This window comes from Mytilus californianus, unplaced genomic scaffold (genome assembly GCF_021869535.1).
Source record: "Mytilus californianus isolate M0D057914Y unplaced genomic scaffold, xbMytCali1.0.p SCAF_8, whole genome shotgun sequence".
NCBI lineage: Eukaryota > Metazoa > Mollusca > Bivalvia > Mytilida > Mytilidae > Mytilus > Mytilus californianus.
This window is the reverse complement of record NW_026262734.1, coordinates 94,673,421-94,795,316: the sequence shown is the minus strand read 5'-3', so window position 1 is coordinate 94,795,316 and position 121,896 is coordinate 94,673,421. Positions and strand designations below refer to the sequence as shown.

Genomic DNA, 121,896 nt, shown 5'->3' with positions numbered 1-121,896 from the left:
GAGAGTCCCAAATGTCTTGTAGACGGCCACGTACGAAGATTATTGCTATTGTCATTGGTATAATGATATTCCGGATTGATCATTCAATATTATCTGTTGCTATGCATGCTTATTAGTTAAATGTTTCACCACATTTTATTCACAGAGTATTTAAAGGGATACAAGTGCCTACCTTAAAGTCTCTATTTGCAGATCTTGTTCTTGTAGAATTTTGATTTTCAAATGAACCAAAAGCTAAGTAAACTTTGATGTTGAGGAAACACTATACTGTCAATTGATGGCAGTATGTGATGAGTTTTATTTGCCAAGTTATTCTATAATTGGTTGATATTACCCACCAGCTGTGTTTTTCAAAACACATTTGTAGGGTGATCAGCTGCTAGCAAAGTAGTTTGCTCATCTGGTGCTAGGAGACAAAATGAACTTGCTTTGAAGGTTTTTGCTAGTGTTGAAGGCCTCACTTTGACTTTGAGACAAATAATTAAAAAAAAATCACTGTTCCTTTGCTTCTCATGTGTATGTAGTGATTTGTATCGTGAAAAGATAAACTAGATCCTGTTTTACCCCTAAAAATATGTCCCCTGGACCAGATCTTAAAATTTGTTTTATTGAAAGGTACAGGTTCACTCTCACATCTAGAAATTGACAATTAGGGTCGGTTGAAAACAAAACTTAAAACAACAAAAGAGATGATTTCAGCTTTCCAATTGTGAACTTTCCATTTCTATGTAGCAACATTTCAGTAGCGCCTGCATACAGAATATATTTCTCCAAACTGATACGATATTCCAGGGCTTGTATTTCCTATCATGATTTCCTTGATAGAGGGTTGCTGTTGAAGTTGAATTCATCCCTTCGTAAATTTTATGGATGCCATCACGAGTTGGTTGAAGGTTAAGGAATATCTCTTTCACAGATGACAACGGATATGTTCCAATTGTCGTAACTACAATCCTGTCCCCTTTTCCCCGAAAGTAACTTACAGAATGACTAACATGAGCAACACGACAGGTACCACATGTGGAGCAGGATTGCCCTCCCCTTCCAGAGCACCTGAGTTCACCCTAATTTCTGGTGGGGTTAGTGTTGCTCAGTCTTTAGTTTTCTATGTTTTGTCTTATGTACAGCTGTTGTTTGTCTGTTTGTCTTTTTCTTTTTTTAGCCATGGCGTTGTCAGTTTATTTTCGACTTATGAGTTTGAATGTCCTTTGGTATCTTTTGCCCCTCTTTTCTCAGGAGACTGATGTCAGTCACATTCCATAATAAAATTTTAAATGTGTTTTTAATATTGCACAGATCACTGATTTTATATACATCTTAATGATATGTATTAAAGCTTTCAATGGTCTGAGACAGTGAATTAATTCATCAGAAACTTCATCATCACAATCTTTTTTGTAGTTCAACACTATTTCACTGCATAATCATTATCCCTGTAAAAACGTTTAAATTGATATTTGGAATTCATTTCTATAAACTTGAAACCAATTATCCTTGTTGGACCGATTCTAATGATTGTATAGTGTATATAAATCAAGAATAGATCACGTTTACTTTCGATATTTAAACGAAATGAAAACAGGAAGTGACAAGAGGATAATAAATTCAGAATGAATCCAGATTCATCTTCGGATTGGTTCGTGTTTAACAAAATGCAGGATATTATCATTTTTTAAATTAAGTTGCTTAGTAAGAAATATATTTGTCTCTCTCGTTCAATTTGGTACTAAATGATTTAGTAATTCACGTTTTAGTGTCTAATTTATAAGAATACTTTCACGCATGCACAGTACTTAGTCATGATAGTAAAGAAAGAACCTGTTTGACTCCTGAAAATATTTGTGAATATTTTGAATAAAGTTTTATCTCTTTAATCGAAATTGTCAAAGTTTTTGATGAAAAGTGATATAAAATATGACGAAAATACTTTTATATGACAAAACTATGATGAAACTACGACAAATGAACTGCAAATTGTGATCGTTTGTGAAATATTGAAATTAAAATGCGAACTGTGCTGGGAAAAACAATTTTGTTTATATGACGAAACTATGATAAATGAACTGCAAATTGTGGTTGTTTGAGAAATATTCAAATGCCGAATGACTGATTTTACTGGGGAAAATAGTTATGACTGTCAATCATGAGGTTTATTAATTAACGGATTAGTGACCCATCCAATGGCGATAACTGGACTAGCTGTATTACCTTTTGAAATTGTGAAATTGAATTACAGTGCATATCTATCCTTAATAATAGCATATATAATATGAATGTTAAAAAACAGTTATATATGCTTTTTAAATATTGATGAAATACAGTCAAAATTTATGATTTGTCCAAATTGAGCTTATAAGTCAGGATTGGGGTTTTGGAAGGGGCACTTGTGTCCTTCCAATAAATCTAGTTCTAGACAGCCCATAGCCAATAACAACCAACATACTTTCAAGTAGAAACTTTTAATTTGTTTTTAAAGTATTGCAGTACTTGGTTCATGGATTCCCGACAAGTTCCATCTATCCATGACATTTCAATAGAAATCATTTCATCTTCAATTTGTTTGACATACAGATTGCACTTCAAAAGTGTAGAATTTTCACTTTGATTGTTTGAGACAGATGAAGTTGGTAATAAATTCTCTGCAGTAGTTTCACACCTCTTAATATTTACACCAGATGAACTACTGGCTTCTAGATCAATAGATTCAGATTTTACTTTGTTTCCATTCATACTGGTATCAATGTTATCCATACTTCCATCAGCGTTTTGTATCATTTCCCTAATTTCAGAAATCTGTGAATTACCTTCAGTTTTTTGTATCTTTGCTTCCAAACTATCTGAACTACCTGAACCTTTCCGTTTTCTCTTTACTGGTGTATTGCCAGCAACACTTATGTCAAATTTTTGAGCTATTTCTGTTAGATTTGCTTGATTTTTCTCTACAGGAGATGTTTCTCCAGCAACACTTATGACACCTTTATGAGCAATTTCTGTTAAATTTGCTTGATTTTTCTCAACAGGAAATGTTTCTCCAGCAATCAGAGAAGCAGCATATTGTGTAGTATCGTTAGAATTGTTTGTGTTCATATATTTGGTGTCTGATGAATGTTCTTGCAATTGTTTATCCTTAGGATGCCTGCGCTTTTTTCTTTGATTTGACCATGTGTTTTGGTATGCAGTTAAAACCATGGATATCTTTGCTTCATTGGATTTCTTATCTTCACATTTAATCTGAAATTTATAATAAAATAGTAAAGAAACATAATATATATTCAAAGAAAATTTCTTTCCTTATTATCAAATATCTGTTGTCAATATAAAAATTTCTTAGACATTTTTTCTTGATGACACTTTAATAGGGTAGTACAATAAAAATTAAGGAATAACAGTACTGTAGTTTAAGAATTGCCACCGCCAATTGGCGATTTGATGGTCACAAATGCAGTTTTACTGGCGACACGTAGCGGAGACAGTAAAATGGAAATTTGCGACCGTCAAATCAAACTGTCATTACAATTCTAATGCATTACAAAAAGAAATAATATATTAGAGCTTGAAAAAATGTAAAAAATTTGAAATAAAATAAAATCCCACGAACTTCATGAGTGATTTTGGCGCAAAGACGTCATGGCTAAACGTGACGTAATACAAATGAAATCTTACAAACTGAAGGTTGTTAAGTTACTTCTACAATTCAAATTTGGATAAAATCACATCAAAACGGCAATTTTGAGGTAGGTGTTGTTTTATTTTTGATAATATTGTAGTAATCTAACATTTGTTGATCAAGGCAATTCAAAATGGCGGGTCCCTCCTTAGTTACGACATGTCAACTGTGGATTTGATGGTAAATTTTAGCCAATGAAAAACATTATTACATAAAAATTTCATTAGAATCATTTATTGGCAGAAAAGGGAGGTTAGGAAGCATATATATAAAAGAAATAATTTGTAGAACATTCCTGGCAATTTACTACTAAGTGGATTAAAAATGCACATGAGGTGAACAGTCTGCATGATATTTTTCTCTGTCAAATTTAAAAATTCTGGTTTAGAAAGATACTTTCAAAGGATTAACCAATTCTTAATATATTATATAGAGTTTTATAAAAAAAAACTTTTGTCCTTTTCAAGGTTTCATCATCTCATAATAGAGTTTTAGAGTATTCACTGATATCAAATTTGGTTGATTGGCTTCAAATTGTCGCATTAGTAGGGACTTGGGGAAAGGATACCAGTAATGAAAATGTGACAAGTTAACAGTAAGACCAGGAACACAAAGTAATGGCTTAGTTCGACTATCACTTTTGACCAGGTGAGCAAAATACTGTTTACCTGTATGATACTCACTAATCTGGTTTACCAATCCTACTTGTTGTATAAAAGGCACTCACCTGTAACTGTTTAAGATACTCTTTGATCTGGTATGCCACACCCTCTGTTGTATACATGATGCCAGGTGTATCCTCTGGAACAACATAAGATAATGGTGGTCGCCTTTCTTTTCTTTTTTCTTTAAATTCAGATTTCTGTAAAACAACCCTTAAAGTGATACAAGATGCCAAAACAAAACATTTTTAAGATAATAAGACCTTTGATTTATATAAACTCTCAGTTACAATCGGATATTCCATGCAGCTTTTACATAATTACATAATTTGATCGTAAGAGACTTACTAGAAGCTTGTAGTATATTTAATAGCTTGCTGTTATTAGGCCAAGAACAATAATACTTTGGTAAAAATTGTGTTCGTACAGATCTATAAGCTGGACAAACAAGAACAAAATGGTATTCATCTTCAATAACACACATTTTACAACATTTCACATAAACGATTTTCTCTAGGAATATTATTATAACGACCAACTTCAATATTGAACTTTAATGTTCCACTACGTAACTTTGTTAGCAGACTAACATCTTTGCTATAAGAAAGATATTTTTCAATATAAAAAGTTAATTTAAATCTACAATATAAAGACAGTTTACTACATTCCTGAATAGTTGTTGACCAATTCTGCAAGTATTGATCTTTAATACAATTATAATATTATTTATACATATTGTGCTAGCATCTTGATTTAGCCATACATAATTTAACCCAAGATCATATAATATATCCCGTATATTTGAGGCCCAGTTTACATAACCATTGATAGCATCGTCATACAAGAGTTATACACATCGTATACAACTTTTGGTTTATTTGTAATAATATGTAACCAATATTTCAATATTTTTTGTTTTCTAACAATAAAAAGAGGTAAATGGCCAAGTTCGCCATATAAAAAACATGTTGGTACATTTCGACCCAATTTTAACACAAATCTACAATAAAATGCTTCGCTGGGGCGCAGCTTGATACGACCGCAGAGGTCGAACCCTGAACAGTTGGGGCAAGTATGGACACAACATTCAAGCTTGATACAGCTCTGAATTTGGATTGTTATTAAATATTTGACACAGCATAGGTTTCTGACACAGAAAGAATGTGGTCTAAGAACTTGAATTTTTTTAATTTACCTATTATGGTCCAATGTCCAAAATCAAAATACATGGTTAGATTCAGCATATCAAAGAACCCCATATATTCAATTTTTGTTGAAATCAAACAAAGTTTAATTTTGGACCCCAACTTGGACAAACTTGAAAACTGGGCCCATAATCAAAAATCTAAACACATGTTTAGATTCAGCATATCAAAGAACCCCAAGAATTCAATTTTTGCAAAAATCAAACTAAGTTTAATTTTGGACCCTTTGGACCTTAATGTAGACCAATTTAAAAAACGGGACTTAAAATTAAAAATCTAAATACACGGTTAGATTTGGAATATCAAAGAACCCCAATAATTCAATTTTTGATGAAATCAAACAAAGTTTAATTTTGGACCCTTTTGACCTCAATATGAACCAATTTGATAGCGGGGCCTACAAATAAAAAATCTAAATACATGGTTAGATTCAGCATATCAAAGAACCTCATATATTCAATTTTTGTTGAAATCAAACAAAGTTTAATTTTGGACCCCAATTTGGACCAACTTGAAAACTGGGCCCATAATCAATAAAATGCTTCGCTGGGCGCAGCTTGATACGACCGCAGAGGTCGAACCCTGAACAGTTGGGGCAAGTATGGACACAACATTCAAGCTTGATACAGCTTTGGATTTGGATTGTGATTAAATATTTGACACAGCATAGGTTTCTAACACAGATTGAATGTGGTCTAAGAACTTAAAAATTTTAAATTGGACATTCACCTATTATGGTCCAATATCCAAAATCTAAATACATGGTTAGATTCAGCATATCAAAGAACCCCAAGAATTCAATTTTTGATGAAATCAAACAAAGTTTAATTTTGGACCCTTTTGACCTCAATGTGGACAAAGTTGATAACGGGGCCCAAAAATCAAAAATCTAAATACATGGTTAGATTCAGCATATCAAAGAACCCCATATATTCAATTTTTGTTGAAATCAAACAAAGTTTAATTTTGGACCCCGATTTGGACCAACTTGAAAACTGGGCCCATAATCAAAAATCTAAATACATGTTTAGATTCAGCATATCAAAGAACCCTAAGAATTCAATTTTTGTTAAAATCAAACTAAGTTTAATTTTGGACCCTTTGGACCTTAATGTAGACCAATTTGAAAACGGAACCAAAAATTAAGAATCTAAATACACGGTTAGATTCGGCATATCAAAGAACCCCAATAATTCAATTTTTGATGAAATCAAACAAAGTTTAATTTTGGACCCTTTTGACCTCAATGTGGACAAAGTTGATAACGGGGCACAAAAATCAAAAATCTAAATACATGGTTAGATTCAGCATATCAAAGAACCCCATATATTCAATTTTTGTTGAAATCAAACAAAGTTTAATTTTGGACCCCGATTTGGACCAACTTGAAAACTGGGCCCATAATCAAAAATCTAAATACATGTTTAGATTCAGCATATCAAAGAACCCTAAGAATTCAATTTTTGTTAAAATCAAACTAAGTTTAATTTTGGACCCTTTGGACCTTAATGTAGACCAATTTGAAAACGGAACCAAAAATTAAGAATCTAAATAAACGGTTAGATTCGGCATATCAAAGAACCCCAATAATTCAATTTTTGATGAAATCAAACAAAGTTTAATTTTGGACCCTTTTGACCTCAATGTGGACAAAGTTGATAACAGGGCACAAAAATCAAAAATCTAAATACATGGTTAGATTCAGCATATCAAAGAACCCCATATATTCAATTTTTGTTGAAATCAAACAAAGTTTAATTTTGGACCCTGATTTGGACCAACTTGAAAACTGGGCCCATAATCAAAAATCTAAATACATGTTTAGATTCAGCATATCAAAGAACCCTAAGAATTCAATTTTTGTTAAAATCAAACTAAGTTTAATTTTGGACCCTTTGGACCTTAATGTAGACCAATTTGAAAACGGAACCAAAATTTAAGAATCTAAATACACAGTTAGATTCGGCATATCAAAGAACCCCAATAATTCAATTTTTGATGAAATCAAACAAAGTTTAATTTTGGACCCTTTGGACCTCAATGTGGACCAATTTAAAAACGGGGCCCAAAATCCAAAAACTAAATACACGGTTAGATTCAGCATATTAAAGAACCCCATGAAATCAAGAATAAAACCCCATTGAAATTGGTCAAGAAATAAGCAATTTATAGGAAGTATCTTCTTTTGCACAATCCTGTGCTATTAAATATTTCTTGCTATTGCGCAATACTGTACAATTGACAATTTCTTGCTATTGTGCAATATTGTGCTATTGGATATTTCTTGCTATTGCGCAATACTGTGCAATTGAAGATTTCTTGCTATTGCGCAATACTGTGCAATTGAAGATTTCTTGCTATTGTGCAATACTGTGCAATTGAAAATTTCTTGCTATTGCACAATACTTATTATATAATAATTTACACATCCTGTTTGGTGTGTATCTCCTACCATATCATTATTATTTGATTTTAAATATAAATCAGAAATAACCAACTTAAAATGGAAAATTTTAAAAGAAACAAAAAAGGAAAAAAAGAAAAAAAAGGAAAAAAAATAAATCCCCCCCCAAAATTTTTTGAACCCCCATTATGATTCATCACCCCCAAACTCAATCCCAGCCTTCCCTTTGTGGTATGGTACCTTGCAGTACAATTTCAGAGAGATCCGTACACTTGAACACAAGTTATTGTCTGGAAACTAGAAAAAAATGTGTTTTTTGGCCCCTTTTTGGCCCCAAATTCCTAAACGTAAAACTAAATACACGGTTAGATTCAGCATATTAAAGAACCCCATGAAATCAAGAATAAAACCCCATTGAAATTGGTCAAGAAATAAGCAATTTATAGGAAGTATCTTCTTTTGCACAATCCTGTGCTATTAAATATTTCTTGCTATTGCGCAATACTGTACAATTGACAATTTCTTGCTATTGCGCAATATTGTGCTATTGGATATTTCTTGCTTTTGCGCAATACTGTGCAATTGAAGATTTCTTGCTATTGCGCAATACTGTGCAATTGAAGATTTCTTGCTATTGTGCAATACTGTGCAATTGAAAATTTCTTGCTATTGCACAATACTTATTATATAATAATTTACACATCCTGTTTGGTGTGTATCTCCTACCATATCATTATTATTTGATTTTAAATATAAATCAGAAATAACCAACTTAAAATGGAAAATTTTAAAAGAAACAAAAAAGGAAAAAAAGAAAAAAAAGGAAAAAAAAATAAATCCCCCCCCAAAATTTTTTGAACCCCCATTATGATTCATCACCCCCAAACTCAATCCCAGCCTTCCCTTTGTGGTATGGTACCTTGCAGTACAATTTCAGAGAGATCCATACACTTGAACACAAGTTATTGTCTGGAAACTAGAAAAAAATGTGTTTTTTGGCCCCTTTTTGGCCCCAAATTCCTAAACGTTTAGGGCAATTACCCCCAAACTCAAACCCAGCTTTCCCTTTGTGATATGGAACCTTGTAGTACAATTTCAGAAAGATCCATACACTTACACACAAGTTATTGTCATGAAACTAGAAAAATGCTTGTTTTTTGCCCCTTTTTTGGCCCCTAATTCCTAAAATTTGGAGGCAATTACCCCCAAAATCAATCCCAGCATTCCTTTAGTGATATGGAACCTTGTGGTACAATGTCAAAGAGATCCATACACTAACACACAAGTTATGTCTGGAAGTTACAAAAATGCTTATTTTTGGCCCTTTTTTGGCCCCTAATTCCTTTACTGTTATTACCATAACCCCCAAAATCAATCCCAACCTTCCTTTTGTGGTATTGAACCTTGTGGTAAAATTTCATAAAGATCCATTCACTTAAACTAAAGTTAGAGTGCGAAAACCAATGTGTCTTCGGACGACGCCAGACGACGACGACGACGACGACGACGCCAACGTCATACCAATATACGACCACAAAAAATTTTTTGCGGTCGTATAAAAATCTAAATACATGTTTAGATTCAGTATATCAAAGAACCCCATATATTCAATTTTTGTTGAAATCAAACAAAGTTTAAATACTGGACCCTATCTTGGACCAACTTGAAAACTGGGCCCATAATCAAAAATCTAAATACATGTTTAGATTCAGCATATCAAAGAACCCCAAGAATTCAATTTTTGTTAAAATCAAACTAAGTTTAATTTTGGACCCTTTGGACCTTAATGTAGACCAATTTAAAAAACGGGACCCAAAATTAAAAATCTAAATACACGGTTAGATTTGGAATATCAAAGAACCCCAATAATTCAATTTTAGATGAAATCAAACAAAGTTTAATTTTGGACCCTTTTGACCTCAATATGAACCAATTTGATAACGGGGTCCACAAATAAAAAATCTAAATACATGGTTAGATTCAGCATATCAAAGAACCCCATATATTCAATTTTTGTTGAAATCAAACAAAGTTTAATTTTGGACCCAAATTTGGACCAACTTGAAAACTGGGCCAAAAATCAAAAATCTAAATACATGTTTAGATTCAGCATATCAAAGAACCTCATATATTCAATTTTTGCTAAAATCAAACAAAGTTTAATTTTGGACCCTTTGGACCTTAATGTAGACCAATTTGAAAACTGGACAAAAAATTAAAAATCTAAATACACTGTTAGATTCGGCATAACAAATAAATAAATGTGATCAAAGATTTTACAAATCTAATGCGCCATACTGTGCAATTCAAGATTACTTCTTGAAATTTTTCAATATTTGACTTACACTGTTTTAGATTATCTTTATTGTTCATTAACCATTACTTTATACATAATTTAAAAGCAGTGTAAGGGAGATAATTTCAATGATGTATTTGATTTATCTCCCTTACACTGCTTTAAATTATGTTTTGTACTAAAGTATTTGTCCATTAACCAGGACAACCTTGTTTTTCCCCCTTTTTTGCCCCTAATTCCTAAACGGTTTGAGCCATAACCCCCCAAAGCAAATCCTAACCATCTCTTTGTGGTATGGAAACTTGTAGTATAATTTCAGAGAGATCCATACACCGTTCCACAGTTATTGTCTGGAAACTAGAAAATGCTCATTTTTGGCCCCTTTTTGGCCCCTAATTCCTTAACTGTTGGTACCATAACCCCCAAAATCAATCCCAACCTTCCTTTTGTGGTATTTAACCTTATGGTCAAATTTCAAAAAGATCCATTCACTTAAACTAAAGTTAGAGTGCGAAAACCAATGTGTATTCGGACGACGACGCCGGACGACGACGACGACGCCAACGTCATACCAATATACGACCACAAAATTTTTTTGCGGTCGTATAAAAACGGTTATGGATAAGTTCGATATCTTTAGCACGATGGAAACCCCATATTTCTGATGCATAGCCTAAGACGGATCCGACCATACTGTCGAAAAGAAACATCTGTTCTTCTGGAGTGATAAAGAATTGTTTGAGAGAATTCATTAGAGATGACATGGCTCTAGATCCTTGTTGTGCTAAACGTTTTTGAGTATGTAAAAACTTTCCGTTGTAATGTAATAATATACCAAGGTACACATATGAATTAACAACTTGCAGTTCCTTGTTATTGATAATGTCATTGATGCCTTATTAAATCTCATCAACATGGCTGTAGATTGGAGAGCAATGATAACAACTGAAGATTGACCCAGTGATCAGACATTGAAGAAAAAAGGGAAATAATGGTTTTACAAACTTGATGCAGACTGTACTGTTAAAATTGTTGGAAAGGGAAGAATTTAAAATACTTAACAATGAAATAAATTGAAAATTTAAAATACCATAAAAAAAAATTAAAAAAGGTGTCTGTGGGACACACATGCTCCCACTTGTAAATATGCATGAGTCAATGTAATAATTCAAACCTTATCTATAACTTTTTGTTTTCTTTGAAACTTAATGACATTCCTTTCTGTATGTTGTCCTTAGTGATTGATCGGAGTTTGTATTATCTCATTTTTCCATTTATAAAGGGACATAACTTGAGAATGATAAAGGTGACTCTACCATATTCAACCTTTATTTGTGTTTGGTGGTAATAAGCATTGTGTATAATTTTCAGAATATTTGGTTGTGGCAAAATAAAGTTAGAGTGCTGAAACTGCAAGTTTACCATTTTTTTCCATTTATAAAGGGACATAATTTGAGAACAGCAAAAGTGACACCACCCATATTTAAACTTGATCTGTGTTTGGTGGTAATAAGCATTGTGTATATGTTTCATAACATTTGGTTGTGGCAAGGTACAGTTAGAGAACGGAAAATAATTTTGTGACATACAGACATAATACTAAAGGACATACACATAGGGGTAACACCTAATGCTCACTCAACTGCAGTGGTATATATATATGCATTAGTCACTATTTTTTATTACTTAAACTCTGTATTTCAGGTCAATCATTTTGTTTCAACACTTCTATATATTAATTATTCAATAATTTCAAATAAAAGAAATTACAAAATGGTTTGTTATTCTATCAGAAGAGTTTCCCTTGATTTTCAAAATCATACCCATCTCTTTTTCACCTTTTTATAGAAATATGTGACTGGTCACTGTGGTAAATGTAAATGACTTGATAGTGGACAATGGGAGATAACTCAACTAAATTTGTCAACAGGACCACAATTAAGTTCTTTCCAAACAGAGACAAACATGCGCGAGACAAGTAGATCCATTACAGTATTATTCTTTTTAATTTGCTTGATCAAAACAAAGTTAAATTGGAATCAGAATGTCAATGCTAAAAGAAATTAGTTCAAATAAGTTTCTAATCATAAAAGGGCTTAATGGTAAAATTGAAGTCTATGATAATGATTTGGTTTACAGATTTGGTTTACAGCCATTGAATATCTGTGTTACAGATGACAAGTTGTTTGTTCAATTTGTCCAAAAACTGTTCTCTTACCACATTTATGACTTATCACAAGATTTTTTTACTTAATGAAACTGAAAACACATTCCAGGTTTAACAATAATACAATACTTACAGGAAATTTAATAGTTTCATCAAATGACCAGCCGAGTCCCCATCTCATTGTCTTTCCCTGACAAAATTCTGTTGTAGAGAAATTTAAAATCTACAAAGACAGAAAAAAAGAACAATTTTTTCAATAAAATATAAATTGGTATAGGATTTGCAATTCAATCCTGTATCTTGACATACAGGTATACTTGTAGAAGATTTGGTAATTCTTTCATTTCCTTTTATAATGCAGTCAAACATGATACAAAGGTCTACCAGTGGCGGATTCAGAAATTTTCATAAGTAAGGGGGGGGGGGGGGGGGGAGGTCATTGACTGCCCAAGAGAGGGCCCACTCTAGTCATGCTTCAGTGATTCCCTAAATAATCAACCAAATTTTTCACACAAAAGGCTGCTTAGATTTGGTTTGGAAGCTTTATACAGTTAAAAGTATAATTGTAAAACTTTGTAGATTTCTGTCCAATTTGCAGCTATGTTAAGGACTGGTATCAGTTTTGTAAACTTGGCAGTAACCTTGTTATCTTGTGGCTTAATAAAAAGCACTAGATTATTTTTGACAAAAAATGTTGATTTCTCTTTTAATGCATAACCTTAGTCATATGAAACTTCAAATTAAAAAAAAAAAATTGAATACGATTATATATCTTTAAATGAAGTTTTACTATAAAACAAGTGTAGGTAAAATTTCTTGTGAAAGAAAATCCTTTATAGTATCAAAAGCTTCATAAATGTATACTGCTATTGAATTATTATCTTCCCCATACATTAATTTTCCGATATGTATGAAACCTCTTGTTAGAACTTTGGTCACTTCACAGGGCAAGAGAGAGGGGAAAATCGTGATGAAAGAATGTAAACAAACATGCACGAGAAGGTATATAGTAATAACTGATTCGTAAAGATCAAATTAAATACTACAAATCATTAAACAACTGTTAAAGAAAAGTTTAATTACTAAATGGGAATGAATGGGAAATACAAAAAATAAATGGAGAATGTGTCTATGGGCAACAGATGCCCACTGCTTGTAAATATGCATGAGTCAATGTACCAATTATTGACATTTTCTTTTCTTTCAAAGTTAATGACATATATTTCTACATGTCTATAAAGGGACATAACTCATAAACGGTAAAAGTGACGCCACCAAATTCGAACTTGTTCTGTGTTTTGTGGTAATAAGCATTGTGTATAAGTTTTATAACATTTTGTTGAGGCAAACTGTTTGTTGCATGGTGCCCAGGCCCCCCTTTTTGTGGGAAAAATTTGGTGGATTATATAGTGAATCACTGAAGCATGACTGGAGCGGGCCCCCTCTTAGGCAGTCAGTGGGCCCCTCTTATGAAAATTTCTAGACCTGCCACTGTATACATTCGTAATAAATATAAAGGATTCTCTTCTCCTCTCTACCATACCATACATATTTACTTACCTTTAACTTTCTGAGTTCTTCTTTCAGGGGAGACAAACTTGTTTTCTTACCAACCATACTGGTATATACTCTATAAACGAAAAGTAACAAAAAACAAATTATATAAAAAAGTTTAATACATGTACATAATTGCTTTCCTCGCTCCCTTAATTTTATGAGATTATTCATAAAAACAGATGGTTCTAATTTTAAAACAAATCAAATAAATTATGCTCCCACCCAATCAATAAATAAAAGACAGAGGAGAATCTGTGAACTCACATTTTGGTTTTCAGATAACTTCTTGCTAAAAGAGGTCAATGACTCTTTTCACAAAAAATAAAAGGATTGAAATTGATCGTAAATTATACTGAACTGTTTATCACTTACAAATATTTTAACTAGTTGGAGTTTGTTTATTTAAAATAGATGCTAGATTGTAACAATATATTACCTGACTTTTGTTTTAAGCTCCAAGGATTCATGAATCATCTTCTTAACGAACTCCACTTCTCCTCCAAATGCCACACTTTCTGTTGGGCTTGCTGTACACACAGAATGGGGTTCTGGTCGGTCATCTGATCGGGTATTTGTGATACCCTGTGCCTCCAGATTGTCCATAAAGAATGGTGGGTTACACATGCAGAAGGTATAGGTGGCAGCACTGACCTTTAAAACATCTAGAAGGACAGCACTTTTTTCAACCTTTTGAACTACAAAAAAAAAAATGTTTTGTATTAAATGATTAGTACTCATTAATTCAATATAGCAATAATAATATAAACAGTACCAATTTAACTGCACCAGATGCACATTTCGACAATTTTAAAATGTCTCTTCAGAGATGCTCGAGGCCAAAATATTTGACACCTAAAATCTAATCTGCTAATACAAATGTTGAAGAGCAGATCAAACTAAAAAGGACCTAAAATATAGCCAAATTTGGCCAAGGAATCAGAGCTTTTGCATGAGGGAGATATATTCTTCAATTTAAAATAATTTCAAAAATTTTCTAACAACAAAATTTAATCAAACAATATATCATATTTTCATGTCAGTACCGAAATACTGCCTACTGGGCTGGTGATAACCATGTAAGTACCAGTAGCAACTTTAATTCCTTTTAGATCAACTAGTAAAAGTGGTGGTTATATATATTACACTGGAAAAAATAATATAAATTGAAAAGATAGGCCTTTAATTTTTTTTTCAGTTGGTAAAACTATGCAACACTCTGGCTTTTAAATGGTTTTATTGACTCATGGCAATAACTCCTATAAGGCATGTAAGAGGTCGACTGACAATTTCTGCCATATTTTACTTTTATTTTTAGTTCTTATCTTGCTGATTGTTTTTGCTGTTTACAGTTTCTCTCTGTCTAGACTATTATACTTTCAAGTTTATAGCTAAATATCAAAATATTTATAAAGAACTTCATTTAAGTTCAATAACTCCTGGTCGTTTTATAGTTTTTGTCAAAATAGACATTAAGTCAGTGGTTGTTGTTGGTTTATGTCTGTCATATTTGTTTTTAGTAAAATACCAATAAGGCTGTTAGTTTTCTTGTTTGGATTGTGTCACATTTTTCATGTTGGGGTCTTTTTATAGCTGACTGTATGGGTTCTCCTCATTGATAAAGGCCTTATGGTGACCTATAATTGCATATATCTTCATCATTTGAACTCTGGTGGATAGTTGTTTCATTTATTGTAGCAATCATACCACATCTCCTTGTTTTTATATTAGTGTTATCAAAATTCTGAACATGAGAGACTAGTCAGATTTTCTCTATCTATAATGATGATCCAGATACAATGTATAAGAAAATACTTGCTTTTAAACCCCTACATGGCGATGCATGTTCTTTTTTAACCATAGCAACCATGTAGGTCTGTATCGGGATCATCAGATCAATTTGTGAATTTAGATAGTTTAAGATAGTATTAGAGGATATTTAGGTAAAATTTAACAGACAAAGGACCCAAAGCGATGGTAATAGCTCACACATGCCCCATGGTGGGTAAACAATGAATCCACAATAATATTAAAACTATTTTTACCTTGTATTAAATTAGTCATCTGGTTTCTTTCCACATTTTTCACAGCACATGTGAAATTAGTATCATCAAGTTCAGTAGCAAGAAATCTCCATTTATTCATCCTAGCAGAGAGAAGGGGATATACACAACTTCCTCCTGTTCCTGTTAAAAAAAAAATCAGAATATAACCTTTTCTTGCTACTAGAGCTATTTTCCTAATGCTTGTAGTTTAAAGGTTTGGTTACATTTTAGCTTGCTTGTTTTGTTTGTATAAATGTTTGCTCAAGCATTGTAATTAATATTGACATCTGCAATCAATAGATAGGTCGGGTTTCATCTTGTATACATTATACTTAAATTCCTTCCAAAAAATATGTAAAGCTAAATTTTCATTTAATGTCTAGAGCTCTATCATACTATAATATTCATATCCTGAATTGAGCAATCCATGAACAATAACTACAGAAGCAGCTAACATAGTATACAGAAAGATGTTGACTAGCTTCTTAGATGCAAATATTTAATGGACCAATGTATCAACTATTAAAATCCTGTTAATAATTTACTAAACTATGTTCAAGTGTAGGACAGCATGCTTTCTTATCAGCAGGATAAGAACTTTGAGAATTTTTTATAAAGATATGATTTATTTATTATTTCATTTGTTATCCATAACACTGTTATTTTAGTGTTGGACGATTTTCCTTGACTGATTTTCATTGTATGTTCTTTAACATTTGTTTAATGTATGTTTTGTTAATCCATAGATCGAGATTTGAAATGGAGAGTGTTGACCTCTCATAAAATTATTTTAAGTTAATCCAGCCACATAATCATACAGAAGTGCCTGTCCCTAGTCAGGAACATTGACAGTTGTTATCTTAAATCAGTCATATCTTCTTTCTTATTTAGAGAATTTGTTAATGAAGGCAGATCTTGAATTTTTTTCTCTTTAATATATTCACTACTTTTTTTGTTTTTGAATTCAAACATTTTAAAGCTTGTCAAGTTATCATGGTTAGAGTGTAGACATCTGCAGTTTTGAAAAACTTTTGTTTATTGTTGAAGACTATTAATTTGCCCTCTGGATGTCTTTTCATTATTTTTATTATCATTTTGGACAAACCAATTCTGGCATTTAAAAGAAAATGAACCCAAAGAGAATCTTTTTTTCAGATTCTTACCAACAATTTGATTCTTATGATTCTAGTAAATTATAATATGCTTAATATTACCAACATCTATTCCTGAAATGTCTCCCTCCACACTGGAATCTTTCAAAATATCTTCTATCCATAAGATATAATTAAGCCTCAAAGGAATGGTGGGTACCAGTCTATCAGGAGGCAACACAACATCCAATCCAAAGTCTTCTTTCATTAGTGTGGTGGAAAGCTGCCTTAAAGAATCAGGATTTCTGAAGTCAAGAAAAAGCTTCCCACTTACATCTGGATAAACATGTTTCCTAAATTCGGGATATTTGATGGCAAGGTACTGGAAATTTGCCTTCTTGTTTTTGTACTTGTTCCTTGGATGCATGAACTTGTTCAATGCCATGGTTAATTCTGTAAAATGAGGGAACACTGTAATGTAACTTATAATCAAAGTGCTTGAAAGCACACAAAGAAAAGGTCCTTTTCCAGAAATTTACTTCATGACTTTCATTTTGTTTTTGTTAGTGTTTATTATCTCATTTTTACTTGTCATGCTTATTGTAAATATACTTCGATCTGCTGATTTCAAGCATAGTATAGGAATTACCTTTCTTTGTCAAAAAAAAAAAAAAAATCAAGAGTTCCAGAGCTTATTTAAAGTTTTTGAAGACAAATTGTGACACAGGAGGGAAAGTTGATTTTTGTATTACATTTGAAGGAAACAACAAACTCATAAGTATACTTAAATGCAAAGAAAAATCTCATTTTAAACAAGAACATTTTCTGTTATCGACTTTCAATTACATATAGAGAAGAATATAGGCAACAGTAGTTTACCGAAGTTCAAATCTCATAAATTGATTAAAAAGACATATCAAGGTAATAAACAAAACTGAGGGAATGACATTAACTTTAAAAGGAGTGACACGAAGTGCGTCAACAGGGTAAGGCCCTTTATAAGAAGAGTCAGATTTGCACTTTCCCATGACCAAATTAACTTTCTGAGGATTGCAGGAAATAAATTTTTAAAGCACTGAGCTTCAGAAACCAAAGATTTTTTTTTTAAAAAGATCCATGTTTTGTTCTGTTAATGGTGACAGGTTTTAATAATTATTTCATGCAATGTATCTGCCCACTTTGAGACCCCTTATAAGGGAATGAATGTCTTTTCTTGGTAGGACTAAAATCATCTTAAACAGTTTTACTGAAATCATTATCATGATTTTGACTTGGTAGTGTATCACTGATTAACACTGAATATTTTACATGTGTAGGTGTAATACCACCATTGATTTCCCCCTATTAGTCTTTGTTAAATTTGCACTTTTCAAAAAATTGTGCAGAATTTATCTTTGTTTCAAATAAAGAAATACTTGGCATGAGTAAAGTTTTATCCTGTCCAGTAGTATGGAAAAAATTTCACATAACATTTCATTGCATATAAGAAAATAACCATCACTGGAAGTTAACCAATCAAATTTTCCCCCTTTTTTAACCTGTGTACAAGCTTTAGTAACCATGTAACCTCAAGTTTCCAAAATATTCTATAGAAACCCCAAATAAAGAAATAATGGTGCTTTGAAATACCCAAGATATATGTTTATGACTCAGAAATGTTTTACTTCAATGAAATGTAGGATCAATTACCTACAACTGTCAAATTCAAGGGAATATTTTTTTTCGACCTATTTTCTTATGCAACCGGATGTGACGTACTATGATTTGGTGGTATTACACCTGTAGTAATTTTATTGGCTGATATAAAATTTATCAGAACAGAAAGTAGGAAGGAGTGTTGTCAGATCCTGAATATAAGCGATGGGTGGAGACAGGATCTTTATTTCAATCAGATTAGGCTATTTCTTTGCCATAACTGTCAAGCTAGTCAAATAGTGATTCAAAATCTAAAATATAATTGAGGACCCTGTCTTTGAAACAGTAGAAAATCAATATACAAGGAATCCAAAATCTTTCAATTTTCAGTTTTCTTACATGAGCCTGTGCGCAGAAATCTATTCCGTTTTTCACTGTATTTATTGTTTAACATAGGAATACAATTTCCCACATTTTTTTTATCTGATAACACCATGAAGAAACATAAACATCCCACAGTTTTGTATATCTGATTGCTGAAAAGTATGATGACGACATGCATTAAAGGGACACTAGCTGTCAAATTCATGTTCACCGATTTGACTCAAATTCTCATATTTGATTTATAACAATGCAAAACATTTGTCCAAACTATTAAAAGTCTAAAATAAACAGTTAACAGGACAGTTAACAGGACATGGGCATGATAACACGTAGCTTCGTTTCGTGTGTATTTTAGTCTAGACGCCATCTAATTAACTATCGAGTTGATCTCCAAAGTCATCCGATGACCATAAAATTAAGCGATGTAAACATAAATAAAGATATAAATAGATTAAGCGAATTCATGCTATTGGATTTTTCTAGGTCTATTTAATTTCATATTATAGATTAAAAATATATGTTTATCATCATTTTTACCTGTATAAGAATGATTTTTAGTGGATCGGATCAGTCAATCAAATGATTTACCATTGTTTCACTTTCAAAGTTGACATTCTTTTCATTTAAATAACTTTACACATACAATTGAAGTTCACATGAATACGGATTCAATGAGGTCGAATTATTCACTTGCAAGTGAATAATTCATCATCAATGTTTCTTAGCTTATTTTGACAAAATTGAACCATACTGGCAGCAAAAGCGAATACTGTGGATTCATTTTTATTCGTGGTATACCAATTTTCGTGGGTTTCGTGGGTCACAGCAAACTGCATAACATAACCGGAAATAAACGTCCAACTCCATACACATTTCTCGGGATTATTCTTCGTTGAATTCTTAAATTCGTGGGTCACAGCGAACCACGAATTTAAGAATTCAACGAAGAATAATCCCGAGAAATGTGTATGGAGTTGGACGTTTATTTCCGGTTATGTTATGCAGTTCTAGTATAGTGTTGACTAGCGATAAACATTGTAACATAACATGTGTTTTTAATGAAAGAAGATACAAGTATTTTGATTAAATCAATAATAAATATATCGAATATCACTGATAATTTACTTTTTAAAATTGATTAAAACTGTTCATGGAAAATAACTGCAAGTTGTTAATTACCGTGTCATAGTTTGGTTTACTGGTGATTAAAACTCAATAGGATTAAGTACGAGGATATTGCCCGTAGGTAATATTGTTTATGACAGGAACATTTATTTTCACACCTTTTACTAATTATATGACTGTTTATTATATCGTGATTAGGGAAATGAGCTTCCAATCATAGAGTTTATGAATGCCTTATAAAATTCCGACAACAATTTATAAATTGTAAAACAAACAAATAATTAGTTGTCTCCGTCCATTATTGTAATAGAAGTTTTCAATGAACACTTTAACCTAGAATGACCAAGCGAGGATTTTGACAATTCAAAACTTTTTCAATGAATTCCTTCTTTTTTGTTTGTTTTATTATTGATCAAACCAAGGAGGTTATATGATCTCCTAAATCAAAAAGAAATCAACGAATTACGTATCTGATTTTTTTTTTTTTTTTGTAATCAGCGATCCACGAATTTACGTATACCACGAAATGTCTTTTTTTCTCTATCCACGAAAATTGATACCCACGAAAATAAATGAATCCACAGTAATTATTTCACTATTTCACTTTCATTAATGATTGAACAAAAAAAATCATATATTAGATTTTTTATATATCTCGTAGCTAGTTCCCCTTTAAGACATAAAAATAAAATGTATACTACTTTCCCCTCAACTTTTTCGATCCTCTACAGAATCACAGATATATGTATGTATTTGATTTTAGAAAGGGAGATTCATTTATACTTATTGATCTATTTCTGTCAGTTCTTTTAAGATGTATGCATTTCACATCTCTGGTCAGTGCAACTTTTTTTCAGGACTGTGTGAGACTGAGTTTGGAGCTTTAAATCCTATGAATGTTAAAAATATTTTCAGTTTCATGTAGTTCACACAAAAAAATGTTCTACATAACAAGTCTTTAATGTTTAATCTACATAGATGGGAATCAAATTGCAGTTGTGGGATAGTATAACAACATACCACTATAGATATATTAATTAGAGTCTATGTGACTGAAAAAGGGCTGTGGCTCTGTGATAATTATATAAAAGTTTAACCAATCAAAATGTAATTTAATTTAATAATTTGCAAACTAGACTGTCCTTTAAATTTTTGTTTCTTCCCTATTGGTACTTTGTTAAGCATTGCGATGAAATAAAATCCAACTGTACTATCATTAAGTGTAATAGCTGGACCATAAAAGTTTAAGAAATGACATTTTTCTTATTTTCTTTATTAAGAGTTAAGGTGAAATCAGAGACACATAATAATCAAAGCACTGTAAGCGCTGTAGGCAGTTAACCAAAAACAAAGGCAAACGTAATTATGAAAACTGTGGCAGTGTTGCTTCAATTTTTTTTTAAAGATTTGAAAGAACAAACATTAAAAATTCGTATATTGTACATTTATGTTCATTAAATGAATTGATTATTAAGGCAAATCAATTAATATTTCATCAAGGTTTTCAAAAGCAACTCATATATCAATGTAAATGACCCCCATCTTCACCCCCATATGCATGATGTTACTCCATACCAAGTTTGGAATAAAATGACAGGTGATTTTAAAACAGTTGGTCAAACATTCTCGGGCTTTACACTGCTTGAAAAATTTATATGTTTTCTTTAAAATGAGCCATAAATGAAAATTATTATAGGCCCAGAAATAATTTTATAAATAATTAAAGAAATTCAATTAACCTAGACTCATTTTTTGCATCAATAAAATTTTATAATAAACAAGAAATGATTGTAACAGGATGCCGTTACGAAGTCTCCCAAAAAAAGCCCCCATAATTCGTCATTCCCATGGTCTCCTGACCGTTGGCAAAGTCCAGTTCATATTGGTTTGGTCTAGTAAAGTGATATGCATATGTGACACCTAGGAGATTGACCCTGTATGTCATTCAAATCTTTTTGAAATGATGAACAGGAATAAATATGGTTTAGGTGTGGGTATCTCGACCGCTTACAAGTTATCAAACAGGAGGGGTGGGGTGACCCCAGGGACTCCCCCTATATTTCATTTGATTTGTTATATTGTCCCATACATGAATATATATGGTTTAGGGGTGGGGATCTTGACTGTTTACAAGTTCTCAAACAAGAGGGGGTGGGGTGTCCCCATGGACTCCCCCATTATTTTATTTGATTTGTTTTATTGTCCCATACATGACAAGAAATAATTCTAACAGGATGCTGTTACGAAGTCTCCCAAACAAAGCTCCAATAATTCGTCATTCCCATGGTCGCCTGACATTGGGCAAAGTCCAGTACAAATTGGTTTGTGATATGCATAAGTGACGCCTATGGATTAACCCTGTATGTCATTCAAATCTTCTTGAAATGACGAACAGGAATATATATGGTTAAGGGGTGGTGATCTCGACTGTTTACCAGATAAAACCACATTCTCAAATTGAAAGGGGTGGGGTAAGAATATAAGGTAGGAGGGTGATCCCCAGGGGACTCGCCCTTTATTTCATATGATTTGTTTTTTTGTCCCATACAAGAATATATATGGTTTAGGGGTGGGGATCTCGACCGTTTACAAGTTTTTAAACAGGAGGGGGGTAGGGGTGACCCAAGGGGACTCGCCTTTTATTTCATTTGATTTGTTTTATTGTCCATGCAAGAATATATATGGTTTAGGGGTGGGGATCTTGACCGTTTACAAGTTTTCAAAAAGAAGGGGGGTGGGGGTTACCCCAGGGGATTTCCCCTTAATTTCATTTGATTTTTTTATTGTCCCATACAAGAATATATATGGTTTCCCCCCGTGGACTTCCCCTATATTTCATTTGATTTGTTTTATTGTCCCATACAAGAATATATATGGTTTAGGGGTGGGGATCTCAACCGTTTACAAGTTCTCAAACAGGAGGGGATGGGGTGACCCCAGGGGCTCGTCTTTTATTTCATTTGATTTGTTTTATTGTCCCATACAAGAATATATATGGTTTCGGGATGGGGATCTTGACCGTTTACAAGTTCTAAAAAAGAAGGGGGGGTGGAGCTGACCCTCTGGACTTCCCCTATATTTCATTTGATTTGTTTTATTGTCCCATACAAGAATATATATGGTTTAGGGGTGGGGATCTCGACCGTTTACAAGTTTTCAAAAAGAAGGGGGTGGGGTTACCCCCATGGACTTCCCCTATATTTCATTTGATTTGTAGTATTGTCCCATACAAGAATATGTATGGTTTAGGGGTGGGGATCTCGACCGTTTACAAGATAATAGCACATTCTCAAATTGAAGGGGGTGGGGTGACCCCAGGCACTCACCCTATATTTCATCTGATTTGTTTTATTGTTCTGTGATCAATTCTGAAGACTGTGTGTGTCTATCACTTACAATTTTCAAGTTAAAGTCATTTGAAAATTTAAAAAAATAAAATCTCATAGGTTTCTATAGTAAACCCCTCTCTTCTGTATGCCCCTTAAAATACCCCTTAATAGACCCCAATGCACAAATGATTGGTTGATGGCTCCCCTATACATGTTAATCTAACATTTTATGAAACCCTAAGTAAATCTGACAAGGGGTTTTGGAGAACCGCTGCGGACAAGTTCATCTTTAAAGTGGCGGAAGAAGAAAAAGAAAAAGAAAAAGAAAAAGAAGAAGAAGAATAATAAAAATCAGAAGAACTGAGCAAAAACATTAAGTTTCCAAACTTTGTTTGGGAGACTTAAATTTATATGGTTTAGGGGTGGGGATCTCGACAATTTCCAAGTTCTCAAACAGGAGGGGGTGGGGTGACCCGAGGAACTCCCAATATATTTCATTTGATTTGTAATATTGTCCCATACATGAATATATATAGTTTAGGGATGGGGATCTTGACTGTTTACAAGTTCTCAAACAGGAGGGGGTGAGTGTCCCCAGGGACTCCCCCTATATTTTATTTGATTTGTTTTATTGTCCCATACATGAATGTATATGGTTTAGGGGTGGGGATCTCAACCATTTCCAAGTTTTCAAACAGGAGGGGTTGGGGTGACCCCAGGGACTCCCCATATATTTCATTTGATTTGTTATATTGTCCCATGCATGAATATATATGCTTTGGGTTGGGGATCTCGACCGTTTACAAGTTCTCAAACAAGAGGGGGTGGGGTGACCCCAGGGACTCCCCTATATTTCATTTGATTTGTTTTGTTGTCCCATACATGGATATATATGGTTTAGGGGTGGGGATCTCGACCATTTCCAAGTTCTCAAACAGGAGGGGTTGGGACGACAATCGGGACTCCCTCAAATTATTTTCATTTAATTTCTTTTATTGTCCCTTACAAGTATATATATTGTTTAGGGTATGGGGATCGCGACGGTTTACAAGATAAAAGTACATTTTCAAATTGAAGGGGGTTGGGATGACCCACAGGGACTCACCCTATATTCTGGTTGATTTTTTTATTATCCTGTTCTCATTACTGAAGACTGCATGTGTCTTTCACTTACTGTTTTCGAGAAATAGTCATTTGAAAATTTAAAATTTAAAAAAATAAAATCCCATAGGGTTCTAAAGTAAACCCATCCCTTCTTCAGGCCCCTCCAAATACCCCTAAATAGACCCCAATGCACAAGCAAAAGATTAATGGCTCCGCTAGACATGTTAGTCTAATATTTTATGAAACCCTAAGTAAATCTGACAAACGGTCAAAGTTGTCTTCTTAGACGGATTGAGTGGATTCGGTCCGACTTGTCTCGGGGACGAGTTGTCCACATTACTTAAAACATCCCATCAACGTCGATTTCCGCATCTGTTTCATGGCCTCGTTTCATTCATAAAATAACAACAACCATATTTGGCACGATAAGTTAAAAATTACCGCCCACTTATATAACTTTATTTCCTCCATCATAGAGATTTGTTGTACATGAACAATATTCCTGCGCATTTTACCATTTGGGAAATATAAACGACTTGTAATTACCGATTTTCGGCGATGAAATATTTCATACAATTGTTCTTTGACATCGTAGCCAAAAGCACAGGGGATAATAAACTACGTACCGATTTCTATTGAGCACTACTTCCTATGTGCAACTTCAAAAGTTTTGGGTAGTTCGACGATCATTTAAGGTTTTTCTGGTCATAATGTTTGTATTCCAGAAATAAAAGTATTAAAAAAATGTCCAATTAGTTATAAATAACATAATAGCCAGCTAGATAATAACAATGGCACGTATTTCAGCATTTATTGGGTAGAACACAAATCTAGGGTGCTCGCATAAGGCAGCTTAACTGCCTAACAATGTTATTATATATTATACGTCTCTGGTGACAAACATTTGCTGTAAGTGAGGCTGGAACTTGCAGATTATTTACTTCACTAGGATCCTTAGATATTAAATTAAAACACTCATACGACTGTGTAGTTAATTTTCAAAGTTAAAAATCTAAATCCTAGGAAAACATTGGAGAATAAATAACAAAATCTATTGTACTTTTAATATGAAATAAAAGTATGGTCAAAACAACTTTTATAACATGGCCAAAGTGCTACATAGTTTGACTGAAATGTTTCCATGACAGGACAGGGGCGATTACTATAAAAGTAATTTATAACATTACAATTATACCTAAATTCAAATTTAATCAATTACAAAAGATTACTTTTCTTAAAAGCAGTCATTATTACAATTGATTGCATTGTATTATGTGATATAAAAGAATTTTTTTTAAAAGAACACATCCTCGCATAAAAATTACTAATTTGAGTGAAAAGTTGTGTTTTTAATAGATATCTTTAACATAATATACATGTTATTAAGAACAAACAGCAGGAGCAGTTGAACATGTGTCTTGTTTGTAAGCAAAGACAAGTGTACTTTCTCTGTAACAAAAAGTGACATTGTTTTGATAAATATTTTTAGATCCCAGTGCAAATTTTCAGACAAAAAAAACCCAATAAAATGCTTTGCAGAGCGCAGCTTCATATGACCGCTGACGTAAAACCCAAAACAGTTGGGGCAAGTATGGACACAACATTCAAGCTTGATACAGCTCTGTATTTGAATTGTGATTAAATATTTGACACAGCATAGGTTTCTGACACAGAATGTATGTGGTCTAAGAACTTAAAAAAATTGAAATTGGACATTTACCTATTATGGTCCAATATCCAAGATCTTTATACATAGTTATTTTCAGCATATCAAAGAACCCCAATAATTCAATTTTTTAATGAAATCAAACAAATTTAATTTTGGACCCTTTGGACCTTAATGTCGACCAATTTCATAATGGGGCCCAAAATCCAAATACATGTTAGACCCAAGAATTCAATTTTTAATAAAATCAAACTAATTTTAATTTTGGACCCTTTGGGCCTTAATGTGGACAAAATCAAAAACGGGGCCCAAAATCCAGAAATCTAAATACATGGTTAGATTCAGCATATTAAAGAATCTCAAGAATTTAAGACTTTGAATTAAACCCCATTGAAATTGGTCAAGAAATACTAGTAAGCAATGTTTACAAAGTATTAGAAAAGTTTTTGTTTTTGGCCTGTTTTTCCAAAATGGTTAAGGCGATAACCCCCCAAATTTATCTCAACCTTCTTTTTTTGGTATGGAACCTTGTGTTACATTTTCATAAAGATCCATAGACATATACTCAAGTTATTGTCCGGAAACAAGAAAATCCTTGGTTTTTTTAGCCCCTAATTCCGAAATGGTTTGGGACATTACCCTCAAAATCAATCCAACCCTCTTTTTGAAGTATGGAACCTCTTGGTACAATTTTATAGGGATCCATACACTTTCACACAAGCTATTGTTTTGAAACAAAAAAAAACTTGTTTTTGGCTCTAATTACTAAACAGTTAGGACAATGGTATTGTGTTTATAATAATAATTATTAAAGTATTAAGAACTTACAATTTGTTTCAATTTTGTTCTTAATATAGACATGATATTGTTAAACATCTAACCCCCTTGTTTTATTAATTTTGTATTTACATTGTGTCATAGATCAAATTTATTCGTTCAATGTATGTTCACTTGTTTTTGTTAATATGTCTTTTGATTGGGTTAAGCCATTTCAATTGATATTTGATAGTGTGTCTTTCCATGTTGTGATGTTACACTATTGTTTCAGGTAGGGTGAAGGTTGGAGCTATTTAAACGTTGAACCCCGCCACATTCTATATGTGCCTGTCCCAAGTCAGGAGCCTGTAATTGAGTGATTGTTGTTTGTTGCTGTTGATCATATGCATTGTTTGTTTATTGTTTTATACAGTTATTGTGTTGCTCTGTTGCACCACTGTCCCAGGATTAGGGGGATGGTTGGGCGCCCACTATCATGTTTAAACCTGCTGCATTTGTTTGCACCTGTCCTAAGTCAGGAACCTGATGTTCAGTGGTTGTCGTTTGTTGATGTGGTTCATAAGTGTTTCTTGTTTCTCGTTTTTTATATAGAATAGACCGTTGGTTTTCCCGTTTGAATGGTTTCATGCTAGTTATTTTTGGGGCCCTTTATAGCTTGATGTTCGGTGTGAGCCAAGGCTCCGTGTCGAAGGCTGTACTTTGACCTATAATGGTTTACTTTTACAAATTTTACTTGGATGGAGAGTTGTCTCATTGGCACTCATACCACATCTTCTAATATCTATATCATGTATATAGACACATTTGCACACATATAACATATACTAATATTAAAACGTACATTACAAAAAGGAAAGACAGCATCGTTGCGATGCAACAATTGACATTGAAAAAAATACTATTTATTTTTTTTAGGCCAAATCCCAACCTTCCTATTGTGGTATCGAACCTTGTAGTACAATTTCCAAGAGATCCATACACTTATTCTCAAGTTATTGTCTGGAGACCAAATGTCTTTGGACAACGACGACAACATCATACCATTACACGGCCATCAAAATTTTGCGGTCATATAAAAACTAGAGTAACAGATTGCTTTTGATTTTAAACGTCCTCTTTTAATTTTAGTTTTCAATGCCTTTCAGCTTCATTATTTATTTGATTTTGCAACTGTTTTGTTCAAGCCACTGATGTCTCATGTGTGGATGATATATAGACGTGTACTCAATTATAAGCCTTGTATCTTTGTTCCGTTTTATTCCATTGAAGATTTACCAGTAAAAGAAATACTCATTTATATCACATGTCTTCTCTTCTTCTTCTTCTGTAGACGACAACATCATACCATAATTAGGCATCAAGTAGGCCTATTGTAGGTAGGGGCATTATTGATTTTCACATGTTTTTACATGTCTTAATCACTACTTCAAATTTTATGACCAAAAGTAAGTGATCTTGGGTAATAAGATAAAATTGTATTACATTATAATTGCAATAATCAATTAGGTTTTCTTTAATGTAGTTTATTATTTTCATTATGTATATGATTGCATGAAAAATTTATATATTGGATAGTTAGAAAACACATGTTATTGATTATTATTTTTATGGAAAACAAAATTTATACAAATTACTGAAAAAAAGAAAGTGGGTTCATTGATTTTGATCATAAAATTTAACTTCCAGTATGATTCTAAAATTGATATGAAAAGTAATAAAAAGGTATTCATGATTACACTTGACTTTTGCAATGTAATTGATTCAATTATGATTACTTGTAATATAGGGACCCCAATTACAGTTAGTTAGGGGTACTACGTGTACAAGTAATCTTTATTCACTTGGAGTAAAAAAAATATACTTATATAAGTTAATTATAATGTTTGAATAATCTCCCCTTAATTTTCTCAAAAATTCACTTGTATAAGTAAATTTTTTTTACAATCCCACAAAAATTCTCAAGTTTTGAGATGTAAAAACATGCCTTTAATGATTTTTCCCAGGTTAGCTCATAATTTTTTATTAGATTTCAATGTTTCATCTCATTAATTCAACAAAGAAACTGATTGCGCAAAGATCTTAAGTATTTGCGCATAAGGCCTTCAAAAATTGCTCCTTGGGGGCTTGTAAATGAGCAGCGTTCTGAAGATAACAGACAAATTAGATTTTCATTGTCCATGAAATTACACTTAAATGATTAGTTAAGACATGTGCAAAGGACAGACAATTTAAAATTCTATTAGAGCAAAGAAGTCCTAAGAATTCAAGGAAAGAAGATAGGATGACGTTTTCACTTATATAAGTAAAAAAATCTGAATGTCTAAGGGACATAACTAAGCCAATTTTTTTTTATCTATACAAGTAAATAAAATACACTTGAATGTATAAGTATTCTACAAATTTACTTACTTAAGTATTTTAATATTACTTCTTCAAGTAAATAAAAATTCTTTGTACAAGTAGTACCCCTGACTGACAGTAAGAAAATCAATAAAATGAAGAAAAAAAAATTAAATTACTAACATGACTAATGAACTCAAAATCGTTGAGTTTTTTTTTCTAACTTTTTCAGTTTCCTGCATTTGCGCAGAAATCTCTTTCTTTCTTCCGGTCTCATTTTTCACGGGACTTTGAGTAAAATATAGGAAGATGCATCATATTGTTTCCAGCAAATTTGCTGTTTTTGGATACGGAACAAAAATGCCATTTAAACAATTAACATAAATTTCTTACATTTAAAAATGAGTCTGGAGTTTGATCAACATACTATTTTATAGCAAACAAAATGTGCTCACTTGGGAAACTTACCTGATCAATTAACTTCAGATTTCAGTATCTGATAAGAATAACAAGCCGACTTGGTATCTTAATGCTTTGCTTTGTTTACATTGAAAATGACGTCACAACTAAAATCCATAAACAGGACCAACATCAGAAATGTTTCCGTATTTTCATTTATTTTTCAACAGATTCTGTAGCGAAAATATGCTTGAATTCAAAAAATAATTTATACGGACTTTGTCCTCTTTCACAGGTAAAACCTGCCTCGTATTAAAAATTGCATGAGTGTTGATTCCAGCTGATTATGATTACTGTCTGATTACGATTAACCTGTTCCTTGGACACGTCTTGCTCTTAACCCAGACATGCAGGACACATTATTCTGATGCGAGCAACCATTGTTAGCTCTAACTACCCAATGCTTAGAGCATAGTTGACAAGCAGAAAATAACCAGTGCGAAGAAAACCGCGAACAGTTCCTGCACTGTGTATCAATACATATACAGACACACATGGCACAAAATCTCCTGCACTTGAGTTGAGCATGCTACTACAATATGAAAAAGAAGATGTGGTATGATTGGCAATGAGACAACTCTCCACAAGAGACCAAATGACACAGAAATTAACAACTATAGGTCACCGTACGGCTTTCAACAATGAGCAAAGCCCATACCGCACTGTCAGCTATAAAAGGCCCTGAAATGACAATGTAAAACAATTCAAACGAGAAAACTAACGGCCTAATTTATGTACAAAAAATGAACGAATAACAAATATGTAACACATAAACAAACAACAACCACTGAATTACAGGCTCCTGACTTGGGACAGGCACATACATACAGAATGTGGCCACTGAGGCACTCAATTTGTCAACGCACACTTGTTCAGCCTAATTTTTCCTGGTGGAAACAATATTCAAGAATATTTCTTCCATTTGGAAACAATATGATAAACAGAATGACAGATAAAACTTTTATTAAAAAGAACTTCTATAATAATTTCCCTGACACAACTTGACGACAAATAATTAAAATAACTAAACACCATCATGTACTTACCGATGAAAAGATTGAGAAAACTATTATAAACAACTTCCACAATATACTGGGAAATGTTATTTCATATCAGCATGAAAATGTAAGAAAACGTCTAAAAATTAAAAAAAACGTTTCATGGGCGCAGACATATTGGATCCCGAGGAAGTCTCGTACATCGACTTCCGTATGTTTTCCGTATGCGCATGCGTATTCATACAATTTTCGGACGAATTTACGTGTGGAGTCCTGCAAGTGATAATATTTTCGTTGATTTAAGACATATTCAAATGGTTTACAGGTAAAATTGAAGAGAGGAATAATGCATGACCTAGAAATTTTAGATTTAAATTGGAATAATTGCTGTTTTAGTGCGGTATTTTCAAAATGAATTGCAGACAGCTTCATAATGGCGGTCTGTGACATTATAAATCAATGAATGACTTCATGCAAAAATTAACATTTCATTAAATTTCAGACATACTTTCGTATGTCATATAACTTTTTACATGTAAGAGTATAACGTGTGTAAGTGTGAAATGATTTATGTTTTGACCTTTTATGCAAAGTTGGACATAAATTGACCATTATCTTTCTGGTGACAGTTTGACAGTTGTGGAGTGTATTTTTGCAACCCATCCCTCAGGCAGACAGCCAAAGTTATTCAAGATGTAATGCTTAATGAATGTGTCCAATTTTGTTGATGTAATTGAAAATGAGACTCATGCATTTCTGATAATCTCACATGATTATCAGTTGTTTTAGTGTTCATTTGTTTTGATTTTTTATTCTGATTATGATGCCAAAACTTAATTTTCATGTTTGTTCTGCTTGTCAACCACAATGTCAGGTGAATCTTTAGGCTTGCACCTTTCATTTTAATCCAGTTTTTACAGTCGGATATGTATTTTGATATAGCTATATATGATTTAAGAACAGTGAGAATGTTTGAATATCCTGTCCTGATCCTAAGGTTAACTTGACACTACTTGTCTCTTGAATCTTGATACTTCTTGTAATGGCACTATGTTGTTCAAAGCATTATTTCATGTGACGTAAGGTAAACTTGTTTAACATGTTTCGCACATGATCTAGATTTAGGGCTTGCCAGCTCTTGAAATCACCCTGTTCTTACAATATCATATGTTTCACCTACAGTATGAATGATACATGTACAATACTATAGTATATAGATAACATGAATAATATATTGAGATGTCCAATTTATAAAATTAACTTTAGGAGACCATACATGTATATAGAACAAGGACGCAAACAACTACATGTATGTAACTGTACAGCCTCCATAATATGTAACAATGCTGAAAACAGATACATTATATCTGTGGATTAAGGTCATAGCAGCTCCGGTTTTTGGATTTATTGTTTAAGTGTGTGTATGGATTTTGTGTCAAGAGTTTATACATCAAACAGTTTGGTTGGTACTGTTCACCTGAATAGGAGTTTGAATTTACATTGCAAAAAATCTTTTGAATTTCAGCAAATTCCTTTAGGGATTCGAAGATCAGAGGTGTTTTTGTTTTCAGTACAAATCCCTATGCAAAAATCATGACAATGTTGAGCTCTTTTTGGGGAAATATTTTCATGGATTTTTCTAGCATTCCACAGGGTTTGGTATTTGGACCCTTTCCCTATGGCACAACCCTTACATTTTTCCCAATTTCAGAAGGAAAAATTCACAAATGAGATTGTATGGACATCTGCCCGTTGAATGGAAAATTGTTAAATTACCTTTTCACCTATATTATTCATGATAGCGATACTCATTTTGTTCAACCTTTAGCTTTATGCCGAAAATCAATAACAATTAATGTGTGAAACCGAGTAAAATCATATCCGACTGACAAAATACAACTTTGACAAATGGCCGTTATATATAAACCAAAAATGTAGACAAATGCAAAATCGGATCAGATTCTGGAGGCGGATAAAGCTAAATTAATTCTGGGTTTATAATTCTGAAACTCGGAAGTTATTTTTATTCACAAATGTTCATGTCAAAATTCAATAAAATGTGACATTACTTTTTCTTTTTTTTATCTCTAAAACAATTTGATATCGGATGTTTTTATAATGTAAACACATAACTACAGATCTAGGATGTGATTTCTTCTCAATTTTAAAGGGACGGAAAAACCTGGAAGGGCAAAATGCAAGTGAATTTAGAAAAGTGTTAGCCAGCTTTGCCAATTAAGAAAAATCTTTTTTAGGCTATCCCTGATTTTATTATTTTTAACTTGCTGTCTTTGAAGGTGTAAAAAGACGATAAATTCTTATCACAAGTGCGCTTTAGCCCTTTCACCGATAGCCAGCCTGACAGAAGCTTCTCTGAGACGATGGCTTCTCTGGCTATTATGACACAAGTGGGAGATCTTCATATTAAATATCAATTAAAAATTGTCTGTAGTTATTTATGTCTTTATATTATTCACTTACACCATGGACACAGTTTTGTTAATGTTTTGATCATTTTTTCTTCATAAAAAATCAAAATTTGCAAATTTTCGACATTAGAGAGTTGAAATTCGACTTTTTGACCCAAAATCGTAATTTTTTAACCCAAAACAGCAATAGTTTAAAAAACTCAACAAGGTTGTACAAATTCCTTACACTGAACAATGTCCATTCCAAGTGTTTTTGTACATAAAAAGGCATTTTATGTCAAAAAAGTATACTAGTCTGGCTTCAATTCTTCCATATGCATATTCTTTCAAAAAAAATGTTTCCTTATTTCAAATTCTAGTAAAATTCGTAAATTTCATCTGATTTTGACACGGTTTTCAACAAACGGAAGCACCATGTTTACACTTTCATCCGGGTATTCAACAAGAAAGATAACTTGTGTTTCCAATGTTTTTAGCAGGAAATGTAAAAGAGGTATTCGGCTTCCGGTAAACCGGGACTGATCGGCAGCTGTCTGAAGAAAGGGTTAAGAGATACAGTATTTTGCCTCGTCAAGTTTAAAAACAAAAAGGACAGAAAAATAGAATTATAAATTGCAATCATGTAGTTTCTTACTAAAATATTTTCAATAAAAAAGATAATTTCTAATAAACTATACACACTAAAACTCACATGTGGTATATTTGTTGGGTTTTCCCAATTTCATTTAAAATCGTGTGAAAAATTCCCCAAACTGCCCAGGGTCCTTTTCAAAATGCCCAGAAAAAAACCCTGATTTAACAAGTTATCACACCTCAAATGAGTGAAATTTACTACAGCATTGTAAGATACAGGTGAAGCAGATTATCCCATTCAAATTTTGAAATACTTGGCGTTAATTAACAAGTTTAACCATAGTTTGCAGATCTACAAATGTATGTCCAATTTCAAAATAATTCTCAAGACCAGTAATATTCATGATATTGATCTTCCTTGTGTCATGATTTCGATGATTTCAAGAAAAGATTTTAGTCGTCAGTATTTATCATGTTTATGTTGATAACCATGATAACTGAATGTCAGCTTTCAGAATTTGAAACATTTATCCCGTTGAGAGGATAAGCTTAATGAATGACCCATGTGAGGAGCTCAAGGACTCTTAAGTATTTATAGGACTTCATGACAACTTGTCCCGACATGCCCGAGGGGCCAGATAATCTGCCTGCTAAAATTCTGGATCTGTATATGCAGTTGACGAAGGGAGACCGGATATGAAAATTCCACTTAACTATGATCTGATCTGTATAAAAATGATGTTTAAAATTAAATGTATGATGAAAAATTTCTCAGTTAAATCATGTCAATGGGCTATTGCATTTTAAAAAAAGGGAACATGTAGATAGAGTCCACTCCTGTATGAAATAAATCCATTATTCAGGATATTTATTTTCCCTAACCACAATATTCTACAATATACATGGTATCAAGAAGGCAACTTTTCCTTCTATTCCAAATTCTACTCAACTGTATCACTATATCATGTATGCAAGACTCGTAGTCTTATATGATCATTTACCAATTCAATATGTTAATTACTAATGTGTAGCAATATTGCTATACCTTAGTATTGCTGGACTATAGTTAATTTGATGAGATGATTATGTATTAATTCAAAGCTTAATAAAGTTTCAAATATCTCATATGCATGCATTCTTTATTAATAGAATGAGCTCCCAGTGGAAATCTATTCAATGTAGTTACAATGGCCATGGACTGGAATTGCAAATGTATTATTGATCTTGTAATAAATTGAAGTTAACCATGTTAACTGCAATGAACAATGATGAAAATCAATTAATTTGAAAATCAGTTAGGTAACTGAACAAGGAAATGTATCTTAATCCATGGACAAGGACTTTCTACTTAGGTATAAAGTATTTGGCAGTGTTCTCCCCAGGATTTTTGGATAGCACCAGGGTAACGCGTGTCAAAATGATTTGTACAATATGCTGTGTCGCGTTGCATTGCTTTTTTTTTCTTGTTAGTTTTTGTGTCATTACCTTTTTGTCTTTGTTTTGTTTACTGTGTTATGTAGACTTTGGGTCAAAAAATTACTGGTAAAAAAAGAAGTAAATCAATAAACAGTTTGTATACTTTAATTTCTTTTAAGAATAAATAAAAGAAAGCATTATTAGTCTTTAAACTTAAGTCACTTTTTATATTTTGATCAAGCCAATTTGTCCTGATACTTGTAGTTACACTACACTTTCCCCATTTTTGTTAGATTACACCATAACAATTAAATTTAAACAAGATTAAATTTTAATGCAGAACCTCTAGTAAATTAAAAACTATTTTCCATAGCTTTAGACATGATTCTTTTAAACAACAATACAATTATTATTAGAATCATTATTGTGTTACTTGGTAGATAGACATGTAGAGTAAATTTATATCATCTATATGTACACCCACATATCATATCAAGCTGAGTGCCAATCAGTGTTTAAAGACTGGAAAGACATCAGTGACCAATTTGAAAATACTACCTATTTATTATAATATGTCTGTGCATTAATAAAAGTATGATTATCAAAAATAATTTGCAATATATTTTTGTTGGTATGTTCAAAGAAATTTTTTATCCTTAAGGTAACATTCTTATATAATTTTGCATTCAATTTGTACTTTATTTCTATTTTCAATGATAGATGATATTTTAGGAGCAATTATTTGTAATAAGCTAATTCAGGGGAAGTAACTCCAACACGTTTAAAATACGCAAGTTATTTATAACCAAAGGCTGGAGTAATAGAGTTAATTAACAAATTTCTGCTTGTCCTTCACAAGTCTGATCATTAATTATGATCTCTTAATTAATTAAAACACAAAAGAATCATGTACATCGATTAAATCCAATCATCAAGGTTAACCTCAAAAGGTAAATCGATCACGTGGTGTAAACAATCAAGTTGTTCGAACTGGTTTGAACTGGTCAATTTTCATCTGAAATTTTATACCCCACGGAAAAGGTTTAACAAGTCGTTTAAAACTTTACCGATTTACGATTTTTTTACCGAAAATTTTGGCACCACGGAGAAAAATTATACATCGCGGCAAGAACGATACCACCACGGTAGAAAATTATACATCGCGGGCCCGCGGTCCTTTAAGGGCCTGGGGAGAACACTGATTTGGTGTTTACTTTGATACCAGTTATACATGGTATATAGAAAATTAAATATTTATTCGATTATGTATATACATGTAATAGGTAAAGGTAAAGTTTTATAAAAGATCAAACATGCTATAATTTTTTTTAGAATTTTAAAGATCAAATGGACATGATGGAGATTTGCTGACATAACAGATTTGTAGATTGATCAATTTGGCAGGTTGGAGTTATCAGTGTAGGGTGGGCTGGTGGAAATGGAATGATTGATAGAATTTCCCTTAGCTGTAGTTTATGTACAGAAGCATATTTTTCTTATTAATTTTATTAATTATTTTTCCAGATCAAAATAAGATGTTCTGACATTACCGTGACCAAAAGACAGTAGGGGAAAACGTTGAACTATCATTAAGCAACCATGGTTTTATCTCAAAGACAAAGGGAGGAATTGTAAGTAAGGTGTCTGTTATGAGATAATAGACCAATCTCAATTTTTTTATGAATGATTACACTGGTTCAAACATCAGCGACCCCTGTAAATGACGTCATTGAACAATCTGTTCTTACTGTGCAGTAATACATGTAACATAAGCATTGTGACATCGAAAAAGTACAGGAAAATGCACAAATTTGAATGTCATCTATTTGCAAGTAATCATGACATGAAAAAATAACTACACAACTGATCTTAGCTATAAACATGATAAATGCTAGTTTTCAAAGAAGTATTCAAAGTAACCAGCAAACCACGAAAAATTCTCTGTGAAGGTATTGAAAGTGATATTAAAATATTTATAGGAATAATAGACAATAATTCTTATATGATTTGCATATTAGGGAATACGGTGATATGATTGGTCAAGAGGACTTCCGGTAGTTGTTCTTGACGTTGTTTATTTTTCGATAGACGACGTTGACCGAACTTCTTTTTGTAACCAATGTAATCAAGATGGCAGGGATAATAACACAATTCGTCTCGACGTTAAAATTATTTATTTTCACTTCGCATTAATTGTTAAATTAAATAATAAACACAAAACATTCATTTGAATGATAATAAGAGTTTTTGTAGTTTATTTTTTATCAGATAGCAAATTTCAGGGAGTACATATTTTTGCGTTAACCAACAAATATTTTCAAACGGCAGGCCAATTCAATGACACACATATACAATTTACGTGTGATAGAGGTTATGAGTGTGGAAAAATAAATTCCTTATCTCCAGTTTTAAAGAATTATAAGGATTGAACGCCTTAAGGCATTTAATCCTATAATAGTTCAGATAATATAACATTTATTATGTCTGTATGTAAAAATAGCAAATTATGAACTTGTTCTCATATGCATGCTCTTTTCAGGAATCGTGCAATAGCAGATTATTTAGCATCAAATGGATACCTCAGTGCTTTGTCTGAATTTCAAAAGGAAACCAGCATGGTGAGTTGTATTTATGAATTATCATAATTCTGAAAAGGAGAGGGAGTTTCTCAGCTAAATTCTCATCATAGCCCTGAGATGTGATGAAGACAAGAAACTTCCTCCAGTGGGAAAGACCATAAATAATCTATTTATGCATGTTATAGCTACTTTCTTAGGCAATGTCATTTGATTCTCACTCTTCTCTTGTGAGTAAAACTATCTCAGTATAGAAGCTTGAGATGTATTATTACACAGAAAGATCAAAAGAAAACTTCAGCAAAAAGGGACAATACAATGTACATACATGTATGTGCAGTAAAGTTACAGATATGTAGTTTTCTATTTGTCCAATGAAACCTGAAATTGCCTGTAATCAGTTTATTTCTCGTTTCTCAATTTAAGCTTGTAAATAAATTTAGTTTTTTTGATGAATTAAGTGTCTCAACTATAAAAAAGATATTGCAAACATTCTAGTCTTTCATTTTCATGTAATGATAGCTCATGATTAAAATATCTTATTTCATATATGTAAAAACTTGGGTAAAATATTTAAATATTGTTTTATTTGCAGCCTGGTGAAGTGGATAAAAAATATGCAGGATTATTAGAGAAGAAATGGACCTCCGTTATAAGACTTCAAAAGAAAGTAAGAGTGATTTTCGCTCATTTCACAACATAAATAGAAGGAGATAAGGGATACAGATGAATAAAACATCAACCCTACGAAAAAACCCATAAAAATACATTAAGACAACTTGAGGTCAACATAACAATGGACAAAACAAAGTGTCTATACATTACAAACCATATAGTTTTCACAAACATAATTCATATATGTCCACCTTAGATCTTTTCTTCGATGACGTATCAACAAAATTATCAAAGTGCCAAAATATATAACTTGGATATCAGTGAGAAAGAAAATATCTTTGAAGTAAATTGTTTGCAGTAATTTCTTTGATTTCAAACAATAGTTAGCTGTCTTATGAAAACACAGATAGTCCTTTGGAATGAAAATAACACATAATAATATTTTATGTGCACTTTTCTGGATTTACCTTCATCAGGAACACTCAAAATTCCCAAAAATTTAAAGCCAAAGATCTATTAGGCTTCAAACATAGGGAGCAATATGACCAATTCATCTAAGGGCAACTTTGGAAAGGAGTATAACGCTGGATTCCTAGTCTAATGATATTATTTCTTTCATTCATCAGTCAAGGGTGTAACTTGAATAAGTTATTAGAGAAAAATAACATACCTGTGTTATTACGGATACTTTCTCTTAATCTGTAGTTACTAGTAACATATGTTTGTTATCAGTTAAATGTACCATAACATTTTTTATTTTCAGTGGGCACTTGGGAATTCTTGAAACTTGTGCAGTAACTTAATACATAACTTTGAAAACTAATTTTCCAATTCAATTAATACATTTTTGATCAACCATGGTAAATCAATGAGACAAGGCTTTTAAGTGATAACTTAGCTGTAATAACAAGGCTTAGTTATTACAGGCATTTAACTTATTACATGAGACACTTGGGAATGACTAGGAAGCTTGCGCAGAACCTCATTACATGCTCTTATCATTATGTATTACAATAAATTAAAATACATTGTGATATATGTAGGAGAAAAGGCTTTGAAGAGATGTAGAGAAGCTGTAATAACACCCTTTAGTTATTACAGGCATATTTTTTCTGTAATAACATGGGTGTGTTCTGCATGATTGGCAAACTATGGGCTGTTATATCTTTCTAAAGTTTAATATACATAAAGGCTGTTGTCTGCTCTATGGTCGGGTTGTTTTCTCTTTGACACATTCTCAATTTCCATTCTCAATTTTAATTATAATATCAATAGAACCAGTACACAATTTAACAAAATAAAGGATGTATAATGCCCCTTTGAAACATGTAACATACATATGTTATCACAGATTTTGATTTTTTAGCCCTCAATAACAAATGTATGTTATTTTTCTCTAATAACTTATTTAAGTTAGACCCTTGACTGTTCATAGACATTTTCTCTGGTTTGATGCTCAATGAATTTCCTAAAGGATATAAATTACATAGCACCAAATATTTCTGTTTATTCAAAATTATCTAAAGGTTTATTTGAAGCTTGACCTTTAAATAAAATCTGTGCTTATACAAATAGATAAACCATTTGCACTGTTTATGTTTTTTAAGCTGAAAAATAGAGTGCTTATTTTAAACCATTTATTTCTAATCATCAAACAGAAAAACCATGCATATACTGTAAGTTCAGAAATAATTGTGAATATTGCGACAGGATAAGTTATCGCAAAAATAAAAACTTACATTTTTAATTTGATAGCATTATTTGTATACTTCATTTTCCTGAATTCACAATAACTAATCTTGCATTTTTGTCCATTGTTCAACAGTAGTAATAATAAATGCTTGCAATCATTTCTGAATTTACAGTTCTATATTTCATCTATCACTTAGGTTATTGATCTGGAAGGTAAACTTTCCGAAGCCGAGAAAGAATTTAATGCAGGAGGACCCACACGAGACAAAAGGAGCCCAACGGAATGGATCCCTCGCCCACCAGAACGATATTCTCTCAGTGGACACAGAAGTCCTGTAACAAGAGTTATATTTCATCCAACTTTTAGTGTAATGGTGTCCGCTAGTGAGGATGCCACTATTAAGGTAAAGTGGTACTGAAGACAAACTTTTTTGTTGTACATGTAGGAGCTGTGTCCTCCTCAGGGCCTGAGAGCACCATTGTAGCTTTATTTTATTTTATGAATGTGAATTCATTATTATACTTCATGGATAAAGTGGTTTTAAAGTTAACCACAAATTTATGTGGCTGATATTAAAACTTTGGGAAAACCATGAAATCTTGTATCCATGAAAATATCGTTTTGCCTCAATCCAAAGTTTAAAAGTGGAACTATAATTTTAGGGAAATTGTGCTACATGTACTTGAAAGACTTGGGAAGACTACTAACTTGTTCAGATTATATGACTGCAAATATAAGATTAAGCAATTGTTTTCTGTCCATTTCAGGATATTTGAAGGAAATTCATTATGTGATCTATTAAGATTAGAGTGGATAAATTCAAAAGAACATTCTGTTCCAGTATGTTCTTTTTGAAGGGCCCAATTTGGTGGTGTTACATCTTACAAAATCTATCCAAATTATTTTGCAAAGAATTTCGCTCAAACTGGTTCTAGTGGCCGTCTTAAACTTGCAGTGATGTGAGCGTTTTTTTGCACTCTGTTGAAGTCCTCACTGTGACTTAGAGATGAAAAACAGCAATACAAGCATTGTTCCTTTGCTTTTTGTGTGTTTTTTGCTGTGCATGTACTGATTTTGTGTCATGGATGGATACCCCATATCCTTTGTTTTTCTATTCTACCAATCTAAAACGAATTTTGTATTTATAATAATTATAACTGTTTCGCTACAATAAATCACAGAATCATAATTTTGCTTTCCTTATTAACTAGTTGTAAACTAGTCATGTTAAAAATCTTGCTTAGCGAGTCTGTGTAGTTCAAAGCAGGCCTCATGTTTATATCACGTTATAAAAACCTAGATGTGGAATGATTGCAAAGGAGACAACTATCCAACCGACCAAACGATGAAGATTACTTACTTACTTAGGCCCTTGGCTCCTCCGGGGAGCATAGGCCATTGACAAACTCCCTCCATCTAACTCGATTTAGCGCCAGCTTTTCTAAAGTGTTCCAGTTGTATCCTTGCTGCTTTATTTCAATTTCTGTGTCCCTGCGCCAGGTGTTTCTTGGTTGTCCTCTGGTTTTTTTTCCCTGAGGGTTCCACTTAAGTGCCTGCCTTGTAATGCTGTTGTTGGTTTTCATTGATGAAGATGTAGGTCTTTAAAGGTCACAGTACAGCCTTCAACAATGAAAAAAAAACATACTGCATAGCTAGAATTTAAAGTCCCTAACATATAGATAAAATGTAAAACAATTCAAACGAGAAAACCAGTCATTGACTTTGTCTAGGAAAACAGCTATAAACAGATTATCAGTTGCAATGGTCTTTCAACCTCTAGGGTGTTCCCCATTTGAAACACCATCAATAATCTATAATTATCGCCCTGAATATGCGTTTAATTTGGCACTGAACATTAAATAGCCATCCATTATCATCATTCTTTATAAATACAGTGTAAAGGCAGTTGTTTAAAATTTATTAATGCAGTAATGCTACGATATACTTTGGTTTTGCAACTTGTCCGAAATTATTTTGCAAATTACAACTTTAAGTATAGACCTAGTTAGGCATTTACAAGTAGTCTGATTAATGTCCCAACTCCCAATATATATAGATTATTTATTGCCCTAGTATGTGTAAAAATCATTTAAAATTTTGCTTCATTACAGTTATGGGACTATGAGACCGGTGACTATGAGAGAACTTTGAAAGGCCATACAGATTCTGTACAAGACATAGCATTTGATAACACAGGAAAATACTTAGGTTAAAATATATATTTAAAAAATTGTAAAATATTGTTTTATTAACATTTTTTCAGTTAAAGCTGAAAACAATTAATGGCTTCATTTTCACACACTACCTTGTAATTAAAAAACAATCATCTCCTTGTTTTGTACACCTTGCTAATTACTTCAAAATTCTATAAGTTAAAGATAATTCTATCAGATATCAGTATTTGTGTTTTTGATTATATCTTAAGTATTTTCTTTATGACTCAGATTTCTTGCAAATACTCTCAAAAGCACTGCTTCGTTTTGAGATTTGGTGTACATATGTAGTTATGAACCACAACCTTTCCTATAAAAAGATATTTTTCTTCAAATTGTCTTAAAGATTTTAATGTGGATGAAATATCTGAATGGTTAGGGCTGATGCTCATGTCTAATTCCCCCTTTAACTATGTGAAAAATGGACAATTTAGGATTATTTTGGCATTTTTAGAGATATTATTCTTTTATTCTTCTTTCTTTATTATCTGAACAAGGGAGACAACTATTGTTTTTTTTTATTTCAGATACATGCTGCATATTTAAGACATGTTAGATGCAGTACAAGTCTTATTTTCTGATTATTGTATCATCAGCTTATCATATGATACTGTAGTCATCTATAGGATAAAATCTTATCGGATAAAGGGAAAAGTGAAAAATAAACTGTCAAATTGGACTACCAAAGGCTACTAACAATGACTAATGTTATGGATTTAAGAAATGACACTTGAAATGTATATTTTCAATAAATACTTTTTTTAATCCCATAGCATTGTTATTGTTACCTTAATTTGTTGTCACTTGTAAAACATTATGCTAAAATGACACCTAAATTTTTCATTGTTTATTTGTTTCTCTTACAGTATCATGCTCAGCCGACATGAAAATTAAGATATGGGACTTCACAACAGATTACGAATGTGTCAAAACATTATATGGTATGTATTAACAGCTATTGTCTTGCCTGTGCCTGTGACAATATGTGAATTTATATGTTTCATAATGCATTGAAATTTTGTAGTTTCATTTCAGATCATCGATATTTAGTCGTTTCACACTGATGCGGCAATTAAGCAGTTATCAATCAATAATACAATTGTTTCAGACAAGTTTCATTGGTTTGTTGGTCATTCACTATGGTAGAAGTTTTGTAGTATAATTGAAATGAGTTACATGATATTCACTGATGTTCAGTTGATCTTATTATATATTGTAAAATTTCAACATTTAGGCATTGCATTCGTATTTTTCAATTTTAACATTGTTGGAGTGGTACAATACTTATCTGTGACATTCTGGGAATGCGAAATTTCAGACTTTTTGAAAGTTTAAATATGTACATTAGAAAAATCAAAATTTTAAGACCTTATACTATTAATCAATTTAAACATATTTCATTTTAGTGGTCTATGTCTACTTAAAATAACATTTTATTTTTTAGGCCATGACCACAATATTTCCAGTTTAACATTTATGCCCAGTGGAGACTTCATAGTTTCGTGTTCCAGAGACAAAACAATCAAGATGTGGGAGATATCCTCAGGGTATGTTTTCATTTTAAGAAAAATTAGATTTTGTTTTTTGCACATGAAAACAACAATATTGTAAAACATGAAATGCTTTTTTCTTAAAAATTCTGATAGTTTAGCCAGTTTTTTCAAGGTAAAAGACATGCCAGTATAGGTTAGCCTATAAAACCGAACAATAGTGTAATAGCTTGTCATTAACCCACTGTCATGGTTTGCATCAGTATGCAAGACTATCATGACGTAGGATAGCTATAAAACACTATAAGATATACAGATATTTATATCAGGAGATAATGTTTCACTATTAAGATGTGGTGTGATTGCTATTGGGAATATAAGATAAATGCATAGACACCCTCTCTGTTACCACAACAATGAAACATGATTAAAAGTATCAGGAGATATTTGAAGAAGTATTCTGTTTGGTTTCACATGTATTATATATTGTCCCTGTCGTAACGCATTGCATGGGACATGGAAATACAGGGCGTCCGTCAGTCCGGTCTTGTTAGCGCTCTCACGTGTACAATTCTTGCCAGATTTTTATGAAATTTATATTATAGGTTTATATCATCAATGTACTTGAAGAGTTCAAAAATCAGTGCTGATCAATCATTTTTAAAAGAGTGATGCCCATTGAAAGTATTGATTATATGGAAAATTGCAATGTTATTGCTATCATGTGTTCAATTCTTGCCAGAATTTTATGAAACTTATATCATAGGTTTATATCAGCATGCCCCTTGGAAATATGAATTATAATGGAAATAACATTGCATTTGCTCTGAAGCCTTCATTTCTCTTAAGATATTAATAAAAAGTTTTAAAGAACAAAAAAAGTGCTTTTTTTAGTTATTGCCCTTGTACCTTGGATAGATAAAATATGTGCAATGCGGGGGACATTGGAACTCTTTTTCTTTTATATTATCAGGTACTGTGTGAAGACTTTTACTGGGCATAGAGAATGGGTGAGAATGGTACGAGTGTATCATGATGGATCCTTACTGGCTAGTTGTTCTAATGACCAGGTATGAATTTTTTTATGTTTGATATGGCTATATAACATAACCATGTACAGCTGCCATGTCTGCACCATTAGCCACTAGTCCAATGCCCCAGACTAGTAAGTATTTCCCAAACTGTTTAGACATATAAGAAAAGTGTTGGAATATTGGTCCTCAGGCTAGTACCTGGAAAAGATACAATATTTGGTTTTCTGTGTTAGTTTATCTTTGTTTTTTTTTACCATGTCTTTCTTTCGTTGAGTCATGATTTTTTTTTGTTCTTCTCTCCTTTATGTGTTTAGAATAGTAATAGATAATTAATTTAAAATATGTGCCTTGAAGAAGTTTTGATATTATTGCATCATGATACAATAGACATGAACTGAACAAATGCTTCTGAAAATGCAATAATAAAGTTCGATTTAGTTTGTTTTATACTGCAATGATTATTGACAGAATTAACTACTGATGTAGACATCTACATCTCTCTGTATCATATTATTCCTTAGTAAAAGTTTGACTTGTATTTGTGATCTGCATGTCAACCTTGATGCAGCAACCATGCTGAATTCCTGAAATAAAACAAAATGTATTCATTATATAATACAACAGTTAGTAGTTTAGTGAGATGAAAATCAGTATACCATTTAAAAAAGTTTATAAAACATATTTGATATATAAACACATGTTTATTTTGTTACAGACAGTACGTGTCTGGGTGACAGCAACCAAAGAATGTAAAGCCGAGTTACGAGAACATGAACATGTAGTGGAGTGTATAGCCTGGGCTCCTGAAACTGCACATCATGACATCAATGAAGCCGTTAACACAGATGTAAGTTCATCCATTGTATGCCATTAGATTGCCAATGTTTAACTCTATGATAGGATGAAGTCCTGTAATTTGATCATTTTCCACAAGATAAAACTTTTCATTCTGACAGCCATTATGAAAAAGAGTTGAAAACAAATTAGTTTTTTGTTTATTTTTCTTTCTAGATTAAGTCCTGATTATAAACAGTTTTTCTGCATTCAGTTTTGATGGAAAATAAAAATGGTTTTATTGAATATGGTAGATTTTGGTCTTCATATTTGATCTTTTAAGGCATAAAACCAAAATTTTAACTTGAAATTTGTTAAAATTCTAAACACAAAGAATTTATGAAATGGTTATTGGAATAAATGCCAATATTTAGACCCAGAACTTGATTTTTGTCTCGCTTGAAAGCGAGACATAGGGATTGCTTTTCTGGTGATGGCTGGGGTGGTGGCGTTAATAATTGTTAAGTTTTCTGCTGAAGTTAGTTTGATAGGAACTACTTGTGATAGATCTATGATATTTAATGTAAAGTTGCATTACTATCAGTACATCAACAGTTTGACGACTATTTCGAGGCCCTGCCCCCTAGGTCATGGTTGAGCAACTTTCAATTAACTAGCAATTTTCAATGAGACATATCTCTGTGTCAACAGTTTATTTGTAAAAATTCTAAAAATACATTAAGGTAGACCAGGTGTCTTTTCCTGAGCATCCCTTCTGGGCATGTTGCAAAAATACTTATTTGGTTTAAAATAATTTCCAAATATCATTCAGTACACAAAAAACATCTAAATTTAAAGATTAAACTATCAAAAAATTTAGTGTCATTAAGTGTATTTCAAATTTTCAGAAAAAAATACTTTTAAAATCAAGGGGAGGTAAATCTGAACCTGATAGGACAATTTGTGTATTTTGAATTTTTCAAGAAAATAAGGTCTGTGACCCCTTATTTTTTATTTGATATTTTGAAAGTATTAGTGAAAAGCAATTCTCTCATAGAATTTTAACCAATTCTTTCATTTATTGTTTCCTCAATAAAGAAAAAGTTTCCCCTGTATAACCCATATAAAATAACTCTGATTTCGTTAATTTCAATGTATTTTAAAGAAAAAACAAGGGTCATGAGTGACCTCCAGCAATTTAAATAAACAGAGAAAATTAGAAAAAAATAGAAAAATAAAAGACATAATGATAACTTTTATTACATCACAGTGATCTCATCATATTGTTAAAAAACAATGCATAAAACTTAATACTTATTGTTTTTATTTGTATGTCATTGCAAAATCTTCTACACTATGTTTTGATTTGTCTGAAATGGATGAAAACTCCACAGATATCATTCTTTCCATCAGCGATTTTGCTAGCGCTCGTCATTTTCGTCATTTACGAAACGGTTTTCAAAATGACGAAAGTATTTCAAATCAATTTCGTTACTTAAATTTATTTAAATGTTCATTTAGGTATCAATGATCTGTTGCCTTCAATGCAAACTCTGGCAAATCCAACAAATATCCACCAATACACATTTTTTCCTTCTATTCACAAAAATTGGTACAAATGAAATAAATGACTCTGCAGTAATTGTTAGGGCCCCGCCGAATGGCGGACGCCCTATAGTGATCAGTCCGTCCGTCCGTCTGTCAAATTGTGTCCGCTCTATATCTAGAGAACCGTTATGATTTCAAAGTTTATACTTGACATGTATATTAACCAACACCAGAGGGTGTGTCATAATGTATGTACAACTTCCTAGGTCAAAGGTCAAGGTAAAAAACTTTGGTTTTAGTTGACAACCCCATGTCCTATGCTAAAGATCTTGTCCACTCTATATCTTGAGAACCGTTATGATTTCAAAGTTTATACTTGACATGTATATAAACCAACACCAGAGGGTGTGTCATAATGTATGTACAACTTCCTAGGTCAAAGGTCAAGGTCAAAAACTTTGGTTTTAGTTGACAACCCCATGTCCAATGGTAAAGATCGTGTCCACTCTATATCTTTTGAACCGTTATGATTTCAATGTTTATACTTGACATGTATATAAACCAACACCAGAGGGTGTGTCATAATGTATGTACAACTTCCTAGGTCAAAGGTCAAGGTCAAAAACTGGTTTCAGTTGACAATCCCATGTCCTATGGTAAAGATCGTGTCCGCACTGTATCTTGAGAACCGTTATGATTTCAATGTTTATACTTGACATGTATATAAACCAACACCAGAGGGTGTGTCATAATGTATGTACAACTTCCTAGGTCAAAGGTCAAGGTCAAAAACTTTGGTTTTAGTTGACAACCCCATGTCCTATGGTAAAGATCGTGTCCGCTCTATATCTTGAGAACCGTTATGATTTCAATGTTTATACTTGACATGTATATAAACCAACACCAGAGGGTGTGTCTTAATTTATGTACAACTTCCTAGGTCAAAGGTCAAGGTCATAAACTTTGGTTTCAGTTGACAACCCCATTTCAATGATAAAGATACAAATTTTTTACCACACATTATTCACAGCGGGGCCCACAAAGATGGCTCCCATCTCAATGATATCTAGTTATTATTGTTATTGTATACACATCAAGAAATTTCTCATCAGTAATATAATTAAAAATTGATGCTTTTTCAGTCCAAAAAAGGCAAAGGAAATATGAGAAGTGGACCATTCTTGATTTCAGGATCAAGAGATAAGACTATCAAGATGTGGGACATAAGTGTAGGACTATGTCTGTTTACATTGGTAAGTATAGTAAGAATCCCATTTATATTTGTTTGTTTGTTTTGATATGATAAACAACGTTTTCATTATATTCTTAATTTTCACGGAAATCAGTAATAAATATTTTGTCAAGAACTGTCAAAAGCTTTTATGATTCTGTTAAATGAAGTTCACTTTGCTGTTGTTTATTTTTAAATGACCAGAAGAAGCTTGTGCTGTACTAATGATATGAGCTTTATGTTAGAGATGAAGTCAAGTTCTTGGATCACTGTGATAATGAGGCCTTAATTTATTTAGTACTTGTCAAGTGAAATATAGAAAGCCTGGTCAAGTTCATGAACACACTTCACAAAGTTCAACTGGTTCTTATATTGTTGATTTTTCCTGAATCATATATCCATTAAATATTTACGATATAAGGTTCAACTACAGTCAGAAATCTTTATCTCAAATGATGATATGTCGATACTAATGATAACACTTTTTTTTTTAAGAATCGGACCAAAAGAATACAAAAATGACAAATGATAAAAAACCAATTAACATAATTGAGCAGTAAATGATGTATTCTTACATCATGTACATTCATTTCACATTAATCTGACAATTGAAAACACTTCATAGACTGGGACATTTCAGTATAAATTTCCATCAGTTGTAATCTTAACCTGTTTGTAAAATTAGTCCATATTTTTTTCTTCTGTGATTTATGGATATGATTTACTGTTAACTATTTTTTTTGTAAACTGCATCAACTGTTTTTTCTGCTTCTAAAATAGTTATATATGAAAAAATAGCCTGTGTTTAGGAGTGCTGTAAAGTTTTAAATGTTTATTTAAGTACAGTTAATTTTGTTATCCCATACTTCCATACTTTTACTACTTTTACAGATAGGACATGACAATTGGGTAAGAGGACTGATATTCCACCCTGGAGGGAAATATATTCTTAGTGCTTCTGATGACAAGACATTACGCGTGTGGGACATCAAAAACAGAAGGAATCACAAAACACTGGAAGCTCACACACACTTCGTTACATCCATAGGTATGATCATAATGCATTTTTAAGCTAACACACACTTAATTACATTTCCAAATAAGTTCATAAAATACAGGAAGGTGGCACACACTTGATTTAATCTCCAAGTAAGTTCACAAAACACAGGAAGTTCACACACACTTGATTTAATCCCCAAGAAAGTTCACAAAGCACAGGAAGCTTACACCCACTTAGTTTAATCCCCAAGTAAGTTCACAAAACACAGGAAGCTCACACACACTTGATTTAATCCCCAAGTAAGTTCACAAAACAGGTAGCTCACACACACTTGATTTAATCCCCAAGTAAGTTCACAAAACTACAGGAAAGTCACAAACACACTTGATTTAATCCCCAAGTAAGTTCACAAAACACAGGAAAGTCACGAACACTTGATTTAATCCCCAAGTAAGTTCACAAAACACAGGAAAGTCACATACACTTGATTAAATCCCCAAGTAAGTTCACAAAACACACTAAGCTCATTCACACCTCATTATTTCTCAAGATAAGTATTCAATTAAAGGATGTCAAAACAAAGAATACTCTTACACTTTATTATTGTCACAAAACATAAAAAGTATTCACTTCATCAACATCTATAGTGAAGTACACAGCAATCAGTAAAGATTAACAAGACACTTGAAGTGCTCACCTTTTAAATTTCTAGCTAAGAAAAAGGTTTAGAGAGTCCGATTTAGAAAGAAATTGATGCAGACAGATATTAAAGTATGACGTTGCTACCTGGTACCGGAAGTCATTGCCTAATATTTTCGAGTATCAATTCCTGTCCATCATCTAGAAAAATGTTAAGCAGCAAGATCAAAGTTAAAATGAAAAAAATGCTGATAACTTCTTACCATTTGAAATAAAAGGAATTACTCAGTTTATATTTTTATACGCCCGTCAAATTTTTGACAAGACGTATTATGGTATACAAATGTCCGGCGTCCGTCCGTCTGTCTGTCCGTCTGTCTGTCCGGCGTAAACATGTCGCACCGTAACTTGAAAATGACTTATCCAAATTTCATGAAACTAAACATAGTTGTTTCTTATGATGGTCAAACGATCCGTATACTTTTTTGTGAAAATAAGATTAAAACTTTTTGAGTTACGGGACTTAGTAACTAAAACAGGTGTGTTTTTTTTTTCACATGTCGCGCCGTATCTCAAAAACAATTTATGATTATTGCTTAAAACTTTACACACTTCTTAGATATATTAACCTTAAGATCTGTATACTCTTTGGTGATGATTCAAAATTTTATTTTTGAGTTATTGAGTATTTTGTAAAAAAAGGGGGAGGGGTTTTTCACATGTCGCGCCGTATCTCAAAAACGATTTATGATTATTGCTTAAAATTTTACACACTTCTTAGTTATATTAATCTAAAGATCTGAATCCTTTTCAGTTTTGATTAAAAATTTTATTTTTGAGATATTGATATTTTTTTGTTTTTAAAAGGGGGGGGTTTTCACATGTCGCACCGTATCTCAAAAACGATTTATGATTATTGCTTAAAATTTTACAAACTTCTTAGTTATATTAATCTAAAGATCTGTATACTTTTTGGTTTTGATTCAAAATTTTATTTTAGAGATATTGAGTTTTTTGTAAAAAAAAAAAGGGGGTTTTCACATGTCACGCCGTATGTCAGAAACTATTTATGTTTATTGCATAAAAATTCACACACAAGCGACGGGCGTAACATGTGCTCATGGCGCAGCTGTTTATTATTGTATTTTATACAATTTAGATTAAAATGATATAATAATTTTCTATACAATAATCTGTTGTTACAATACACTGTGGATTCATTTATTTTGGTGGGTACCAATCTTCATGGGTTGAGGAAAACTTGCGTTTTCATGGATATTTGATTTCGTTGTTTTGCGAAAGGGTGCATAAAGGCCTATAGAAATTTGAATTTCATTGAACATTTAAACTCATGGTTCACCTTTGCCCAGGAAATTCACAAAAATTGGTATCCAATGTATAATATGAATCCACAGCACGTATGAAAACAAAACAATGCAAATATGTTAGACAAATTAAGTGTGCACACTTTGTAATGATTTATTTTTGTATATATATATGGTTTCAATAGATTTCACAAACATTGGAAGATATAAGAAAAAATATTTCTGAACAATAAAGTCATACCAGAAATAACTGGAAAAAATTAATAATTGGTGGGTTCAATAATTGAAAACTTTATTCTGTCAGTAGTTAGGGTTTAGGCAATGCTTTAAGATCATTAGACAGTAAATTATGATACTTTCTTTATCAATTTATTATGCTTGAAGAATTTTTCATATGATCAGTACACTGAATCAAATATTTTATTTGAAAATTGCAAGTTTTTTTCTTACAGATTATATAATTTTGTTTATATCTTTCCAGACATGCACAAATCATCTCCATATGTGATTACTGGTTCAGTAGACCAAAGTGTCAAAGTATGGGAATGTCGTTAACGTCACCAATATTTAGTCTACAAATTTTAGAGACAACACCAATTAACCAGCTGTTCCACTCGGGCACTAAACGTGCCAATTATTATGTGATGTTTGTGAAGTTACAGCTCTGCGTTGTTTTCATGAAACATTAACCAATTGATGTGTCGTTGCTAACTTATTTCATCTTGACATTGCTGACATGTTTACCAGCTCGTGCAGACATGGTTTTCTGCAGTGCAATCATCCAAATGTATTACTGTTGATCAGAATGCATTCTTCACTTTAAATGCTCGCTTCCAGTGCAAGTGTTGTCTTTTAAAAACTATTGAATTATATGAATGATTACATAAATTCAATTAATGGTTGCTGTGGAGATGTACAAAAATGGCAACTGATGGAATGGACAGAAATTTGCAGTTGCTAAAGGCACATATTCAGACAAGAAATAGTATAAGATGCATATTTATTTAGAATATTTTTTTTAATTAATCAATTTGATTCAATAGAATTTTAATGTATAATTATTATAGATGTTGGTCACAGGTTAAATTATATCTATATTCTTGATCATAGAGCTTGGGTTGGATGGAATGCACATTTGGGAAATATACATTACATACTTTTTAACTATACTTGAATGAACATGGAATTCTCTAATTTCATAGTTCTTATATAATAGAAGCACCAGTGGCAAAGCAGTTTATAGTAACAAAAGAATGATTGAAGTGGTTGACATCATACATGTTCATGATGGCAGATGTCATGAATAGTAAAAGTTAAAATATAAACCGAGTTATTTTTCTCTTTATAAGACAAAAACTAAATAATTCAGATAATGTGATTGATAATGATATCAATTTTGACATCAGTTCAGTTAAAGAAGAAATATCAATGACAGTGATACTTCACATATTTGACTTGATAAGTACAAATTGATCAATTTGTTTTATTCTGTAAAATTATCGAAATTTTAAATCCAAGAATCCACAAGTAGATTTATTTTCGAAACACTGAGGTCTCATGCATAATGCTCCATCTTTCACCTTTTCTTGTACTGTCTTTCTTACTTTTTTTATTTAGTCATAAGCACTGCCTTCTATTATAACATATTCTGTGTTAATACTTTGTAAAAAGACCAGACATTCATTTAAAATTGTTTGTGTTTGTTCACATTAAAATTGAAATTAAAATGGAATCACATTTTGTTGTATTAAACTATAAATCAGATAAAATTGTTTTGAAATATATAAATTAAAAGGTTATTATTGAATTTCAGGTATTGTGAAGTATTACAGATACACTTGTGATATAATACACACAAAATTGCAATCTATTTATAGCTTTTGAAGAGTTTAAAATGTATCAGACTGATGATCCTGTGATGGTTATTTTGTTCAAGGATTGTTCTAAATGTAAAGTCAATTCTGATGTGTTCACTTCTGATGAGAAAACTATTTTTTTTTAATCTTGAAAAATCTACAGTGTATGCAATAATTAACATGCAAATGGAAGTCAACATGGAATGGGATATCATGCTGTTGAATATTTTTGTTAATGCATCCATAGTCAACACAAACTTGCCATTTCACATATTATGTTGTAGTTATTATATCAATATTAATTTATTATTTTGTTTTCACTGTTATTTCAGAGTATTTTCATAACTGAACTCTTGATATTAATATTCGATATTGAACTGTGAACCTAGAAAAAAAAAATTCTTGAATTTTCTTTCTGATCACAGTTCAATAATATTGTGTATCACAATAGCATAATGGAAGACTTTCTGCATACTTTTGCTCACAGTATCACATAAACCTTTAAAATATACTGTGTATACCTGAATGATATTAATAATGATTTTGTTCATTTACATAGCAAAACATTTACTAGTTTACAAAGTTCATAAAGATAAGTATTTGTTTTGCTATGATGTGTTAAAACTTTTTTCCTTATGTTTTAAATAAATTTTATTTTGTTGTTTATAAAATGAAAATCTATGAATTGTTGGTTATAAAAATTAACAAAACAACAAACTTATCAATTCTCAATATTTTTGGCAGGTTGCATTTATGATTGAATCTCAGGTTGAAAAAAAGTTTTCATTTTTGTGCAATTTGGGTTGTTAATTTATGATTTGATTCCCTTAGAATAGTAAAAATGTATAAGACGATTTTTTTTTAAACCACCAGGTTTACACATTTACAAGCTGTTCTGTGATATTACTTTCTAATCTCATCAGATTTGTTGATTTCATTTTTCCCCATTAACAAATTATACACGTAGTGCTATTTGAAGACAAAGGATTTTCTAGTCAAATAGTCCCCCATTACTAATTATGTTTTTTTGCAGCCTAGCTGCTTGTTTTAATTATGCATTGATAAAACCACAATGTGCCAAGAACCATTTTAATGTTGTTCAACCATTTGTTATATAATAAAATGTTTCTATTTGTCAGAAATATTTTCTGCCGATTCTTTTGTGTTGTGACTATTCCTGCATATCTCTATGAAGTCCATGTAGGTCATCTTATTACTCGAAAATCTTGTGCGTAAATTCAACAGGTCATATAACAAGACAGATCCCAAATGGCGCCCATTTTACCATGACAAATGATTACTTATTTCAACTAAAGATTCATCAAATGCTATCTCCAAAATGAAAGAGACAAATAATTTTCATATGATTAATGATAAAATCAAAAATCAATATTTTGTACACTGTTGTATATCATTGTTGGAAGATGAAAGAGTAATTTTGACTGAATGTAGTTCAAATGTATTTGTTTACATTAATTAGTACCAAATAAATTTTTGAAAAAAGAATGTTCTTATATTGTAAAGGCATCATGATGCAAGTTTCGAAAAGGGAGGTTCATGTCTCTCTTTAACATCATTGAACCATGATGCCAGATTCAATATAAGGGCACACAAACTGTTTTGAACAGATCAAGAAAATGGTGTATTCTCAGAACATCTTAATACCATTGTTAAAATTATAACTTCCTGGTTTTATTGTTCATTTTACATGGAAAAAACTTGATGCCAAATTTTCAGTAATTATAAAAGTCTTGTTTTTATTTCGATTCACTTGAGTATGCTGTAAACATTCAAATTACAGAAAACTTCAGTAGATTATTTCTCATTAAATGTGAGAGCACAGAAAGTGGATGTATGAAATTGCTTGAAAATTGGCATGTATATAATTTGCAGAAAAACCCTTCTTTTCACTTTTATCTATCAATTCCATAAGCTATTTTATGGTATATGATAGAACCGAAAACAGGGAGTTTTCTTGCAAGGTGTAAACATTTCTATTCACACTTTATAAAGAATAATAGATGTTTAAAAAAAAAAAACAACATGCATATTGTTCATTATTAGATTTAAAAAAAAGTTGTAAAAAAATATTAAAAAAAATTGTTGAAAAAATACATTGAAAATAAAGTGTGTAAAATTGATTGCTATAAATAGCTAATTTATGCATGTATTTTTGTAAGTGCTATAGTGGGATAAAGGAAGGAGATAAATCATATAGTATTATTAGTCATTGACCAAAGATAAACAAGCTGTATCAGGTCAGGGAAGTTGTTCGATAAATCGGCTTAAATGTCAACTTGAGTAGGTTATCTACCCTTTAAAATTTGCAGGATGATTATTTCCTTTTACCAGGGATAAAAGCATTTAATAAAAGCAAACTATCTTCCAAATGATTAAGCCTGCTATGTTATTAGAATACAAAATCATTCCTTAAATGGCATTGAAGCAGCTTGTCTGTCTTTCATCATCAGAAAGGCTTGTGTATCTTCGTAGCTTTGTTTCAAAGATTTTAAATTTGATCTGATTGTTATGTCTGTCAAATAAATAATATATCCATCAGATTTAGCTGTTGATTGTATTCCTTACCATCTTGCATTTATTGGAAAAGATTCAGTTGTCAATCTTATGCCTTGCAGCTTTTTAATATACTGTGGATTCATTTATCTTTTCTTGTGTACCAATTTTTGTTGAATAAGGAAAAATTGTATTTTAGTTTATCAGATTTCACAGTTTTGATAAGGTTTACATATAGCCTATAGAAAACTTTTATTCGTTGAATGTTTCATGATTCCTAATAACAGAATATCAACAAAAAATGGTATCCCATGAATAATGATAAATCCAAAGTATTGCAAACATAGAATTAGAAAAAAAAATCAATTTTTTATAGCATTATTACAGCTGTTTAGATGATTAAAAAAATGATAACATATAAAAAGAAGCTATGTCAGTTGCCAAGAACTTTATGGGCAACACAAACCAGTATGAACTGATAAAACAACATATTAATGGAAGACAAAACCAATTACATGCATACAGTCCATTTAATGTATCTAAAGTATTTACCTGAAGTAAATTCATGTTTATTATTAATGAACCTAAGAATTATATATTGTAAATTAAAAAATTGCAAGGTTTTTATTACTGTAAATTCAGAAATTATTGCATGCATTTATTGTTGAGATTTTTGAAGAATGGACACAAATGCGAGACTAATTATTGTGATTTCAGGAAAATCTGCATACTGATGTATTTATCAGATATCTGAATGCGAGTTCTAATTAATGCGAAACTCACCTAGTCGCATTATTCGCATTAATAAAAACCTCGCAATAATTTCTGAATTTACAGTAATGTGAATTAGTTGCAACTTGATGAGTATTGCAATAATAAAAGCTTGTATTCTTCATTCATTTCTATATATGTAAGCAAATTTTTTTGAAATCACAATTAATATTGCATTTTCCTCCTATTTTTGGAAAATCACAATAATAAATGCACTCAATAATTTCTGAATTTAAAAAAAAATTAGAGCTTAATTCATAGATCTTGTTTACATTCATAATTTGATGCCCAATGACCAAAGTAATTAGATAAGGTTGCAAAACCTTATCATTCTACTCTACTTAAGTTTGAATTTTAATTTAAATTCTTAAAGATTTATATTTACCTGTTTTAGGAATTTTATATAACTGATTTAAAAAAATGCACAAAACACAATTAATTTCATGCGTCCCATAAGATTTCAAGATTTACCTTAATCAGGAATGCTCAAAGATGAATATTTGAAAGCAAAGGATAAATAAGAGCCGAAACAGTTGGAAGAGCTATATGACCAAAAATGACCTATAACTAATAGCCAAATATATCTAAGGTAAACTTTAATCAGGGAGTTGAAACCATATAAAGGAGATGATATTAAGCTGCATACCACCAAAGGAAAGTATCATGGCCTGAAGTAGCTGCTTCATTGATTTCGGATTTTTTAAAACCAGTAAATCTATAAAAAAAGGTGACCTTTAAAAAGAGAGGCGAAAGATACCAGAGAGACATTCAAACTCATAAATTGTGGATTTGTTTATTTTCATAGATTGAAGTTAACTTGTAATTTGGAGAATATTTGATTTCATAATTTTTCGAAAGTAAGCATACACGGCAATGGAAAATAAGCTATGTTAAAACAATGATGTTAGTGGCAAACCTTTACCAACTCAATCTACCAAAGTTGGATCTCAGCATTAATAATGAATCCACAGTATATAACTAAATGCTGTGATGCATGTTTATAATTGTCATAACTACCTACCATAAAAATAGGTATTTTTTTTAAAAGTATAAAAATATTTACAAAATACTAAACTCAGATGTAAATTAGAATGGGACAGGCCTTAAAACTTGACAAAATCAAATGCAAGACTTTCTCAATGGATCCAATGGAAAACCATGTATTCCTGACAGGCAGTTTCGAAGAAGTGATTGGTGAAACCTGATTTTATGGCTAGCGAAACTTCCCACTTGCATGAGTAGTTTAAAATTGCATGATTTTGGCAAAGACTGGTTATAATACAACACCAACCGACATGATTGATAAATGTGACAATAGTAGGGATCCAAAAACCAAAACTAATAATACATTTTAAACATACAACACAACTGACTAAAGAGTTCAAACAAATATACAAATAAAAAAGGTGATAGCTTTCATGTGGTATATCAGAAATCTGACACAAACATCAACAAAAACAGTTTTAGTAGTTTATAGCAGATACAGTATAACCGATAAATTAAACAAAAATGACAACAAAACAAGTGTTTTAAATTGATAGAACATACACCATAATAAAACATACTGGTCTACATCTTATTAGTTCTCTATCGACGAAGTCTAAGGGGACTTTAGGTTTGCACTCTGTCTGTCCGTCTGTCCACCGTCAGTCCGGCAAATCAGCTTTCCACACTTTTTTTCTTCGTTCTTGAAGATATTGATTTGATATTTGGTATATAGTTTTGCCATGACAAGTTATAGATCAACTTCGAATTTTGTTCCAGTCTGATAATTTAGTCCAGAGTTATGGACCATAAATCTGGACCATATCTAATGTTAGAGTACTATGTTAAACCATATTTCTGTACAAAGGGAGATAACTCATTTTTTAAAAGACATTCTTTGGTACATTATTTGAATAATTTTTTGGCAGGTTTGTTTGTTATTTTGTATAAACTAATTATACCCCCCGCTTTAAAAAAAGGGGGGGGGGGGTATACTATTTTACCTTTGTCTGTCCTTCCGTCAGTCCATCCATCAGTCCGTCAGTCCATCCGTCTGTCCCATGAATATTTTCGTCACATTTTTCTCAGGAACTATTTGACAAGGATTTCTGAAATTTGGTTTCAGGGTTTATATAAGTAAGTAATACTGTGTGATGCGTTATCAGATTCATCACTCAACAACTTCCTGTTTACCGAACACTTGTATTATTTTACACATGATAGCCAAGTTGAAAATTTTCGTCACATTTTTCTCAGGAACTACTTGACAAGGATTTCTGAAATTTGGTTTCAGGGTTTATATAAGTCAGCTATACCGTGTGATGCGTTTTCAGATTCATCACTCAACAACTTCCCGTTTACCGAAATATTTCGGCGGGGGTATCATCAGTGAGCAGATGCTCACAGTTTTACTTGTTTTCTGAATGCTATATATATATAAAAAAAATATGAAGTGAAATCCTTTAATTAGATAATAATCTATTTTTAATAATGTATATATTACATTACATTGTGTAGATAAAAATTGATGACATTTTTTAGATAAGTTTCAAATCTATATTACTTTGTGACAAATAAAAGAAAAAATATTTGGAACTATTAATTATATTTGATTATAATTTGAAAATAGATATACACTGTATTACATCATATCTAATTTTAGAGAACTATTAATCGTATCTAATGTTAAAGTGTTTTCCACACTTTTTTTCATCATGATTGAAGATATTGATTGATAACTGGTATATAGTTTTATCATGACAAGTTATACAGATCAAGTTCGAAATTTTGTTTTGGTCTGATAATTTTGTGCAGAGTTATGGTCCTTGGACTTGAAAAATTCACTCATTTAATCAGTTTTTCACACTGTTTATAGTCATGCTTGAAGATATTGACTTGATATTTTCTTTTTGTTTACACCATGACAAGTTATAGAACAAGTTAGCTTTTTGTTCCTGTATAATGAATTTTTACCCGGTAGGGGACTATGTATTGCCATGCAATACTCTCAGAATGCTTGTTTTTTTTTATAAATATACACTTTCCCAATAAAGTACAAACATAGCAAATTTAATTACAAGGATATGCAAAATGAAAACAACACCATAAAACCCCAAGCTTCCGAATCAACTCTGGGAGTATGTTTTACGCTTGAAAACTTCCATGACTGATTATTAAAATTAAATTTCATTTTTGCAAGTATTGATAAATTACTGTAACTTGTAAAATCACATTTCTTTTTGAAACATTATTCGATCAAAGAAAGAAGGATGTTTGAAGGAGTATGTTCCTTGTTAGATATTAATCTATTTAACCACGTTTCGATCAATTATCTCAATAAAAAAATCTTTTATAAACATCAATTATGCAGAAAGCATGTGGCCATTTAATTGATAAGATTGACCATATTTTGATGGATTTTGATATCTTAATTTTGAGAACTTTTGTTGTTAACATGGAATCACAGTTTAATTGGCTATTTCCTCATCTCTTTTTGTCATTTATTTTAAGGACAGCTGACTGTATTTCAGTTAGATTGATGGACATAAACCATCTTCTTGCTATCAGCCATTTTGGGTCATATTATTGGCTTTTACAGAATGTTTGAAGCCATGTTTCCTCATCTGATACAAGTTCAGGGTGTGCTTTTATTTAATAAAATGTTGGTTTAATAAATTGCTCTAAAAATAGAACATACTGCACATAAAATAGTTGGCAATTATATACATTAATAAGTTGAGCAAAGCTCCAATGACTAAGAAACATCATGCATCTTATATGAGGAAATGGTTTTGGGCATGACTTTTGTCCAGCTGCAACGATTGGTGCAAAATGTAAGACACTTACCCAGGGAGGCGTGACAATAATTGTTTCCTAAAGCTTAAGAAGGAAGACGGTGTCATATGGTATTTTGAACCCCATGGTAAATTGACCCCGGGGTCAAAATACCGCTATGGTAAATTGAACCCCCCATGGTAAATTGAACACCCCCCCCCCCCTGTATGGAAAATTGACCCCCATGGTAAATTGAACCCCCCTGTTTTTTTCATTCTAGATGAACACTATTAGAACATTATACATTATTCTAAAGCTTATCATAGATTAAAAATCATTCATACAATAAGAGGAGGTCAATTTTCCATGATTGGTTAAAAGAAATATCTTAAATTTGCTTGGTATAAGTGCTCTGAAGTTTTTACCAACAAAATTTCATTCAAAATACTTATTTAAGCATTATTACTAGACCATGTAGCTTGAAGGCTTAAATTATTTTAAATTAAAACATATATATATATATATATATATATATATATATACAGGTAGTTTTTATTTTTCATGGTAAAAAAGGGGGAGGGGGTCAAATTACCATGGCTCAGTTAAATTCAAAAAGTAAAACTTTCAAAACATCTTTTCCAGCATGTTAAATACATACAAACTACTTATTGGAGTATTACTACTATATACAAGAGTTAGAATTGCTAGAAATTTAGAAATTAAAGGTCTATGGTAGGGGGTTCCATATACCATGGCAGGGGGGTCAAAATACCATGGCAAAGTAAAATTTTCAAAATATCTTTTCCAGCGAGTTAAATACATACAACTACTTATTGGAGTATTATTACTATGTAACAGAGATAGAATAGCTAGAATTTTTGAAATTAAAGGTCTATAGAAGGGGGTTCAATATACCATGGCAGGGGGGTCAAAATACCATATGGCAAAGTAAAATTTTCAAAATATCTTTTCCAGCAAGTTAAATACATACAAACTACTTATTGAAGTATTATAACTATGTAACAGAAATAGAATAGCTAGAATTTTTGAAATTGGAGGTGTAACAGGGGGGGGGGGGGGGGGTTCAATATACTATGGTGGGGGGGGGGGTCAAAATACCATGGCTAGATAAAATTTTCAAAACATCTTTTCAAGCAAGTAAAATACATACAAACTACTTATTGGCGTATTATAACTATATATAAGAGTTAGAATTGCTAGAATTTTTAAATTAAAGGTCTATAGTAGAGGGTTCAATATACCAAGGCAGGGGAGTCAAAATACCATGGCAAAGTAAAACTTTCAAAATATCTTTTCCAACAAGTTAAATACATACAGACTACATATTGAAGTATCATTACTATATACAAGAGTTAAAATTGCCAGAACTTTTGAAACTAAAGGTCTATAGTAGGGGGTTCAATATACCATGGCAGGGGGGGGGGGGGGGGGTCAAAATACCATGGCAAAGTAAAATTTTCAAAATATCTTTTCCAGCAAGTTAGATACATACAAACTACTAATTGAAGTATTATTACTATGTAACAGAGTTAAAATAGCTAGGATTTTGAAATTAAAGGTGTAAAGGGGGGGGGGGGGGGGGGGGGGAGGGGATTCAATATACCATGGCAAAGTAAAACTTTCAAAATATCTTTTCCAACAAGTTAAATACATACAAACTACATATTGGAGTATCATTACTATATACAAGAGTTAGAATTGCCAGAACCTTTGTAACTAAAGGTCTATAGTAGGGGGTTCAATATACCGTGGCAGGGGGGTCAAAATACCATGGCAAAGTAAAATTTTCAAAATATCTTTTCCAGCAAGTTTAATATATACAAACTACTAATTGAAGTATTATTACTATGTAACAGAGATAGAATAGCTGGAATTTTTGAAATTAAAGGTCTATAGAAGGGGGTTCAATATACCATGGCAGGGGGGTCAAAATACCATATGGCAAAGTAAAATTTTCAAAATATCTTTTCCAGCAAGTTAAATACATACAAACTACTTATTGAAGTATTATTACTATGTAACAGAGATAGAATAGCTAGAATTTTTGAAATTGGAGGTGTCAAAAGGGGGGGGGGGGGTCAATATACCATGGTAGGGGGATCAAAATACCATGGCTAAATAAAATTTTCAAAACATCTTTTCAAGCAAGTAAAATACATACAAACTACTTATTGGCGTATTATAACTATTAACAAGAGTTAGAATAGCTAGAATTTTGAAATTAAAGGTCTAAAAGGGGGGGGGGGTTCAATATACCATGGTAGGGGTGTCAAAATACCATGGCTAGATAAAATTATCAAAACGTCTTTTCAAGCAAGTGAAATACATACAAACTACTTATTGGAGTATTATAACTATATACAAGAATTAGAATTGCTAGAATTTTTGAAATTAAAGGTCTATAGAAGGGGTTCAATATACCATGGCAGGGGGGTCAAAATACAGTACTTGCAACCATAGGCGTTACTATTTTTGCGATCAATCAGCGGTCATCGATCAGTCACCGATCAGTCAAGTTCGCGTCAACCTCACATCACCAATCCGTCAGATTTATAGTAAAAATATTTGACGGATCGGACAGATCGGACGGATAGGACCGGTCGGCCTTTCTGACGGATTGAACTCTACTACGTCACATGATAAACTAATACAAATTACGGAATCTTAGTTTCGTTTCATTTAATTAATGGCGCTATGGAAAATACGAAACGTTCAAGTACAAAAGGTCAACATTTTTTTGTGATTATTCAGCAAAGTTTTAAGAATTAAAGAAAAGAAATATGCAGATAAAACTGATTTTAAATATTATTATAACAGAATGGTGATTTTCTGTTTTATTTAGGTTATATATTTTCATACCCGAACAGTGTTAAAACGATTTTTATCGCGATCGGGTTTTGTTCCCCGAAAATGCTCTGGAAAATGAAAAGACATGATCATTTTTTGCCAATTGCGATGGATTTTTTTTTATATTTTTATAATCTTAAAATTCTTATTAAAAAAAACTTATCTGGAGGCCTTTTAAATAACTAGTTACAAATAACATTGCCGAATTTTTTATAAAAAAATAGAAATATTGGTAATTTGATAGAGTTTAAACAATGTGAATGACCTTTAGTATCTTTCCTCTGATATTCGTTTAATTTTGTGAAATACAACCCATTTTGCATTTGACGTTGCATTATTTCCTATATAAAAGAAGAAACATTTGCATTTTTAAGCTACGTAAACAAAAATTTAGTATCTTTTCCTTGAAATTCAGCATAATTTATGAAAAACAACCAATCCTGATGTACAAAAAGTACTGATATCAAAAAATAAAAAACCATGCAAACAAATTTTAGTATATTTTATTTGATATTCTTTTAATTTTATGAAAATCAACTAATTCTAAACTACAAAAAATACAAAAACCCCATGACAGTCAATAATTTACATTAAATTAAAGAAATGATAGCTTTCTTATTCAACAAAAACAAAAGTTTATGCATATTCATACTTCAATTATTCACATTCAATACAAAATTACTTATCTTAAGGCATTTATAATGATTGATTGCAAGTGACGTTGCAATATTTCTTAAATAAAAGAAGAAATATTTGCATTTTTAAGCAACACGAATAAAAATTTAGTATCTTTTCCTTGAAATTCAGCATAATTTATGAAAAACAACCAATCCTGATGTACAAAAAGTACTGAAATCAAATGGCAGTTCATAATATCTATCAAAATAAAGAAACTATTGTATATGTATTCAACACAAACAAAAGTTTATCAAAAGAAGAAAAATTAGGAATTTTATACATTGCGAACAACATTTTAGTATATTTTCTCTGATATTCTTTTAGTTTAATAAAAAAACAAACAATCCTGAACTACAAAAAGTACAAAAATCCAATGGCGTTCAATAGTTTCCATTAAAATAAAAAAAATTATTGCATTCTTATTAAACAAAAACAAAAGTTTATGCATATATATCCTTAAATTATTCACACCTTATACAAAAGTACTGATCTTAATGCATTTATAATGTCTGATTGCAATTGAAAATGCATTATTTCTGATATAAAAGAAATTTGCAATCTTTGTGACATGACAAACAGGAATATATATGGTTTAGGGGTGGGGATCTCAACCATTTGTAAGATATTAGAACTCTATCAAATGGCAGGGGGTGGGGGTGATCCCTAGGGACTGACCCTATATATCATTCAAATCTTCTTGGCATGACGAATAAGAATATATATGGTTTACGGGTGGGGATCTCGACCATTTACAAGATATTAGATCATTGGGGGGGGGGGACCCCTGGGGACTGACCCTATACATAATTCGAATCTTTGTGACATGACAAACAGGAATATATATGGTTTAGGGGTGGGGATCTCAACCATTTGCAAGATATTAGAACTTTCCTATACATAATTCGAATCTTTGTGACATGACAAACAGGAATATATATGGTTTAGGGGTGGGGATCTCAACCATTTGCAAGATATTAGAACTTTATCAAATGGCAGGGGGTGGGGGTGATCCCTAGGGACTGACCCTATATATCATTCAAATCTTCTTGGCATGACGAATAAGAATATATATGGTTTAGGGATGGGGATCTCTACCATTTACAAGATATTAGGTCATTGGGGGTGGGGGGACCCCTGGGAACTGACCCTATATATCATTCGAATCTTTGTGACATGACGAACAGGTATATATATGGTTTAGGGGAGGGGATCTAAACCATTTACAATATATTAGAACTTTCTCAAATGGCAGGGGGTGGGGGTGACCCCTGGGGACTTACCCTTTATTTCATTTGATGTGCTTTATCATGACGAACAGGAATATATATGGTTAAGCGGAGCGGATCTCAACCATTTACAAGATATTAGAACTTTCTCAAATGACAGGGGGTGGGGATGCCCCCTGGGGACTTTCCCTTTATTTCATTTGAAGTGCTTTATCATGGCAAACCAGAATATATATGGTTTAGGGAAGGGGATCTCAACCATTTACAAGATATTAGCACTTTCTCAAATGGCAGGGGGTGGGGGTGACCCCTGGGGACTAACACTTTATTTCATTTAATGTGCAGTATCATGACTAACCGGAATATATATGGTTTAGGGGTGGGGATCTCGACCATTCAAAAGATATTACAACTTTCTCAAATGGCAGGGGGTTAAGGTGACCCCTTGGGACTAATCCTTTTTTTCATTTGATTGACTGTATCATGACAAACAAGAATATATATGGTTAAGGGGTGGGGATCTCGACAACTTATAAGATATTAGAACTTTCTCAAATGGCAGGGGTTGGGGTGACCCCTGGGGACGAACCCTTTATTTCATTAGATGTGCTTTATCATGTAGAACATTTTCAATTATATAGATTGTGTATATCACTAACGGTTTTCAAGTTATAATCATTTGAAAAAAAAAAAAAATCCCATAGGGTTCTATAGTAAACCTCTCCCTTCTTTTGGCCCCTCAAAGTACCCCTTTTTAGACCCCAATGCATAAACGAAACCCTGATTGCACCACTAGACATGTTAATCTAGCATATTGTGAAACCTTAAGTAAATCTGACAAGCGGTTTTGGAGAAATGGTGCGGGCAAGTTCATTAAAAAAAGTGGCGGAAGAGCAAGAATAATAATAATAATAAGAAATGAGCAAAACCAATAAGTCTTCCCAAACTTCGTTTAGGAGACTTAATAAAAAAATTATTACATTCGTATTCAACAAAAATTAGAGTTTATACATATTTATCCTTAAATTTTTCACATTTTATAAAAAATTACTTATCTAAAGGCATTTATAATGTCTGATTGCAAGTGACGTTTAATTATTCCTCATATAGTAGGAGAAATATATGCATCTTAGGCAACGCTAACAAAAATTTTATAATTTTCCAGGAATTTCAGCATAATTTATGAATAACAACCCATCCAGTGTACAAAAAGTACTGAAATCAAATGGAGGTTTATAACATCTATCAAAATAAAGAAACTATTGTATATGTATTCAAAACAAACAAAAGTTTAAGTATTATTCTCCTTCCATTATTAAATTTCTTATAAAAAACTGATCTCGAGGCCTTTGAAATAACTAGTTGCAAATAACATTCATTATTTTTTATCAAAAAAAGAAAAACCTAAGTAATTTCATACATTGCAAACAACATTTTAGTATATTTTCTCTGATATTCTTATAGTTTAATGAAAAAAAACCAATCCTGAACTACAAAAAGTACAAAAATCTAATGGCGTTCAATAGTTTCCATTAAAATAAAAAAAATATTGCATTCTTATTCAACAAAAAACAAAAGTTTATGCATATATATCCCTAAATTATTCACATCTTATACAAAAGTACTGATCTAAATGCATTTATAATGTCTGATTGCAATTGACAATGCAAGATTTCTGAAATAAAAGAAGAAATATTTGCATTTTTATGCAACACGAATAAAAAATTAATATCTTTTCCCTTAAATTAAGCATATTTTATGAAAAACAATCAATCTTGATGTACAAAAAATACAGAAATCTAATGGCGGTTCATAATTTTTATCAAAATAAAGAAATTATTACATTCATATTCAACAAAAATAAGAGTTAATGCATATTTATCCTTAAATTATTCACATTTTATACAAAATTACTTATCTAAAGGCATTCACAATGTCCGATGCAAGTTGTTGCGTTATTCTTCATATATTAGGAGAAATATATGCATTGTTAAGCAATGCAAACAAAAATTTTATATTTTTTCCCGGAATTTCAGCATAATTTATAAAAACAACAAATCCTGATGTACAAAAAGTACTGAAATCAAATGGCAGTTCATGATATCTATCAAAATAAAGAAACTATTGTTTATGTATTCAACACAAACAAAAGTTTAAGTATTATTCTCCTTCCATTATTAAATTTCTTATAAAAAACTGATCTTGAGGCCTTTGAAATAACTAGTTACAAATAACAATCATTATTTTTTTATCAAAAGAAGAAAAATTAGTAATTTTATACATTGCGAACAACATTTTAGTATATTTTCTTTGATATTCTTTTAGTTTAATGAAAAAAAAACCATCTTGAACTACAAAAAGTACAAGAATCCAATGGCGGTCAATAGTTTCCATTAAGATAAAAAAAATATTGCATTCTTATTCAAGAAAAACAAAAGTTTATGCATATATATCCCTAAATTATTGACATCTTATACAAAAGTACTGATCTAAATGCATTTATAATGTCTGATTGCAATTGACAATGCATTATTTCTGATATAAAAGAAAAAATATTTGCATTTTTATGCAACAGGAATAATATATTAGTATCTTTTCCCTAAAATTAAGCATATTTTATGAAAAACAATCAATCTTGATGTACAAAAAATATAAAAATCTAATGGTGGTTCATAATTTCTATTAAAGTAAAAAAATTATTACATTAATATTCAACAAAAATAAGAGTTTATGCATATTTATTCTTAATTTTTTTTACATTTTATACAAAATTACTTATCTAAAGGCATTTATAATGTCTGATTGCAAGTGACGTTGCATTATTCCTCATATATAAGAAGAAATATATGCATTTTTAAGCAACGCAAACAAAAATTTTGTATTTTTTCCCTGACTTTCAGCATAATTTCTGAAAAACAACCAATCATAAGGTACAAAAAGCACTGAAATCAAATGGTGGTTCATAATTTCCTTCAAAATAAAGAAATTATTGCATTCCTATTCAACACAAGCAAAAGTTTAAACCTTATTTATTTGAAATTCTCATAAAAAATCTTGCATGTATCTTGTGGCCTTTGAAATAACTAGTTACAAAATCATTGCATTTTTTTTTATCAGAAAACAACAATTGGTAATTTTAAACAATGTGAACAACATTTTAGTATATTTTCTCTGATATTCTTTTAATTTGATGAAAAACAACCAAATCTGAACTACAAAAAATACAAAAATCAAATGGTGGTCAATAATTTGCATTAAAATAAAGAAATTATAGCATTCTTATTCAACGAAAACAAAAGTTTATGCATATTTATCCTTCAATAATTCACATTTTATACAAAATTGCTTATCAAAAGGCATTTATAATGACTGATTGCAAGTGACGTTGCAATATTTCTGAAATAAAAGAAGAAATATTTGCATTTTTAAGCAACACGAACAAAAATTTAGTATCTTTTCCCTAAAATTCACCATAAATTATGAAAAACAACCAATCCTGATGTACAAAAAGTACTGAAATCAAACGGCGGTTCATAATTTCTATCAAAATAAAGATATTATTGTATATGTTTTCAACACAAACAAAAGTTTAAGTATTATTCTCCTTACATTATAAGATTTCTTATAAATAAAATGCTCCGCAGGGCGCAGCTTGATACGAACGCAGAGGTCGAACCCTGAACAGTTGGGGCAAGTATGGACACAACATTCAAGTTTGATACAGCTCTGAATTCGGATTATGATTAAATATTTGACACAGCTTAGGTTTCTGACACAGAATGAATGTGGTCTAAGAACTTATAAATTTTAAATTGGACATTCACTTATTATGGTCCAATATCCAAAATCTAAATACATGGTTAGATTCAGCATATCAAAGAACCCCAAGAATTCAATTTTTGATGAAATCAAACAAAGTTTAATTTTGGACCCTTTTGACCTCAATGTGGACAAAGTTGATAACGGGGCCCAAAAATCAAAAATCTAAATACATGGTTAGATTCAGCATATCAAAGAACCCCACATATTCAATTTTTGTTGAAATCAAACAAAGTTTAATTTTGGACCCCGATTTGGACCAACTTGAAAACTGGGCCCATGATCAAAAATCTAAATACATGTTTAGATTCAGCATATCAAAGAACCCTAAGAATTCAATTTTTGTTAAAATCAAACTAAGTTTAATTTTGGACCCTTTGGACCTTAATGTAGACCAATTTGAAAACGGAATCAAAAATTAAGAATCTAAATACACGGTTAGATTCGGCATATCAAAGAACCCCAATAATTCAATTTTTGATGAAATCAAACAAAGTTTAATTTTGGACCCTTTGGACCTCAATGTGGACCAATTTAAAAACGGGGCCCAAAATCCAAAAACTTAATACACGGTTAGATTCAGCATATTAAAGAACCCCAAGAATTCAAGAATAGAACCCCATTGAAATTGGTCAAGAAATAAGCAATTTATACGAAGTATCTTCTTTTGCACAATACTGTGCAATTGAATATTTCTTGCTATTGCGCAATACTGTACAATTGACAATTTCTTGCTATTGCGCAATATTGTGCTATTGGATATTTCTTGCTATTGCGCAATACTGTGCAATTGAAGATTTCTTGCTATCGCGCAATACTGTGCAATTGAAGATTTCTTGCTATTGTGCATTACTGTGCAATTGAAAATTTCTTGCTATTGCACAATACTTATTATATAATAATATACACATCCTGTTTGGTGTGTATCTCCTACCATATCATAATTATCTGCTTTTAATTATAAATCAGAAATAACCAACTTAAAATGGAAAATTTTCAAAGAAAAAAAAAGGAAAAAAAGAAAAAAAAGGAAAAAAAAAAAAAAATCCCCCCCCAAATTTTTTTAACCCCCTTATGATTCATCACCCCAAACTCAATCCCAGCCTTCCCTTTGTGGTATGGTACCTTGGTACAATTTCAGATAGATCCATACACTTGAACACAAGTTATTGTCTGGAAACTAGAAAAATGCTTGTTTTTTGCCCCTTTTTGGTCCCTCATTCCTAAAATATTGAGGTAATTACCCCCATCATCAATCCCAGCCTTCCCTTTGTGGTATGGTACCTTGCAGTACAATTTCAGAGAGATCCATACACTTGAACACAAGTTATTGTCTGGAAACTAGAAAAATGCTTATTTTTGGTCCCTTTTTGGCCCCCAATTCCTAAACGTTTCGGGCAATTACCCCCAAACTCAATTCCAGCTTTTCCTTTGTGATATGGAACCTTGTAGTACAATTTCAGAAATATCCAAACACTAACACACAAGTTATTGTCATGAAACTAGAAAAATGCTTGTTTTTTGCCCCTTTTTTGGCCCCTAAATCCTAAAATGTTGAGGCAATTACCTCCAAAATCAATTCCAGCCTTCCCTTTGTGATATGGAACCTTGTGGTACAATGTCAGAGAGATCCATACACTTATACACAAGTTATTGTCTGGAAGTTACAAAAATGCTTATTTTGGCCTCTTTTTGGCCCCTAATTCCTTAACTGTTGGTACCATAACCCCCAAAATCAATCCCAACCTTCCTTTTGTGGTATTGAACCTTATGGTAAAATTTCATAGAGATCCATTCACTTAAACTAAAGTTATAGTGCGAAAACTAATGTGTCTTCGGACAACGACGACGACGACAACAACGCCAACGTCATACCAATATACGACCGCAAAATTATTGCGGTCGTATAAAACACTTATCTCGAGGCCTTTAGAATAAATAGTTTCAAGTAACATTCATTTTCTCTTATCAAAAGAAGAAAAATTAGTAATTTTATACATTGCGAACAAAATTTTAGTATATTTTCTCTGATATTCTATTAGTTTAATGAAAAAAAAAACAATCCTGAACTACAAAAAGTACAAAAATCCAATGGCTGTCAATAGTTTCCAATAAGATAAAAAAATTATTGCATTCTTATTCAACAAAAACAAAAGATTATGCATATATATCCTTAAATTATTCACATCTTATACAAAAGTACTCATCTAAATGCATTTATAATGTTTGATTTCATTTGAGATTTCTTTATTTCTGATATGAAAGAAAAATTGTTTACATTTTTATTCAACACGAAAAAAAATTTAGTATCTTTTCCCTAAAAATTAGCATATTTTATGAAAAACAATCAATCCTGATGTACAAAAAATACTGAAATCTAATGGAATTTCGTAATTTCTATCAAAACAAAGAAATTATTACATTCGTATTCACCGTATTCAACACAAAAAAAGTATTTTTCCCCTTACAATTTTGAAATGAAGTATGAAATTCTTTTAAAAAAATCGTTACTTGAGACCTTTTGATTTTGAATAAAACATACCACTTTCAAGTACAGGAGAATATAAGTTATACATATAATGCTTGAAAAGTAATTTATATATTATTTATGTGTTATTGCAACCAGTTGATTAAAAATTAACGAGTAAAGGTGTCTTCGTAGAGGTCCGCGTTTATCGAATGTAAATGCTGTGGAGTTTGTTTTACATAAGAATTTTAATTATATACGTATCCGTCCGATCCGTGCATATAAATACTTCACTGATCGATCGCTGACCGTTGTCAAGGTAACTCTCACATAGCTTATTTGACGTATCTGACGGATTCTATGGGTCATCGATCACCGATACGTCATCGATCAGTCAAACATCCGTCACCGATCATTCACCGATCAGTCAAGTTCACGTCAAACAGTAACGCCTAAGGTTGCAAGTACTGTACCATATGGCAAAGTAAAATTTTCAAAATATCTTTTCCAGCAAGTTAAATACATACAAACTACTTATTGAAGTATTATTACTATGCAACAGAGATAGAATAGCTAGAATTTTTGAAATTGGAGGTGTAAAAGGGGGGGGGGTCAATGTACCATGGTGGGGGGTCAAAATACCACGGCTAGATAAAATTTTCAAAACATCTTTTCAAGCAAGTAAAATACATCCAAACTACTTATTGGAGTATTATAACTATATACAAAAGTTAGAATTGCTAGAATTTTTGAAATTAAAGGTCTATAATAGGGGTTCAATATACCATGGCAGGGGGGTCAAAATACCATGGCAAAGTAAAACTTTCAAAAATCTTTTCCAACAAGTTAAATACATACAAACTACATATTGGAGTATCATTACTATATACAAGAGTTAGAATTGCCAGAACTTTTGAAACTAAAGGTCTATCGTAGGGGGTTCAATATACCATGGCAGGGAGGTCAAAATACCATGGCTAAATAAAATTTTCAAAACATTTTTTCCAGCAAGTTAGATACATACAAACTACTTATTGGAGTATTATTACTATGTAACAGAGTTAGAATAGCTAGAATTTTGAAATTTAAGGCGTAAAAGGGGGGGGGGGGGGTTCAATATACCATGGTAGGGGGGTCAAAATACCATGGCTAGGTAAACTTTTAAAAACATCTTTTCCAGCAAGTCAAATACATACAAACTACTTATTGGAGTATTATTACAATATAAAATAGTTACATTTGCTAGAATTATTGAAATTAAAGGTCTATAGTAGGGGGTTCAATATACCATGGCAGGGGGCTCAAAATACCATGGCAAAGTAAAATTTTCAAAATATCTTTTCCAGCAAGTTAAAATTTTACTTTGCCATGGTATTTTGACCCCCTGCCATGGTATATTGAACCCCCTACTAAAGACCTTTAATTTCAATAATTCTAGCAAATGTAACTATTGTATATAGTAATAATAATCCAATATGTAGTTTGTATGTATTTTGCTTTCTTGAAAAGATGTTTCGAAAATTTTATTTAGCCATGGTATTTTGACCCCCCCCCCCCCTTTTTACACCTCCAATTTCAAAATTCTAGCTCATATAACTCCTTTTCATAGTTATTATACCTCAATAAGTAGTTTGTATGTATTTAACTTTCTGGAAAAGATCTTTTGAAAATTTTACTTTGCCATGGTATTTTGCCCCCCATACCATGGTATATTGAACCCCCTTCTATAGACCTTTAATTTCAAGAATTCTAACTGTGTGACTCCTTTACATAGTTATTATACTCCAATAAGTAGTTTGTATGTATTTTACATGCATGATAAGACATTTTGAAAATAGTACTTTGCCATGGTATATAAACCCCCCTACCATGGTATATTGAACCCCCTACTATAGACCTTCAATTTTAAAAATTACAGCTGTTATAACTCCTTTACATAGTAATTATACTCCAATAAGTTGTTTTTATGTATATTACTTGCTTGAAAAGATGTTTTGAAAATTTTATTTAGCCATGGTATTTTGACCCCCCCCCCTTGCCATTGTATATTGAACCCCCCCCCCCCCCTTTTACACCTCCAATTTAAATATTCTAGCTATTAAAACTCCTTTTCATTGTTATTATTCTCAAATTAGTGGTTTGTATGTATTTTACTTGCTTGAAAAGATGTTTTGAAAATTTTATTTAGCCATGGTATTTTGACCCCTTGTCATGGTATATTGACCCCCCCCCCCCCCCCCCCCTTTACACCTCCAATTTCAAAATTCTAGCTATTATAATTCATTTACATAGTAACTATACTCCAATAGGTAGTTTGTATGTATTTTACATGCATGAAAAGATATTTTGAAAATTTTACTTTGCCATGGTATTTTGACCCCCCTGCCATGGTATATTGAACCCCCTACTATAGACCTTTAAATTTAAAATTTCTAGCTTTTATAACTCTTTTACATAGTAATTATTCTCCAATAAGTAGTTGGTATGTATTTTACTTGCTTGAAAAGATGTTTTGAAAATTTTATTAACCTATGGTATTTTGACCCCCCCCCCCCTTTTTACACCTCCAATTTCAAAATTCTAGCTACTGTTACTCCTTTACATAGTAACTATACTCCAATAAGTAGTTTGTATGTATTTTACATTTCATGAAAAGATATTTTGAAAATTTTACTTTGCCATGGTATTTTGAGCCCCCTGCCATGGTATGTTGAACCCCCTACTATAGACCTTTAAATTTAAAAATTCTAGCTGTTATAACTCTTTTACATAGTTATTATTCTCCAATAAGTAGTTGGTATGTATTTTACTTGCTTGAAAAAATGTTTTGAGAATTTATTTAGCCATCATGTATTTTGACTCCCCTGCCATGGTATATTGAACCCCCCCTTTTTACACCTCCAATTTCAGAATTCTAGCTTATGTTACTCCTTTACATAGTTATTATACTCCAATAAGTAGTTTGTTTGTATTTTACATGCATGAAAAGATATTTTGAAAATTTTACTTTGCCATGGTATTTTGACCCCCCCTACCATGGTATATTGAACCCCCTACTATAGACCTTTAAATTTAAAAATTCTAGCTTTTATAACTCTTTTACATAGTAATTATACTCCAATAAGTAGTTGGTATGTATTTTACTTGCTTAAAAAGATGTTTTGAAAAGTTTATTTAGCCATGGTATTTTGACCCCCCTGCCATGGTATATTGAACCCCCTACTATAGATCCAGTTTAAAAAAAAGTCATAGCCAACAAATTGTAAATTAGATAATCTGCAATACTATTTATCCAAAACAGGAGGGTTCAATTTTCCATGGTGGGGTTCAAAATACCATATGGGAAAAATGACCCCGGGGTCAAAATACCATGCGGTAGAATGACCCCGGGTTCATTATACCGCATGGTATTTTGACCCCGGGTTCCCTTTTTAGGGGGTTCAAAATACCATATGACACCGGCCTTCATAAAAAATGTATATTGTATACAGGTTCTTTATTTAACAAAGTTTCTTACTGGCACATGTCTTTTGTCGACCCAAATTTCAAGGTTCAGTGTCTGCTAAAAAATACAATGCCTGTTTTAAAAACTAACATCGCATACAGATTGCTTTTTAGTATCTATGCGCTTTTTCAATTCAATAGGACAAAGATTCAGTGTGTATCGGGCCCGTTCATATATTATCATAACACATTGACAACACTGGATAAAAGCAGATTCACTTCCCTAACAGCTATAGATAAACCGTAAGCACTACACCAACCAGAAACTGGGCAGACTGAAAAAAAACTTTGCATAGCAATGCAGAAATGATTCATGCACGCGAATCGGTACAATCAAAATTCAGCTTCTGTAGAACTGATTTTCAAACACTTAAACACGATACAGAGTTTTGTAATTGGTCCCAAAATTTGAAAAATAGCTTTAATCTATGAACAGTAAATTAAGTAAATCTTCAACCAAATAGAGAAAACAATTGCTATTGCAAAACATTCATTTCCAAATAAGAAGAAAAAAGTAAATACATGGAATAATCATATTAAAAGATAAAATTTTACTGGAGGGTATTCATAACAACAACGACGGATATAAGTCTAGAAATAACTGCAATGCACAACATCAGTATAGTTGTTCTCTGAATACGAATATAAATTTAAAAAATGTAGATATATGAACAGCGACTTTGCAAGTAAGAACTTAAATATGTCCGTACCGCCTGGAGAGCAAAGACAGTCGGAATAAAAGTATAAAACTAAATACTCAAGTAAACATCTTTGAAACTAATGTGTCTTGTGCTAGAAATTTATAGTCAAACAAGACTGTTCCTGCATTCCAATCCTGGACTCGTGAGGTCCCTGTCATCATCAACCACACTTGTCCTGTTATGTCAAGTGAAACCACTGTTAACGTAGAAAATGGGAATACCGTCATGAATAATAGTAAAATATCAAACAACTCATTATCATAGCAAGTTAAACCGTCAACATTTGATGGAACCTCATTCTGGTTAGGGTTTAAGTCCCGATTTAAGTGTTGCGCACGCCTAAATAAACGGTCTGATTAGGACAGAGGACAATATTTAAACAATCGCTTTAAGAGAACAAGTACAGGGAATTGTATGTGAATAAACTCATGGTATTTACTATACCATACTAGATATACCAAACATACTCAAAATGTTGACTGACCAGTATACCAAATACAAAATTGGACTATACTTCAAAACTATATAAATCTAAAAAATAACTCAACTAATATATTTTGCATTTGCCGTGCGGACGAACTATAGAAATCCACAAGGAACGGGCGCAGAATAGTTAGAACAATAAATACTTGAAAAACTTTTCCCCCTAAAAATGTCAAATACCTAAATGTTTGGTCACTTCTAATCTATGTTCTAATGAATCAGCGACATATCCGTCTTTGGCCGAGTCGCTCTTCCAACGACCATGACGTTTCCAACACCTGTCGCTTACATTTGAATTCGCTACTTTTGTAGCACCACTAGCTCTCAGTGAATGCAACCCAATATTCAAATTTTTACAAACTTCTTTCAAACGATTGACAATACATTCTCTAGCCCTAGTGTAACTAAGTGGTTTATTTTTATATATCAAACTATAATATCTGCCTGATCTAAAAAGAGGTCTAAATATGAATTCATTTGAAAAACTGATATTAGCTAAATTCAAATACTGTTGAAGTAAAAGAAAAGGACATGCTGCGGATTGACCTTTAGCAATAACTACAGAGTCACCTAATCTGTATTGATCGGTTTTACTCTTTTCTATAGTAATATTTATATGTGATTCACAAAATTTAACATCTTTGTATTTTATATTACTGATTTCACTAAATCGTAAAAAACCAGAGTAACCAAGCACTATCATAACTAAATCTCTTATTACACCTATGTCCTCACTATAAGTATATTTTTCACATAGCTTAACTATATCAGCTGAGTCAATAATATCTTTCTTAACTTTTGGACTATGCTCTTGTCTTTTTGAGGATTCTAACAAATTTTTTGCGAAATTATTATCTGTTGGATCATCTAAATTGTTTATATTATGCGCCCATTTAATAGCGTAAAAAGCAGTTTGTAAAACACTGTGCGAAGAACCATTGTCTAAAAGTTTGGTTAGATACAATGACACGTGAATAGGTTCTGCTGGAATTGCCACTCCGCCTTCAGAAACGATGAATTTCTCGAATCTCCGAAAAGCACCATGATATAATTTAGTTGTATTGTCACTTCTAGAATGTAATAGAAAATGTACCATTCGATTGGCTAAAGTTGAAAAGTTATCTGACGTCACACCAGCTGCTAAAATCTCGTCTTCTATTGTTTGTCCTAGTTGAATCCCTGTCAAAATACATTAAATCAATAAATATCTATTTCGATTCATAAAATAATTTTTGTTGTAAGTATTTTAATTTGTTTCAGTCAAATGCACATGTGTTTTTTTATAAATTAAAAACAAATTTTTAATGCGATCATGTCAAATACAGATTTGTACATTCCAAAAATTCCGTTTTTTCCTCTTCCTCGTAAAATATGATTTGAGGAAAAACTTTCCGACTCTACAATAAAAGTTTTCAGTTTCCCCTCCCCCCCATTCACAAAGACTCCTAGTTCTCAATCTAACCAAACTACTCATAGCTGCTTGCATAGAAATTATCTGACCCATTAATGAAGCCACTAACCTCGCTTTAAATAAATAGTTTCCTGAAGATATTTTCTCGATAAAGTGTTTTAAAAAATTTCTCAGTTTATCTAAACGTTCAGGAGACGCATAAATCTTACCAACACACATGTCCCATATTAAACCTAACCATGTAACTGTCTGAGAAGGTTGCCAGTTGCATTTTTGTTCTGCTATAAGAAATCCAAACATTTGCAATTCTGTGTGCACTTGATTACTTATCTCTAATGCTTTCTCATAATTTTCCGCTCCACCTATGCCATCATCTAAATACATAATGATTTTCATACCCTTTTGTCTTAAATACTGTACTACCGGTCTAGTAACTTTAGTGAAAATGTAACCGGCTGTTGAAATACCAAATAGCAATACATTAAAAACATAATAGGAAATTTTACCTGAAATTTCCCATGCAAATCCAAGATATGTTTTATGTTCAGCAAATATTTCAATATGGTGATATGCAGACTTCAAATCATATGAAAACAGATAATCTTGCTTGTTAAACAAATTCGATGCATCACTTGCATCTTCATATTTAAATCTAAATTTATGCAAGTGCGGATTTATATGCCTAGCATCTAAAACTAATCTCAACTTATTTTTATTTTTAGCTACTGTCAAAGGATTTACTACTTTTGATATGAGATCTACTTTTGATTCACAACCTTAACTTATTAATTGGTCTATCTCACTCTGTACAAATTCAGGATTATCTAATGCCGATCTGTTGTTTTTTAGTGAACAATTGCTAGGTACAGTGTAAAATGGTAGTTTATACCCGTTCTTGATAACATCAAATACTTGTTCATTAGCACCTGATTTCGTCCAATGATTAAAAGCCCTTTTAACATGCCTATTGGCGATCTATTATCTACTTGTTTACTTTTCGATATGTTGTTTTCGTTATGAAAACTAGACTTGTTTAAAAAATCATACGTTATATTTTCAGAATCGGAAATACCGAATTCTTCAAAATCTTGAAAACCTGATAAATATTCAAAATCAATACTTATCTTATCAAAGTTCTGCTTCATTGACATTGCAGCATGATCTTTACGCCAATGACCTGGTTTTCCACACTCGTAGCATTTCCCTGGTCTGTGTACAGGTAATGATATCTGAACAGGTATGGGTGCACTCGATCTGGTTGATGTGGGGTGCGAAATGGGGGCAAATCTACTCTTCTTTGTCTTTCTCTCTGCCTTCATTTTCTGTGCAGCTCTTACATCAGCTCTGCGTATTCTTTTCTCGTCTTCGGAATTATCCGCTAGACTATTCGTCTGGTATTCCTCTACCGTCTTCCACCCGCTTTCTGACTGATCAGCCATCTTCACAAGTTTTTGCCTATGTGTTAGCAAATCAATACCTTCACCAATTCGTTGGGTTGCTGAGTTTATCTGTTCGTTCTGCATTGGACTGCCTTGTAAGTTAGATTGGGCTTCTTTCATCTTCTTGATGATTTTGGTGTTGATCTTATGTTGTTCTTTATTACCCTTCCGTTTGAACTCGTAATTGTCTGTTGTCAGTTCTTCGATTTTTGCAATTTGGCTATCGGAGAGCTGTCTCTGGGATTCTGTAGGAGTCTGTACAGCATTATGAACCTCGTTTGCTATTAACTGTTTAATCGCCGGCTCGTCCATTTTGTTGTTTACTATCGAACGTCCACGGCTAGAATGAAGACCTTAACACAAGACAATACATTTGGCGCCAAACCATAAGAAACTTGACCATTGGTCATTTTTAACACGTGACTACACTTAGTATTGATGAACCGTACAATACATTATTTTTCTACTATACTACGAAACACAGAAAAATATACATATGTACCATGATTGTAATCTTGTATTCACGCCGGACGCGCGTTTCGTCTACAAAATACTCATCAATGACGCTCGAATCAAAAAGAGTTTAAAAGGCCGAATAAAGTACGAAGTATGAAGTATAAAGTATGATATACCGATTGAAAACCAAGAATATCATAGAGCGTTTGTTTGTAAATGCTGTGAAGCGACAAATAAAACCAAACTTTGTCGTGTACAGCTGTCAGAGAAGCAACAGTTAGCATCAAAGAGCCTTCCAGGACTAGGCTAATCAGTTTGAATATTGAGAAATCGGAAGATGTGCGACATACACTGACAAAACAATTTTTATTGGGACTGTGGTATATTCAGAAACAAGAATACAGACACATCGAAACATATATTTCAACACAAAAAAACTAAGAGAAGGTCGTCCCTTCTCAAGAACTACATCACAGACCAATGAAAATAAGAATCATATTGACAGAAATAAAATCTCTAATCACACATACATTCATCTCAGTTGATACGAGATTCCGGAGCACGTATTTGATATCATGATTTCCTTGGTAGAGTTTTGCTATTGAACATAGAGTTCCAAGTAGTAAAATTAAAATCATCCATTCGAAAGTTTCAAGGACGCCATCACGAGGTGGTTGACTGTCATGGAGTATCTGTGTCACAGATGACCATTGATATGTTCCAATTTTCGTATCACCACCCTGTATTTTATCCCTCGATTGCAATATCACTAAATGAACCTTATTATCAGATTTGTAAATGATCAACACGACATGTGACACATGTGAAGCAGAATCAGCTTACTCTTGTGTCGTTTTTCTATTTCCATTTAGCATTCAACATATACTAAATAGATTTAAGCATATGCTTAAATCATTCAAGTGTATGCTTAATTCATTTTAGCATATGCTAAAATCAATTCAATATATGCTGAATTATTACGCTTATACAGAAATGTTGGCGCGGAATCAAGGTCATAATTATTTCATAAATTCATTTCAACATGTTTTAAAACTCATTACAGCATATGCTAAATTCATTTGAGCATATCTTTAATTCAATAAAGTATATACTAAATTGCTGAATGTAAAGAAAATATCATCCAATGAGTGCACCCATTACATAAGGGAGCAACCATTTAATTTCTATGGGAAGTCGGTAGGAAGGATTTTTAGATCTTTCAACGCCTTTGAGTTGAACTGACACGCCATCGACTTATTCTGGGTTCTTAACATCAGTGTTCAGTAAACGTATTGAATCCTGCACAATTCTGTTACACGTAGTCAAAAAAATGATATAAGAACGGGGGTCTCTGCAACGTCCTCTGTTAGACATTATAAATTTAAAGCATCGAAAATTCTCTGTTCATCAATTTAGTTGCGATATATTTAGAATAAGTAAAGACCGCATGTAGCAACTGTGCAACAAACGAGTTAGGAAACGAGCTTTTCATTGGAGAACACGATTAATTAGGCATATACTAAATTATAATTTCGCAAATGCTAAATTCATTTAAACATAAGCTTAATGCATTTAAGCATAAGCTAAATTCAGTTTAGCATAAGCTAAATGTATTTAGCATAAGCTTAAAGGAATTAAGTATATGCTAAAATGAACTTGGTAATTATAATCAAACATTCGAAGTTTAATAATAATGACAATGATTCCGGGCCAACATTTATTTTTAAGCTGAACAATTCAGCATATTTGCTAAATTGATTTTACTAAAATCATTTAAGGGTATGCTTTAATGATTTTAGCATATACAAAAATCAAATGAGCATATGCTTAAATCATGTAAGCATACCATTAAACAGTTAAAAGATATAAGAATATGCTAAGATCGATAATTATGACCCTGATTCTGCCCCATACTTATGTGTTTTACCTTAACAGGAAAATAAACAAATTATGATAAAGGTAGAGTAACACATCAGTTATTAAATTAAATACTCAGATTAAGCATACTGTTATCAATATATTGCTTTATTGTAGGCTATCCGCAACTCAACAATGGCGGATCCAGAACTTTTCATAAGGGGGGGGGGGGGGGGGGGGGGGGCCCGCTCCAGTCATGCTTCAGTGATTCCCTATATAAGCAACCAAATTTTTCCCACGAAAGGGGGGAACGGCCCCCCTATCCTCCCCCCCACCCCCTCCTGGATCCGCCTATGGCAAGGTTATTAATTTGAACATTATTTATGCTATGAACATTATTCTACTTTCGATATCAACCGCTTATATTGAGATTTATGGCTTTATCATAAAATTGCACTAGAGAGAACTTGCAATGACAATGAATAATAGTCATATAGAAGTCAGCTGATTGAGGTGAGGTAATCAATATGCTATTGGTGTCTTAATGAGCTTAACATGCCAGTGTTTATCTTTCTTAAAAGTATGTGATATTATTGTTTATATATTTTAAAACTAGACATTCCTTAGCTAGAACTATGGCACGCTTTATAAAGTATAGTGTAAAATGAAGATCGACTCACTCAAAATTAACACATCATTTATCATGTTTATTGCTAGGCAACAATTAGTATACTAGTAGCCTCCAACAATAATGAAATGATATAGTCCTCCAGTAGCCGTCTTTAGTCACGTTTGGTTTTTCAAAGAGCTAGAACAAGCACTTGCAAATAAAAATACATACCTGCACATGTATTTGTATATTGAAGTGACTGCTCAATTCTTTCCCAATATTTTGAACCTAGGTAGAAGAAATATCTTCTAGCTTGCTCGAGAGCAGACTAGACACCGTGCACTGTATCTTTGATTAGGAAGGAGAGCTGAAAGATCAACATTAAAGTGAGTTAGTTTTACTCAGTGAAATGAACGTGAATTGTAAAACTTTTATATTGCTGACATTCTATTACAGCTTCTGCTAGCTACGTGAAAAACTTATTATGGATACCAAACCAAAGGAATTAAAACCAGATCATGAACATTCCAATGAACTTTTCTCCAAAGCGATAGCACCTTTCAATAACAACGATTTAACAATTAAAACAAACCAAGGTACACTTCAAGCAAATAAGGAGCACCTTATGGCAGCATCTCCGGTTTTTCATAAAATGTTAACAGCAAATTTTAAAGAGAAGGGAGCTCGAGTTATCAATTTACCAGACAAGAGTCCTATCACATTTGCTCATTTTTTGCGGCACACATTGCCTGGATTCGATGGACTAGAGTTAACAGGTATGGAAATATTATATTGTATGATATTCAATGAAATTCGTGTCACAAGAAATGTCATTTTCTAGTTATTAAAAAGAAAAGAATGTCAATATCGAAAGCGAAATAAAGATGAACTATTTGGTTGACTGATTTGATCCACACAAAAAAAAATTCTTCTACAGGTAAATACGACGATAAACATTCTTTTAATATTCAATATGAAATTAAACAGACATAGAAAAATCCAATAAAACGTGATCGCTATTTGTTAATATTTATGTTTCGATTATATCAGCTTATATGACAGTCGGTCTTCGGAGGTCAATTCGTGGGTTAATAAGATGACGTCAAAACAAAAATACACACGAAATGTTAATACTTATTATCGAGTCCATTCATTGCTTATTGTTTATCGGTGAACATGAATTTGACAACTAATGCCCCTTAAGGTTATTAATCAATATTACATATGGTTTGATGTTTCTTGTGTCTCATTGGTTTATTTGGTCATGTGTTCCCCAATATACATTTTGTATATTTTCACTATTTTGACATATTGACTCGACATTAATATTTTTACTAATTATATTGATCGATATTGACTGCAGTTTACTAACAATAACTAAAAATAATAACAGGGAGTCAATATCATTTCCAAAAATAGTAACATAGAGTCAATATTATGTTTAAACTGAGCCAATTAATTATTTAGTACATTGAAAAATTAATCAAAGGTACCAGGCTTTTAATAATTAATATGAATATACCTTACTTATAGAGCCTCACTGAATATACATTGATTGTCAAAATGCGCATCTCGTATAGCAAAATTGGTATCGTTTATGCCATTGCATATTATATAAACAATTTTATTGGGTATACGACTATCACTTGATTGGAACTTATTTAGTTAAATTTCATTTGAATACAAGGAAGGAATAATAACCCTAAACATTTGCACGCTGCGATGAATAACCGTATTTTTACCGGTCGACCAATGACCTTATTATATACCGGCTGGTGAATATCTTTTTGAGCTTCTTTTGTAAACAAGTGCTTTCCTATAACAATGACGTCACAGACGTAAGTAAACAAAATGACCATTGAGTGACGATGAAACAAGATGAAACAAGGCTTGGAAATTCATCATTTTATGCCGTGGATAACGTCTTATCACACATTCTGACGTCGCTGATAAAATCTGCTAACGTCTCAAGTCGTGATTCGAGAATTACAAGGAGGCAAAGATATATATATATATATAAAGGCGAAAGAAGGACGATAAATAATTTAATTTTTTTATTTTCAGAAAACATCGCTCATCTCATTCTACCATTAGCGCACGAATATCAATGTAAGGATACTCTGTCAAAAGTTGACATGAAACTGGCAGATTACTGTGAAAAAAATAACCTACAATCTGTTCAGTTGATTAGTGATATTTTGGAAGCAGAATTTTACAATCTGCCAATCCTTTTGGAGGTTCCAATAGAAAAGGCGTCCAGAGAGACATTTAAAGGATTTGTAGATCATGTACAGTTTCAGAAAATATCAACCAACACCAAGGAAAAAATCTACCTGAAGAGATGGGAAAATCTTGACAATTTCATTAACGAAAAAATAATTAAACCGTACTTTAATCCTAACATCAAAGATATAAAAGAACAGATCGCCAAGCATATGGAATAAATTCGAGAGGTTAAAAATTTGCAACTTCGTGCTTAATTGCTGCCTTTTGACTAAAATTGTTATTGACAAATGTTCACATCCTTCTCCAGTAACCAAAAAAAATACTTTTCTAATATTAAAAAAAAAAACCACCATCAACTAATGTTGAATTTACATTATTTTAATTGATATTTGTAAGTATGTTCATTTGTTTTCTTCAGTTCGAGGTTTAATAAAATATATCTAAATTAATGAATAGAACTGTAACGGGAGTGAAGTTTCCACTGGCTTCGCAAGTTCGTTGTACCCGTTGCCTACCCAAGTTCTGGGATATTGGACAAACTATAAAACCATGTAAACATAAAGATGTTTATTTGAAAGACATATATGAATGAATATAATTTACATACAATAAATATACAGTGGTGGCTAGTCTACTTGTCATTGTAGTTCCTAAAGTGAGAGCCAAAAGATGAGCGTCTGCTCATTTCAAACTCTTAGTGTAGACTGCCCTGAACCCGGAGAGTGACGTCATACATATAGTTCCTAGGGACAACGATTCCGGCCGGGCCGGAAGTCAGGCACGTGCAAGAAGCAGGAAGTCCCGACAAAAATAATTACATGGTCGGTCTCGGGAGAAAGAGTTTCGGAGCTATTAATAATACTAACATTAACCCTAATAAATAAAGATCGGTGAGGTATACTTACCAAAATTTCGAATACAGATACATATAGTTATCAACAAATTAATTAATTTACTATTAATATCAATAAATAATTTGAAAAATAGTTCAAGATATTCAATGGTCTTTAACTAAATGTTCAAAAGTCACAAATACATCACAAGACATCATTACGGAGTAAGGAATCCGATTATAAAGTTCGATCAGAGCATCCAGGCACACATCTTGTCCAAGATTCCAGGTAGGTAAATAAGGTAAAAGTCGTCCAGTAGATTTTCAAAATCTGTTCAGTAGTCGAAGTAATAGTCCCAAACAGTTAATTCCATGATGTGGTTTATAGTTACGTTTAACTTATTGGCACAAAGGCCAATATAAAATCAAATATTTTCCCTAATTGTGGCCAGCTATCCACGTACTGAATCAATTTCAGTTTAATCTCCCATATTCTGTCAGACACTGGAATAATTAAGAAACACATTCTTCTTATAAAATCCTGACTCACCAAGAGTCTATAATAGTCTAAATACACAAGCACTGCACCACTTGATCGGGTGCCCCAATATGTAATTTTATACGTCACCGAAAGCATATAGCCCATGGTATTATTATAAACATATAAAACACACATTTCTATACTGAAATCCATACAAACTGATTGTTTGTTTATCAAATATATTTAAAAATTAGAAAGTCATATAAAACAATTGGCCTGTATAGAAAATCATTCCTTGTATTCCAATAATCCCCAAACAATATATATACTTAACCTTGCAGACAGCACACTCATGGTGAACCAATGCGGTCATAAAAATACATACGCAAAAAGACTAACCAATAGTCCATACCTATCCTAGTGCCATTCTCTAGCACATAAGGTATTTCCAAATTTGCTTGTATGTACCACCGAAAGCAGCGTCCCACAGCTAAAATACTGAGTGAACATTCTTCTATTTCGCAACAATCCAGCACAACTCGTACAAGACATTTCTATTCCAGCTATATGACAGAAATGTTATTTTAATCCAAATTCTCGCTATATCCACAATTTCTACATTTACTAACGCATTACTTATAGACTGAAAAGATTCAGTATAATTTCCCTCCACGTAACAATACCACCAAACTGAAATTAATTCAGTTTATTTCCAAAAGACCAAAGTAAAAAATAAACATCATGCTGATATTTTATAAATATAATCGAGTACAAAACTGTACTTTTAATCCATTTTCAAGATTAATATATAAACCGGACAAATTTCCAGTAATATAGAACCCATGAAAGCACAATAGAGCCTATGACTTACGGAACAAATTTTAAGTTTTGAATATTGGTGACTCCCTCCTTTCCAAGAAATCAAAATAAATGCTATTACATGAACACTGACAAGACATGATAAAGTAGATATGCATACAAAACTGCATGACAGAAATGCAAGTACAAAATATACTTTTTAATCTAAAACAACTTCAAGTATTATCAAACAAATTATTTGACTTTCCAAATCCAATTATGACAATAAATATCAATTAAACGGAACCAACAAATAAAACATCGTATTCATAATTAGAATGACAATGAGTATTCCACATTGGTACCTTCATACACACATTATTTAGATGTCGTGTGTTTTGACGTCGAAATTATGACGTCATTTTGTAAACATGGCGTAAAAAATCGCCAACTTGAAAATGAAAAGCCATACTAAGCTTTATACCTCGATAAAATACAGTTAAATATTTAATTTTGCTCCTGTGTACACGAGTACACACATGATGTGTTTGTTTTCCTGTTATGCAAGAATTGCATTTGTCCTCAGGTACGTGAACAAAATTTTCACCTTGTGCTCTAATTTGTAATTTTTCTTCTGTCTTTTTAGTTTCAATTTCTGAAGGCAAGTCGTTTTTAATTATCTTATTGTACAACACAATATTTAATGCAGTACTGGTCTTTGTATGACCGGTACAAACAACAGAAATTATGAGAAGACGAACAAAACATTGTTCGATTTTGACTCCTAGGGATTGAAAAATCTCTTTTATTCCAACCATATTGCTGAAACAATGTACAAACAAAACGTTTGTTTTAATGTTTGTCCTAAAATATCCCTCGGACGAGCCCCCAATGTAACGGGAGTGAAGTTTCTACAGGCTTCGCAAGTTCGTTGTTCCCGTTGTCTACCCAAGTTCTGGGATATTGAACAAACTATAAAACCATGTAAACATAAAGATGTTTATTTGAAAGACATATATGAATGAATATAATTTACATACAATAAATATACAGTGGTGGCTAGTCTACTTGTTATTGTAACAGTTCCTAAAGTGAAAGCCAAAAGATGAGCGTCTGCTCATTTCAAATCCTAAGTGTAGACTGCCCTGAACCCGGAGAGTGATGTTCCTAGGGACAATGATCCCGGCCGGGCCGGAAGTCAGGCACGTGCAAGAAGCAGGTTGTCCCGACAGGAATAATTACATGGCCGGTCTCGGGACTTACGGAACTATAAATAATACTAACATTAACCATCACCTTATATATGGAATGAACAAGCATACAAAGTGACCACCATTACAGAACAATAAAGTTTTGTTAAAAATTCAAAATGCTCATTAAGCCTTATTTATTACCCTAAACGCTTTTCATTCTTCAGAGCCAACGAATTTTTCTAAGATAAAATTTACATGTCGTATATCCTATTTTATAGGAATGCCAATATGACAAGGTATGATTTCCAATGAGACAACTTTCCACTAATGACCAAAATGTAGGAGATGTTAGCAACATATTACTATAGGTTACTCTACAGCAATCAACAATGAATAAAACCCATACAATATACATAGCATGGCATCATTCAAAACATAAAAACCAAGAAAAGCCTTGGTCTGAATTGAAAACAACAAACCGAAAATACATAAAATATACCGTAACAAATCGACAACTACTGGATTACAGACTCCTGACTTGAACAGACATAACATAATATAGAATGTGGCTGGGTTAAATACTTTTGCGGGCAACCAATACTGCTATCGTTCCTGCGACAAATGTGTAGCAGCACATAAAAATATAAACATAACCATTTATATACCACAAAATGATAAAAAAAAAACAACAACTATCATTTATTATTACTCCTGGCTACAAATGCATTGGTGTAAAAACTTTTCAACTAATCAAACACACATCGATGAAATAGTGAAGCATTGGTGTTTGTCAGGTTTTATGGACTTCCCATTTTTTATTTATTTTTCAATTTAGAGTTTTGTTTATACAATTTTTTCATGGATCATAGGTCAACGCTTATGTTTTTAAAGAAGGTCAGTTTGTCAAGATATTACGAGTATATTAATTGAATAGAATGATTGTGATAAACAGACACTATATAAACATTCTTGTTATTGCATTGAAAACAATATTTTGAGACTAAATTCATTTCTATATGTCCGGGTTTTTTCGAGAGCAGTCCGGATTTTTTCGATTGTGTCCGTGTTTTATCGAGTCATTATGAAAATTTCCTATAGTTTAAAATGTTATGTGTCAGTGTATTTACGCTTAAAACAATAAAAAAATAAGTTTCAAATTAAATACTTTTCAAAACACGATTCAATGCATACACGAGTTTGATAATGGTGTACTAACACTTTTACATTATATAAACAAGTATCGTTCATTTGTATATATTGTTTTTTGTCAGATCCTATGAATTACATGTACAATATATATTCGTGATGTCAACAATCTAATGTAAGCATAGACAATTTGGATTGAGACGTACATATATATAGTTTGTTAAGCTGATGAACTATTCATTTCATTTTTAATCATATATAAAATTTTATTGAAATTCTATTGTCAATCTGAATAAAAATGGGTCGGATTAAGTGTGTATGTTTTTTTGTTTTATTAAGACACTTTTTTGTGGGGGCGGAGAAAGGCCTCTTTTAGTAAAATCCTTATTATTTCATAGCACTTTTCTGATTCTTCACTGCTGTCCAGTATGTTTCTTACTCTTTTTTTGTAAACTCCGGGGTTCATCCCAACAATATTATTGACTGTTAAAACAAAAGTCGCATGAAATGAAGTTGAAAAGGTTATGAGTGCCCTACACTATGTTCTAAAGACTGCTTTATAAAGGATTAAATAATTTCTGATTTAACACTGGAAAGTTGTGGTAGAACGTTTTCCAAAAAGAAATTTTGCATTCAAATTAATCTTTGAGAGTTTTTTGCTTTAATCAAAGTTGTTTTCAACAAGCTATGCAATGAACCTTATACATCAAAATATTTGTATCTATATTGGCTAATTTCTTATGAACACATTTTTATTAATTATTTATATTTGACAATTTAGAATGAGGAAAAGACGTGCAAAGGATTGTAAGGTAATTTTTTCGTACTTTTGCATCAGGAAATGGATTATGATACAATGTACTTTATTATCACTTTTGAAATATTAAAGTATACACATCTGAATCATACCACCACTAGAGTGAGAATGAAGTTTCCATATCTTTAACTTGCTATAATATTAATATGGCCCCTTCCAAAATGTCCTAGTCACACTCACGTATCATTTTTGTAAGTCCAGAATACATATGCATACAAAAAAGTGACTAAAAAGAGGGAAAATAAAACTGATAAAAAATGCATACAATTTATTTTAACATACACTTGCATTTTTCGGCCAAATGCTCTTTTCAACTTTTAATCCTTCTAAATATGCACGTAAACTAACTCTAATTGGGTTACTAACTGGTCATTTTCTGAACGCAGCTAGCCAAAAATAATATAAGAATAAAATAGAAAGATACAGAACTCCAAGTGAGATTCAAAACGGAAAGTCCCTTATCAAATGGCAAAAGCAAGAGCTCACACACATCACACAAACAGAAAAGACCTGTGATCAAGAACGTCAGTACCTAGAATCTATGCTTCTGGACCATTATGTATTGCTGCTAAGGTGCGAAAAATGTATAATTTCAAAATTAAAATCGTCGGGATTCTAACAGTCTTTATATCGTAAATAAGGTAAATTTGTATACCAGCTATGTAATACAACTGGAATTTATAAACAATCAAATGAACACATTAATTTGACAAGTGGTGATATAAATGAACGGCAATATCATAAAAAACAATTTCTGGTATATACGAATCTAAAATACATAGAATCGAATGTTTGGGAAAAGCATATTTAGCACAAACATATGTAATATGCTTATCTTCAGAATCCCGCCCATTCTGGTAGTCCCCATTACAACTTTGATTTCCTTCAGCATGAAGATATTTATTACGGATCTAAAATTTTATGAAATGAAAATATTAGATATAAGCACCAAAGAAATTATTAAGCAAAGTTGTCGTTATGAAATACTTATTTCAGATCTTTAAACATCCTGCCGCTTATTTGTAATCCAAAAGAATTTGCAATAGGATATTCATCAGTGAACACAGCCATAAAGTCTTGAGGTTTCAAAATTTTTACCTACGGTATACTTGAAGAGGTGACAAAAAACATTTTACAATAAAAAAGATTCAAACACCTCACATTTTCTGTGCTTTTAAGTGCTTTCCAAACGTATACTATTATAGCATGATTATTTTAATGAATTGAGAGATTACGTTAAGTACTTCTGATAACACAGAACGTTCGTATTAACTTCTGTTACTAGAATTACACCTCATAATACTTCTTATCATTCGGGTTTATATATTCACCATTGTTGATAGTCAGTCATAAGTTAAAATGTTCTTGTATTTGTCTATTATCCTGTTTTTCATTTCAGACGTCAATGGATTTCTTTTGAAAAATTTAAACACTGTCCATTTCTTTGTCAGTCCCAATGGGTCCGACAGAAATACAGGGTAAAATATTTACAGTTTAACATATTTATTGACTAAAGATTGATTGATTAACGTTTAATTAATGTTTAATGGCAAATATGTCATTAATATTCACGACAAGATACTGTGGATTCATATATATTTTTGAGAGTAACAATTTTCGTGGATTGAAGAACTTGCATGTTCGTGTAAATCTATAGCCGTGATTTAACATAAGACTGCATTCATCCTTTGAAAATTTGTAATTCGTTGAACATTTGAATTCTTGGTTCCCTGTACAAAACATTGGAATTCAACGATTTATAAGGAATACAACGTAGCCAATTAATGAGATATAGGTAGAGGAGTTTTAACCAATTCCTTAATTAATTGCTTATTATAAATATTATACTTTTATATTTCTACCTGTGTGTCGGTGTAGCAGCTAGCAGTCGGGCAACATGTGCAATGGAAGACGCAAACAAAATTAGAACCCAGTGCTCAGTGTTGGCATGATTTCTTAACTACATAATGAAATTCAAATGTTATTGGAATGTACTAAAACTTGTAAGCAGTATCCTAAAAAATCATTGTTTCCCAACGAGATCATTCTACAACTACTTCAAAACAGAAATGCACTGCCCATTCTGAAACTACATCAACACCGAATTGTGTTGACCATTTTGTAACTTCCCCAACGTTTACTTTTTTTGACAGTGTTGATTTATCAGTAATTTTCTCAAATCTATATTTGACGGTGATGACCATTATGAAGCTTCATTAAATTTACCGTTGTTGATCCTGACTATTCCGCAACTACCTCAAAGTTAACGTGAGCCGACGCTGGCCATTCTGCAACTACCTCAAAATTAACGTGAGCCGATGCTGACCCTTCTGCAACTACCCCAAAAATTAACGTGAGCCGACGCTGGCCATTCTGTAACTACCTCAAAATTAACGTGGGCCGATGCTGACCATTCTGCAACTACCTCAAAATTAACGTGAGCCGATGCTGACCATTCAACTTGTACATAAACAATTAGGGATCCACATGCCAGCAGTAAATTCACTGTTGTTTATTGATTTCATACATTAATTTTTATCTTGTTTAAGGATATAACACCATGACTTCACATGCTATTTGATTATATTTTATGCTTAGAACTGACTTGAAAAATCCAGTACAGACAATACAAAGGGCTCTTTCGAAGAGTGACGAACCAAGTGTGCGAGATAAAGGTAAAGCTAATTCATGTTAACAATTTTGTTTACTGTGGATTTGTTTATTTTCGTGGGTACAAATTTTCGTGGTTTGAAGAAAACTTCCATATTCATGGATATTTGATTTCGTGGTTTTGGCAAAGTCTGCATACATTCTTTTAGAAAATTTGTAATTCGTTGAAAATTTATAATCATGGTTCCTCGTACCCACGACATCAACGAAAATTGGTATCCAACGAATAGTAATGAATCTACAGTACTCGTCAGTTCTGTATATGTTTAAAAAAATATCTGGGAACGATTTTACAACTATTGATCTTTTTTATTGACATATATGCAGCTTAAGAAACTGATGAAATTCATGAATATCATTCAATTGGTGTTTTAATCTGTATTTTGTCAAGCGATAGTAGGGATTTATTGGACGCATTGATAAACAATATCCTTTCTGTTCATTCCATGTATGACAGTCTGTATTGTATTTCCACAGACATTGTAATTGAGCTAACGACTGGGTATTATGACTTAAAGTCAACGTTACAAGTACATAACATACGACAGAGAAAGCTAACGATCAGAGCATATCTAGGCCAAGAGGTTTATGTGGTAAGTACCGATGCTCAGAGCATATCACGGTCAGGATGTACATGTGGTAAGTACCGATGCTCAGAGCATATCACGGTCAGGATGTACACATGTTAAAGTTAGCAATAACGAATAGATGATACCGAATCGGGAGGTTCATTTTGGGTTAGGATGTGCACATTTTAAAATTAAATATTTAGATGATACCAGATCGGGAGGTTTATTTGATTAAATAATACGTAAATCAGAAAAGCCATATGGTAGGTTGTTAAATGACGATCAAATTTAATCAAGGTCAGGGGGTTCATAAAGTGAGCTAAGAATGTAGTGGCCGACCAAAGAAGAGCATATCAAAGCTCGGAGTGTGGTGTTGTAACAAAACAGAGCATGTTAATATCTGAAACATCATAAGGTTAGTATTAACCAAGCAAGTACGTCGCTTGGTTTATAGCAAACTCACAGAGCATGTCATGTCAACAAAATACGTCGTGTAGTAAAACAAACAGAAGATATCAATGCAAGGAATTTCACGTGATCAGCAGTTGTAATCAAAGAATATCACGGAGATACAGGTAATATGTAAAAACGATCATAGTTTTCAGAATTGAAGTATTCACAACGAGAGCACATTTAGACGCACAACAACCATATGAAAACCTGAGAAAATAGCATAATATTAAAACGGAATGAGATGGGGGTAAAACCACTGGATAATAGTTATCGTGTGTGCATGGAGTAGGTTCAATGCGAATTTAGGCTCAATTTAAAACGTTAGGATAGGAAATAAGACATAACTAGCAAATTTTACTATCCAACTACTATTCAGGTATAAAAATATAAGACCGAGAAAGCGAATCTCTCGCCTTATACCAGAACTACTGTTCCCCCTACAAACTTTTTGTTCATTGTTTTACAACAACCATATGGCCGACCAAAAGAGAGCATATCAAAGCTCGGAGTGTGGTGTTGTAACAAAACAGAGCATGTTAATATCTGAAACATCATAAGGTTAGTATTAACCAAGCAAGTACGTCGCTTGGTTTATAGCAAACTCACAGAGCATGTCATATCAACAAAATTTCGTTGTGTAGTAAAACAAACAGAAGATATCAATGCTAGGAATTTCACGTGATCAGCAGTTGTAATCAAAGAATATCATGGAGATCCAGGTAATATGTAAAAACGATCATAGTTTTCAGAATTTAAGTATGTAACCGAAAAAATTGTAAAACCTGTGATATACTAATATCTGATACCCACTTTCAAAGTAATTTAACCACCAAAAGTTACAATACACACAGTCATGAGGATCTGAATTGCACTGCTTCCAATATTGTGTACGGTATTGAATGTACTCTTTGTTGATTGATCAGCGTCGGGGAAACTCGACAAAGACTCAATTTTAGAATGAATGATCATCGGTCTAATGTAAATGATCCTAATAACAACAAATTTCTCTATAAACATTTCAATCAGCCGGACCATTCTATTGTTTCAATGAAAGTCCGGATTATAGAGAAAATATATCATTCAACAAATGACCCCATATTGAGTACACCATATCGTTTACAAAGAGAAGACTTTTGGATAAGAGAATTGGGAACAGCCATTCCCTATGGATGCAATGACAAAATTGATGGTGTAGGTATTTTGTCTAGTCTCAGGTGTAGTACTGTCAATACATTACAATTATTTAATACTTCTGTTCGACGAAATAGAAGTCATGGTCACAGAAAATATATACCACCTGCTGTGCACACCGTGACAATTGATAGTCTGTTAACGTTTGTTCAAAAACCTTTAGGAATTCATCATATCAGAACTAAATTATACTCCATTCCATTGTCAAAACTTATTTTACTATTTCAAGAGGCCCAAAATACTTCCGTTACTGATTCTCGTTCTGTTTTGTATAGATTAGTTGCAATAATCATGGACATTGCTAACCATAGACTATTCAAACCCGTATCGACTACATCCAAAAATGAGGAAAAACGTAATTTTTTAAGGTAGAATTCGCCAATAAAGGTTTAGATGCTGTAAATATTAGCAATATTTTCCATCAGAAATATGTTCAAAAAACTATACCTGATTACTTCAAAAATAAAGCTACACCTGTTATTTCTTATACTTACACCAAGTCTATTGCATCCAAGATTTTCAACCACAAGAGAGTTTTGGAGGCCTTTAACCTCAAAGATGTGAAATCCAAGCCTCCGGATTGCTCATGTGCTTCGTCACAATACAAGTATAGTCCAGCTGGTCATGTTATTACTGGTGACCTTGGCATCGTTACCAATGAACAACTAAGAGAGTTGTTAGCCAAGGGACCAACATATAGAATTCCCCAGCCCATCAACTGGAAAAATAATTTCAAGTTACTGATGGATGCAGTTGAGGACTATGCAAGAAAATGGGTAAAGCGCAAACCAGACGAACCAGAACTGGACACTTTGTCTGAATGGATCAAAGCTATTCGATCATGCATTCAGAAGCGCATTCAAAAACTACGATGCAATATGAGCACAAGAGTTACTAACCCTTTCAAAAATCAGGATGTTGTGGATGCTTTATCCACTTTGCATGACAAATATGTCGTTGTTCCAGCAGATAAAGCCTCCAATAATATTGTCTTCATATGTAAAAACCATTATTTGCAATGTCTCACAACAGAGCTTGGAATAAATAGAACTATTGGTAACCCTTCATATTCTTTAACATCATTTACCAAGGACGAAATTTTACAAAATCACAAATCTGTCCTTCTTTCTTTTGGTATCAACATCAAAGAAAACGAAGAAAAATTTACCATCATTATACTGGATACCAAAACTACACAAAACTCCATATAAAGAACGATACATAGCTGGGTCATCAAAATGTTCGACTAAACATCTTTCTAAAGTACTGACTACTATTCTTTCTACAGTTAAAGATGGGCTTCAAAAATATTGTGATGAGATATATTCTACCAGTGGTGTTAACCAGATGTGGATTCTCAAAAATTCGAAAGATCTACTGCTTAATCTTCGATCACAATCTTTGCAATTTTGCAGAAACATAAAGACTTTTGATTTTTCTACGCTTTACACTACCATTCCCCATGCTCAGTTGAAAGATCGACTTCACCATCTCATTAAACAGAGCTTTCTCTATAAAAATAGGAATCGTAGATACAAATTTCTTGTTTTGGGTTACAATGATTCATATTTTGTGAAAAACAACACTGAATCTACCAAAAAATATACTGAAGATGATATTATCAAAATGCTGGACTTTTTGATCGACAATATATCTGTTGAGTTTGGAGGATTTATATTTCAACAGACAGTCGGTATTCCAATGGGAACTAATTGTGCACCCCTACTGGCCGATTTTTTTTTTGTACTCGTATGAAGCAGAATTCATTCAGAACCTTCTAAAAGACAAAAAGAAAAAGCACCTTGCGAAATTCTTTAATTTTACTTTCCGATATATTGATGATGTTCTATCATTGAATAACCCATATTTCAGCCAATACTTACATCTCATATATCCCAGTGAACTTGAAATTAAGGATACTACTGATACTAGAAGGACTGCTTCATACCTTGATCTTTTCCTCAATATTGACACAGATGGACGACTTCACACGAAAATCCATGATAAACGGGACGATTTCAACTTCCCAATTATCAATTTCTCATTTCTCAGTAGTAACATACCCTCTGCCCCTTCGTATGGTGTTTACATATCTCAATTGATACGTTATTCTCGTGCTTGTTCACACTATACGGACTTCATATACAAGAGTGTGCTCCTTGCACAGAAACTGCTCCAACAAATTAAAGTTATGAGGAGGACAGATTAAAAATGACACTCCGTAAATTTTACGGACACCATCAAGAATTGGTTAGTCCATACGATGTGTCTTTGTCCAAACTAACTAAGGACATTTTTACCGTGTGTTAGATTATGGTTTGTCATTACGTCGTCTGCTCTTTTAATTACCGAACGTGACTTATTCCCGATTGTGACTGTTTAGCTGAGTGTGAAACCGCATTGCTATAAGACGTGTCACGGTACCTTTCTATTCCAAATTCATGTATTTAATTTTGATGTTATATTTGTTATTCTCGTCGGATTTTGTCAAATGTCTTAACGTCTTTTCTGATATATTCGTGTGTTATGGCAAAGATAATTAATCATCCCTTCATTTATTAGATTTTAGTTTGGTTCAACGAAATTTATACGATATATTTGGTTTACAGTTTGATTCAGAAGAAACACCGACATAGCTAGATAATACAATTAATTATCTAATTACTACCACAATTTGATATTAATAAGTATTGTAATTTTCATTGTTATTAATAAATGTAATGTCAGTATTACAAATCTAATCTTGAATCAATCCTAATCCTATCTTATTTTGGGGAAATATGTGACGTCACTTTGTGTGTTTTTTTAGAATTTCAAATGTGACGTCACTTTGTGCGTTGATCCTTTGGCTAACTCGGCTGTGTATTTTTATATGTTGGATTAAGTTGTTATATGTAATGTATCCGTTTTTATTCTGTAGATAGTCCCCACTTCGGTTTTATCATGTATACCTATTATATAGTCATTTTATAAAATTTACTGTTTGCAAAATTATAAATTATTCTAAATAATAAGGATGTTCTTGTCCCAGGCAGAAAACCCTGGCCGTGTTAGGCGCAACTTTTTGGAAGTTTTGGTCCTCGGTGCTCTTCGGCTTTGTACTTGTTTTGGCTTTCAAGCTTTTTTCATCTAAGCGTCACTGGATGGTCTTGTGTGGACGAGACGCACGTCTGGCGTATTGAATTTTAAGCCTAGTACCTTTTGTTAGCTATTATTCGTGTGTTTCTTTGTCCTATATGTTCTCTCATTTATTTGTATTGTGGTACTGTCATGTGATGTTGTCGTTTTGGTGTTGGGTTTGACGTTGGCATTAAAGCGGGAGGTTTGGCATGCCACAAAACCAGGTTCAACATACCATTTTTTTTTAAATGTCCTGTACGAAGTCAGGAAAATGGCCATTGTTATATTATAGTTCGTTTCTGTGTGTGTTACATTTTAATGTTGTGTTTTTGTTGTGTCGTTGTTCTCCTCTTATATTTGATGCGTATCCCTCAGTTTTAGTTTGTAACCCGGATTTGTTTTTATCTCTATCGATTTATGAGTTTCGAACAGCGGTATACTACTGTTGCCTTTATTTGTTACAAGAATATATCTGCTCAAAGTTTTATTCAAAACCCAAATGTTTATTTTAATATGCATTCATTCATGCCATAATAACAATATAGTTTTATTTTTAGAAATAATATAAGTTTACAGATGCTACATTGATTGTATCATGATATTTTCACATGCTAAACTTGATTTTTTATTTACAGGCTGGAGGAAAACGAATCAACTCTTCAGCCTTTAAAAATGTGACAGATGCAGGTGCCCTTCAGCGATTACCTTTCATTGCAAGACACAAAGTAAATAATGATGTCTTTTCTATTAAAAAATTTCATACAACACTAGATTTTTAAATCTATGTTTGTAAACATACGATTATTTTCATTTGTTCATCGCTACACGAAAAGATATATCTCGTGCATGCAAAAAGGTATTTCTTAGACCATTTGCTGTATAAAAAAATTGTTTTTCAGTTTCTGTTTAAACTTAAAACGCAGCTGTCCGTTCATATATCATATCATCAAAATCACTCATTGTATTGGTGCAACTGGTGCAATATGTAATCATAAATTCGAAGTAACCTTATTTGTAATATGTAAATCACGGACATACACCATAATGGCAAATACTTTGTAACATAACATATCAATCGAGTTATGCACAACATAGTCGTTATAACAATGTATAATTAATTTTTGTAGGTTCTGCAGATTCGACTGAGGGATGTTGGGATCACAAATCTCGGAACTATTTACACCTTAGGTTCATAGTAAACGCGTGGCACCTTTAGAAATATTTGAGAATGAAAAACCGTTAACGTTGGCTAGATACCCTAATAAGGTAAGTCATTCAAAATTGACCCATCTTAGTTGAGTAATATGTGCATAGTCAATGACTACATTTGTTTACTAAGAACCAGACAAGCATCAATTTGAATTTAATTAACAACAATGACAAAAAAGTGTTATACCGACAACGAAGAAAAGGAATCGTTCAATCTGAATTATTTATACATATGCCAAACAAGACATGCCACAAAAAAAAATTAGCTAACTGAGTCTCATAAATATTCTATTAGACAATATAACATGTATACCTCAGTTATCATTTTCTATATAAGATAAGTACACAATATTTTCAAATCGCCAGCGTTGAACTATTTCACCGGTCAACAATTTCCAACTATTTGCCCTCGATGAAACTATTTTACAACAAGCGTCATTATATTTCGTGGAATTTTAACTGCAGCTACGGGATTGGTTAACGGGTTTTTTTACAATTCATTCAGGACTATATGAATTCATCTGAAGTATTAAGTTGAAGTACATATCTGAGGCGTTCGAACACACACACCAAGTCGCATTAGATGCAAGGATCATGGCTCAGTCAGGGCTATTTGCGTCGCTTTCCAAAAGATCTGGAAGTTCTTATTAATGTTTAACTGAGTTATGTTAACGCTATTTGATGGATCAGCTGGTATGTTGTTGTTGAGGAATGGGAAGTTGACAATTAAAAAGTTGATATATTAGAGTACAAAGATCAAACTCGTTTGATTGCAAATCACTTGATTTTTCACAGTATTATAGCGATGCTAAGTTTGCAATACACAGGTGCGTTCGGTATGGCTTGGTGCTCTTCGATTTATATATGTTGTTTTCTTTTTATAACTTAGGGCTACATCAATATCAAACAAAATTACAGTGATAGCAAATCGTTCACTTACTTATCTGACAGACCAAAACAATGGCATAATGAAAACAATGTCTGGGCACATGGATTTTGGTAAATATCAAATATCTATTTATTTATTCTGGTTAATGATATTTTCTATAGGGTCTTAATCAAGAGAGACAACTTCAAATTATAATGCATAAATTATTGTTGCTTATTTTTTACGTGACCATTTGATAGTTAAAAGACGTCTATGCTTTTTATTTTCATTCTTTTCTAACGTTTATAATTAACATTCGAGGAGGGCAGGAGCTTACTCATTTACGATTGTTTAACCTTCGTTTATGATAAATCATTTGCCAAAGTGTGTATTTGATTTATAAATAGCAATCTCGATACAAATGTTCATCTCATTGTAGGTTTTGGAGTTGGGCAGACCGTGGCATTAATATACAGCATCTTGACCCTGTGAATACAAATATAACATTAACTAGAAAATCATTATTTGGTTTACGACCAGGTATGGGATATCTTTTCAAATCGGAAGTCTTACCTTATTAAAGAAGGCTATGATTTCAGAAGACTCACTGGCCCTCTCAGCCTATTGAGTTTCTTGGTCAGTGAACAGCACAATGGGGGTCAAACCCTAATATGGTATATATTTTAAGATGTTAACATAATGATGCGCATGTTTTATTTAAGTTTATGCGACAACAACATGGCAAATTACATTTAACACTTTAATCCGATACAGACGAATGGGCCTACAAGAAAGGAAGCATTTTGTTAACGTCTGAAAAAGGGGCGTTAAAAAAAGTTAAAACAATATCTATACATAAACTCAAGTCAAAACGATTGGTTATTTGATATCATATGCATTTTACATATCATTCACATAATAATCAAATGTTTCGCATATCATCAAAAGTTTATTTGCATGTGGTTAAAAGTTAGTTATCTCTTCAGACGATTTTTAGTCTCTTTCAACAATTGAAGGACTGTTTTTACTTATTTTTTTCTTGAAACTGTAACTAGTTTCCTAACCTCTTCGTGTGGTTTGGCCAATTTTGTTAACCATTTCTGGATCTTTTCATTTGCTTATAAACTGGTAAACCAAACCGGTTTCTAACGGATTTGTTTTCGCTTACTGTGGATTAATTACTATTCGTTGGACACCAATTTTCGTGGATTTCGTGAGTATAGGGAACTCCGAATTTAAATGTTCAACGAATTACACTTTTTCTAAAGGCGTGAATGCAGATTTTGCCAAAAAAAAAACACGAAATTAAATATCCACGAACATGCCAGTTTTCCTCAATCCACTAAAATTAATACCCACGAAAATAAATGAATTCACAGTAATCGATCTTACTTTTAAATATACTTTTTGACGATATTTGTTCATTCAAGAATTATAAAAGTCCTTTATTATTCGAAAAATGCTATGTTTTTATATATTGCACAGTAGGCATTGAGCGATTTACTTCAACTTCAACAATTAATTGGTGTTCTGTGAGTCTGTTTTAATTGATTGATTTATTTTCAATCGATTGCTAAACGGTGCGAAAAATCAACAATCAACCAACCAATAAATTAAAACGTATACAGACGTCAATCATGACAATTCTCATATATTTTTGATTGTGCTGGAAATTAACCTCCGCCAATTTTATCTCGGGCAGTGAAACATATCAAGCAGGAGAACGCACAATAAAACTTAAACCAAAAAATCAAACTGTTGGTGTTATAACATTGGAACTTCGAATACGGAAACAAGACAAAAACAAAATCTCTATAAGATATAAGCTACCTCAGAGTTCAATGAAACATTCAATCAAAATGAACTTAATATAAGAAAATTACGTACGCAGTAGAAGAAATATAGAATCTTCTTTTTAGATACTGTTCAATGATATAGTTAAGAACGAACACATTCTTTTGACAATATTTATATTAATAGTGAGAAAGGTTTTACCAATCTGTTTTTTTGATTAATATGAATGTGTTGCTTTTAGGTCACTATAACGCTGACAATCCACCCGCTGCTAAATCTCACAAACAAGGCGGTTATTTCCGGTTTGTCAACGTTATGTCTGAACTCGATGAGCCGGTAAGCATAATTATATTTTCGAAAGAATCAACTCTTTTCAATGAATTTGTACAGGTTGGTCTTATGTTTAGCTGTTACACAACTGTCCCTGACAAAACAGGGGGTGGTGGGATGGTGTTTTGTTACAGCACTCCCTAAAAAATTTCCACGCCGTCAGAATGTTTATGTGCTCTTCCGAAGTCAGAAGCTATAGTTCAGTGTTTGTCTTTGGTTGCTGTCTGTCATATTTGATATCGTTTTTAGGTACGTAACTCATATCATAGTTTTTTGGGGGAATTGTTTTGTATTCTGTTAATATTAGGTCGGTTCCTTTTAACGATAACTATACGGTATGAGTTTTGATCATTTTTGTTCGCCATAGAGTATATTATAGTTGCTGAATTGTACAAAAAGAATGAAAAAGCATTCACCGTATGTTAAAAAAAATGATTCCTTTAACTACCAACCAATAACTATTGCAATCGTTCTTATACGTCCATGAATCATAGAACACCAAAAATGCGTGGCATCGAATGTCATCATTCACACTTACGAACCTGTGTTTTTAAACATTCTAATAGCTTTAAATTCTCTTGGCTATACGATTGGTGAAACAGTCAACCAATGAAAATGTGTCTTATAGAATGTAAAATTGTGAAAAATAATGCATCATGTGACATAATGATAAAATAACAGACAGTTTTTACACAGAACAAAAACTCATCAGTTGACCCATATACAATAATTTAAGAAAGTTATGCCAATTCTGACAAAAGCGATGTGGCAAACTACTAATTAAATATATTTTTTGTACCTTTCCTACATCAACATAATAATTTCTACAGCAATTTATGTTTATATCAGGGTGAATATTTCGTTGATCGTGAAAATGGTGATTTATATGTATGGCCAAGTAAAGATGCACCTTACACAAATAAAGACCAAATCTATGCTTCAATCATTTCAACATGTATTGAGTATGATTGAATTTAGAAAAGATATTGCTTTAAAAATATGAAACTGTAAATGTTGGCAAACTATCGTATGCACTTATAAGGTTATAACAAGATTTCATATTATCATTAGGTATGTACACTGAAATGATACATATTTTTTGTTCTTGCATCTGACAGAAACAGGGAGTTAATTCATTACAACTCACACGCAATGTTACTAGTTGCTATGGAAATATTAGAAATGATCCGTTATATATTACATTCGAATTACGGAGTCATTATCAATTGCATGAATAAATTTTCAAACTTGATTAAATTTCAATTTACATTTGAATATGAACTAATTGTTAAAATAACAATGAACATGTACACTTCCCTATCATACAACAAAAGCAAATGCGTTACAAATAGTTATTTTGCGACATAACTATCGTGTTATTAAACCATTAACGTGCAACGGACATCATAAGAATCTGGACATTTTCTACAAAGCATGAATAAAAAAGTTTGAAAAGAGAAGGAAAGGTTAAATACGTCGGTACCTACATTTACTTGTTTTGAGTTCAGATGATTCCTAATTTTTGAACTGTCGTATTTATGCTTAGAAATTGTACATCAATTTCCAGTTTTCCCGCCCTTTAAGGAAATACAACATTTGACGTCATACACATGACGGGGAACTAGGCAAATTGCATCAACTTTCTCATGTTCTAGAAATTGAAATGTGGAAAGAGTTTGACTGTCATTGCCAACACATAAGTTAGAAGCAAATAAAGATGCAAAACCCTGGCATAGACGAGCATTCTGTTTGATTGAGTTGCCGGTTGCCATCAACTTTCGAAATAGCGAAAATATCTTATTTTAAGTAAAATGTCAATTCGTGATGTACGATATGCTGCCCGAAATGAAATTAATGATTTCTCCTTGATAAAGTAGCTTTATTTCGGATACATTCGCGACTGTAGGTAGATACATAAACTGTTAAATAGAGGTTTTTCCTGGTTTTTTTTTTATTATTGATACAGTATCGATATCATGATTTTACTGAAACACAATGAAGTAAAAACTCCCAAATTATAAGGATGTAGCACCTTTTTTTAAAAGAAAAGAAAATTCTTTTACTTTATTCTAGCTTCAATTTAAAAGTTGATATTTTACACTTATTATGCAATGTAGAGAAATATTTTATTAAGGGATGGGTAACAACTTCTTTTATCGCAAATATCACCATTGTAGGTCAGATCTTTGGTCTCTTATTTTCTGTGGCAGTGCGCCCTTCTTTAGGTCCATGAAATTTTTCATAATTGACCATTTGATCTTTTGTTTAAAAATTCCTGTTCTAAATATGCATGACACTGGAAACTTTGTACTGGATAATGTTAAAACAATAAAAACTAAAAAAAAAAAAAAACCAGACAATGCAACCGCTACTTTTATTGTTTTAGTTTAAGCGTTCCTGATGAAGGAAAATTATGAAAAGTGCTTTGGACGCACAACAATTATTAAGTGTTACCTTTTTACTGGCACTTGGTCAAAACAACTACTGGTGGACCGTTATGCGTAAAGTTTCATGGCGTCAGAAGCAGGATTTGTCACTGTGTTGATACCTCTGCTGGTGGACTATCAGTCCCCGAGGGTATCATCAGATCAGTAGTCAGTACTTCGGTACTGACATGATTTATAACAAACGTTTCTAAAATTGTCCGTTTATAAATTTTGAAATTATAAAGAAACTAAGGTTTCAACTCCCTCAGGCAAAGTTGACCTTAGATGAATTTAGCTATTTGTTTTAGGTATTTTTGTCATATAGCTCTTCAACTGTTTCGGTACTTATACATCCCTTTGATTTCAAATGTTTGGCATTGGGCGTTCCTGATGAAGGTATCCAGAAAAGAGCTTCGGACGCATGAAATTATTAAACGTGTTGTTTTCAATTATTTATTTACTGACAAAATTAATACATTTTCTTACATTCAACCATAATAGATAAAGAATCTAAGGTTCTTACTTCCGCAGGCAATGTTCACGTAAAAGAAAATTTGGCTTTATATTTTATGCATATTTTGGTCATAAAGCCAATAACGTGTCTACATTCTTATACATCCATGGCAGTCAATTTCTTGAGTTATATTATTCCTGATGAATATAAATCCAGAAACGGGCTTCAAACGCACGAAATCTATAAAGTGTTATAATTTTCTCTCGACTTAATTTGATAACTATGCATAGTTTGACGCAGTGGGTTTATTATTTGTACTGTTCTCAAAATAAAACATTTTCCTTTCATCAATTTCAGTATAGCACAGCTTTCTTCTAATATTATAATTGAGGGTTTTGTCATCGAAGCCTGTCGACAAATTGGTATACGTTCGGAGAAGGTGACAAACCTCACCATAACACGGATGAAGATTCAAAACACAGGTATCAGTGACTGAATTTAGTGCAACTTTTTTCATTGTAACTTTGCGTTTGCTGATCCTTCAGTCTCGATTTTTAAAAACTAGATAGATCAACACTACTCAGTTATTTCATCAATCAAGAAACAATTTCATTACAAATTACACAGAATGGACTGCAATTAAAGAAAATAGTCTTCCTTATTTTATATGTCCAATGCACGTAAACTCACACTTGTTTTCCTGGTCGGCATCATTTTAAACTTTAAAAAATGCACCTCATTGATACGAATCAAACTAATAGCAAAGTTTAATCAAATTGTAGCATAGAGTCCTATCTGAACAAAAAAACAAAAACTGAACTAGACATGGACAATGTCTAGTTCAGTTTTTGTTTTTTTTATTCAGATAGGACTCTATGCTACAATTTGATTAATCTTTGAAAATATTGAAGTGCTATTGGCATGCACACAGGTCAGATTCTAGTGGATTACAAAACACCATGGCAGAATTAAAAGATTACGATTTGTGTCATTTATATTTTTTGATAAAAGTCAGTTTTTTTAACAGTAATGATAAATATAGCTTACATACAATACCCTACGTTGAATTTTCATTTGTAATAACCGAAATATAAACCGAAAAATCGAATCGAGAATAACTTACCAAATAATTGAAATATCGAAGAAAAAAGTTAACACGATCCTACAACACTGACAACAAACTCATCGTCTTCGCGCAGGAGTGATGTAATTCTTGTTCGGTCACTTGTTTAATAGTTGTTTATGTTATAATAGATTTTTAATGTTTCTATAAAGCCAACTCCACCTTACAATTTATATTCGTATTTCACATCTAGAAAGATGTATACCGCTGTTCAATAGTCATAAATCGATTAACGTTTTTGTGCAATTAGTCTACCGGACTAGGAATTCGCGGAGACAGTACCTCTCACTTGTATGGACCATGTTAACTACATGCAAACGTATACTGACCAAATAATTTCTAGAACCCAATATGGTTACATGACATAAATTAAGATGCATTAAGCAGACATGTTATTGCTTAATAAGTACAATGCAAACAAGGCTTTCTCAGAAAATCATATTGCCTACTGTTTTAGTGACAATGTTCATATTACGTTAAACACATGTCGTAAGAATCATTTATTGAATAACGTATCGAAGAATTCAGATTTGGCAAAATATTCATTTATTGACCGAACAACACATTATCTCACAAATGCGTCCATGATTCAATTATCAGTGTTATCGGTAATGTCTTGACAACACCCATTGTATGATTTCAGATGATCTATCAGATTTATTCCCCATGTAAAATATCGTTTTTTTAACTGTTAAATCACGAAAATAATTATTTAGCAAATGTGAGGACCAGTGGCAAAACTAAACCACAGAGAAAATCAATAATTCCTAGGTCGTAAAACAGATAATTAAGCTGTGGCTATGCTTTTGCTGCCTTAGTAATACAATCCTATACTTTTCATACAGTCATACTTCTTTCGTATGCATTTCAGGCTGGACGGTATATCTTGTAGTGGAAAAAACATCAAAATTAACTTATGTGATCTCAGGAAGAGTGATGGTGGAATCAATATTTCTGGTATGTTTTCAATTTAGCATGATGAATGAATTCCTTTCCATGACCTCACATGCATTCGCGATCTTATACATTTAGATATTAGAATAGTCGTCCGCTCTGTAAAGTTACTGAATGTATTTATAAAAAAGAAGATGTGGCATGATTGTCAATGAGACAACTCTCCACAAGAGACCAAACGCCCTGTTCTTAATTGTGACATTTTGACTGGACTGAGTGCGTACTCGCATGGTGATGGATGCTTACACAGGAAGATGTGTTACCTTGTCGACACGCACAGTCTCGCTCAATTGTATTTCTTGCGATTCACCAGATTTTGTCTTTCATCTTGATTTGTTTCTCCTCAAAGGATTTATTTGATTTGAATATTGGTTAGTCACTGTTATCTGTAATATATAACTTATATCAATAATGCTTGGGATGACGATATCACAAACGGACAATACTATCTACGATTAGCGACCTTGTCTAAAATGATTGCAATATTATCTGCATTTCTGTCATTTATTACAACACGTTTATAGTCTAAACCAATTTCATATCATTACAATGTATGCAATTTAACACTTTTACCTCAAGTTCGTTTATCTACTTCATAATTCCGTATTGTCAGTCAGTCTTCAGAACTATATCGTTTTTTTTCAAAACAGGCGGTGACCAGATAACACTTACTCCTTCTGGTAACGAAATATCGGATAACGTCATATCTAATTTTGGTAGAGTGGAATATGTAGGGAGCAATGGAATACTCGCCGATGGAGTTGGCATGCATATTCATCACAATGTTTTGTTCAAAGGATAATACGAAGGAATAGGCTTCAGAGTAAGCATATGTTGTATAAAGAGTGCTATAAATAGTTTCGTATAAAAAAACAAGGGGTTATTCCCCGACTTAAAATAACTATGAGGGAAATCCCTTTATATTGGTGAAAAAGTTTCATGTTTTTTTTGTAAAAAAATGTTAATTAGTTTTCAATTAAAACAGGTTGAAAACATATGTGCAGCACTTAAGTTCTTTTCGAAGCAGGAGAACGTACCCATAAATGTGATTTATTTAAAAGACAAGGTAAAATCTATGAAATTCATACAGTTTTGATTATGTGAAATGTGCTTGTATCATGCTTATATACGTATGCACATGACCTGATTTCAGGTTTTTTTTTGTGTTCAGATTAGGTAACTTTTGATTGCACCCATATGTATATAGTTTATTACTATATAAATCGTGTTAAAATTATTTTACGGAAGTAGGTAAGGGACATAACTGTTAAAAATCATTGGTACGTTTGTGTAAACAATTTTATCGTTATATTCTAACAAAGAATATTCTATATTTGTTAAACAAACGTGTTTTAAAGGCGTGGTATAAAACTGGCACATACAAACGTATTAATGATGTGAAGAATTATCTCTCTAAACCAAAGTCTCCGCCTTTAAGGTTAGTTATCTGATGACAGATCAGAACGACGTTTAATACACGTTTTATCGCCGGTTTTTGAGTGACGATTTTTCCATCAAGCGTCATTTCACGAAATCGATTACACAACTATTGTTATTATATGACCAATCGAAACATGTAAATTGTACCTTTGAAATAGATGGCAGACGTTAAAAATGTAACGATCAATAGTAATACGTGAAATCATTCTAATTAAATGAAAGAAAAATGAGATTAACATTTTTAATCAGAACATCAAATTTCAAATTTCGACAATAGATTTCCATGACAGGTGATGCCACATAGCAATTAACTTCTGATTTACTAACAAATTGTTTTAACTTATTTGGACATATGGGTCATGAGTCTTAATTCATTTTCTATAGGCGGTAATGGAAACATTTTCGTCTGTTGCTCAGTCCATGTCGTGTACTTGAATATATGTGGTTGCTCATATCGTAGCGGAGGCATTTCATGTATGGTTAAATTTTCGGCGTGGCAAATAAGATTTGTTTTTTTCACAAATGTTTTAAATACGTAATCTGAGTTCCTCATCTCAAGGTTCATTAGGGATATTGATTTATGCTTTGTTTGTTTGTCTGTCAGTAAACATTTGAACGTTTATACGGCATAATGATAATCTATTGGAAAAGTACCAAATAGTAGTTGATATGTTTACTTTCAAAACAATGATTCTGTCAAAAAGATAAAAATGTTTCCTGGTAATACGAAATTTTCAATGGGAGTGGGTTAGGAATAGTTTGTTTATTTCTTAGTATACATGTGTATTGCTATATACGTGATGCATTATCATTTTGCATCATTTGGTTACCTAAACCATATTGCAAATTGGAGGATATAGCACATGGTAGGTGTGGTTCGATGCAAAATTAAGGCGATTGAAATATCGATGTTTAAATCAAAACTGTTTTATTATCGGGACATAATTACAAAAACGACACCAAACGGTTCTCCTTATTCTGCGCATTAATCTATAGAAGATGATGAAAACTTTGTCATACAGCCGCCCATGATGTTAAGCAAAACACATTCATGAACCATTTCTATCATGCAGAATTGTTTTTAAATGGGTTTAAAAAGACTCATATATGACCTATAGTTTCTAATTTCTGTGTCATTTGGTCACTTGTGGAGAGTTGTCTCATTGGCAATCATACCACATCTTCTTTTTTTTTATATCAAGAAGATATAACAGGAATTTATGAAAATGAACAGCCGCCCCTGTCAGCATTATTAATATCTGGTTACGTTCGAGATATATAATATAAATTATAAATATATTTTAGAATTATAGCCTTTGTATTAGGTCCATTCAAGGATATATTGACATGAAAGAAGCATATCGATTTAGGACGAAGTCCGAGGTCGATACACTTCTTTGGGTCGATATTCAATATGACCTCACACAAAGGCTATAATTGTTTTATTATTAATTTTCGACAATATTTGTATCAAAATCGTCAGTGCAATATATTCTCTTTTTTATATCATATTATCTCTTTGACAATACCAACATATAAGTTGTTATTTCAATTATTTTTCATTTTTGCTATGTACATCTGATGAATTCGAAGATATTTTGATCTCTTAATACTCGATCATAAAATACACTTTTTAAAAACTTTTAACCATATCATGAAATTTATTACATGATGTCACACTGTTAATCGGTTTTTAGATATTATAAAGAAAAAAGTGCAATATCACTTTTGCTATCCGCCGTTTTCAATCTACCTTCGAAAATATAATTTAACATGTGACTATCCCTGAACGAATCAAATTAGTTGGAATATACGAATTTATTATATATGATGTATATATAATTGCAGGGAAATGACCACATCGTAGAGTACAACTATATCTCTAAAATGTGCTTAAAAGCAAGTGACTGTGGAGCTATTCAGTTGGCTGAACGCCATTTCTCTTGGGTAATTCCTTGTTTCTAAATATAAATTAACACTATTTGTATACAAGAAATCAATTTATGTTGTGAAGATGCGATTGATAAAAACACAAAACTAATTTGTGTAAATTTTTAATCATGTTCCATTTGACACTAAAGGTTAATTGTGTATAAGGTAAGGTCTTATTTCTGTCTACAAAGCTAAAATAAATCATGTAAAAATTCACATTTTCTTGGTTTATAAGCAGTGAGAATACTATTACCGTCACGATAATTTAGAATTATAATAATACCATGATTAACAAATAATGGTAACAATATAATGGCAACGATATAAGGAACAATATAAAAGTGACAATATAAAGGTAACTATATAATAACGGGTACATAATAATAGAGACACTATCATAATGGTATCAATACGATGATAAACGTTATCAATACATAAACAATATAATAGTCACTTACAACAATAAAAAGGGTGATGATGTTCGTGGTACAGAAATAGTTTTTTTTTTATCATGATGCCAACAATGGTTATACTTATGTCTACGAAATAATCTGTTTGCAATCAGGGATGCAAAAACCCAACGCTACTTCGGTTGATTCTGAGTTACCTATCGGGAGAATACACTCATTTTGTGTGAAAAAAACAACTTTGCAAGAACTCTATTTAGTGTCTTGCATAACTTGTTTCAAGTAGAAATTCCTACCTCTATCAAATATCACCTTTTTTGTTGTCCACTTTACATTTTTTGACTTTAATATCACGATCACATTTTGGAGGACCTACTTTTCTTATCTAAAATCATTTTTTACTCATATGCTTGAAATAATTACATTCATGTTAAGCAGAGAACAATTAATAAATGAATTCTGGCAAAAATACATCGTCGCTGGGCTTCCAAAATGTCGTATATGACTTTTTTGGCTAAAATTACTTTTTTACACAAATAATCTTGGCGGGAGGCAATCTTTGATATTACAAAATAACATACAGCTAGACTAATCAAAACATTTGAAATAAGACATGTGACAAAATTGCCAATCTCAATTGCTTGTAATGTTTGCTTCCAAAATGTTGTATGTGAACATGAAAAGTGTTTTATAATGGCTTTGGGAATCAAATACTTGTACATTTCTTTATTTCTGTTAAAATAAGTTTAGTTTTTGTGTAATCCACAAACGTCATAGTTTTTATTTCACTGCCATTTACTAAAATGTTCACGATCACATACGACATTTTGGAAGGATTAATTTTCACCAAACTTTCAAAGCCTGTTTGTGAAATATTTTTTTATTAAAAAAATTGTAATTTACTACATTTTGGAAGCCCAGTAACGACATGATTAACGAAATTCTAAATCGTAGTACTGTGTTGAATGGTGTAAAGTTTCAATGTAGATATAAACTCTTGATAAGTAGAAAACTAAACTCTCGATAAACGCAAAAAAAAGATTGAATGTTAGAAAGAGTTAAATAGACATAGATATAAGAAGATGTGGTATAAGTGCAAATGAGACAACTCTTCATTCAAGCCACAATTTGTAAAAGTAAACCATTATAGGTCAAAGTACGGTCTTCAAAACGGAGCCTTGACTCACATCGAATAGCAAGCTAGAAGGGCTCGAAAAATGACTAGTGTAAAACCATTCAAACGGGAAAACCAACGGTCTAATCTTTATAAAAAACGAGAAACGAGAAACACTTATGAACCACATCAACAAACGACAACCACTGAAAATCAGGTTTCTGACTTAGGACAGGAGCAAACACATGGAGCGGGTTTAAACGTTTTAATAGGTACCAATATATATTAAAAGTATATAAACATCGCTGTATGGTATAAAAATAGATAAAATGCACATTATCAACATCATTTTTGTCCTATTTTTAATTTGAATTTTTCTTGTTTTTTAGGGGAAATTCTTACAATTAAAGTTTTTGTTTAGACTATATGATTACTTTACAGAGAGGTAATGTAATACGATACAATTATATTCAAGATACACAACGACAGGTTCCTGGTGCAGACGTCAGAGGGATTATGTTGGATGACCAGATTTCAGGAGTACTAGTGGAACATAATGTTTTCAATCATGTATGTCATAAAACATAATCATTTTCATCAAACAAAGAATTAGAATATTACCGATATATTCAAATGGCTTCATATATATGATTAAAGCATGTATGTATAACAATTCAGATAAAACGTGGGTGGTGTAACCATGCAAGAGTATATTTTAACTTAGCTAGTGTCTAAGATATATCATAAGGGAAAATTGTCATTCATTGTCGTCATTAATGGACGTTACAATCGAGACAAATCCCAAAAAGGTTTTTTATTACAAAATAATTATAAACTAGAGGGAAATTTTGTTTTTGTCACATACGATTCAACCAATTTATCTAACTGAATGCCTTATAGCAAAATCAAATGAACGTTAATGCTTAACAATAAATTACGGTTTTGAAAATTGACTTTGTACGGCAACCTCAGAAGGTCCATGTAGCTATGCTATGTAAAATTGTATATAACCGAAAAAAACTTCATTTGTTCAGTTGAGTATTTCAAACAATTATAATTTCACAAAGTTGTATTGATTTCGAGATTACGATTGTTTTTCGATTCATCAGATTAACCTTATCTCTAGGTTTTCTTAAATTTGTGTTTTTGCTTTCCAGGACTGTGTATTTTCTTAAAAGTCAAGTTTAAGCTACAAGATATTTACTTAATTTGCTAATTGTGAAGTTAGCGAAAATAATCCCTTCGGAAAAATATCGAAATTAACAATATTGGATAAACGAAGAATTTTTAGGTTAAGACCAGTAAACCTTAATTGAGAAGGTGGTATGCCGATGAACGGTAATAATTTTGTTACAAATACATAAACGATAAACATCTGACGCTGATAGTAGCTAAAAATACAATCTGACGAATGAACGAACAAAATATTTAGACTCGTTTGAGGCTTCACGATATAGAACATTCCTACCGTCAAATCACACAAAAAAAAACGACATCAACAGCATCAATGCAGATCGATTCAACGCGTATTAGAATAGTTCAATGCACAATCATGAACACCAACATCAATCACAAATATCTTACAGACGTACAGAAAAAAATCAGGGTCGTTCTTGTGGTTAAGGTGATGATAAATACTCGTTTTAATAATATAGATAAATAAAACATTACTGGTTTAGATTTTCATATATGTATTATACAATGATGCATTTTGATTCATATGGAAAAGACGCCTTTTTTGCAATTGATAAATAAGGTTTGAAATAGCATATCATTGGCAGGTTTCAAATCTGTTGCTAGGCAACCAAAAATTGATAATAACAAAAAAAAATTTCATTTTTTGAAGCTTCTTTTCCTAGTCTATTGAAATTCTAAAATTCAATACATTTTGAGGGGGGCCAAACATGGCCCTTTTGTACCCTGTCCTTTCTTGTTTTATAGTTGTATTTCTATTTTATTGTGTTGTCTTAATTGTATGCAATATATGTTGACTTCAATCTCAAATGACATTAAACTTGTAGTTATCAAATCTTAACTCACTCCCAATTTCAGAACGACGTCCATGTAAGCATCGGAGGTGGTAGGGACAACAAAATACATCAGAATATATTCTACAACACATCAGAATATTATATGCAACTGGATGCACGAGGACGAAATGGGAGATGGCATACACCTGATATGATCGAAAGATTAAAGGTATTTAATTACGTAATACTGTTCTAAAAATAAATATCATTGGGATAATTTTATGAGAATTGTAAAAGGAGTAAGTTCACGAAGGAGTCATATTAGCCCTAGGATTAAGATGTGTCTTTAATATGGTCAAACTACTCCAAATTTTGCATAGATATAGTTTGAATTTAAGTATTAGACAAAATAACTTCTTTTTGGTTAATCACATTATACACGACGAAGTGATAACCCCTTGATTATGCAATATATATTCATGATGTTGTAACGGCATTTTTGTAAATTTTATCTCATTATAATTACCATTTTTATTATAATTTACTTTGTCCTCCACCTCTAATACGGAAATGATTAGTTTTGCTTACACACCGAATAAGCTATAGACAATTGTTACGTTTTGAAATTTGCATCTTGAAACAAACATGGTTAAGGAATGGGATAGCAAATTAGTATAAACAAGCAAATATCAAAGGAGCAATGGCCCAACATCGCAGTATTTCTGAAATAAAACATATCGGTGTTAAAATGTTGTTTTCAAAACAAATCTTAATAAAACAGTCAGTTTAATTTTAACAAATGCCATTCTAAACGCAAAAAACTTCAGATTTAAAGTTTTCAAAATTGTCTGAAACTCATTCAGATACAAACAGTATTAATGACATTTTCAGAGTAAATATAACTTTTTAACCTATTGTGTCTTCTCAATTTCCAGAAAATACCTTACACAAATAGTCTATGGAGCAAAAGGTATCCAAAGTTAGCCTCTATAATGTCCGGACATAACCCAGGAAATCCCGTTGGTAAGACAAAATTCTTGAAATTGAAATAAGTTATAAAAAATGAACTTTTTTAACCACATTCCTTTATCCATTATACACCAAATACTGCTTGCGGCGTCCTGAATTTCCCTAGAGTTAGTTAAGAATGTGTTTGTCCTGTAAGTGTATTAGAATATTAACTAACACACCTATACTTCGAAAAATAAAACAGGAGTGAATATTAATTAAGGGTGATGAGAAAATCAGTGATATGTGGATAGCTTACCACCGGTTTCGTACTGACATGAGTAATACGACGTTTGCCATATGAGTAACAGAATCAGTTTACTCATCTGGAGCACCTAAGATCAACGCGATTTAAAAAAGGGTTCGCGTCATAGTTTTCTATGTCGTGTTTATTTATACTGTTGTTTGTCTTTTAGTCTTTTTCTTTTTTTTGGCAATGTCGTTGTCAGTTTATTCTCGATTTATGAGTTTGAATGTCACTTTGGTATCATTTGCCTCTCTTTGGCTGTTTATTTTGTAATCCTTACCCCAGTTGCTGTGTTCGTAGTGTTCATTTCACTTTTAATTTTTTTCAAAACTATGCAGTGAATTATTTCCTCATTTTGTTTCTAAACGGATCGTATTTTATTTACTTTCTTACATTCTATTCTAGGCGACATGCTTATGCTAAATATCCTCGGTTCATTCTATGAAACGTTTTACAGAATTTGTTTATACAACCTGAATACAATATGTTTGAACAGCGGTATACTGCCTCAGGAATATATATTACCTTAGCTGTATTTGGCAAAACATTTAGGAATTTTTGGTCCTCAATGCTCTTCAACTTCATACTTTGTTTAGACTTTTTAACACTTTTCGATTCGAGCGTCACTGAAGAGTCTTATGTAGACGAAACACGCGTCTGTCTCTGGCGCAAATATAAAATTACAATCCTGGTATCTATGATGAGTGTATATACTACTGTTGCCTTTACTTAATATTCCACTGAACCTAATTGCCTAGGTAACTGAAACAAACCTTTGTTATATAATATGAAATACACAAATTGTTGCTATCTTTAACAGACGAATTGATTTTTGTTTTTGTTTCATTGTATGACAGGAAACCAAATTACAGAAAATATATTTTTTGCGGGTAACTACCCATCCTTCTAAACATTTGAAGAAAAGTACGGAGCTCACTGGTTTAATATTTCTACCAATATATATGTAAGTGACTGATGAAACACAAAAATTGATTTTTATTGTACATTTTTATGCATTTCATGTTTAAATCCGTTTGTCTTAAATGTGTATGACACAGTCGCCCCTTTGGTTTATTCAAACACCTATCAGTGAAAAACATAGATTTTAAAGTCCAATTGTGAAATATGTTGTTATCATACATGTTATAGATATATAATATCTTAATAGATAGTAAAGCACAATAATGAAGTGGTGTTACGTTCCATTATAAAAACAACACGGTGTTGAGGAAAAATCGTTAAAGGTTTCAACAGACAATGCAATCATGATGATGAACGATTCAAATAAATAAATTAAACACATTTAAAGCTAACAAGTTGTTATTGTTGGCATTTGTTTTTGTATAGACCAATGGAATAAAATTGAGAATGGAAATGGGGAATGTGTCAAAGAGACAACAACTCGACCATAGAGCAGACAACAATATTCTTAATACTAACGGTATTGAAGAGTTGATAACTTTTATAGGCCACTAGTCTAAATACCACATGTTAAGACAGTCGGTAAGATAAATTCGTTACATAGTGTGCTAGTGACCTAATACGATATATATGGGGTCACTAGCACACTATGTAACTAATAAGATATCAAAGTACAATTATGAAACCAAGATGTATAATATCTCAATAGATAGTAAAGTACAATTATGAAACCAGGATGTATAATATCTCAATAGATAGTAAAGTACAATTATGAAACCAAGATGTAAAATATCTTAATAGATAATAAAGTACAATAATAAAACCAAGATGTAAAATATCTTAATAGATAATAAAGTACAATTATGAAACCAAGATGTAAAATATCTTGATAGATAATAAAATATAATTATGAAACCAAGATGTTTAATATTTTAATAGATCGTAGAGTACAAATATGTTTAATATATAAAGTACAATTATGAAATCAAAATGTATAGTATGCAATTAAAAAAAACCCAAATTCTTGTTGAAACGATACCAATTATAGAATGCAGCAAATATGTTTTAAAGCTAGTATGAAAATGACTAGTTCAGTTGCATATATTATTTGTGGCAACAAAATTTGACAACTATATTACCACCTGCCCCATTATTACATTATAAGCAAGTTTGGACCTAGTAACAGTTCCTTATCTTGAAAATGAACATTTTCAATTATTATTGTTATATACATATGCACATTCATGGCTGTATAATCTGTCGATACCTGTTTCTTGGCATTACACAAGGTCATGTTTTTCTCTGAATATTTATGACGTCGTTACATTTAATCCATGGGATTTTGTAAGTGTACTGATTGATAATTTAGTCTTAGATGGATGATTCTTTTTTTAGTTTTTATTGGCTTCGAACTAGCTGTCACGAACTGCTAGAACTCTCAAGTCTTTACTTAATGTCTTTTTTATGGGATGTTTAAGTCCCCGGCCACGTCCACTATGTGTTTTTGTTAGATGTGTTTCTATTTGTATCATACTAATTTCTTATAGTTTGTTGTACTGTCCCACCACTGTCCCAGGTTAGGAAGAGGGTTGGCTGCCCGCTAACATGTTAAATTTAACCCCGCCACATTCTATGTGTGCCTGTCCCAAGTCAGGAGCCTGTAATTCAGTGGTTGTTTTTTGTTTCTGTATATCAGATTTGTTATTCGTTTATTGTTTTTTATAGTTTTTTATTGTGTTGTTTGTAATGCACCACTGTCCACATTAAGGGGAGAGTGTGGCGCCCGTAAAGCATGTTTAACCCTGCCACATTCTGTATGTGCCTGTTCCATGTCAGGAGCCTGTAATGTCGTGGTTGTCATTTGTTGCTGTATTACACACTTTTTTTTGTTCACTATTTTGTACATAAGTTAGATCATTAGTTTTCTCGTTTGAATTGTGTTACATTTATTATTTTGGGGCATTTTATAGCTGACTATGCGATATGGTCTTTGCTCATTGTTGAAGGTCGTACGGGGACCTATAGTTGTTAATTTCTGTGTCATTTGGTATCTTGTGAAAAGTTGTCTCATTTGCAATCATACCACATTTTCTTTTTTTATATTTTCAAATTTAGTATCGATTTTAAAAATCTAGCTGTGACATTCCTTCACGTGTTTTTTTTTAATTCATTGAATATAATTCAATATGGCGACCTAAATTATGTCAATTGTGGATTTGCCAGTAAAATTTGAGCCATGTTTTGTTTTTGTACAAATTTGCAGCATTAAGATTGAACTAGAATCAGAACTTTCTCAAACTTTAGCCCTTTCTCTTTGAGACACTAACTTATTTAAGTTTCTGTGATATCAAATCCTTCAATGCACAATAAAACAAAAAAAAAGCACATTTAAAATCTGAGAAGTTTTGATCTTATTTACTTGTATAATTTAATGAAGACTTGAAAGATATTTTAATTTCATGAATACCTTTAATTTTCTTATGTGTTTGATTTGGATATCTGTGACTTTTGTGATTTTACATTCTGAGTGAAATATATTCATGGGCATTTGATTTCAACTGAATTTTTGGGTAGTTTTCTAATCTAGTTAAAGTCAACGAAGTAATAGGCAATAACTGTTTAGTGTCTTTAAATATCAGCTGTATTTGCACAAGGCTAAGAAACAGGTATAATGCAAGTTTCAGCGAGTACATTATTTCTGCTTTGAAAGACAGAAAAACTCGAGTTTATTGCATTTGTTTTACGATTTAGAATATATTAGTTTCTGTTTATTTTACCTTTGAAGCGTAAAAATATTCTAAAAAAATCACACAATCAGCTGATGGGTACGACGAAAAAAATCTCGCATGGTCAGCAATAATACTTCGCGCATAGTATATAACTTTTCATTTTAACAACTAATTTCAACAGTAAAAATTATAACAAAACATTGTCCGGTTTAAAACAAAAGTGTATGAGTTGTCCTACTCTTCAAAATTTTGAACTGAACGTGACATTCACTGAAAATGCAAAAAATCGACATCGTTGCATGTTTGATTGTGTATGTTACGTATGTACACCTTCAAGGTTTTAACTGGCGCCGTAGAAAACGGAGTTAATACTTCTGTTCATGTCTGAAAATGGGTTTATTTCATATTGCTCTCCAGAATAGCTTGAAAACAAACAGACCGTAAATTTCAAATAATACGTGACTGGAATGCGACTGCAATACATATTCTGCGGTCACGGCGGTTCATACAACACTCGTCAACAGCAATGCACGGACGATGTCCGGCAGTGGGCGGAGCTTTAAAGCGATATCTGTATAGTATGAAGATACGGGCTAACGATATATATTGGGCTGTTAAGGAATAATAAGACACCCAATTGCAGGATAAATTCAAATAATTGTACATATTTTTGCAGTTTCGTTTTTTAGTATACTAGTAACCATCAAGACATGTAACATCAAATTGCTCTTCTATAATAATTTTTTGATTATTTATATTTTCTTGCACAAACTGTATTTAACTGGGATCTACCATGACATGTTTTTGTGTGACGTCATTGTATGTGATCATTTTGTCTGATATCGTGTCATGGTTACACTAACACCAGAGCACAACAAAGAATCCGATGATATTATTAACATTGCTCAATTTAGAGCTGTTATCCAACCGCACCTTTAAGAATTGAATGAAAAAGCAATTTTTTCAAAAAGATAGAAATGGGGTATACATTTGGATATCCCCTTTCCTTAATTGAAATATCATGTTGTAGATTTCTGATGTGAAAAGTTTTGTCCCTCCTTAGTTATGGTAATTTCAAGCCAAGATGTCTTTTAAAAGATTTTGTCAATCAGACGAGGTTTCCGGACCCAATTCTTCCTAATCAAGTCGGTCCTAGGAACAAAGTTGGTCCTCTACATATCAGTAAGTACATATATTTATATATAAATATATATGTACTTGTCAAATCAGTCTTAGTGAACATGTGGACGTTTGCAACAACCGTAATAAAAAAAAAGTAAAACCAAAATTTTCACAACATTTATACATATAAACAAATTAACTTTACCATGTTCCAAAAATAAAATCGTTTCTTATAATATGATTACCTCACTGTATGCTATTTTCTGCATGCATAGTAACGCCACTTTTTGATCTTTTTAAAATTTGATTATAGTGTTAGGTACGCTATATCTTCTCGCCAGTAACTCAGAGCTACTCAGCCATGACTATAAGTTTTCGGAGAGTTAAACCGGGTATAAAATAATGATATGAATTTATGGATATTTTATGACATAATGTGATTAAACATTGGTTTATATTTATAAATGATGTGATGAGATTGTTCTCAGTCTAACAACAAAAAACCAAACAAAAAACCAAACAAACACACATATGAGGAATTTAGACACTTTCATGTGTTCGTGGACTATCATCAGCTTTGCTCCATAAGTATCACTAGTAAACCATTTCATGTTTTTCATCTTTAGTTTTACAAACATTCATCTAAATTTTAGTGAGTAAAAGATTTTAAGTAGTATCCACAACGCACAGTCTAAAAATAATTACATTGCTAAATGCGTAAACATTGATAAACTGACAAAATGTGTCCGAGAAAGTTTCATGGTTTTGATGTACATTTTAAGAATATTAATTTCCTAACTTCCTTTTTTTCTTAATTTGTATAAACTTCTAGACCTTTTGTAAACCATTTAATCGCGTTCTACTCTAAATACTTTTTATATGAGTTCGACTTTGGTTTTATTATATATTGAAATATAGTGGCATATTTAACGTTGGTTAATTTGGGTAGTTTCGATGGAAACTAAGTTTGCAACTCTTTTAAACATAAAATTGAGGTTAGCTCCCAATATTGTTTTACATATTTTTTATTTTAAAAACTAGTGCCAATAATATTTTCATAATGAGGTTAAATGACCCAATAAAATATTAAATATGTGTACATGGATATATTCAATATTTATTTATAGATGTAGTAGCATTTGTATTTATTGTCGTAAAAAAATCTAATAAAAAAGTAGATCTTGTAAATCAAGTCCTTATAATTGAATTAAGTAACATTATCCCGTGGACAATTGTTTTAAGTCAATTTTGTACCTTTAATATATTCTTTTAAAACATTATTTGCCTCTAACTGTTTAAGAAACAATAAAAATCGCATGCTTGAATTAGTGATGAAGCTTATAACACAATGCTGAAATATGTACTCCTTTTTGTGACATTTTTACCTCTTGAATCTGTTTGTTCTGTTCACACATTGTACCCATATTCCAATATTGTAATACAGAATTACTATATTTATAGGACATATGACAAGTTTCTTTTTATATCACAAATGCATTATCAGTGGTTGTCGTTTGTCACTGTGTTACATTATTGTTTTTCGTTCCTTTTTGTTGTACATTAATTAGGCCGTTAGTTTTCTCGTTTGAATTGTTTTACATTTGTGATTTTGGAGCCTTTTATAGCTTACTATGCGGTATGGGCTTTGCTCATTGTTGAAGTCCGTACGGTGACTTATAAATGTTAATTTCTGTGTCATTTTGTCTCTTGTGGAGAGTTGTCTCATTGGCAATCATACCACATCTTCTTTTTAATATCTAACATTTACCTAATATTTTCAACGTAGAAAGTAACCAACCAGACACTGGATATTTGAGGGGTACTCCTCCATCGCCTTCAAACTGTATATATAAACCTCCTTCAAAACAACTTACTCCAGTATACCTCCCGGATGGATCCGTCCCAAATACAATATATAAAGTGCCACAAAATACAGGTTGGTAAGTTAGTTGAGATTTCTTTTTTATTTATTAAATTCTCCTTTATCTTGACCCTCACACACAACCACCTTGCAACTGAAGAAATAACATTGAAATTATCTTTACTAACTTTATTTTTGTACAGATATTTGTTTATGTATTTCTATTTTGTAAAGCTATATAGTTCCTTGTAAATATCATGATACCAACTCAACCTTTCATAGATATAAGAAGATGTGGTATGAGTGCCAATGAGACAACTCTCCATCCAAGTCAAAATTTATAAAAGTAAACCATTATAGGTCACAGTACGGTCTTCAACACGGAGCCTTGGCACACACCGAACAGTAAGCTACAAAGGGCCCTAAAAAATTATTAGTGTAAAACCATTCAAACGGGAAAACCAACGGTCTAATCTATATAAAAAACGAGAAACGAGAAACACTTATGAACCACATCAACAAACGACAACTACTGAACATCAGATTCCTGACTTAGGACAGGTGCAAACAAATGCAGCGGGTTTAAACGTTTTAATAGAACCAAACCT

General features: G+C 32.1%; 2 protein-coding genes and 1 long non-coding RNA gene across 3 annotated transcripts; 2 read left to right on the top strand and 1 right to left on the bottom strand.

The window, feature by feature from the left end:
- Positions 1-2,443: 2,443 nt before the first annotated feature.
- On the bottom strand, positions 2,444-31,106 carry LOC127713054 (RNA N6-adenosine-methyltransferase mettl16-like). Its single transcript, XM_052219655.1, has 8 exons — positions 30,957-31,106; positions 17,215-17,544; positions 16,001-16,141; positions 14,395-14,653; positions 13,962-14,031; positions 12,535-12,624; positions 4,395-4,529; positions 2,444-3,231 (listed from the first exon to the last, which is right to left on the bottom strand). The coding sequence occupies exons 2-8, from the start codon at positions 17,534-17,536 to the stop codon at positions 2,446-2,448; spliced, it is 1,803 nt and encodes a 600-aa protein (XP_052075615.1). The 5' UTR covers positions 17,537-17,544; positions 30,957-31,106; the 3' UTR covers positions 2,444-2,445.
- Positions 31,107-31,128: 22 nt separating this feature from the next.
- On the top strand, positions 31,129-55,881 carry LOC127713056 (lissencephaly-1 homolog). The gene is made up of 13 exons (XM_052219658.1): positions 31,129-31,233; positions 36,851-36,957; positions 37,866-37,944; positions 38,498-38,572; positions 40,407-40,613; positions 42,322-42,418; positions 43,290-43,364; positions 43,868-43,970; positions 44,887-44,983; positions 45,663-45,794; positions 48,412-48,522; positions 49,392-49,548; positions 51,946-55,881. Exons 2-13 carry the CDS (start codon positions 36,926-36,928, stop codon positions 52,017-52,019), a joined length of 1,239 nt encoding a protein of 412 aa, XP_052075618.1. The 5' UTR covers positions 31,129-31,233; positions 36,851-36,925; the 3' UTR covers positions 52,020-55,881.
- Positions 55,882-81,329: 25,448 nt separating this feature from the next.
- Positions 81,330-84,558, top strand: LOC127710874 (uncharacterized). The gene is made up of 3 exons (XR_007986376.1): positions 81,330-81,375; positions 82,340-82,659; positions 83,948-84,558. It is a non-coding gene; the product is annotated as an uncharacterized LOC127710874 (long non-coding RNA).
- Positions 84,559-121,896: the final 37,338 nt, after the last annotated feature.

Bases quoted from the DNA above. Each gene is read 5' to 3' on its own strand.
- LOC127713054 (XM_052219655.1), bottom strand. From the start codon at position 17,536: ATGGCATTGAACAAGTTCATGCATCCAAGGAACAAGTACAAAAACAAG. The intron at 16,142-17,214 runs GTAATATTAAGC...TTTTTTTAACAG, and splicing joins CATTTCAGGAATAGATGTTG to GAACAGGAGGAAGTTGTGTA. The intron at 12,625-13,961 runs GTAAGTAAATAT...CTGTCTTTGTAG, and splicing joins AAGAACTCAGAAAGTTAAAG to ATTTTAAATTTCTCTACAAC.
- LOC127713056 (XM_052219658.1), top strand. From the start codon at position 36,926: ATGGTTTTATCTCAAAGACAAAGGGAGGAATT. The intron at 38,573-40,406 runs GTAAGAGTGATT...TCTATCACTTAG, and splicing joins TTATAAGACTTCAAAAGAAA to GTTATTGATCTGGAAGGTAA. The intron at 43,365-43,867 runs GTATGTATTAAC...TTTATTTTTTAG, and splicing joins ATGTGTCAAAACATTATATG to GCCATGACCACAATATTTCC.